Below are 144,179 nucleotides of genomic sequence, written 5' to 3'. Positions count from 1 at the left end.
CCAGATATCTTTTTTAGCTCTTTTTCACTTTCTGCCTGGGAAGAAACTCCCAATCACCATTGAGTCAGGACATCTTTGGAATTCATCACTCTTCAACCCAGAAGAACGTGATCGCGAGTCCAAAACCTTGAAACCATCAAGACTTTCATCCGAGACTGCATCCGGACACTCGTTCAACGACAAAGGCAATGCAAGTATCGTACATTTAACTAAATGAAACAGAGGTTTAGTATAAGTTATAGACCCCGTTATAAACGGCGCTGATGGTTTTACTCAGGTGGTTAACTGACTCTTTTCATAGCTTTATTCTCTGGTTTCTCTATTGGCTTCATTCATCCACTTTAGCTGCCCTTTGTATGTACGCATGAGTGTATGTTTATTCATTTGTTTGTTTAGATTAGTTATGTGTGTTAGCATTTAGTTAATAAATGTTTTGTGCACAAATAACATGGGTTTCTGGTTCTGCCTTGCAAATTAATGTACCCTTACGATTTTGACCCTTGCTACATGCTCTAATGCATAAATACTTAGGAAAGTATTTTCTGTGGCCATGAAAATAGCCTTTCTTAGAGTTGATATGAACTTACACTGAATGTTCACTGGACGAACAGATTAGTTGATGGCAATTTAATTCTACATCAGTTAACTGTGGCAGCTGATATAAATAATTGTAATTAAAATCATAATTAATTGTAATTACTTATATAAATTTCCCTTTTGAGCTAATTTGCTACAACGCTATATACACACCCTCTTCCAGGCAGATTTTTAACATCTTTAGTTGATTGGAACCTCTTAATTATTGCCCTGATGGTGGAAATGGGGATTTTCAACGCTTTAACTCTTTTCTTACAGCCACTTTCTATTTTGTGATGCTCAACAATCATGTTCTGCACGTCAGAACTATATTCTTTGGTTTTTCTCATTGTGATGGATGATTAAGGGAATTTTGCCTTTGTGTTCCTCATAGTTATAATCATGTGGAATAGGAAGTCATGGCTGGACAATTTCATGCTCCTAGTTACCCTGGTGTGCTAAAAAAAAAAAGTTAATATGAATGGGATATATGATAAATAATTAGATATTTTACTCATAAGAATTTCTAGGGGTGCCAATAATTGTGGCCAACATTTATTTCATCATGAGATTTTCTCCCCACTTTCAATTGTTTTACTTCAATGATAGGTTAAAATGTTGTGAATTTTTTGAGTAAAAGATCAAAAGGATAATGCAGATTTATTTTCACAGACGCCTTTGCTCATATTTATCAAGGGTGCCAATATTAGTGGAGGGCACTGTATATATGTGTATTATGCAGCACAACTGTTTCCAACATTGATAATAATAAAAAAATCTTCATATTAGAATGATTTCTGAAGGATCTTTTGACACTGAAGACTGCAGTAATAGCTGATGGAAATGTAGCTTTGCATCAATGGGAATAAATGATTTTAAAATATATTAAAATAGAAAATCATTATTTTACACTGTAACAATATATCACAATATTACTGTTTTTTTTTCACCAGTATTTTTGATCAAGTAAGTAGACTTGATGAACATAAGATAATTCGGTAACACTTTACAATAAGGATCATTAGTTAAACATTAGTTAATGTATTAACTAACATGAACTAACCATGAGCAATACATTTGTTACTGGATTTACTAATCTTCGCTAATGTTAGTTAATAAAAATACAGATGTTCATTGTTAGTTCATGTTAGTTCACAGTGCATTAACTAATGTTAACAAGATTTTAATAATGGATTAGTAAATGTTGAAATTAACATTAACAAAGATTAATAAACGCTGTATAAGTGCAGTTCATTATTAGTTCATGTTAACTAATGTAGTTAACTAATGAACCTTATTGTAAAGTGTTACCGATAATTCTTTAAAAAACATTAGTTGCTTTGGATAAAAGTGTCTACCAAATGAATACATGTAATATAAAATACATTGATGTGACCCTGGACTACAAAACCAGTCATAAGGGTAATTTTTTTAAAAATTGAAATGTATACATCATCTGAAAGCTGAATAAATAAGCTTTCCATTTGGTTTGGTTTGTTGGGATAGGAATGATGACAAAATGAAAATCTGGAATCTGAGGGTGCAAAAAAATCTAAATATTCAGAAAATCACTTTTAAAGTTGTCCAAATAAAGTCCTTAGAAATGCATATTACTAATCAAAAATTAAGTTTTGATATATGTACGGTAGGAAATGTACAAAATATCATCATGGAACATGATCTTTACTTGGCATAAAAGAAAAATCGATCATTTTGACCCATACAATGTATTTTTGGCTATTGCTACTGTTGGAAACTTTTATTCCTCTTGTCAAAGCAGAGACCAGGAGACGTTGGGATATCTTTCATACAGAAATTACTCTTTATTGAGAACTCGCTGTGCGTCGCTGTAGTCATCCAAGTCCAACTAAAGCAGTGATACATTGTAGTTTATATACATTTAGGGGGCAGTGCTTAGGAATGGAAACAAAGCACCTGGGTGACGACCTTAAACAAAGCATGCAAATGAGAGAGGATTTGATTCGATCAAGAGAAAACCGGTTTGGCAGGTTATCTGGCTTGCTCAAAAGAGAAAGACAGACCCAATCAGCATAACACTCGATTGCATTGATAATCCAATCAGTCTAACGATTCAACGTCTGGGCCAGGGGCTCCGAAAGCCATTTGCAGAACTAAAGATTCGAGTCTCAGTGATCTGACTTATTTAACTTACAATAAGAGAACAGGAACTGGCAGGGACCTCTTGTTACCAACTTTGTTTAACAGAATTGTTCATCTGATGTCATCATCTTCACCATAAATGCTAAATACAATGTATATAACTTCTTCAGTTTGTACACTATTACATTGGAATCTAAATTAAACATTTAAATAAATTTGTAATCCCACACTACAAACCTGTGCTACTTAAGACTGGTTTTGTGGTTCAAGGTCACATATAATTGCTGATATAGGCCCAGCTTGAAAGTAAAAAATAAAATAAAAATGAATAATAATAAAATATAGAAAGAATATTACAGATAACTCTACTCCAATCTCGATTTGTAACGTACCTGTAGAGTGTGACACACTGTGAAAAAAAAAAAAGTTGAACCAACTTAAAATTTTAACTCAAAAATCTGCTGAAGCTGGTTGCCTTAAAATTTTAAGTTGGCTCAACTTTTTTGTTTTTTTTACAGTGCATAGAGCCCCCAGTGCGAAACGGGCAGAGATATAACTCCCCTGCAGCACGCTGGCCTTTACTGCAGCTACACCTTGGGTAATGAGATCCCAGCCCTCACTGAAAGCCTCATTATCTACGTGATGTATCTCACTTAGTGCAAAAAGTTGAAAAAAGTTCTACGACTGCATTGCTTAGAAAAATTTGTGTTATAGCTGAATAAAAAATGTGGGAAGAGGCATATTTTTTAGAAGAAGAGAGCGCTAACTAGGAGGGGTGCAGTACATCTTTTATACCCTTGCAAGATCTAAAAATACAAATCAATGTTTAACATAAAATTTGTTGCCACGCATTAAAGGGCAGAAATCTATCATAGTCCAAAGTCTAACCACTGACTCAGTAAATATATGGGTGTTTTCAGCCACTACTGGAATAACTCATTTATCATAACTGAGAAGCTTAGAATATATAGATATTCTGAATATATCAATTATTCAAGGACAAATCCTAACCCATAAACATAAGATATATTTGCATATGCCAATTGTTATTATTACTTTGGTTTGGATGTTTTCTGTATTTTCTAGTTCGTAGAACAGACACAGTCTCTATAGAGTGATATCTAGGTGAAAAAGTTTCTATGTACTGAGAGTTAACTGACTTCTGTGGCGTGAAGCGGCTAGCAGACGGTCGGTTTAGCCAGTCTGTCTGCTTCCTGACCTGGGCTCCAGTTAGTCAAGTACGAACTCTAAGACTATGTGCCATATTTCTAGAGAAGAGCGGCACCACCCAGGAGGGATGAACACCATCTCTTTTCAACAGGTCAGGTCTGCCCCAAAAATTCTTCCAATTGTCTATAAAGCCTATGTTATTTTGCAGGCACCACTTAGACATCCAGCCATTAAGTGACGACAGTCTGCTATGAATGCCACGGTAAGCAGGGAGCGGACCAGAGCATATTACAGTGTCTGACATCGTACTTGCAAGTTCACACACCTCTTTAACATTATTTTTGGTGATCTCCGACTGGCGAAGTCGAACATCATTAGCGCCGACGTGGATAACAATCTTACTGAATTTACGTTTAGCATTAGTCACTTTTAAATTTGCCAAGATGTCAGGCGCTCTGGCTCCCGGTAAACATTGGACTATGGTGGCTGGTGTCTCTATTTTCACGTTCCGTACAATAGAATCGCCAATAACTAGAGCACTTTCATCAGGTTTCTCAGTGGGTGCTTCACTGAGTGGGGAGAACCTGTTTGATGTTTTGATCGGAACGGAAGAGTGGTGTTTTGACCCGCGACTAGGCCGCCTCACAGTCACCCAGTTGCCCTGCTGCACGGGCTCAACCGAAACCGAACAATGTACAGGACTCTGAGCTAGTCGCATCCAAAGCAGTATCTACAGCCCTCACATTCTTACTGTCCTCAACTAAAGTTTGGATGCGTGTCTCTAGTTCTAAAACCTTCTCTGTCAGCCTAACTATTTCCCTGCATTTATCACATGTGAATCCCTCGCTGCTGACAGAGACAGATAAACTATACATGTGGCAAACAGTGCAAACAACAATAGCAGGAGAAGAAGCCATTACTCACCGTGATTGATGAATGATACCAACTTAACTTACCACTTACCACTGTTGTTTGATAAGCTTGTGAAAAATGGAGCGAGAAAAAAATAAAATAATTTGATGAGCTGGAGAAAAAAAAAGAAAATAATAATAGGCGCAAATAGAAACGCAAATGGAACCGCGAGTGACAAGCTAACAGGCTAACAAGCCGCACTCGCGGTTTTAAAGCGGACGATCAAATTAGTTAAGATTAGTTGGAAAGATAACACCAGAAAAATGGTGGGAATTAAGTTATATATTATCACTTTAGACAAAAGGGAGTGAAAGTAAGGTAGAGATTCAATAAAAAGCGAAGGTACACGGAGCTACAATCACAAACCTCTCAGCAGCACAACAGACTGAAGCCAGTAAGTAAGTAGACTTGATGAGCATAAGAGAATTCTTTAAAAAACATTAGTTGCTTTGGATAAAAGTGTCTACAAAATGAATACATGTAATATAAAATACATTGATGTGACCCTGGACTACAAAACCAGTCATAAAGGGTAATTTGTTTTTATTATTGAAATGTATACATCATCTGAAAGTTGAATAAATAAGCTTTCCATTTGATGTATGGTTTGTTGGGATAGGAATGATGACAAAATGAAAATCTGGAATCTGAGAGTGCAAAAAAATCTAAATATTGAGAAAATCACTTTTAAAGTTGTCCAAATAAAGTCCTTAGAAATGCATATTACTAATCAAAAATTAAGTTTTGATATATGTACGGTAAGAAATTTACAAAATATCTTCATGGAACATGATCTTTACTTGGCATAAAAGAAAAATCGATAATTTTGACCCATACAATGTATTTTTGGCTATTGCTACAAACCTGTGCTACTTAAGACTGGTTTTGTGGTCCAAGGTCACATATAATTGCTGATATAGGCCCAGCTTGAAAGTAAAAAAAAAATAAATAATTATAATAATAAAATATAGAAAGAATATTACAGATAACTCTACTCCAATCTCGATTTATAACGTACCTGTAGAGTGTGACACACTGTGAAAAAAAAAGAAAAGAAAAGTTGAACCAACTTAAAACAACAAGTTGAGAACTCAAAAATCTGCTGAAGCTGGTTGCCTTAAAATTTTAACTTTATACAACAAAAGGTTAAGAATCTCCTACAAAAATTAGTTGAGAGAACTCAAAAATCTGCTGAAGCTGGTAGCCTTAAAATTTTAAGTTGGCTCAACTTCTTCTTTTTTTTTTTTTTACAGTGCATAGAGCCCCCAGTGTGAAACGGGCAGAGATATAACTCCCCTGCAGCACATTGGCCTTTACTGCATAATGAGATCCCGCCCCTCACTGAAAGCCTCATTATCTACGTGATGTGTCTCACTTAGTGCAAAAAGTTGATCTACGACTGCATTGCTTAGAAAAATTTGTGTTATAGCTGAATAAAAAACGTGGGAAGAGGCATATTTCTTAGAAGAAGAAGAGAGCGCTAACTAGGAGGGGTGCAGTACATCTTTTATACCCTTGCAAGATCTAAAAATACAAAGAGCTCAATGTTTAACATAAAATTTGTTGCCACGCATTAAAGGGCAGAAATCTATCATAGTCCAAAGTCTAACCACTGACTCAATCTAAATATATGGGTGTTTTCAGCCACTACTGGAATAACTCATTTATCATAACTGAGAAGCATATCAATTATTCAAGGACAAATCCTAACTCATAAACATAAGATATATTTGTATATGCCAATTATCCCTGATCAATTCACGAGCAGTCTTCTCCATAATTGTGGTTTCAAAGAACAAGAGATACCCAGAATTTATACTGTATGGATGGTCATTTATTGAAACTCAAATGTAAATATTCTAATATTTTGAGATACTGATTTTTGACTTTCATGAGCTGCAAGCTCTAATCATTAAAATTAAAACAAAAAAAAAAACATTTCAAATGTTTTACATGACATGTAATGAATCTAGAATATATGAAAGTTTCACTTTTTGAAATAAGTTACAAGTAAAAACGAACTTTTTCACGACACTCTAATTTTTTGAGATGCACCTGTAGCTGGGGACGACTTTCAGGCGCTGCGTAATATCATTGTGCCTGCTGCACCCATGGTACGGCAGCAAAGTTCCTTGATTATTATGCCGGAATGAGAGTATAGTTCCTAGCCATATCGGCCTAGAAAATCGCAACTTTTCGTGTCTTAGTACACGATGTAACTAGAGAAGAGTCAAGTTTTAAATAGCTAAGCTAAAAGTGCCACCGCCAGACCCGGAGATCGGCTGAATGGATTCAAAAACGGTAAAACTCAACTGTTTAACTCTAGGGGAGTTAGAGTGTGACTGTGTGTGTTTAAAAAAAAAAAAAAAAAGCCTTTAGAACAACATTAAGGTGAGTAGTTCTCACAGTTCCAATAAATTGCGATGGGTTAAAGTCTGTGTAAAGTCAATTCTGAGAATTGTTTGTAAACACATTATAAATGTTAGAAATGCATTGCTGAAACATGTTACAAAGACTGTGAACTATGTAGTACTTAATTGTGGAGTTAGACCATTAAACAGTTTTTTTTTCACCATTTTCGTAATCAGGATTTTTGGCGGGGCTAAATCATGACTCGATGACGCAATCGAGCCACCGAGCACAGCCCCTTTCCCAACACTAGACACGTGTTCGACTTGAAGCTGTGCTGCAGACCGACCAGTGTGTTACATCAAAGTAGTGAGAGAGAGAGAGAGCAGATGAATCACTCTCGCGGTACTTTGATGTCATAGGCTGATCATTCTGCAGCGCTGCTTCAAGTCAATTAGCATCAGTTGTTCACGGCTCAATCGCGAGTTACTGTCATTACCTTACAGCCTACAGTTTGCTAGCTAGCTATGCCTTCGTCACGTAAATGCATAATACCTGGTTGCGATCATTTACAAAACAGCTCGGTCTCCTTATTAAATAAGCTGCTAGATGAAGACAGTTGAGAGAGATGGCAGCTTTCCCGCGAGTGGGCGTGGTTTCAGCGCCGCCAGTGGACCCCAGCGTTTGAGAGCAGAGAATACTGCTTAAGATTTTGATACCTTATTTTATTTACTTGGCGGGTTTTTTAGCATTCAAATTTGGCTGGGTGGTTAATAACAAATTTTTCTGTGGTGTGACAAACTCAGAACACACATTTAATATTGACTTTACACGGACTTTAAGTAAACTCAATAAGCAGACAGACGTGACTACAGTCAAGCACAGACCAGTATCAAAGTGCACAGAAAATAATCAGCAGTCATAATTAAAACAGTATAAAAATGCAGTTTAAGTCAATATTGAGTACTGGTTGATGTTCACTTGTATTTTTTCCCCATCGAGGGGAAATAACTTAATACTCTGTCATTTATAGTCGTATGGTAAAATTTATATTTTTCTTTGTGTAATTATTTCGCGGAACCCCCCTATCACTTTAAGAACCGAAAGCCCTGTCTAGACTCTGCCGCAGTACACGTTGTGTCGAGCTATTCCTTAGTCTGCTTGTTTGATGAAAAAATATTAAATGTCGTTGCAATAAATACGAATAAATGCATAAAGAATCCTTACAACTGCAGCACCAGCGGAGGACTATTATTCTGCCACGTGAAAACTGCGGAAGAACTGATGACGGCACGGTTTGATCTTAGGCTGACCAATCAGCAGAAAGGGGCATTTAATTCCCACCCACGTGTAGAAATAGAATATTCAAGCTGTTTATTCATTTTTCTATCCCTGAACGAAAAATGAAAATTTAAGCTGAATTCTTGTTTTTCGAAAAAAAAAAAAAAAAAAAATTAAAAAGGAACAGTTTTTTCATTTTTCTACTTTCAATATTAAATCAAAAACGAATGAACGAATGATACACGGATTCGGTTGCTCCGTGCGAGTACTGTCTTCCTCGTAGTTTGAACTGCACCTTTCGAACTGTGACTTTATTTGATTGTGACTTTATTGACTTCTGATTTACTTATTTGTTTTTGATTTTCTTTCAGGAGCTGGGGTCCCACGGATGAAGGATCTTTTATGGTGATGGTGATGGTGCTGCTTCAATGTTTGCCGTGGGACACTTTTGATGTGTTTGGGTGTGTGATCTGAGTGTGCAGTGGTGTGTGTGGAAGTGTGCTTTTGGATAACTAGCACTGGTGATCACTCCTGTGGGTAACCTCAGCCCTGTAGGTTGATGTATTTTGTTTGTTTATGTTTGGTTGTGTAAATCAGTCCTTTTGTAACGTGTTTCTTGTGGTTGTATTTTTCTTTTTGTGTGAATTTTTGTTTTGTGTATTTTGATGTATTATTGAAGTGTCATTGGAGAGAGCTGCCAGCATCATATCATTGAGACTATTTTAAGTGATTTTTCTATCTCCTTGAATTCACTGTTAATAAATTTTGTATTTTTATACGATACATATGTTTCTTGCCTACTCTTGTACAAGAGAAGTGAACCTGTGTAACCTAATAACTATGGGGTTTATTTCTATTTCCTGGGTGAAACTCCCCTATGTGGCATAGTCAAATTTTCTACAAGAACTTGGGCTTGTGTGTTAAAACCTGTAATGCTCCGCGCCACATTCGGGAATTCCAATACTTAATAACACTTTAAAATCAAAAGTTGCAACTGTGTTATTTAATGAGCTAAACATGAACTAAGAGTTGTATTTTTTAACAAAGATTAATAACTTATGTAGAAAATGTAGCTATTGCTCATTGTGAATGTTAATGCATTAATTAAGGTTAACTAATGAGATCTTGTAAAGTGATACCTATTAGTCTTTATAATTCATTTGCACTTTAATCTGTTTAAATATATTTTTTATTATATATTGCTTTATTGTATTTACATGTTCAGTTATTTTTGTTATAAGAAAAAAGTTACTTGCAACTGAATTTCAATATCACAATAATACCATATACTGTGATAAAAGCATTAGCAATTAATCGCAACATGAAAATCTGATACCGGCATATCCCTAGTCATCATCGGTGATTCAAATGTTTACAGAATTCCATCTTTCAGCATCTTAGATCTCCAAGTTGACAGTTTCCCTGGAGCCAAGTTCCAGCATGCATGGAACTTGATGGAAAGAGCTACCTTTGCACTAGAACCTGAAATACTGATCCTATCCTTTGGTATCAACAATCGAACACAGAGATGTAGACTAACAACAACAAGAGAAATACAGAGAGCTTAGAAGATGGCACATAGTCGGCTGCCACACACAGAGCTGTATATTTCAATCATCAACTTTTCTGGAACTACTGAAGTAGCTGAAGAACAGCCACACTTGGAGCAGATGAACCAGTACATCTGTGATAATTGTAACTTTATTGTTCCACTGGCCGCGGCTTGAATCAAAGTTGACAGTGACTCTATACGCTATGGACCTCAGCTACGGCTAGAGCCATGCTGGAACACTGGGTTCAGAATTTAAACTTCCAGGGCTCATCAACCCAATAGATGGGAGTGACAAACTGATTGTTAATCTCTCTTCTTCTTTCACTTTGACTCCCGAGCAGAGGGCAGTGCTTTTGAAAGGACTTTCTTTTGTCCAGGCACCACATGGTTTAAAGGCTCAAAGAATAAGCTTGCTAAAAAGTTTGCAAACATATCACAGAAAAATCAAATTAAAGACATTTTTGAGGGCAAAAAAAGACACAAGAAAAAGCTTCCTTTCACCCATGGATCAGAATGGTCTCCAGCATTTTCCAGCCTCAAGAAACAGATAACTTCAATCATCAGAGCGGATCGGATCAGAACGGATCTTTATGCATATAAACACCTAAATTGGGGGATACTTGGAGAAACAGAACTTATCCAGGGGTGAAAGGAAGGCCTTAAAGGAACTCAAAAACTGTAAAGAAAACCAGCAAATAAAGGTAATGCCATAGTCTTGATGGACAAAGAGAGTTACATTTGAGAGGGACGGAGACACTTGAACGTGACCCAGCACAATAGTTCTCTGAATTAACCCATATACCCAAAGACAATAAATGGAAGTAAAAGAAATTTTAGAAGAAATGGGTGAAAAGAAGATCATCAATGGAAAACAAAAAGAATACTTATTAGGCTCTGGTACTCCTAGACCTAGAAGATTTTACCTCTTACCTAAAATTCATAAAGACCCAAATAATTGAAGTATACCATTCCCCAGGTAGACCAACTGTTTCAGACTGTAACAGTGAAATGTACTACACAGCTGAATACGTATAATACTTTTTGAACCCCATATCGCAGAAACACATGCGATTTTGTAGAAAAGACTAGAGACCTAAAATTGCACATAGTGTGTTCCTCTTCACAATAGACATTGATAGCTTAATATTGAGACCCAGGCAGGTATGCAAGCAGTTTGAGAGTGCATGAAGATATATATATATTAAAAAAAGGTAAAATACCCTAATATCTTCATGGCCTGCTGGGAAGAGTCAGCACTCTCTTCTTTTCCGCTGGAACCCTTTGCTTACTTTCGATTCCTTGATGGCATCTGGGGTATTTGGACTCATTCCAAAGAGGACTTTATAGTTTTTATGAACCACTTAAACCAGCAACAAAGTTAGATCAAAATAAAATTTGAAATAGACTGCACTCAGGTGAACTTTCTGGATGTGGTAATGTACAAAGGGCCAACATTTTTTTGTTTTGTTTTTACGTAAACTGATATGCATTTTTTTCTTCATAAGAGTAGTTTCCATCCTAAATATAATTTCCAAGGCATTGTGAAGGCCCAGTAGCTAAGATTTCACAGAATGTGTTCACATGAATCAGAATTTTTAACAGCTGTGAAAATTCTATTCAGAGCACTTAGATCCAGAAGGTACTCAAGATCGATTCAGAAACTCGATTAGTAATCCAGTTAAACAATCCAGAAATAAAATCATTCCCTTGGTGGCATACTATTCTACACAGAGTACTCAACTCAATGGTGCCATAAAGTAAAACTTTTTCAAATTTTTGGATTTGACACAGTATTTGCAGAAACCAAAATCCGTTAGATACACTAGTCCAAAGTAAAACAGGCACTCCTCAACCCAAGAGTAAGCTAGGCTCCTGCAAATACTGTCACATTACATTGAGTGAAAAACAGATCCACAAAACAAATATATGAACTTCAACAGACTCTGTCCGCCCAAACAGTCAACTGTGTATGTCTCATCTATTGTACAAAGTGCTGAAAGCAGTATGTAGGCCAGACAAAAAATGAATTACGAAAGAGAGTATACCAACACACATATAACATACTCCACAAAATTGAGAAATGCAGGTACAGCACTTTCTGGCACATGGTCTATCCGCTCTCAGAGTCAGGGGACTATAGACTCTTCAAGACAGGTTATGAGCGGAAAGACAGTGGATTAAATACCTTTATCCAAAAGGCCTCAATGAAACCTGAGGATGGATAGAGAACACACACACAAAAAAAAAAAAAAATTCTATCTTTACCCCTATATCTTGTCTCTCTTGATAGTTTGATTTATCATTTGGTCTGTTTAACTAACCGGTGACAGCTCCACAACTAAATCTAGCCCTCAGTAGCCTACCAATAAAATTTACAGTCATACCCCTAAACACTAAAACCTAACAACACAGACACCTATTAAACACACCCCTAGATCACACACCCCTACAAAAATTAAAACTAAACCACTGACTACACCATACCTAAACTTACCCCTCAGTAAACCTAAATGTAACCTTTTACATACAAATATATGCAAAGATAGTATGAAGGGAAATAGGTAATTATATAAATAAATGCATATTAAGAATATTAATTCATAAAACACTAATCTTTGGTGCACACAGACAATTTTAGAGCATAATAATATAATTAAATAACATAATATTTTAACTATCACTATTATAATCAACCACACCAATACAGATTGAGGATGCTGGACGGTTGTGAAGAGGTGCGTTTGAGGTAGGCCGGACCGAAGCTGTGTTTGAGTTGGTCAGCTGAAGTGGAAGGACAGTGCTCAACCGGGACTAGACTTTGTTCTAGTCTCTGGATTTGTAATCCCTAGCCGTGCCAGTGCCTCGTCTCTGAGCTTCAGGTACTGAGGAGGAAAGGCCTGCAACCAATTCACAGACTTGATCTTCAATAGAAAAAATATTTTGCATCAATAAATCCAGAATATTGAGAGTATACAAGGGACAGGTTAAGTGAAAATAAATAAACAGATCAATACTTGAATCACAATTTCATAATTTAAATATTGTATATGAACTAAAATATCTACCCCAAAATATCCAAGACGAAACACCTCCAAGAAAAAGAACAATTTGGTACATTTACATTAAACTAATTTATACATATGTACTTGGATCTTGACGAGTAGTTTTCTCTAATAATAAACTTCACAAAATATTTATCAACTATTTATAATTCATTATTATATAATATATTTACAAACAGATTACCAAACAACACATGAAACAACAAAAAACAGCTCCTTTAAATAAATAACAAAGAGTTAATTTTGCTGAAATACATAATACATGGAACCGTTTTGATGCTATATTATTGATTGTTTATGTTGCTAAGGGTGTTGCACAGTGATACACAGAACATTTGGGAGAATCGTTCATAGCTGTGCTTTATTTAGCTGTGTAATAGTCCAGACTGATCTTCTTGATGTTAAATAAAGCAAATCTGCAGGATCGGGCAGTTTTAGCAATGTGGTCTGAGAAAGTCAGCTGATCATCAATCATAACTCCCAAGATTTCTGGCTGTTTTTGAAGGAGTTGTGGTTGGTGTGCCTAACTGGATATTGAAATTCTGATAACAGCAAAATAAAACAAACAATAAAATACTGAAGAATAGTTTCCACAATTTAAGTTTTAATTGCTTTGGAGTAAAAAAACAAACAAACAAACATCTTAATCTACAGGTATACTGACGACAACACAAATTGCAAGTAACCAAAATTGTTACAGTAGACACATTGTCTCTGCAGCAGTCTCTACAGTAGTCTACAGAGCGAATGTGAGAGCACAAATTGCAGTTTTATCCACTCCGCCAAGCCAACAACTGATACTGCACACATTCTTCTAGCTAATAGCATCTAACTTGGTGTATTTTTCCCCATGTTTTTCTGTGGACATGGACTGGCATGGAAAATATGCCATTTGTCTCATCGACAGCAACACTCTGCAGATGACAGACCTGAGTGATGTTGTGAGACAAATCTGCATATCTCCTCAAGAGGTGTGTTAAAATTCTTCTTGAGGAGACTGAGATTGCAATGGGGACACCTGACACCTCACGGTCTATGGAGCCTGACCTGCCTCGTGCCACCCCATCAGCGGAGTCTGGACCATCACAAGACCACTTGTATGCACAGCAACTGGTGCAGGGAGCAGCAGAGGTTTATGGGAAATCTGTCAGACCTGGGGAAATAGATACTTGCGTGTCAATGTGCACATGTACAAAGACTTTGACTTGGTAACATACCTTTAAAATGTAAAGAGTGCTGCATCCTCCGTGCTAATTTTAGCCCTGGGAGTAAGTGAATGAGTGATCTTGAGGGATATGGTGAGTTTGGGCTCTTTTTAATTGGGAGAATTTTCTGTAAATAATCAATTTTCCATGATACATGCATGTTTCATGAAGTTACGAGCATTTTATGTGTGTTATAAATTCATGAGTAATATCTTTAGAATTAAATAATGAATTATAGAGAGCTTGGAATATTTATGAAAATGACTGCACAATGTATACGTCACCAAATTCTGTTGTGCTGGGCATGGTTGACAGCCCATCCTCTTTCTTTCTTGCTCATTTGTCTGGCTTGTTGTTACACCTGGAACTATGTCGGTTGGGCTATGACAATCTGAGATGATGATTCATATTACTGTGGCAATAAAATTGATATAACTTGAACTGTAAACAGAAAAGTAGTGCACCAAGTGAAAGTAATAACCTGATGTGAAAACAGAGGTAGTGGAAAGCAAGAAACTTTGAAGAAAATAAAACTTAAATTACCTGAATTTACTGCCAAATAAATGCAAGGAATGAAATTAATAACAAGATTTTAAACAAGAGAGAAAAAATAAAAACAAAGAAATTAATTTACCCATTACTATCTGCCCATTGTGATCCAGTTTCATTCCAACCATTTTCCAGATGCGGGCTTCAGTAACATATTTTCAGTTGTATTTCGTGTTGTAGTGGTGCAATATGCTCTGCTTCATAAAGATATGCTCAGAAGGTGTGAGGGTATTCAAAAAAATTGTTGTTCTTCCTCGTGTTCACAAATAATTGTTCAGCACACTGGCTGTTGACCCAGTCAGCCAGTTCTAGGACAAGTGCAATTGTCCAAGGGCCATCTCTAGGATCCTTTGTTTCGCTCGTGGAAAACGCTGTACAGGGTTGTATTGGTCAGCTGATCCAGTGAGTATACAGGTGCTGGTCATATAATTAGAATATCATCAAAAAGTTGATTTATTTCACTAATTCCTTTCAAAAAGTGAAACTTGTATATTATATTCATTCATTACACACAGACTGATATATTTCAAATTATTATTTATTTTAATTTTGATGATTATAACTGACAACTAAGGAAAATCCCAAATTCAGTATCTCAGAAAATTAGAATATTACTTAAGACCAATACAAAGAAAGGATTTTTAGAAATCTTGGCCAACTGAAAAGTATGAACATGAAAAGTATGAGCATGTACAGCACTCAATACTTAGTTGGGGCTCCTTTTGCCTGAATTACTGCAGCAATGCGGCGTGGCATGGAGTCGATCAGTCTGTGGCACTGCTCAGGTGTTATGAGAGCCCAGGTTGCTCTGATAGTGGCCTTCAGCTCTTCTGCATTGTTGGGTCTGGCATATCGCATCTTCCTCTTCACAATACCCCATAGATTTTCTAAGGGGTTAAGGTCAGGCGAGTTTGCTGGCCAATTAAGAACAGGGATACCATGGTCCTTAAACCAGATACTGGTTGCTTTGGCACTGTGTGCAGTTGCCAAGTCCTGTTGAAAAATGAAATCTGCATCTCCATAAAGTTGGTCAGCAGCAGGAAGCATGAAGTGCTCTAAAACTTCCTGGTATACGGCTGTGTTGACCTTAGACCTCAGAAAACACAGTGGACCAACACCAGCAGATGACATGGCAGCCCAAATCATCACTGACTGTGGAAACTTAACACTGGACTTCAAGCAACATGGATTCTGTGCCTCTCCACTCTTCCTCCAGACTCTGGGACCTTGATTTCCAAATGAAATGCAAAATTTACTTTCATCTGAAAAGAGGACTTTGGACCACTGAGCAACAGTCCAGTTCTTTTTCTCCACAGCCCAGGTAAGATGCTTCTGACGTTGTCTCTGCTTCAGAAGTGGCTTGGTAGCCCTTTTCCTGAAGACGTCTGAGCGTGGTGACTCTTGATGCACTGACTCCAGCTTCAGTTCACTCCTTGTGAAGCTCTCACAAGTGTTTGAATCAGCTTTGCTTGACTGTATTCTCAAGCTTGCAGTCATCCCTGTTGCTTGTGCACCTTTTCCTACCCAAATTCTTCCTTCCAGTCAACTTTGCATTTAATATGCTTTGATACAGCACTCTGTAAACAGCCACACCTTTCAATAATGACCCTCTGTGACTTACCCTCTTTGTGGAGGGCGTCAATGTTCATCTTCTGGATCATTGTCAAGTCAGCAGTCTTCTCCATTATTATGGTTTCAAAGAACAAGGGATACCCGGAATTTGTACTGTAGGGATGGTCATTTATTGAAACTCAAATGTAAATATTCTAATATTTTGAGATACTGATTTTTGACTTTCATGAGCTGTAAGCTCTAATCATCAAAATTAAAAGAAATAAACATTTGAAATATATCAGTTTGTGTGTAATGAATGAATATAATATACAAGTTTCACTTTTTGAATGGAATTAGTGAAATAAATCAACTTTTTGATGATATTCTAATTATATGACCAGCACCTGTATATCAGCATTCATTTTCTTTGTTTTGAGCCATGGTAAATCGACCTTTAGCTTTCCTTCAGCAGCCAACTGTAGATTGTCAATGGTTGCTTCAGCCTCCTCTTAATGTGGACTAAATGGCAAACTTTCAGTCTCCCTCAAGTTGGTGTGTGTTGCTAATCCCCTCGCAAAGTCATAAATGGCAATGTTTTGAAAGTGCTTCCAGCTGAGCAAAATGTCAGCATAGTCTCTGGGACTTTCTGCTCTTAAGTTAAATTTTATTGAGTAGACCACTGCACAGTGGCACATAACAACTGCCCAACCACCTATGGAAAGCAAATAATTGAGGTAAAGATACTGTACATCTTGCTATGTTAAATAACTGCAGCAGATGAATTTGTATGCCACATCATGAATTATTTAGTATGGTCCTTGGTTTAAGTCATGTGACAAATTCTAAACTACTGCTTGAAAATTTGTGAACTGATTAGAATTTTCTATATTTATGCATATATATGTGACCCTGGACCACAGAACCAGTCATAAGTTAATAATATATTTGTAGCAACAGCCAACAATACATTGTATGGGTCAAAATTATAGATTTTTCTTTTATGCCAAAAATCATTAGGATATTAAGTAAAAATCATGATCCATGAATATATTTTGTAAATTTCCTACTGTAAATATATCAAAACTTAATTTTTGATTAGTAATATGCATTGCTAAGGACTTTATTTGGACAACTTTAAAGGTGACTTTCTCAATATCTTTTTTTTTTTTTTTTTGCACCCTCAGATTCCAGATTTTCAAATAGTTGTATCTCAGCCAAATATTGTCCTATCCTAACAAACCATACATCAATGAAAAGCTTATTTATTCAGTTCTCAGAGCTTCTGATCTTTTTCAGAGGTTTTCTCAGTTTCAAAAAATGTACCCTTATGACTGGTTTTGTGGTCCAGGGTCACATATGACCCAAAACATAATCGGATTTTCGCACAAATCCTGAAAGTAGTCAAACAAGTGAGACAAAAGTATGTTCTTTGTTATTTATTTATTCATGAAAATGATGGCAAAAGTATGTGAATATCTAGGATTAGCAGATAATTTGAAGGTGAAATTGGAGTCCATCTGTTTTTAATCAGTGTGTCGACTATCAGGTGTCAGTGCATGCCCTGTTTTATTTAGAGAACAGGGATCTATCAAAGTCTGATCATGTTTGTGGAAGTGAATCATGTCACGAACAAAGGAGATCTCAGAGAACCTAAGAAAAAGAGTTGCTCATCAGGCTAGAAAAGGTTACAAAAAACATCTCTATAGAGTTTGGACTCCACAAATCCAAAATCGGACAGATTTTGTACAAATGGAGAAAATTCAAGACCACTGGTACTCTCATCAGGAGTGGTCCACCAACAAATATCACTCCAAGAGCAAGAAGTGTGATAGTCTGTGAGGTTTCAAAGAAACCCAGGGTAACATCTAAGCAACTAAAGGCCTTTCTTACATTGACTGATGTTAATGTTCACGAGTCCACCATCAGGAGAAACACTAAACAAACATGGTGTGCTTGGTGCACCCAAAAATAACACTGCTGCCCATATGCAGTTTGCTAAAGATCATGTGGAGAAGCCAGAGGACTAGAGCCGTACATTTCAGCCCGGGCCCAACGGGCCCTGACTTATTTACGCCTCTAGGGCCGGGCTTCGGGACAGTTTTAGGCTTCTCTTTATTTTTGTATTTTAGACATCCGTCAATGGCGATGAAAAAACTTTCTGCACTGGTGGAAACAACATGAGACCAGGCCACCGTGACTATCAAGAGTGGCTTGGACGGTGTTTAGTGTCCCCGCATTCAGTACCGGCAAAAGTAACAACCATGAATGTGTCAGGGAGAAATAGTAAGGAGATATTTGATTTATTTATTAACAAACTAGTGTTTTCTGATTTCCTCATTGGACGCGCCTTTAGAGAGAAATGCATCTTTACAGATTTTATAATGATAGAGTTTTTGTTTTCGATTTCAATAATTTCATTTAATGTAGTGACTTACTTAAAAAAACAAAAAACAAAAAAAACAACAACTTGCATTTAACGAACAAAAAATGTTCCAAACTTTTTCTAAATTAACTACTTAAAAACACAAAACGAAATAGAATCACTTTGCCATTAAATACAAAACTGAACTATAGCTGAAACAGTAGTAGATAAGCTGTTTTGGGAGAAGGAAATAAAAATACGGCTTGTGCCGGTAATTCTGATAAGCTGTCAGACAAGGACCATGGCTAGGGCCTGAGCTTCTCAGGTCAGGGCCAGGCTAGGACCTATATTTGAGTTTTTCAGAGAGCTAACCTCTTAAAGATTTAATGTTTTAAAGATGAGGTTTAAGTGTATGGAAAAACTGTTTTGAATGTTTTATTCAGAAAATACACAAAGGAGTGCAACAAGACACACAGAATGAACATACCAATGGTAATAATAAAAAAAATAATAAAAAATTTTGTTCATGTTTTTAAATATTATTTTATATATTATGCAATTATAAATCAATATTTATTTATTTACTTACTTTTCAGGGTTGTCTCCTTTTAAGCGGAACATTCTAAAGGTTTTAATGGATTAAAACTGAGCTGAAAAAACAGAGGGGCAGTGCTGCAAAAATTACAGGGAGCATCTGTACCTATACCAGATCACTTGAATGCAGCTCATCTTTACCATTAGAGTCACTGGAAGACTTTGATGCTTGAGAGGTTGTTGGAAGATGAGGCTGAAAAAAGCAGATTGGTATGTCTCGTGAAGCAAGTACAGTTAAGTTTCACTTGACACACTAGGTGATTTTCAAATCCTAAACAATATTTAACTGAATGTTTTGTCTGATTGTATGTTAATTTAGTTGGGCATTTATGTGAATACTAATCTCTATTTTATTAGATTTGCCAGCTATCACTTCTGGGTGGACATAAATTAGAAGACACTCTATGAAGAATGTTAAGCCACATTTTCACAAACAGACTTGCGTCATTATTTGTTTTCAGAAGAGGAGCTTTGAGACCTCAAATCTTCAGAAGACAATGTTCTGTAAGTAATAGATTAGCACCTGATTCATTAAAAGGGCCTTTTCGCACCATCTTTGTTTAACAATTTTCTCTAATTATTCATTAGTAGACCTGGGCCTGTATTCTTAAAGATTCTAAGAATCCTCTCAGAGAGCTCCTAATTTAGCTTAAAGTCTTTTGAAGGCTGTGATTGGTTGGTTGTCCAAGAAGGAAATAAAAGAGCACTTTTAAGAGTAGGGTATATTATAAGCCTTGGACAAACTACGCCAATGGACAAAAAGTACCAGGTTTTGAAAGAAAAATCTCTAAATTATACAACTGTGAAAAAGAGACTAAGACACAGTTTTTGAACTAAAACTGCACAAAATGGTGCAACTATGTTAGATATGGCATTTACGCCTATGCTCGGGGTGGTATTCGAGGCCTAAAGGTATTTTTTCTTTGTAAAATTAATTTAAAAATAATGGAGATCTGTTGGAACTGGGAAGATGAATTTTTAAACTTTGAAGTGTTGCTAATAAAACTCATTGTGTTCTCTCTAGACATTTACATTTACAGAGTATACAGTATTTACATCATGTATTCCATTCGATTTATTGCTTAAAATATCTTTCCTGGTCCTAAAGTTCTTTAAATACTCTTAAATTTACCTTTATAAAACCTGCAGAGACACTGGACTAAGGAGGAGGAGGAAGCAGAAGAGGAGAGGAGTGGTTCTGCAAAAACTCCACCATCAAACAGAAAAAGAACAGTAGAGCAGCAGTCTAGTGAAGCAACGCAACGACAAAGGAAAAAGGTAGGTTATTTGTGATATTTGTGATTTTTTTTTTTTATGTCTGATGAAATCATGATGAAGAGTAGAATCCATGATGCCATGTATCTGATGCTCCCAAACAACTTGTGGAGACATAGGTGCTGTTTTTGTTTTAGGCTTTCTGACCCCAAGACTGAACTATCAGGGATGTTATTCTTCCGGATAATCCAGAATTCCAGCCTAAAATCATGACCCACATGAATCATGCAGATCAGTATTAAGAAATGATGACTGGGGTTACTGCATGATTGAAATTGTGAAATGGCCTTAAGCAATTAACTAAAACTGTGAAAAGGTTGTGTTTTCTAAAACATCATGGACTGAATGATCCTGAGAGCACTGTAAGAGCAACTCGTGCCCCCCAACACAGCAGTCACAACAGCACTTATGTTTTATTTATTTTTTCCTTTTTATTCAAAACATTCCCAAACACATTAACTATATCATGAAATATCTTGATTCTCTCACTTTTATAGATTATGTTGATATATACAGGTGCATCTCAATAAATTAGAATGTTGTGGAAAAAGTTCATTTTTTCTTGTAAGTTATTTCAAAAAGTGAAACTTTCATACATTTTAGATTCATTGCATGTAAAGTAAAACATGTCAAGTTTTTTTTTTGTTTTAATTTTGATGATTAGAGCTTACAGCTCATGAAAATCAGTATCTCAAAATATTAGAATATTTACATTTGAGTTTCAATTAATGACCATCCCTACAGTATAAATTCCGGGTATCTCTTGTTCTTTGAAACCACAATAATGGAGAAGACTGCTGACTTGGCAATGATCCAGAAGATGAACACTGACGCCCTCCACAAAGAGGGTAAATCACAGAGGGTCATTACTGAAAGGTGTGGCTGTTTACAGAGTGCTGTATCAAAGCATATTAGATGCAAAGTTGACTGGAAGGAAGAAATTGGGTAGGAAAAGGTGCACAAGCAACAGGGATGACTGCAAGCTTGAGAATACAGTCAAGCAAAGCTGATTCAAACACTTGGGAGAGCTTCACAAGGAGTGGACTGAAGCTGGAGTCAGTGCATCAAGAGTCACCACGCTCAGACGTCTTCAGGAAAAGGGCTACCAAGCCACTTCTGAACCAGAGACAACGTCAGAAGCGTCTTACCTGGGCTGTGAAGAAAAAGAACTGGACTGTTGCTCAGTGGTCCAAAGTCCTCTTTTCAGATGAAAGTAAATTTTGCATTTCATTTGGAAATCAAGGTCCCAGAGTCTGGAGGAAGAGTGGAGAGGCACAGAATCCATGTTGCTTGAAGTCCAGTGTGAAGTTTCCACAGTCAGTGATGATTTGGGCTGCCATGTCATCTGCTGGTGTTGGTCCACTGTGTTTTCTGAAGTCCACAGTCAACGCAGCCATCTACCAGGAAATTTTAGAGCACTTCATGCTTCCTTCTGCTGACAAGCTTTATGGAGATGCTGATTTCATTTTCCAGCAGGACTTGGCACCTGCCCACACTGCCAAAGGTACCAAAAGCTGGTTCAATGACCATGGTGTTACTGTGCTTGATTGGCCAGCAAACTCGCCTGACCTGAACGTATTGTCAAGAGGAAGATGAGAGACACCAGACCCAACAATGCAGATGACCTGAAGGCCGCTATCAAAGCAACCTGGGCTTCCATACCACCTCAGCAGTGCCACAAACTGATCACTTCCATGCCACGTCGAATTGAGGCAGTAATTAAAGCAAAAGGAGCCCCTACCAAGTATTGAGTACATATACAGTAAATAAACATACTTTCCAGAAGGCCAACAATTCACTAAAAATATTTTTTTTTATTGGTCTTATGAAGTATTCTAATTTGTTGAGATTTTTGTTGAGGGTTTTTGTTAAATGTGAGTCTAAATCATCACAATTAAAAGAACCAAAGACTTAAACTACTTCAGTCTGTGTGCATTGAATTTATTTAGTACACGATTTTCACAATTTGAGTTGAATTACTGATATAAATGAACTTTTCCACTACATTCTAATTTATTGAGATGCACCTGTATGTGTATATGTGTGTGTGTGTGTGTGTGTATATATATATATATATATATATAAATATATATATATATATATATATAAATAAATGGCACACAAATAAATTCTCAAAGCAAAAAGAACAAACAGAGATTGTGTTCAACTTTTTTTAATCAACTGTTCAAAGAGGTCAAGGAACCTACTGGTAGTAGATTTCATGAATTCTACCTACCTAATATGATTTTGTGAGTGATGTGAAAACGTTCCTCCTCTTTTTCAGTCTCTTTCTCAAGAAAATCTAACTTCTTTTTAGGTGGCGGGGGGACCCGAAGAAGTACAGGGTTTTGCCTCCAGCATGTTGCTTGTGCCAGACAGTGCCTGTTTCGTGACAGAATACCAGACCATGTTCTCCTCCTCCCTTTCCTCCACAGATGCGGATGGTGGCAATCCAGTGTCTTTGGCCACAGCAGAACAGCTAGTGACTTCGCATTGCATGAGTCAGGATGGGAGGCTCAATAGACGGCCTCCCTCCAATACCCTCATGCATGGCAGAAAACCATGGCCATGTGGCTGCTGTGGCCTCCCCTCTATCTGTTCCAGTTCACGTGGGAGGACAGCGGAGCTCCTAAAAAAAAACTATTCTCTATTAAACTGGCATGAAGAAAATGCACTTTTTTGGCACTGTTCCTCTTCCCAGTGAAGTCGGAATAAAGCTCCAGACGTACTTTAATTAATTGTTTGGTCTCCTCATCAGTCCCTGTAAGAAAGAATTTTACACCACAGTGAAGCAGTTTGAAATGTTAATGAGTTGCATATTAACCCCTGCAGGCATAAATTACAAATATAGTGTACAGTGGGGGAAAACGCCCCCTACTCTTTTTCCCAAAATAACCACAAGATAAAGTCAAGATATATTTTTAATGTAACTATGGACTACGTTGACGAGAGTGATGTAGAAGTTTTCACCTGAGATCCCTTGTCCGGTTTTGTGAATGCTGCCCCTATGTGTGTCTCCTGCCTGCCTTCTGTGAATTACCCTCTTGTGGATTATTAAATGGCTATTTGCCTTCATCTTTCTTCATGCGCGTTTATCTGAGATGCCTGTTTCATGACAGAATACCAGACTAAAAAGGTTATAGTAACATGGCATGTATTCCCCCGTTTTGTTTTAGTTTTTGTCAGTTCTTCTTTTATGTTCAACCCAGAGCTCAGCTAGCCATCACCAAGTGTCAGCCCGAGACCTCCGCAGATGAGAGAGTTAGAGCCCAGCATGATCTACAAGCCATCACAGGAAGGAGCGAAGGAGCTGAGGATCGCCCCGAAGCCAGAGCCTCATGTCATGTCCGTCCAGGTTCAAGAGCCGGTGGATGTTACAGTGGTGTGTGAGAGTGCGGAAGAAAGCCCAGCCCACTGCACCGCCACTGAGGGTCAGCCATCGCTGAACTCAGAGGATAATTTGGATTTATATAGTAATATGCTCTGTCTTCTGCCATCTTCGGAATCTCCTATCTGCCCTGAACCATCTGTCTGTCCCGCCACGACTATGGAGGTCATGATAGAACTGTCTGTATATCTTGAACTGTCTGTCTGCCTGGATTTATCTGTCTGCCCTGAATCGTCTGTCGGACCTGAAACGACTATGGAAATCGTTACCCTGTACCCAGTGCTGGGAGTGGCCTTATACAGCACACACTGTTTCAAACCCCCTTGATCATCCTGAACTCCCGCCCAGCTTCCCTCTCCCACCACCTCTGCACCAGTCCTCACCTTCGCCATAGGGTATAGAAGACCAAGAGGCGAAACTTTGATGCTTTTTGGGTAACAGCCACTAGGTGGCGCTTCGGTAGCGCAGCTGCCATTTTGGGGTAAAAATTCCAACTGGACAACAGCACAGATATACAGAAATAGACCAGATAACAACGAAAGAGAAGTCAAAGTGGAATAAAAGAACGCAATGTTGGGCAATCCACTGCAAAAACTATCAGTGTGACAGTAAAAATCTTGCCTTTCATCATTTTTTCAAAGACCCTGACAGGTGAATATTCACAAAAGTGTAAAAATATTGTGTGTTTTGAAGTGGTACGTAGCGCTGTCTTATGCACCTGCTAACTTTAACTGTTTTTAGTCTAGTAGTAAACTTAAATCCTTGCCATAGAAAACATAATAATGATTTAATATGGATGACACTAAGTTGATTTACACATTTACAATTACTTACTATATTATTATTTACTATTACTCCACTAGGTCTGAAATATATATTGTACGTTTTAATCCCCTGAACACACTACAAACATGATGATCTAGAACATGATGCATTGCTGTGTCTGTCATAATTAAATAATTAAACAATTTTGGAGAAAGTGGCTGTACATGTGTTGTTTTTTTACAGTCTTCCTTTAACAGACATTAATATAAGACAATACTGCAAAAACAGTTTACTGTCAAGCTGTTATATTCCTGTTATATATTTATTGTCCAACATTCCTAATTTTTCTGTCATTAATTTAATTAATTTAATATGTTGGTATTAATTCAGTGTTTATAATGCCAACACTTGAACTTGAAATATTTTCAGCCGAAACTGACATGGAGAGCAAAAGGTTTTGTGGGTTTTTCTAGAGAGCAAAAGGTTTTGTGGGAAAAAAAGTAAATACTTTAAAGTCTGTAAAATAAACTGTTAAAAGGATTTTGATGATCACTAGTCTAGTGATTGTACGTTATCGTTGTAATCGTTCAGGCTGTATTTCAGCTTTAATGCACGTTTTTTTAAACAAATCAGCTGATATTTGCCATAGTGACAGCTAGAATCTAGTGGACTGCCGAGTCGCTTTCACCCCAAAATGGTGGAAACGCAGGGCTGCTGCTGGGCGCCGCTGTTGCAATGGAACATTCTACAGAGTTTCGGCTCTTGGTCTTCTACACTCTTTGCCTTCGCCTCTGCTGCTTCCTGTCAGCCCCTCTCAGCTCACCATCTGTGCGGTGGGATCGCCGCAGGTCTGCCAGTCTCTATCGGCATCGTGGCAGGAGGATCCCTTGTCTCGCCTCCTGCCTCTGAGTCCAGGACTCCACCTCAGCTGTAGCCTCAGCGTCTCCACCATGGCTCCTAGCTCCCTCCTCTCCACCGTGGCCCATCAGTCCACCAGCTCCGCCGGGCTCCCTTGTCTCTCCAGCTTCGCCTTGGTTTGTCGTTGACCATCCGCCGCCTTGGGATTCCACTCCTCCGGCTGCATGTCGTCCCTCTGGATCTGTCAGGTTCCTCCTTTCCTCTGGCTCCACCTTGGTCCTCTGTTGCTCTGGTTCCACCATGGCCTTATGGATCCCCGCCTCTGCCTCGGTCGGTGGAGACCCTCCCCATTGCCCTGGCTCATCGGCTGTCTCCGCCTCAGGCTCCACCACCACCTGCTCCTCTGCTGTTGGTCGGCCCCCTGGAGTCGTCAGCCCTTCCTCCACCATGGCTCCTCCCTCCGTCGGCTCCACCATGGGCCGCCTTCATGGCTGTGGCCTGGGTCCTGCTCCATGCTTCTTGTCTTATCCCTGGCTCCTCCCTCCATCTGATCTGCCCTGGCTCCTCCCTCCATCGTCTCCTCCCTGGACTCTTGTCTGTCATCCTCGTCCCGGTTGTCTATCCTCCTCCTGAACCTCCACCAGAATTGTCTGCCTGCCTTTTTGCCAGCCCTATGCCATCCCTCCGCCTTCTCCTTACCCTTTTCATTTCTGTGGCACGAGTTCGCGCCTTCTGGGAGTGGGGCAAACCGTCACACCCCATGGACTTTGTGTTTTCTTTCCTCATGTTCCCTTGACCAAGTTTCCTGTTTGTTTCTGATTATGAAACCTGAAAAAAAAAGATTATTTTTAGAAGTAGCCTAAAAATATTTGGAAAATATAAGGTATACAAAAAAAGAAAAAAAAAATTGTTGAAAGAATTTGTGTAAATAACAAGTGTTGTTAGTAAACATGTTAAGTAATTGCACATTTCAAGCAGAGTCAAATAACAAGACATTTTTTTTGGGGTCTATTTTTTTATTTTTAAACTTAAAGTGCCCCTATTATGAAAGGTTCATATTTTGGTTTTGGGAGTTCCTAACAACAGGCTGACATGCATGCAAGGTCAAAAAATAACAACTCCCAAACGATTCGTTCAACAATTCATTTTTCCAAACCCCTCCTTTACATGACACTAATCTGCGGTGATCGGTCTAGTGTTTGTGAGCTTTTAACACTCCAAAAGCGGCACCTAGTGGCAAAGAATGAATTTGCAGTTTCATGAAGACCAACGCGAAAATCCGTGCATGCGTCCCAATGTGTACACTATCCATCCTAAATTCTATGTGATATTAGTCATTTTCAATACTATTTAGGGCAGATAGGGTGGATAGTATGCACATTGGGACACAGGGCAAGTTTTCCCAGGTCTGCGCGTGCAACAACTGGGCGGGCAATATGCTAATGTTTCATTTTGATGTCAACTTGAAATGGCTTGGGATTCGTTTTAAAAACGACTCGTTTCAATGATTCAGAGTCGCCTCTTTCTTTTGAGAGACAATAACTTTATACACGGTGCATTTTCAGATTTAAAACTTTGCAGGATGTTTTCATTCACTTAAGAGTTGTGTTACACACTGCATGAAAGGTAATTTTCAAAAATCAAAAAGAGTTTAAGTGACTATATTGCCACAATACGGGGGTAAAAATCTTAGTTTTGTTAAAGAGTAAGTAGCTTAAACATGAAATGTGAAATTGTAAATTGAGCGTAAAATGCATGGAGTAGTAGAAATCATAAAGCTGCAACACGGTTGTACATTAATTAATCAATTAAAAGGTCAAAGTTTAGAACAAACAAACATTTGAAAACCTATTGTAAGATTAGTAATGTTATTAGTCAAGATTAGTCATAAGGAGTAAATGGATTTGAGAATGTAGGCGAAACCATCTCATTAACAGTTTTGTCAAATTAAACATGGATCTTTTTTCATTAAAAGGGATTATATTGGTTAATGAATGTATGAGGTGTAAGCAGGGCCGTACCCACCATTGAGGTCCCCGAGGTCCGGACCTCTGTATTTTTCCAATAACAAAAGTTGTAAAATTATAAGCTCATATTAAATCTACTTTGGTGCTGCCTGCAAGGATAAAAAGCCAAGATAACAGATCTTCTCATCGCATCTGAGACGCCTCAGCGCCAGCGGTACAGCGCAGCGCTCATCTATGTCAAAGTGTTTGTGGTGGATGGCCAATCAAATCAAAGTAGGCGGGGTTTATGTTCACAGGCGCTAAGTGTAAAAATTGCAGCTCGACGCCTCAGACAGTTATGAAGTGCAAGTAAGTAGCTAAACCAAATATTTCCCATTTGACCGCTGTTTTACGATAGAAAGGTTAAACGGCGGACAAAAATATTCAAGGATGTAAACTAATAAACATTTGTCTAATTTAGCTATTTAGAATTATGTACATGATTAGGCTAATGTAGGCCTACTATTTCGTAATTGTCAATGTGACGAGGCAAGAGACATTAACGAATCTGTTTTCATCATATTAGGCATATGATTAATTAAGTGAGTGCAGCACATATTGTGAATTAATTTAATAAACTCAGTTACAATTATCCTGGTAGCCTTCAGTAAAATCACTTGTCTTAAATGATTAAACATAAATATCAGCTGACCCAATATTTACATTCTTCACTTACACAGACGACAATGAAAAGACTGTATCAGTCAAAGCTCAGCTTTGTGAAGGGAACAGATACAGGGAAAGAGAAGGAGACTTCAATAAAGAGAAAGAGAGATGGTGATGGAGATGAGAGAAGAAGTGCAGGTAGGCTACTGCCCTTTCTTAATGCATGTGTTGTACGCTCTTTTAGTGAGATAACTAGCTATATTCGCCTCAGTTCAAGCGGCATGTGAATCAGTAATGATATTTTCCTCTTTAATATTTGCAGCACAAAATAAACATGAATAAATATTTGAATGCATATTGAAATAAAATCTGAACAAATTAATACAAATGAATGAAAATCTCATGAAATCGATCAATTAGAGTTTCAAAAACATCAATAAGCCTACGTTTTGTTGCTGTTTTTTTGTGTTAAATGTAAAGAATGACAGGTTGCATGCCACAGACTTTTTTTTTTTTTGGCGGAGTATAGGTGTAATTTTGACATTAACTTCACGCAATATAACATGATTTTATTTTGACTTTATTCTTAATGACGTTAATCTTATTTAGTTAATTTTTCAGTGTCACTAAAATGCGCTGTAGGCTATTTGTACTGCATGCAAACGCCTCTGATATATATATATATATATATATATATATATATATATATATATATATATATAAAACTGTTTTTGTTTAAAACACATTTATGTACTGTTTGAGACATTACATAACAGATGAAGATAAGTACTGGTTTTTCACTGTCCTTGCTGATGAAACAATGGATGTGAGTGGGACTGAACAACTGTCCATCTGCATTCGTTTCATTAACCATAACGATGGAGCCGAGTTCTTGGGTTTCTGTCCTCTTGCCAAACAAGATGCTACATCTATTACAGAAGCCTCTCACAGTTGGAGAAGTGGGGTCTGGAGACTGAATATCTCAGAGGGCAGGGCTATGATGGAGCCAGCACAATGAGTGGGCATGTGACTGGAATACAACAACGGATTAGAGAAACGGTGCTGGCATCAACAGCAAAAGAAACACTGGATCACATGGACATGCAGTACTACCCCAACATCCACTGCATTCTACCTCACACTACCAGTGACCACCTGTTCTTGTGAGAGGTCATTTTCCGCATTGAGGCGGCTAAAAACCTGGCTACGATCGAGCATGGGAAATGACAGGCTATCAGGACTTGCATGTACATAAAAACAGAGCACTGGATCCTGAAAAAGTTCTCAGGCACTGGGATGCCTCTGGACACAGAAGAATTGCATTGGCATTTGATTAAAATACATCCATTCAAAATAATCTTTGAAATATTTCTTAAGGCCATTCCTGCTTGGGATATGTTATTGTGTATTGGCAAAAATAAACAAACTATATCTTCTCTATTTCCAGTTTGTAGCGTGGATCATTCATTGCAACATTTAATCTGATTCTCATGTTTAAGAATCTGTTATCTTGAAAAATAATTTATGCTACTACTGCCCACTGACTTGGTTTTAAAGCTATATTGTTATCCAATTTATGAGCCTCAAAACAACTTAAAATGCACACATGTAGGTCAGGAAAATCAATTTTCTCGGGGGAGCATGCCACCGAACCCCCCTAGTAATCTCCATCCTGGGACCTCGGTATTTATAAAAACCTGTGTGAACGGCCCTGGGTGTAAGTATCAGCAATTATCAGCAATTAATGTTGGAGGAGTGCAAATTGAGTGATTAATGAAAATGTAAATGCTGCCATTAATAAAAGCAGGTGATGATGTTCATGTGTACGCAAATGTTTCATGTATAGAGACAAAGGAATGAGCTTTGTCACACTGGCAGTTGTAGACCGGCAGACTGTAGAATAAAAAAGAAGAGAAAAAACTCTATCGGTTGGTTGTAAATTTTGATGCAACATACTAAAATGGTAAGCAATTAGTGTAAAATGGTATGTGAAAAATGTATGCATGTTCATATGAATACACATTGTAAAAGTAGTATTTAAACAATTATTTATTGTTGATTTAATTATGTATTTTAATGTATTTATTGTTTGTTTGATTATTTATTTATTTGAACAGAAAAGAAGCAAAGAAAAAAAAAAAAACACAAGGGCTCAGAGTAAGGCCTGAGACACACTGCATGATTTCCGGCTGTCCCAGACGAAAGATTGTCATCGTGAAACAATCGTGGCGAATCAGAAATCGCCACGGTTGTCTCATGATACCAGTCTTTCGTCTGGGACAGCCGAAAATCGTGCAGTGTGTCTCGGGCTTAAAGAAAATCTTATTCCAACACACTGAAAAAAATGACAATGGGGTATTGTTGAATTTGCAAAAATGCATTTAGTATTTCCAACATGATTAATTTATGTTTCTCATCTAAACATATTTTAGTCTCGTGTCATTCAAATACTGTTGAAGGATGTTCAACTTTTTAGAATTAATCATGTTGAAATGTAATAATTTAGTTATGTTTTCTCTGGAAACTCCGCCCCCTTGGAACGCACAAGGAAAACGAATTAAATGCTCTCCAGTCCGCCATTTTCTCTCTCGCTTTGGAGCTGGAAGCGAAAAGGTAATTAAAACTTTGAACTGAAATGCCATTTGAGAAACAGTTATTAGTCCCTTTGAAAGTTTTTTTTTCTTTCACTGAGGTAACGTTCTGATTTTATCGAGCAACCCGACAGAGATGCAGTTAGTGCTAATGTTTAACATTAAGGTAGTAAACCATGACGTGTATGTTAACTTTTTTTTTTTTTTTTAATTGTATACAAACAGTATATATATATATTTTTTTCTGTGTATGACGAGTAATACCGTTAGTTATGCGTCAGGGAGTGATTTGTGGCGCCAACTAACTTGAGGTGGAGGGAATGCTAAGTACAAAACATTAAAATGCCCTCTGACTGAGCTATCTTTTAAATTGTATCAAAGAAAATACTCGTTATTTTGAATGAATCTTTAATGTGACTCGGGAAGAACGTGTTGTCTCGGGGAGTTATTTGTTCTGTCGCGCATGCGTAACATCCTATAGGTTCTGCACTGAGTTAGTTCACCTGTTTCAAGTCTTCGGGTTTGAGTCGTTCGTTCATCACGTGACACCCCCATACGCGTAACCTATAGACCAATTTCCTGTTAGTAAACATTGTGACTTTTTTCTGTAGGCGGAGCTTCGATGGTGGCAGAAAGATCCCCCTGACCACTTCACTAATGCTAGCTATGAAGTCTGTTAGCTTGTTTTTTTTAACAATAACTGAAGAAATTATGATTTTACCTGCATATGTAAGGTCACTCACTGTCTGGGACCGCGTTATTTGAAAAGGTTAACTTTAACGGACGAAACCAGATTGGCCGACCTGTACTCACTCAAAGGATGGTCGATCTGACAGGATTACCTCCGCTTGAGTGACTCACATCTAACGTGTATAGTAAAGACAAACTCACCGTGTCTATCTAGTCATGAAGATGTAATATATATATATTTCAGTTTCAGCAGGCAATTATTTTTACAGCTACATTATTATTCCAGCCACAATTACTCATAACAATGTATATAACTTACAATTACACGATTAAGCATACAAATCATCAGTTTGTTGTTTTACACACATGCACACATACATTATTTCATACACGACATAGTACTGAGATCCATAAGAAATCTTTAGACGTGCCCATAACAACAGAAGACAATACTTTATTGAACCTTTTCTGATAAGAAGTGTGCGCTGCAAATGCGAGCATTTTTGACGATCGTTTCTGTCCAGTCAAGCTCATTTTATTGCGTTTAACCAGCAGCAGGTATGCGATACAATTTCATTTTCAATATTTAAAAATTCTGATGTTATTCTCGCAATTCCGAGATTATATCTCACAATTCTGATAAGAAAAATCAACTGGTCATTCTCTCTTTTGAGTTTATCCCACACTTCTGGCTTTTTCCCCCCTCAGAATGGACAAACTCACTATTGTTGAGTTAAGTCGAGTTATAAAGTCCGAAATACGAAATATAAAGTTGCATTTGCGAGAAAAAAAGTGTCTCAAAAAAGAATTGTGAGACAAAATAGGTAACGTTAAATGTAAAATGTTATAGGTTTAAATAGCATTTCATGCTGTAACTGTAGGCCAAATATAATATATTCCCTATGAACTGCATGTGTGAATATTATGTAAACCAATTGTTTAAATCAAATTTATGTTTTAAAATTTTAGTTTTAATGAGTAATCATAGCAGGTTTCATTCATTAGTCTGTCCATTTAAACGTCTGCGTTTAGCTTCAAATGGCGTTTTTGACGACAGTATTCTATAAAAATGATTTGCATTCCGATTCTGACATCCAAAGGCACAACAGTACATTCTAATCTCTTAGTCTGTGGATCTTTCCTGTTTCACTCCGCTTGTTACTGTGTTTCTGCCACCACAATGCGCGCACAGCTGCGAGCGACGTAACTGTGACGTCTACACAAAATTGGTCTATGCAGTCAGAGCCGGAAAGAGAACTGATTAGTTCATCTCCCGAGTCAAACCCGAAGACTTGTCAGATAAGAGGTGTGCTAATCATAGACTAAAGACCCAGGTAAATAATAAATAATTTTTTTTCTGTTTCTTATACCATTATAGTTTTGTATTGTTTGTAGTGTGATCAACGTTTGCATAAGTAGTAGATGCGTTAGGGAAGTAGCACGTAACATTTTAATTATATTTTGCTAAAATGAACAAAATGACTCGGAAAAAAGATTTGTTCATTTTGCTGAACGAGACTCAAAGGTCTGAGTCAGTAAAATGATCTGAACTTCACATCACTAGTCTCAGTCTGGCTATGTAATACCATGATTGGCCTTTTTATTTAGAAGGCAGACATATTCTGCCATTTTGCGTGTTGCGCTTTTCTTCCATTCATTGTGTTAGTGCACTGTCTTGATTTACAGTCATTTTTACTGTTGAAAGACCTGATAACTGGCTTATTTTTAATGTCTTTTATTTTATTACCTCCACTCAATGAAAAGTTATATTTTGTAAATATACGTTAATGCACATTGAACTAACAAACAATAAATAACTTTTTTCTAGCTTAATAAATACTGTAAGGTTTTTTTGCATTTTTAGTTCACGTTAGTTGATCTGTTATTCTAATATTGTTCACTAATGAAAACATTCTTAAGTGTTACTAAAAAGTTTTTATCAGTTTAATTTTAAAATTAAGAAGGAAATATGCTGAATTCGAGGGAGCCTTAACTACCTCTGAGAAAATGTTTTTGCTTTAAAACTAATGCATTGTTTTTAATATTTTACAGATATCTGATACTCATCTATTCACGTGCAATTTGATTGGCAAAGGCTCTATAGTAGTGGTGAGTATTTCTTTCAATATACTGCAATTATAATTGATTATTATTTTTGTTTTTAACTTAAAATATTCTATACATTTTTTTTTTCTGTCTCCCTCTCTAGTGAATGTGGCAGTGTAAAGGGTGCTCAGTAGCAGTTTCCAGTAGATTGACACTACTAAACCATTATAAAGTCAAGCATCCTCATTTTGTTTTTCTTAGTTTGTTCATTGAACTTAAGCTTTTTTTAACTTCACACAGAGAAAGCTTATTTTTTGTAGCCCATACTCTGTGAAAAATTAATTTTTCTGTTAAAAATAAAACCGTGATTACTGCTTACCGCCTTACTGCTTTTAAAACAGAGGGGAAAAAAACATCAAGGGAAGCTTTGGACTACTTATTACTGTTCATCTTTTTCACTACACCTGTTTGATGGTGAATTGTTGCATTTTACTGTATCTGATCTGGTCTATTGACAGGAAATGTCATAGTTCATAGTCATCCATTCATCCCATACTCTGTATAATTTTAACAGTACAATTAACTTTTCAGTGATTTGACATGTCTTACTGCTTTTAAAACTGAAAACAAATATCGCCCAAAGGAAGCTTTGGACTACTTCATGCTCGTCATTACTGTTCGCCTTTTCCACTACACCTGTTTGATGGTGTCTCATTTTGTACTCAATGACCGTGGATATGTTGTTATTGTTCATGAAATTTATGCTATTTTTAACTTCACACAGAGAAGGCTGTATTTCTGTATCCAATATTCTGTGAAAAATTAATTGTAATGTTAAAAATACAGTGATTTAATTCAAGAAATGTTATCCTTGTCTTATTACTTTTTAAACTACAGTAGTAATGTTGTTAATGTTGTAACTAAGACAAGTGCAGTAGATGTACAAAATACATTTGACGAAAGTCAGCCTATAGTATTATAAAAATTTAGAACCAGGTGAGTTTTATTGAACCATTGCATATATGAATGAAAAACATAAAAATCATGTTTGTATAACAAATTATGTAGCTTTAACATGTATGGATCACGTTCATTTAACAAACCAAAATTATGTAACTTGAACATATATAAATCATATTCCTTTAACAAATATCAATTATGTAATTTGAACATATTATATAAATCATGCTTGAACATATATAAATCATATTCCTTTAACAAATATAAATTATGTAATTTGAACATTATATAAATCATGTTCATTTAACATATATAAATCATGTTGAGTAAACATAACTTTAATAATATGTGCAACCGATTTTTTTTATGTTAATCCAACAAGTTTTTTTTTTTTCAGTGCAGTAGACCAGCACAAAATAAGAAAATATATAGGCTTATTGTAAGGGTAATGAATAAGAAAGAAAAAAGAAAAAAACACATAACAGGGGGTGTATTGTAAGATAAAGGTGCACTATTAAATAACTTTAGCCAAGGACAAATACCCAAAAATTTATAGTAGGAGAAATGAGGGCGCTGCCCACATTTCGATGACGTCATGTAGACATTAAGTGGGTTTGCCAACTGCCATTAAAGGCACATACTGCACCGGCACGACAGCTGACGTATAAGGATCGGACTGAGGAGAGCCGATACCGATCAGTTAACTAGATTTTTATAGCGTTCTAAACAATAATAATTAGTTTCTCAGATATAAAATGTCCTTTTTTTCAATAGTACAAAGCATGCGTGAGTCTATACCCGCTTTTCCACCAAAAAACAGGGACTTTTTCCCCCCAGAACTGTTGCTGTCTGCGTTTCCATTGCGGTCTAAAGTACCGAGAAGATTAGGCAAATAGTCAATAGGTGATGTAGGTCTGCGTGCGTTTCTCAATACCAAGTATGCAAATTTGGGAGTGTGAACTCCCACGGACGGGACAACGCAAGTCTGGTAATTCTGCAAATGGAACATCATACCTGGTAACGTCAATCAGCTCGCCTCAACCGCAAATTTGAGTTTTAAACAACTACATTATCATCTGAAATACTTTTAAAACTACATTTCATGACACAATAACAGTAATATTTAAAAAATTTGTGAATATATGACGGTTGAAACACAATGCTGCGTGAACTCAACCAATCAGCATGCTCAGTGCCCAAGTCCCACCCCTGAAAGTTCCAGACCTTTGAAAAAGTACTACCTTATTAGCAGGGACTTTCTGAGGGGCAAATTTTTACCCAGAACTTTATTTAGATCCTGGTTCCTGCGATGGAAACACACAGAGTACCGGCCCAAAGTCCATAGTTCCTGGGGAAAGTTCCTGCGGTGGAAACAGCAAACAAAGACGGCTATCTGAGACAAGAGGCATTGTACTATTGTTTCTGCTACTGCATCTATTCATTTGAGACATTTCAAGCACGGTAAGTGGTTTAGTGTTTCTTTTACTACAAATTAAACAAAGGCCGTGTTTTGGGATTTTGTTGTGTAAATCAGGGAAAGTAAAGATATATTATGGGTGGCACTGTTGTGGCTTACACTATTTTGCTCTCGAAAATGAACTCTCGCAGCCGGGGTTCCAGGTGTCAAGATTAGACTTTATTGGCACACAATGACCAGCTGGACGACCAGAAATGTCTCCAAGATAATTCAAGAAACCTACCTGCAAAGCTTCCTGAAAAAATATGCTCAAGTGCACGAGGGCAAAAGTTGCTTTAAATGCAAAGGATGCTCACACCAAATGTTGATTTAATTTAGTTAATAGAAGTTAATTGATAAAGAAAATCTATTAATGACATTATTTTTGACAGCATCCTCATTTAACAGCATTTTAACACAAGAGTCTAAAACTTTTAACAGTACTGTAGTTTTGCAGGTAGGTTTCTTGAAGCATCTTGGAGTTGTTGCCATAGTTCTTCTGGATTTAGTCTGTCTCAGTTTGTTCTGTTTCTTCATGTCATTCAAGACAGACTGGATGATGATCAGATCAGATCTCTGTGTGGAGCACTGGCTGTTGTCAGACAAAAATCTCACTGGATTATTACAATTAATGGCAAAAGTGTGTAACACAGCTCTAAGTGAATGAAAACATCCTGCAAAGTTTTAAATCTGAAAGTGCACCGTGTATAGTTATTGTCTCTCAAAAGAAGGAGTCGACTCTTTCTCACAAATCAGGCATTACAGGCATGATGAAATGGAAATGGAAATGAAATTGACCAATCACCGCAGATTAGCGTCACGCAAAGGAGGAGTTTGGAAAAATGAATTGTTAAAAATAAATGCATATTATAAGACAATGAAAGTGTTTTTTGTGCTTGAATGCATGTCAACTAGGGCTGTGCGATATGGACAAAAAAACCTATCACAATTTCTTGAATTTTTTTTCGATTTCGATTTTAATCACGATTTTGACACAAACAAACATGCTTTACAGTTATAAATGCATTCTGTGTGAATTTGAAACATATTTCCAAAGGAAACCAATTAGAGCTTTACCAAAAAGTTGTAACATGTCTCTAGAACAGACATGGCAAAAAAAAAATAAAAAAATTATATATATATATATATATATATATATATATATATATATTATATGAGTAATCAGACCAACAAAACAACAACAACAAAAAACAACCCAGTCTAAAGTCTCTCAAATAACTACAATTAGAACTGTGGCAGAATCTAACTGCTTTAAATGTTTAAAGGTTTTCTGCTAAAAAAAACAGCATGTCCACCATTTCTGGTTTCAAGCATGAACGTTGGCATGTCACCACATTCCCTCCAGTGCTAAACACCCTCTCAGATGGTGAGCTTGTAGCTGGAATGCACAGATATTTTTGTGCAAGCTCAAAACCCTGAGACAGATTCTCTCCAGTGTGGTCATCAGGGAAGTATGACATTTGCAAGCATCGGCTTTTCATTTCGAAATTGTCATTAATGAAGTGCATCGTTAAACTTAAGTAAGGCTCCGATGTTCTGCTTGACCACATATCTGAAGTAGCTGATACGTGACAGCGTCGGTTATTTCTTTATGCCTTTTTGAACTTCTTTCGTATGGTGTGCAGCTCGCAAATGTCTGTATTACTGATTTTTGTTCACCTCGTTCCGAATGTGTTTGGGATGTACTTTCGTTCATGTCCAGGGATTTTTTTGCCATGCATTGTTCATAGAGCTCTTTGTGGCACTGCCACAGGTGTTGAAATAGATTTGTTGTGTTACCCTGTTTTGCCGCAACGACAGATTGACAGGTCTTGCAAATTACCTGGCTCTGTGATAAATCATCTCTCTTGTATCCAAAGTACTCCCACACCACAGATGTTGATTTTTTTTTTTGGGCATCAAGTCCTTATCCTGTTCTGAACTCATCTTCCCTGTTTCTGTAGCATACTATCTGTCTGTATGCCCGGTCTGTTCTGTTCTCGCGCTCAATTTAGGCGCGCTGCATTCTGATTGGTTCGGATAGCATACTGTGGGAGCGCGGAAAAAATCGTGCTATAAAGCGATTTAGAAATTGTGCAAGCTCAAATCGCAATTTTATTTTGATTAATCGCACAGCCCTAATGTCAACCTGTTGTTGGGGACTCCCAAAACCAAAATATGAACCTTTCATAACGCATAATAGGGGCATTTTTAGCTGGTGAAAATACTAGTTTTCAAATGATTTTGGCCATCACTTAAGTTCTCAAGGTGGTCATAGTTCTGAAATGCATCTTCTACAGTCAGTAATGATGAGAATGATGTTGTTTTTAAGGTTTTCTCAGCACTGTGTTTTGAATGCATGTGTCCCAGGACATATTTTAAACATCAAAAGGCCAACAAATTTGTGGTAGTTCTGTAGTTCTGGGTGGTGATATGAGAGCTGATTCACCAGTTTTGTGATACTTTTGAGTGACATTTAGTATTTAATCATTCAAACATAAAGCCATTATTCATTCTGTCAATAATAAGACACTGATATGAGCAATTACAAAAATTAAATTTTGGATCTAAAGGCTGGTAGAGATGCTTTGTCACTTACTTGATTTTTTTAATCTTGTACCATACAAAACTTTTTGCATTCTCTCCTGAAGGACAATGTGCAAAATATGGTAGCTACAGAATGATAAGCTTGGATGACAACAGGCTCGTGGACATTCAGTTAGTCCAGATAAATAAAACTATCCCCTCATTTTCTTTTTTTCAGAAGATGTTGAATGTCTTGAGGGATTGATACAAATGTATTTATTTTCTCAGAGTAGCAAGCCTTCAGATGGAACTAAAAGGCTTTTTGAGGAGCATGAACTACTTACAATCTGCAGGGATGAAGATTGGTGCACTTGTCACTGATGGCCACCCTTCAATTCAGAAGTACCTCAGGGAGCAGTGACCAGACATCCAGCATTATTTTGGCACTTGGCATGTATCTAAAGCAGTGGCTCCCAACCTTTTTTCACTCACGGCCCACACCAAACATATGTTTCCGTGGTCCCCTTCAAAAAAATATAAATACACCCGCTATTTGTCGGGCAGGTTTCTAAAATAGAAACTTTGCATGTCATCATTACGTCTGGTTAGGACAAAAAGTCAGATTAACATAGAAAAGATACCTTTTATCCAGGGCTGTACGCAGGATTTGATAAATACCAAGGTCCCAAAATGGAGATAGGTAGGGGGGTTCGGGGGCATGCTCCCCTGAGGAAATTTTTATTTTTCTGACTTATGTGTGCATTTTAAGATGTTTTAAGGCTCATAAATTAGATAATATAATATAGGTTTAAAACCAAGTCAGTGGGCAGTAGTAGCATAAATAAGTTTTCAAGATAACCGATTCTTAAACATGAGAATCAGATTAAATGTTGCAATGAATGATCCACACTACAAACTGGAAATAGAGAAGATATAATTTGTTTATGTTTATGAATTTAATAAAATGAAGTTATAATGATCCTGGTAGCCTTCAGTAAAATCAAGTGTCTAAAACGATTAAACATTAATATTATTTATATATATATTTTTATTTTTTAATTCACACTGACAGAAATCTTTTCCAATAAGTTTAAACTGATTTTTATATTTTATGGGCATTTTTATGTTACAAAGTTACCAAGCAAAGCAAATCAAATCAGCTCAGAAGCTGCATCTGAAGTGGCATTTAGATGTATTTACATACTGTTTAATGCAAGATATGAATGCATTTAACTGAAATTACAAATGCATAAATAATGTTTTGATATATTAAAAATAAAACGTTAAATACTGTTCTTGCAACAGCCGGACAGGGGACATCAATGACCGCCTTGCTTCCTCTGTCCCATCACTGGACATGACTGATTGGGTGTGCTCCCACGTAATCGCTCAGTAGGGTCACTGAGTGGTTGTCATACCACTAAACTGCACACAAAGTGGTATCGCAACAATTGCTGTCTTTTCTTGGAGGACAACATTTCCACTGGCTCCTATATCTACCAACTGGGGGGGCTGCACTACTTTCCCAGTGTACACTTCAATGTTGTGTGGAATACCATCAGAGCCAGCCAAAACCATAAGCTTATACCCCCATTTTTGTTTTTTTTTCGGCAGATATTGCTTCAGGCAACTTCGTCCCTTAAATGGGACCATTTGCTCATTAGTGCTCAGCTTTTCTGACATGGGTATTGCATTCATTTTAGAGACAAGATGAGTAATTAAGGGCTGGATCTTGAACAGCTCATCAAAATTATCATCAGATCGAACTGGTTGATCATCATTAGCATTGAAATGCAGAATCTCTTGATGTCTTCCCATCTTATTTAGAGACAGTATCTGCTACTTGAGAAATTCTGCTTTCAGGGCACCAAAACATGCGTGTTGCTGGCAGTCCAAACAAGGACATGTACAAGACAGTGCCCAAGAACTGCTCCAGTTTGGTTATGGTTAAGTGGCTTGTTAAGATTAACCTGTGCTGCATACAAATTTGACTGCTCTACAGTAACAAAAAATGTTTGTTTTTTACAAATTTTGAATGTATGCAAATTGTATAATAACTAAAGTACAAATTTCTACTAATTGTGCAGTTAATTCTCATATTAATTTCATAACATTTTGGAATATTTTTCCTCTGCCCAGATTTGTCACTACCGAAACACAATAATATATAATTTAATAAGGGCTTTACTGACCTATTAAAATTTAGTTTACATCTACCTTGTAAACAATTTTGGTTATTAAACATTTGTGTCAATGCCTGGGGAATGGGGAAAGCCAAAGTTTGAGTTTTAATGCGAGGGTTAGAAAATGTTTTGACATCTGTGTCAAAAGGCCTACTTTTGCCACTTCAGTGCTGGTTTGTGCTTTTACAGTTGCTATGGTGATTTTCAGAGAGAAAAATATAAAATATTAATTTCATATTCAAAAATTATAAGTTATAAAAGTTATTTTCTCCTGTTTGACCATGGTCATTATCATTGCACGAGACTAGTCGGTGTAACGGCTCACAGAAAGAGTACGGCCTTTGAAAGAGACGACAAAAGAGCACAGTTAAGTTAAGTCGGTGGGCGAATTCCAAACGGAAGTGAGCATCCCTATGCCCTACTCCCTTCGAAGGGCAAGTGTGTTCTTTGAAGGGTGTAGGGCAGGGGTGTCAAACTCTGCAGGGCTGCGGCCCTCCAGGAACTGAGTTTGACACCCCTGGTGTAGGGCATTACTGTCTCATTATAAGTGTTTGGAACTCCCTTAGCGAAGGGAAAGACTGACCAAATGTTATGCATCGCAAAAACTCGTAACCCATGATCACAAACAGAAACCTGTTAGTGACCATGTCATGTTGTATAACTAATAAATAGGGCACAGGCATGTTGTAATATGCATATTTTGTATGCAGCTCTGATCAAATGTCTTAAATACAAATAATTTAAATGTCTAAATGTTTCATTAAATATGATAAAATATCATTGTTTTTCAGAACTCTCTCAAATGCTGTGATGTCAGATGAAAAGCAAAATGTGGGAAGCTGCCATTTTTTTTTTTTCATTTTTCTATGCCAGATCATCTGTGGTAAGTAAAAAATAAACAACTCATATGGACTTTTTTTTATTATTTGGGTTGTGCTTATCCAAATGTAAATTTCGTGAAGTAGTCCAAATTTCACATCAGTCATGGAGAGTACCACAACGCATGCAATAATGGAGGCAGATGAGTTACTCGGGGGAGAAGAATTGATGAATAAAGTAATTTTTTGCACACAAAATGCATTCTCGTAGCTTCATAAAATTACGGGTGAACCACTGATGTCACATGGACTATTTTGTCGATGTTCTTGGTACCTTTCTAGATCTTGATCGTGGTAGTTGCGTTACTTTCTATGGAGGGTCAGAAAGCTCTCGGATTTCATAAAAAAATATCTTAAATTGTGTTCCCAAGATCTAAACTATGTTTTGATTTTTCTCTTTAGACACTGTCATCTCAACATATACAACAACACGCACAAAAATATTACATGTCATACTTAAAATGTGCACCAGAGAGGATGGGTGGTGGTGACCGTAAGGACTCTTCCTTGAAGACCCACTTCAGTTTTTTACAAAATGGGATGAATGTCTGTAGAATAATACATATAGAATGACATTTGTTTGTTTCCTTATACTTTTTTGTTTTATGTTTAACAAGTCAATTGTTTTAAGTAAATTCAAGATATTATTATTATTAATATAATTGATAAATTATGTGTTTATCAGAGGGGAACCGCCAGGACCTTCTAGGCCCTAACATATTGTAAAAACAATATTTAATATTTTTGTTAAAGCTGCAGTCTGTAACTTTTTTTGGTTAAAAATTATCCGAAATCAATATTTGAGCAAGTACATAACCAGCCAGTGTTCAAAACTATCGCCTTACTTTAGACCGATTCACAACAGTTATCTTAAAATAATGTTTTCTCATTTGAGTGGTACGGGTAGGTTTTTGCGGGAAATTCGAGCATGCTGCTGCGTCATTACGTCTGTAAACATAAAGAAGTTGTCCTGGCTACTAGCCTAATCGCATGTGAAGATCCTGCTGGTGGCAGATCATATATAGCCTTTTCTCACAGCAGCTGATGGCGGATTGTAATCCAGAAAGGATTATGTGTTTATGAAACGTGTGAATGAAATTAAATTATATTCCAGTTTTTAAATGTGTTTCTGATTACAGACAGTTTACACAAGATTTGTATTTTAAAGAAACACACTTGCCAACTTTTAAGTATTACAGAGAAAAAACTGGGCATCATACACTAATATGAAACTTGTAGAATGTATTAAGCATGCAAAAACCAAAGATCAAAGGAAATGTGGATTCTCAAGTAATGACCCCTTTAATAAAGAACAAAAAGAGAGCACATCGTCAAGATACTCTCAAACTCTATTTTGACACTAGAAAAAAACACATTTCAACCCATTCTGTCTTCATCAAGTAGTCAAAAACATTGCAACTACAAAGTCTTTGAATACATACAATCAATACAGCAATTAACCAATGAAGACACACTGGACTCTTTGAAAAACAAATTTAACAATGAGAACGACTACGAAATGTTCAGATTTGGCCCACATTCAGCTACAGTGTGAATGCAGTCTTCATTTTACAGATATGTATTTTCTGGTGCCATTTTAAATTGCTGGGCCATTTGAAACTCTTTCCACACACAGAACAAAAATAGGGTCTCACATCTGCATGACTTTTCAGGTGTATCTGTAAATGCGATGGCAAAAGAAACTTTTTATTGCACTGACCACAGTTAAATGTCCTTTCTCCAGAGTGAATGTGCAGGTGATTTTTAAAACGTCTCCTTTTTCTAAATCTCTTTGCACATTCAGAACTCTGCAATTTCTTTCCAGAATGAGCTTGCAAATTACATTTCAGGTCTCGATATGTGAAACTCTTCTCAAGCTGAAGGCGTGTGAAAGGCTTTTCTCCAGTGTGAATTCTCATGTGGATTTTAAGAGTTTGTTTATGCATAAAACTCCTTCCACACTGAAGACATGTGTAAGACTTTTCTCCAGTGTGAATTTTCATGTGGGAATTAAGGTTTGTTTTTCTGTTAAAACTTTTTCCACATTGTTGGCAGATGAAAGAGCTTCCTTCAGTGTGATTTGTCATGTGGACTTTAAGGTGTCCTTTTTGAGTGAAGCTCTTTCCACACAGTTCGCAGATGTAAGGTTTGTCTCCGGTGTGAATTCTAATGTGGACTTTAAAAGTCTGTTTATGTGTAAAACTCTTTCCACATTGAGGACATGTGTAAGGCTTCTCTCCGGTATGAATTCTCATGTGATAATTAAGGTTTCCTTTTCGAATAAAACATTTTCCACAATGTTTGCAGGTAAAACGGTTTTCTCCAGTGTGAGTTTTCATATGCCTGTTAAGGTTTCCTCTTTGGTTGAAGCTTATTCCACACTGAGTGCATAAGTAAGGCTTTTCTCCGGTGTGAATTTTCATGTGTGAATTAAGGTTTCTTTTTTTGTTAAAGGTTTTTCCACACTGTTGGCAGGTAAAAGGGCTCCCTTCAGTGTGAACTGTCATGTGGACTTTAAGGTCTTCTTTTCTGTTAAAACCTTTTCCACACGGATGGCAGGTGAAAGAGTTTCCTTCAGTGTGATTTGTCATGTGAACTTTAAGGTGTACTTTTTGAGTGAAGCTCTTTCCACACAGTTTGCAGGTGTAAGGCTTCTCTCCGGTGTGAAGTATCATGTGCCTATTAAAGCTTCCTTGTTGAGTGAAACTGCTTCCACATTGTTCACATGTGTACGGCTTCTCTCTGGTGTGAACACTCAAGTGGCTTTTAAGAGTTGCTTTTTGAGTGAAACTCTTTCCACACTGTTGACAGGTATAAGGCTTCTCTCCAGTGTGAACTCTCATGTGGACTTTAAAGTTTCCATGTTGATTGAAACTCTTACTACAATGCTGGCAGGTGAAATGACTTTTAGTCCCTGTCTTTTGAGCTCTTTTTCTTGAGGAAGTCTTTTCAGTCTGTGAGCAACTAAATGATTTTTGTCCAGTTATGAAATCATGAGGTTTCTTATAGTGATCTTTATCTTGCATTTCGTCTAGTACTTCACTCTCCTCTTTCAGCACCATCAGGTCTAGGGCGAAAACAGACAAACACAAGTTGAAAGATCCCTGTTTAAAAGCAACAGTGGGACAGACAGCAACAATGGCCCAAATCTGATATTTATACTGGATAGTCACAGTCCTTCAGAGTTTAGTTCCAACACACCTAAATCAAGGTCTTAAAGATTACTTGAAAACTAAAGGTAGGTTTGATGGAGCCATTTGTTGCTCGACGCTGCAAAATATTAGAAAAAACTTGTCCTTTTAAATAATGTTTAATTTTGTTGTATTTGTGAACTATACCGGTCAGGTTTTAAATTCCACTGTAACATGGATAACTTATTAAACTTATCTCTCTCAACCACAGACCACAATATTCTCTCAGATAGCCTGTGAATTATGTATATTAGCATTTGTGGACAAGCATTAGCACGGTTTAGCTCCTATCTATCTGACTGTTGGCACTTTGTCTGTGCAAATGAAAAGACGTCTCAAAGTATGGAGTACCACAGGGCTCAATATTAGGTCCTTTATTTCTCATTCTATATGATTCTGAGATTCCCAAAGAAACATTAGATTTCACTGTTATGACAATGATACTCTGTTCTATAGTTCCTCATGACCTGACAAAACTTCACAACTATAAATTAGCAGTGTGTATTAATTATATAAATGGGGTAGCTAGTAATTTTCTCCTGTTAAATTCTGCTAAAACAGAAGCATTATTTATTGAACCAAAAATATTTTAACATAACATGCTAATTATGCAGATCTTTCACAGTTAAGAAATTGGGTGTTGTGTTTTGTTCGTCCTTGGTACAAAAGCCTTATTCCACCTTAGAAATGCTGCAGTGTCAATAAATAAGCCACTAGATTTTGAACCAACTACAGCTTAAGTGCTTACTAAATTTGACCCTGGAGCGCAAAACTAGTCATAAGTAGCACTGGTATATTTGTAGCAATAGCCAAAAATATATTGTATGGGTCAAAATGATCAATTTTTCTTTTGATGCCAAAAAATCATTACAATATTAAGTTAAGATCATGTTCCGTGAATATATTTTGTAATTTCCTACTGTAAATATATCGAAACTTCATTTTTGATTAGTAATATGCATTGCTAAGAACTTCACAACTTTAAAGGCGATTTTCGCAATAGATTTTAAAATAGTTGTATCTCGGCCAAATACTGTCCTATCCTAACAAACCATAAATCAATGGAAAGCTTCTAGATGATGTATGAATCTCAGTCTCAGAAAATTGACCCTTATGACTGGTTTTGTGGTCCAGGGTCACAAATAGTATCTATTTCTAAAATATATACTATATACTAGAAGAAATGTGATCATATCTAAATGTAGAATTACATTTTTAATATGTGGCTGCCTTATTTCTTTGCTTCCAAACATTAAATCACACAAAAATTATTTCTAGTGAAAAACCACAGGGAGGCCTTAAAGCTTTTCTTTTGTTGATAACATACACATGACGCTCATTATACATTTGGGTAGATCAGGGGTGCAAAACTCAGGGCCTCTGCACTGCAAAGTTTAGTCCCAACCCTACTCCAACATACATATCACGTTTTCAAATAAGCGTTAAAGACTTGATTTGTTAGGGTTGAAGCTAAACTCTGCATGGCTGAGGCCCTAACTGAAGGTGCAATTACCAGACACCATTTTCAACTAAAAACGAAAAGCTTTTTATGCATTTTGGCAGTTCCTTTACATAACAACTGCATTTTGGGTGCCTGAAAAAGCAAACCTTTGAAAATTGGTTTTGAAAACAATGCTGTTGTACACAGTCTCTGTGTACACTACAAAAATGTGAATTGTGAAAATTTGATTTTTAGCATATTGTTATTGTGTAACTGTACCCTGGGTTTGCAGCCCCGGGGTAGAAATGTTTTTTATTTTTTTCAAATGCATGGGTATAAACATCTCAAACTCACAGCACATTCAGAGTTGGAGCTTGTGTGCTGCAGTATTTACGGCTAACAAGGCACTCTGTGACACTGAAAACACTGGATCATTTACACATGGAACAACTTCTGTGTAAATGAACACAGTAACACACTTCACTCTGAAACAAGCAGTGCATCAAACTTTTTATTTATATAATTACAGCCTTTGTGACTTGATTGCACTCCACCATACCTCACTTAGTGTAATGGTTAGACTTGGTTTGGAATGGTTAGGGGAAAAAAAAAAAAAAACTGGCCACATTTTGCAGTCTGTTTAACTCTTTCCCTGCCAGCATTTTTGAAAAAAGTTGCCAGACACCAGCCACCGCCAGCATTTTTGCAGATTTTCACTAAAATTTCATTGCCCCCCGAATATTTTGTTGTATGAATATCTGAACATGCAATACATCGAAATAAAAATCAGACCCTCTACTTTCAAACAAAACAAAACAAAATCTGTTTTATTCTAGCTTCAAGCATTGTTTTTTATCAACACTTGAATGTAGGCGTCATAAAAAAATAACATTTTGAGCAAATACTACATCTGGATTATATTCAGTAATATTATGAAAGCAAAGATGCAGTAGATGGCTTCTATCAGTACTCCCATATCTTGCATAGGCCTTTACCACTTCCTGGATTGACATTTCACTCTGTAACATTAGGCAGTTTTCATTTATACGTGGTTAGTGTTGATGATCGTATTATTTTTCATATGCATATGCTTGCATATGAAATCGCTCGTTTCTTCCTGGTCTGTTCTTCTGATCAGCACAATCAAGACTTATTCAGGAGATGCGCAATAGCGCCCCCTAGCATATAACAGTGAAAAAACAGAAATCTGAAAAATTCTGTTTGGCGGGAAAAGTTAATAATCATTAATTTTCCCAAACCAATATTCACCTCCAATATCCCGTTTTACAACAGAAAAATAATAAAGAGGAAAAAAAACAACAACAGGAAAACTTCAAATAGTATTCTATTATAAATGGAGCCCTTTTATATAGCTAGTTTTATGTTGGTTTTTAGGTTCCATTTTTATACTGATAATATTCAGCTCTCATTTTTCATCGAGACCAGATACATTTCTAAATGATCTAAATTAACTGTGTTGCAGATGTTAAAAATTGGATAAACAATAATTTTCTTACATTGAATTGGGATGAGAAAAAATATATACATTACTTATTGGGCCACACAGAAGCTTTTAGAAAACAATTTGCATCTAGAAGGATGCTCAAGTCAAGTCAATAACTTGACTGTCACATATTACAAAAACAGCCTTCTTCCACCTTAGAAACATTTCCATGATGCAGAACATGTTATCTGCTTTTTGAAGCAGAACAGCTAGTTCTTGTGTTCATGACCTATAGACTGGACTATTGTAATGCACTGCTAGGTGGTTGTCCTGCATCTTCAATACACAAGCTACAATAAGTCCAAAATGTAGCTTCTAGAGTTGTTGTCAGGTTGAGAATGTGATCATTTCACCTTAATTTGATCATCTTTACACTGGCAACCTATTAAGTTACATGTCGATTACAAAATGTTAGAACTTACTAGGGTTGCCAACCATTCCGTATAATACAAAATCGTCCCGTATGTTAGGCATCAAAAAAATAATTCCATATGAAAGCCAAACAGAAAGTACTTTGTCTCATATACACAGTCATATGCTGTATGACCACCTAGACCACACAGATAGCAAAATCTAAGTTGAGAAATTAATCATTCTTTTTGGACAAACTGGTTTTTTTTTTTATTTGAGAATGTGGTCTTTAAGACCAATCAGAATCCTTTTTCACCATTCACTTTTAATTTCGGTCTTGACACTGGTGTCATTTTTGTCCTGCACATTTACCATGCAGGCCTCTTCCTCTTTAAGAAAGTGGACCTGCCACTTATTATCTGGCAAGTTACCAGTCTTGAAGGAACAGCATGTATTGCACTGCTCCTTCTTTGGATGGTGAAGTCCCAGGTTCTGCTGCTTAAATTCTTCTGAGAACACCTGTCTTGAGAAGGGTCTCAGCAGCTTTTCCTCAGCAGCACGATGGTAGACTTTATACAGGCCAGTCATGGACTGAAAGCCAGGCTCCAGGTACTGTTTTGATGCTGATGACCTACAGTTGCAGGAAGTCACCTTCGGGAGTTCCTGCAGAAAACTCTTCATGAACTCACGATCCTCACGTCTGAGGTGTGGTGCTGCATTCTGCTGTGTATTTCCTGCATCTTGCACCCAGCTAAGAGCAGACCATTCCCCTAATCCAAGTGTTGACAAAAAGAAACTTTTACACACCCTTTTTCTCTGTCCATCAACTTTTAAAAAGTAAATAAGAGTAGATAACCTTCTTGAATTGTCACGCCCCCTTTTCCTCTTTACTGGGACGACATCCACCAAACCACGCACATAAATTTTTTTCTCCTCCCAGTTCATGTTCTCCCAAAAACATTTAAAAATGTTCTCCCTGTCTGCTTCTCCAATTGTACTGCAGTGATGTTTGGAGGACTTTACACATCCAGCAGACTGACATCTTGGTCCCATCACCCGGGACTCCATGTTAACTTCTTCGTTCCCTCTCATCCCAACATACGTTTGTCCCCTCATTCTTCTCCTTTTATTAACACACTTCTTCCAACTGCGTCCATTTTTTCTCTTTCGTCCTCCAACTGTATCATCCTCAGTGTCATCACAGGAATCTTAAAAAAAATACAACAAAAAAACAGTGTGTATGTAAATATATGTACTACTGCTGTGAAATTCATCCATTTATCACTAATTACACATAAAAATATCTATGGAGTGAAAACAGTATCACAAACAGTATCACAGTATCCCACAAATGCACGCGAGAGATCCACACTCGCGCACACAATCCACAAATGCACGGGAGAGATCCACACGTGTGCACACGGCAATCCAGGCAAAGGCAAGTGCATTAATTGTTTCTTTGCTCACAGAATGATCCTCAAATACTGTATCTGTACCCGTTATTTCATGCTCAACAAATCGAGAGTGTTCTGCCTTAAGAATGTCCATAAACACACACTTTTGTATTAGCGGATTCTTTTGAGACTGTCATTCCGCGGCCTTAACTCACAAATGCTGTACACTTTACCTATGGAATTTATGAAGTAGGCGGTCAGACATGTGTAGTAGAATGTCGATCTGAACGGCGATCCACTTCAAGGACCCAGATTTGTTTTTTTCAACATTGTGACCAATATTTGGACTTTCATCATGTGATATTTAGATTTTTTATTTTGTTTTCATTGGGTACACGTGTATCTTCGTCTTATATGCACAAATTGTACAATCATTGCAGCAATACAGTGTTGCTTTTCAGAGGTCTGGTCATATTTTCTCTCCTTTTCGTTTGTTGTGTATTAGTCTATGTCTTTGAAATGTTGGAGAAACTACCCTTTCTGCAAATAACACGAATAACAGGAAATTCTTTATTCATAGTGATTTATTAACCAGTGAACTGGTGTAAGCTGTATCAACTGAACTCAGCAGTGGCTGTACGTTGGTTTTTATTGTTGATTAAATCTGATTTCCCATATGAACTGCCTGTTTGCGCAAAAATAAAATGATTGGAACATCGTCATCTTCATATTGCTTATATAGGCTACGTGCATGCATGTTAGGATAATGACAAAGCAGAGTAAATGTAACTGCTCAGTTCAGTTGATACAGCTTACACCAGTTCATCGATTAATAAATCACCATAAATAAAGCATTTCCTGTTATTCGCAGAAAGGGTAGTTTCTCCAACATTTAAAAGACATAGACTAATACACAACGAACGAAAAGGAGAGAAAATATGACCAGACCTTGGACTCGAACTCCTGTGACTAAAAGCAACACTGTATTGCCACAATGAATGCAGACCACGGCACTACGGAAACGTGATACTTGCAGCGTACAGCTCACTGCATTTCACAAACGCAAAGGATAATACAATTTTACAATTTGTGAACATAAGGAAAAGACGACGAAGATACACGTATACCCAATGAAGAAGAGAGAAAAAAAAATATTGGTCCAAATATTGGTCACAATAACGTTGAAATATATATATTTTTTTTAAATCAGGGTCCTTGAAGTGGATCGCCATTGAACTACACATGTCTGACCGCCTACTTCATTCAATAGGTAAACTGTACAGATAGGCTTCTGCGTATTTGTATTTGTGAGTTAAGGCCACGGAATGACAGTCTCAAAAGAATCCACAAATACAAAAGGGTGTATTTATAGACATTCCTTATTATTTCTATGACATTCCTTTCCTGTAGCTCAAATAGTAGAGCATGGCGCTAGCAACGCCAAGATCATGGGTTCGATTCCCAGGGAAAGCAAGAGCTGATAAAAATGTAAAAACTGTAACTTGAATGCAATGTAAGTTGCTTTGGATAAAAGCGTCTGCTAAATGCATAAATGTAAATGTAAATTCTTAAGGCAGAACACTAATGCAAAGGACTCGCGATTTGTTGTGCATGAAATAACGGGTACAGATACAGTATTTGAGGGTCATTCTGTGAGCAAAGATCTCTCGCGTGCATTTGTAGATTGTGTGCGCGAGTGTGGATCTCTTGCATGCATTTGTAGATTGCGTGCATTTGTAGATTGTGTGCGCGAGTGTGGATCTCTCGCGTGCATTTGTGGGAGGATTTGATTCTGTTTTCACTCCATAAATATCAATTCCTGTAAATCTCCTGAATCATTAACACATTGTTCACTGTACCTGCTTCCATTTCAAATTCCTCTCACTACACTCTCTAGTGTCATTTCCTCATTCTTTCTTTTTTTCCCTCCGTGTTGCTCTCTCCATTCCTCCATCTAAATTATAACTACCTTGTGACATACTGACCATCGCACACATTTTCTCCACAGACACTGCTAATGTATAAAGAAAACAGCAGTTATATAAACTTAGTTTGACCAAAATATATTTCAAGCTTTGGCAATATTGTATTTTTTACAGTCATGCCAATAAAGCAATATTGAATTGAATTGAATAGGTTAAAGAAACGTCATGTTGAAAAAATAAATTGTTTGTTTATCTAGATAAACCGTCCTGTAATCTGTACTATACAACATTGATATTACAAAATAGAAAAATAGTAATGATATGGTTTATTTTTTTATCTTTTTCCATGATAATTTTCTTGTCACATCGCACACTTACACAACGGTAGTCAACATTTGAAGTGGATCAAAAAAGTTAATCAAAGTTGTCCTAAGACAAGAACACATTTTGGTTTTAGGGCAAACTTTGATGATTTTGATCTACTTCAAATGTTGACTAGCGTAGTCTTCTCAGCAAACTATTTCATCTTTAATTACAATGCTGACATCAGAGCTAAATTTTGTTAAACAGGTAGACTGCATAATTTGAACAGAGTTTGCAACCACCTAGGGACGATTTTAAAACTCTTTAAAAACGAACTTGTTAAACCTGAAAAGAAAGATCGCTGCTTACCTTTAGCTGGCGGCACTTCATTTCAAGATGGCTGGGTGGCGTTACAAGCTTTTACTGACAGCTTAAGGATCCAATGGAGTTTTGACATTTGTTCAAAAGGTCATTTTAATGCTTTCATTGTTAAATATTCACAAAACCCAAAGAGATATATAAAAGGTAACCAATAGTAATGATTTATGAAAAAATAAAATTGACAAAATACGGAAATATATAAATTTTTCGCCCAACAGCCACGATATGTCCCTTATTTTTCTATAAAGAACCAGGATTTTCCCTTCTTTTCCTTTTCTGAAGTTGGCAACCCTGTTACTTATAAGGCCCTAAATGATTTAGCTCCTACATACCTAACTATCACGCTATAAAACATCACAAAACTCTGGACTCTTCTTGGTAGTATCTAGGATAGCAAAGTCCACTAAAGGAGGTAGAGCTTTTTCACTTTTAGTTCCCAAACTCTGGAATAGCCTTATAACGTTCAGGGTTCAGACACACACTCTCTCTGTTTAAATCCAGAGACACATCTCTTTAGCCAATATCCAAATCTCATAATCCCATACTCCAGTTATAACTTTTTATATCTTTTTCTTGAAATATTATGAACAGCAGCTCTGCTAATTATTCTCAATCTGCTTTTCTGTTTCCAGCTCTGGATGGGCTTCTAGAGATGACGCCAGCTCTAATCTGGATCCAGATCTGAGATGACCAAACACCTAAGCAGAGATGACACCAACCCCTGCAAGGACTTTATATAATGCCAACCCTGAACCAACATACAAAAATGAAAAATTCTTCTTAAAATGCAGTCCCTGTTTTAATAATGTTCATTGTCTCTGTTTAAATACCATCACTACCAAACTATATGATTTGTATAAAAATTTGTAATTTCACACAGTCACCTCTGATAACTATGGAAGCCCATTTCCGCCACTGAATAATAATAAAAAAAAAGGTTATTGCGACTTTTTATCTCACAATTCTGACTTTTTCCCTCGCAATTCTGACTTTTTTTTCTCAGAATTGCGTGATATAAACTCGCAATTGCAAGTTATAAAGTCCGAATTGCATGATATAAACTCACAATTCGTCGAGTTTGTGTCTCACAATTCTGACTTTATAACTCACAATTGCGAGTTTATATCACGCAATTCTGAGAAAAAAAAGTCAGAATTGTGAGATAAAAAGTCGCAATAACCTTTTTTTATTTTTTATTCAGTGGCGGAAATATAATTATCGAAGGTGACTGTGAAATTACAAATTTTATACAAATCATATAGTTTGGTAGTGATGGTATTTAAACAGAGACAATGAACATTAATAGCCATAGATAACAGATCACTCAAATATAATGTAGACACTGTAAGGCTACTTTGAAACAATAGATGTTGTGGAAAGTTATACAAAAAAGCAAACTGAAAAAATCTCATGATTTTGCACTATGAATTTTTTTTCATACTCAATATTGTTTTGAGTGCATTAAGTTGGCAAAAATTGATGACTCATTGATGACTTCTTTACAAAAAATAAGCGCTATAAATGAATGGTTTACTTTGTTGTTGTTTAATTGAGATGTTGTTTAATGTTACACAATATAATTTGTATTCAATTGTCAAATAAAACTCAGCAGAGTCATATGACGTTCTTCAATTTCTGTAGATGTTTAGACATTTTAATAACTCAAATGAGTGAGTTCAGCTTTCATAATGAAAACCAACCTGTTTGTTCCTCAGTATCTTCTTGTTTCAGACTGAATACTTCTTCAATCTTTATATCTTCACTCTCCTCTTTAATAAACGCCATCTTTATAATAGTGTCTCACGTGGATCTCAGCTACTTCAGCAGGAGTTTTTCTGTGTTTGCACAATCTGTTTAAGATAAGAATAATTAACAGAAAGAAAAATAAATCCAAACTAACTCTCAGTGTGTCTCAGTCAGCTCCCTAGATCAGTAGTCAGTGCACTACTAAGGGAATCAGTCAAAGTAATAGTTAATGCTCTTAAAACAAAACAAAACTAACTATACAGAAGGGTTTTTAAGTATTTGTGTTGTATATTTGGTATTTATTGATTTGTAGATTACATTGAATAGGTTCCACTTTTATGAAAACTTTTGAAGTTAGTTATTACACGTTTGTGTTTGTTGTTTTCGTTGCATTCACGCTTTCTCTCGCGTGCGGTGGTGATTCGAGCGAATCGAATCACTGAATCATTGATTCAATTTACGTGTAGTTTCAAAACGCTCCTTTTCTCTCATCACAGCGACTGAATTCGTGTTTACTACAAACTGATTCACGATGTAGGCAAGGAAGCGAAGTGAAAAGCACCATGTTTGTTAATCATGTGCAGATACGCTTTACTCGCAAAAAATGAAACACTGCAACGTTACAATGAACAATTAATTTTACATCGCTTGTAAAACTACAACACTGCCTGAACGGTTTTATAGATGTAAACACTTTAAACGCTTAAAAACACCAACCTTTCTTCAGACACAGCAGGCAGCGCACTCTTATGACGTCAGATCACCAAGCCAAAATAAAAGTCTTGTTTCATGTGCAGAAAACATATAAATAACTAACATATTTCAGAGGTATTCAGGGTTTAATTTGTGGTCAGATATATTTAAAAATACATTTTGACAAGTGAAGTGTTGGTAATAAATATAAATCAAAGAGTAAGATGCTGCCATGTTTGAGTGCAGAAACCATGTTAAGAAACCATGAAGCCATTGCCTTGAATTATTTCACATTGATTTAATATCATTTAATAAACTGTTGATTATCCTTTGCAAAAATCAAACATTTGGTATACATCTTGTGTATTATATAATGTAACATTATAGAATACATTTTTGATTATCCTGTGAAGTATCTTTTATTACACTGTTTAAACTTTTATAAACTACTTAAACTGTGGCTACAATTGTCGAGTCAGAGGAAAACTCTGCATTCAATTATTTTGCATTGATTTAACATTGTTTAATAAATTATGGATCAACGCTTAACACAAAAACATCTTAGATCTGTAAACTGAAAGAACACAAATGATCTTTGATATTATTTTGTGACTCGGGTTGGTTAGCTGTCCTCTCTGCTCTGTTTTCTCTTTGTTTTTGTTTTTAAGTACTCCTCATATCTGTTTGTCTTCAATCAGCACAGCCGCTAGTTTATCTCTTCTCTCATTATTACTCGCTCTACATCTCTTCTGTGTCAGAGTGTCTTCAAATTAAAATTGCGAATTGAAAATACGCCTAATAAAACATGTCAATTTAGCAAAAGCTCCCATATATCGCAAAAAAAAAAAAACGCTCACTTGAGTTGTTATTTTTTAAGCCATTTGAAAAACTGATTGCGGCCACTCTAATCAATGCTTGTGTTTATACCAGCTGCACGTTCCAGAAGCGCTGCTTTGCTAAAGATACACATCTATGTCTCCTTCAATTAAAAATAATAGGTGCGATACATAAACCTATCAACATCATGACTTATCATGAGAGGAAAAAACTACGTTTTAGTCGCATAACATTTCGCAATAGTTTTTAATCGACATTTCTCGGTCCTAACTGTTTATATCCAATCAAAATGTAATAATTTAATTAATAAATTGTTCGACCGCACCTGTGAGATACATATTATATATATATATATATATATATATATATATATATATATATATATTAGTGCTGGGCATAGATTAATCTAGATTACGGTAATCTCATCCAAAATAAAAGTTTTTGTTTATATAATATATCTGTGTGTACTGTGAATATTTATTATGTGTATATAAAGACACACACATACAGTATATATATTGAAAATATTTACATGTATATATTTATATTAATATAATTTATATGATATATAAATATATTTAATATATAAACATAACACATTTTTCTTAAATATATACATACATGGGTGTGTATTCATATATACATAATAAATATTAAACAATAAACAATGGCGATTGACCAATCAGAACGCAGTATTGTAACGAGCTGCGCACAAGCTCACTTATTACGACATTTTTCGCGCTTTTCAAAATGGCCAAGAGACCAGTTCAAAAGCAACTTTTCACATTCTTTAAAAAGAAGAGACCAGAAGGTATGGTATTTAGTTGTTTAACGTTTAAAGACATTCCTCTGACATAACATTATGTATGCTGTACGTTCCATTCAGAAATTATTAGGCAATTAGAAGATGAGGGATCATTTCCTGACCACCGACAGAGTTTTCCGCACGATTTGTCAAATTTGTCAAATCCTAAATGGAATAGACATGGGAGAACTTTACACTCTGACAAATCTTATGCAAAAATTAGTCATATTTTATTTGCACTTCGACACTCCACACTTTATGATCATGACATGGATACAAAGAGGCAGAAAAATACATTTTATACACTTTTAGAAGTTGTAGATGAGCTTTGCAAATCAAGCGATGAAGAGCGGGAGGAGTCCAGCGATGACGAACCAGACATGCTTTTTCCAGAAGCAGAATTGTCAGATACCTCACTAGATCAGTAAGTTCATACATTTATACCATCTTTACTAATATGCAGTATGTTAGAGAGCAGTGTGTAAATGTGACGTGTAATTATGTATTATATTTAGTTTATTTACTTATTTTATTTTATTTATTTATTTTTTGCTAAGTTTATACATTTCATGTACAGTCAATACTAATCTATGTTATGGAACAGCATATAAATGTCACATGATGTATTATATATATTTATTTTTTGTATATTATGTTTATTATGGTATTTTTGAATTTTCAGACACATAAACAGTACAATCACAAGACAGGACATAACCCAACTACATAAACAGTCAGGAAAAAAACAAAAACAAAAAACAACAAACCTCCTTCAATCAGATTCAATTTTGCAGATAACCACATCACCAAGTAAAGGCAAAGGGGGATCAAAGCCACTTTTTGCACAATATGACATCATAGACGAGGCGAAATAATATTGTAATAACAATTATAAAATAATAAAAATAACAATAATAATAATAATAATAATAATAGGTAACAACCTAGGCCTTTTTACCTCACAAGGACGTTACTTAAGGAAAATGACCATAGTAACAGAGAGCAAACAGATTTGCAACAGTGTCAACATAGTCACTAGTTTTGACAAATAATTGAGGAAAAGAAAAAGTCAAATATTAAAATGAATTTTAGAGAGAAAAAACCTGAGCATATTAAGATTGACACGGACGTTAAAGAAGACAGCAATCACAATAGAAAATTAAATTTCAAATAGTATCAACATTATTAGAAGTTTTTAACAGGTGGTTGAAGAGAGGCCTCCAAGAGGCATCAAACAGATCTATATTTCCAGAAATACTATATCTAAGTCTTTCCACATGCAGAGTGGAGGAGAGTTCTGACAACCAAATTCAAAATAGTGGCTTCGACTTTTTCTTCCACACGCAAAGAATAAATTTTTTTGCAATCATCATACCATACTGTATAGGCAGTCGAAAAGCATGGCTAAGACGCTGCAAGGAAGCTGACCAGCCAAGAACAGCAGTCGCAGGATCTAAAGGAAGCTCACATGCATAAGCATCAGAGAGAAATTTAAAGACTTCTGACCAGAATTCACAGAGTTTTAGGCATGCCCAAAAAAGATGACCAAGAGAGCCCTCCGCAGATTCGCACTTATTGCAGAGAGGGGAAATAGTAGAATAAAAAGTGTTCAGTTTGACCCTTGAGTAATGTAATCTATGTAACACCTTGTACTGAATAAGCTGGTGTCTGGCATTAATAGAGCAGGTGTATATATTTTTAAGACATTTTGCCCAGTCCTCCTCGGAACCCTGAATATCCAATTCATTTTCCCAATCATTTTTCAGATGATTAGTAGAGATATCTAAGATGTATTATATTTATTGTCTTGAAATGCACTGCTATAGTTTTTGCATATTATATGCCAATATGTATTATGTTTATATATGCATATTTTTGCATATTACAATAGGTGTCAAGATGATGCTTCTTATGAGGACTGGACTGCTGAACAAACATGCCAACCATCATCATCAGAATCACTTACTTCAGCTGCTCCTTCTAGTAATTTCGGAGACAGAGGGAGAGTCAGAACCAGACGGAGAAGCACTGAAACAGGGAAAGGACGAGAGAAAGAGAGAAGCAGTGAGAGAGGAAGAGGAAGAAGCACCAAGAGAGGGACAGACAGAGGGCGAGGAAGACGGATCCAGTCTGTTTCATCTGGCACTGAAGATAGATGGCATACACCAGATGAGCCAGACATTTCACCACGTGAACCATTGTTTAGACCTGCTCGAAATCCCGGGCCTCAAATTATTTCAACAGAATCCTACAGTCCTCTGGAGTTATTTCAACTGTTCTTTTCATCGTCTGTTTGCCAGACCATAATACAAAATTCAAATGCCTACACTGAGCACCTGGATAACACTAGGAGACCAAGGCAAGACATATGTCAGAAGGACTTGTCCTCCTTCATCGCAATTGTCATCTACATGGGTCTGGTAAAGCTACCGGCAGTGACAGACTATTGGAATGGCTCCAGGATTTATAGTATCAGCTTCCCAGCATCAGTCACGTCATGCAGAAAATTCAATGCTATCTCTTCAGCACTTCACCTGAGTGATCCAAAAGTGGATGCTGAAAACTTGAAGAAAAAAGGTACACCTGCCTATGATCGCCTCTGCAAACTAAAGCCATTATATGACCAGCTTCGTGATGGATGCAAGAGACTCAATGATGGCTCTGGTAGATGACAAAGTCTTGGGGTCAGGCTATAAGCTATACGTAGATAATTTCTACACTAGCCCAATGCTGTTTAGGGATCTCCTCACAAAAAAACTGTTCCCATTCCTGCTGCAGTGTTAGAGTACAATAATTGAGTCAAAATAAATTCTGGAATTGCAGATTTGCTGGAAATGCAGAAATGTTAATAGCTATTTTATGTATTGATTATTGTTATGTTTGCTTTACACACAGCAACATGGGTGGATTTAATGTATCCGATGCCCTCATTGGGTATTACGCAGTGCTGCGGAAAACTAGAAAGTGGTACCACACTTTTTTCTACCGCTTTTTGGACATTGCGGTGGTAAATTCATTCATTATCCACCAGCAGCTGGCTGCACTGCAGAACAAGAGGGCAAAAAACCAGAGAGAATTTCGAGAAGCTCTAGTTTGTGAGCTTGCTGACTGGATGCCACCACCTGCTCCACCTGCTCCACCTGGTTCCCATCACTCATGGCACGCCACAGACCGAATCTTATTACTGAAAAGTTGTAAATAATTATATATAGTGATGTACAGTTGTATGAATAGTTATTTATAGTAGTAATAGTAGTTGTTTCAACAGTATAATTGTATATCTTTGTGTATATGTTCATTGAAGAAATATATTTGGAAAATATATATATAGAACATAATGCTCATGTTGCGTGTGTGTTTACAGGCTATTTGTGAAATTATATTCTTGCCTCATATGATGTATTTTTAATCAATGTGTTTTTGCAATGCAGCAATGCATTTTGTTTCTACACTACGTTTACCATTTTTAAAGCTATTATTATATTACATTATATTAGAATAGAATAGTATACCCTATATTCTCATTCAGTTTAGGCCTACTATCAACTTAATATGTTATCAAGTTTCAGGACAAGTTTCTAATTTTATGTACTATTTATTTAAACGCTGCGTAATTTTCACGTGTTTGATGGGCGCACGCATTGAACATTCGAGGTGCATTTAAACTGGAGTTGAGTGGAAACGGGGCGGCAATTCAGCTGACAAGTAGCAAAAAATCTCTGTCTCTCACTGTTGTTTTTACTGCTTTCAGGTAAGTTTAGTCCTTAAAATTACACAAATAATACATACAACTGTTCCTGACACTTTCTTACATGTAATTGACACGCTTCTGTTGAATATTACTTTACAGAAATGGTTCAGTGTCATCGGAAAAAAAAGTCCGTTAGCATCACAACCGTGAGCTAACTATAGAGGCTAACTGTAAGAGATAAGCTAGCTATAGATTTGAGCTCTTATTTATGAAAGTTTGGGATTTTAATCACATATTATATGTACATGAGTGGTTTTAAAGGAAAGGAAAGGAAAGGAAAGGACGTGAAGTGTGGCCAAGTATGGTGTCCCATACTTGGAATTTGTGCTCTGCATTTAACCCATCCAAGTGCACACACACAGCAGTGAGAAGTGAACACACACACACACACACACACACACCCACCTGGAGCAGTGGGCAGCCAATGCTGTGGTGCCCGGGGAGCAGTTGGGGGCTCGGTGCCTTGCTCAAGGGTCTCACCTCAGTCGTGGTATTGAGGTGGAGAGAGCGCTGGACATTCACTCCCCCCACCTACAATCCCTGCCGGACCTGAGACTTCGGCTTACAAGTCCAACTCTCTAACCATTAGGCCACGACTGCCCTTTTGATAGCTTTGTAAATGTTTTGCTGGCAATTTGTTAATGGATGAATTGAAATAAGCTAATTACACTGCAAAAATGCTTTTCTTACTTAGATTTTTAATCTTGTTTCCAGCCAAAATATCTAAAAATTCTTAAATCAAGAAGGATTTTCTAGAGAAGTAAAAATTATTGTCTTGTTTTCAGAAAAAAACGTCAAAATTAAGTGAGTTTTTGCTTGAAACAAGCAAAATAATCTGCCAATGGGGTAAGAAAAATAATCTTGTTTTCTGTTTGACGTAAGATTATTTTTCTTACCCCATTGGCAGATTATTTTTAAGTTAAGGCAGCGGCCCTGCGGCGGCGGTACACGTGGTGGTAATTTGGTTCAGGCATTTTGGTTGTCCACCTACTGTATGTCCGTCATGTTCTGTAACAACAAATGTATTTATAAAAAAGTTGATTTACTTAGCTTCATGTTCTTTCTTTCTTTCATGAAACACAATATGAGACGTTAGACAGAATGACAACCTTATGTCAGAAATCACATGGTATGGAAACAAAACAACTATAATCAAAATACAGTGCAATAACTGTCAGTTAGAAATTATTGTGCCTAACTCAGCGTATAATTTTAATTATAAACAGCGTATGTCTAAAGAAATCATGCTAGTAAAGTGAACTTAAAAAAGAGAGAAGAAAGGTTGGAGTTTTTGTTTGAGTTTGTTTGACATGCACAGTTGTGTTCACAAATATTGCATTACCATTAAGTATCTATACTGTTTAAAATGAAAAACAACATTTCAATATCCATCATGGCAAATGATTTTCTGTTATTACCAGAGGTGGGAATGTCTGTAAACCCCCTTTGCAACTGCATAGCAAGAGCCTAGCAACCACCCAGAATATTCTAGCAACCAACTAGCAACACATAAAATTTGACAGTCACACATGTACAACATGTGCTGCAGTTTACTGTACTGTACATATAGAATAGTGAAATTTCCATCATCTAATGTACTGGTACTGTACTGTAATTATACTGAATGTGTAAGTGTAAAACCCATGTATATTATTCGTTCAGTTCTTTCAGTATCGCCGCTCCCTATATACGCAGAGTACACAGTTTATGTAGGGCACCATCCCAGTTGCTCAAAAAAAACAACAACAACAAAAACTTTTGTTCTATATTAATATTAACATGTGCATATACATCCGCGACCACTCGCACCCATGTTTATGGCTGAACGCAAATGATCATAATTGATGGACAACTTTATCTGTGAAAAGACATCAGCAATCCGGCGCCGAGAAAATAAAAAATAAAAAAAAGATGAAGCCCGTGCATCACTCTGAGGTACATTCATCATAATCCTGTGAAACTTTTTTGGCTGTTGACTTTAACAACGTTTTAATGTCTTCACCACCACCAACGCATCTAATATTCTCTCTGAGTTTCCATGTTCCCTTACGAAAATTAGCCATGGTTTTACTACAAATAAAACCAAAAATCGTGGTTCTTGTAACCACAAATTAACCATGGTTTTGTTACTTCAAATAATAGTTTACAAAGAAGTAGCTATTAAGATAATATTTTTTTGTGGTTATAAAAACAGACCTAAGCCAACAACAGCCTTTAAAATGACTTAAAATGCATTATATAAAAACAATGAGGCAATAATGATTGGTTAATTAATAATTATATGGTTTAATTGAATAACACTGTTAAAATACATAACGTAATACAAAATAATTAATTTATGTACATTACATGTTATTACAAATGCCTGCAAAGGGAGCCAAAGGCCTGGTCATCGCTGCTGTTACACTTAAAGGACGATCAAGTCCTTGTTTAATGGGCTATTGACCAAACATTTAATTCAAATATCCACTTAATCTTTCATTTTTGGCCACCTTTTGGTATAGATGACACAGCCGATATAATTTCTTCAACAAAAAACATGTGGACATCAAAACCTTAAAACCAATGCCAAAATGCCAAAACCATCAAAATACTTTTGCGTGACTTCTGAATGCTTGAGACTATAAAATCAATCGGACAACTGTATTAATAAAATAACAGCCATAGGTAACTGTCAAGAGCTACAATTGTAATTTGTAAATTATACTATTTAATTACGTTTATATTTTATTAAAGTTCTATTTTTTTTTACTTCCATAATATGTGAGGGAGGGGGGCACAACAATACAATTCTGCTTAGCGCACCCATTTGGCCAGCAGCGGCCCTGAGCTCTTTCATCTATATCCATGATGAAAGTGGAGCGAGCGGACGGAGAATCGGATCACCAAACAATTACGGGTGGAGATCCGCCCCTGCTTGGCTACAGATCAAACTGTTGTGCTCAAGTATTTTAAGACACTGGCTTTCAGTTACAGTCAGGCAGACGCTGTCAGTTAAACTACATTCAGCTATAATGGAATCAACATATAAAGGTCAGTCAAAATCTTCCTGACTTAAATTATTATTTTTATTTATTTATTTTCATTTACTGTGTGAATTCTAAAAAGTGTTGAACTCAGATTGTTAATCTTGTTAAAGGTTAGTAATAGCTAGATTTTGTTGTCTGCTAGAGCTTAAAGGATTTGCCTTTCATAGTACTTCTGGGAACTTCCATTCAATACTGTCTCATTGTGACCAAATCACGAGTATCCTGGGAGCTCATGGTGAGACCATTGTGAGATCAAATTGTTGACAGGGGTATATTGGTATCAAAGTGGTGTGGATTGGCAAGCCATGTAATGCCACAATAGTCTAATAATGGCTGAATAAAAACAAAAGAGTAATGATAAAAGAATGAGGATTATGTCTCATACCTGAAAGAGTGAGAACAATAGAAACATGAATGGGGTAGTTCGCTGCTCCAGACATCAGACAATTGCATGCAGGGAGCTTACAGTGGCAATATATTTCAGTAAATTATTAAATATCTTACATAGCAGTCACACAATGGTTTCAGATAATAAAGTTGCCAATGTTTGTTTTACAGAGCCTGCTGAAGCACTTCATTCACAGGATCTGAGGATTGTGCTGCTGGGAGTATGTGGAGCTGGAAAAAGCTCAACAGCAAATGCAATACTGGGTCGAGAGGCATTTAAAGAGAGCAGAACCACGGAGAGTGAGAAACAGAGAGGAAGAGTAGAAGACAGAAACATATCCATCATCGACACTCCAGGATTCTTCAACACTCATCTGACCAATGAAGAGATGAAGAAGCAGATGATGAAGAGTCTGTATCTCTCCGATCCTGGTCCTCACGTGTTCCTGCTCGTCATCAACCTGGTGACCTTCAGAGAGGAGCAGAGGAACATTGTGGAGCAAATTCAGGAGAACTTTGGAGAAGAAGCTTTGAAGTTCACCATGATGCTTTTTATTGGACGCGAAAAAATTTCTAAAATAAAATGGATTCAAATTACTGAAAGTGAAGATATTAAGGATCTGTTGAACTGTTTTGAGAGAAGATTTCATGTGATAAACAGTAAAAGTGAATGCGATCCCTACCAGATCACAAAGCTCCAGAAGAGCATTGATGAAATGGTGCAGAACAATGGAGGACAAAACTACAGCAATGAGATCTACCTGAAGAATCAGGAAGACAGACTAAAGCAGAAAGAGGAACGAGAAAAGATACTAAAACAACAAGACAGAATGAAATATCACAATGAGAAGTATGCTGCTGTCCAGGAAGATTTAAGGAATCAGATTGAAATTCAGAATATGACGGAAATGGGAAAAAAAACCTTAGTCGGTAAGTAAGAAACCTTTTGTGGTTTGATTACGTTGATACATGTAAGAAGGTACATATAATATATTTGTATAAATAATATTACAAAAATATACTTAATGTAAATTGAAATTGATGTTCAGCAAAGTAAAAAGTAATATTGTCATTTTATTTTCAATCATAGTATTATTATTTACTGTAAAGTCTAAGTTACAAAATATATTCTTCTCACTTTATCAGATCTCAGGATTGTTCTGGTGGGTACAACTGGATCTGGAAAGAGTTCATCAGGAAACACTATACTGGGCAGAGATGAGTTTGAGAAAGGGCCTCAGTTTAGCTCTATTACAAGACACTGTGAAAAACACGTAACAGCAGTGGAAAGTAGAAACATCTCAGTCATCGACACTCCAGGAGTATATGATACATCAATGTGTGAAGAACAACTGAAGGCTGAGATTGAGAAGTGTATTGAATTGTCTGTTCCTGGTCCTCATGCATTTCTGCTGGTCATCAGACTGGATGTGAGATTCACAGATGTAGAGATGAATGCATTGCAATGGATTTTGGACAACTTTGGAAAAGAAGCTGCTCGTTACACCATCATTCTGTTCACTCACACTGATGCATTGAATGGAAAACCATTTGATGAGCATATCAAAGAAAATAAAGATCAACAGCCACTTATTGACAGCTGTGGTGGCAGATTTCATTCATTCAATAATGAAGACGTGAGGAATCGCTCTCAGGTTACTGAATTGCTAAAGAAGATCGATAAAATGGTGAAGAAGAATGGAGGAGCGTACTACACTAATGAAATGTATAGAAAAGCTCAGAAAAAGATTGAATGGGAGGCTTTGAAACAAAAAGCTAAAGGCTATGGAAAAACAGCACTCGCAGCAATAGGAGGGGTAGGAACGGTATTAGCAGTAACAGCAGTCATAGCAGAAGGAGTAGTAAATGAAAGAGGACCAGCAGAAGTAGCAACAAGAGCAATACAAGCAATAGCTGCAACAGCAGCAAAAGAAAAAACTGGCATGTAAGACCAGGTTTTGACAGCTTGCTTTTGTTTAAAATCTTTTATTGCATAATTTTCTGTTTAAATATTATATCTTTACCATATCTTTACAAGGAAAATGAGGTACAATGTGTTTTTTTCATAGAAAAAATGGGACAGAATATACACTATATTGCCAAAAGTATTGGGTCACCCCCTTCTAATAAACAGGTTTGACTACTTTAGTAATTTCCATGAGTACAAATCTTAATGTTTAAGCATATAATGATATTCTAGGGAATTGTGTGCTTCTAATTTTAAAACCAGAGTTCAATTATAATGCATACATGTGTGTTTGTCTTATCATGTTGAAGCTCATCAGATCAACAACAAATGACTGACTGTTTGAACACATGCACATACAGCTGTACACTGACATACTATGTGTGGTTAACACCGTTTTAAAGCCCGTCAGCAGAAATATCAGTGTCCCTCCTTCAACAAGAGAACATTACTGAACTATAACTACAGAAAAATCAATGATCTTTTTCTTTAAGTTCATTTAATTACATTTAATCAAGATTTTTAGTGTGCAGGATTGTGTAACCAGATGTTCTGCTGGCTATTTCATGCATAATGTTTGTTTTTCAATTCAAAAAGAAACTCTTTGTGCTCTTTTGTCTGTCGATTTTGATCACTGTGTCATGTGATTCACGTTTCTGTATAGCATTTTAGAGATAAGCAGGTGATCAGTCAATGTATTTACTAATGTGCAGAAAAATAAAAACTTGATTCACAGTTATTGAGCTTCAAAGTTCATGTCAGTGGTAGTTTGACGGTTTGTACAAACACATATGAGACGATCACCAATAAAACTGATTGCTTAAAGAGAAAGTTACAGGAAAACAAAAGGGAGAATGACAGAAGCGAATAAACCATAAAACAATGCATTGTCCATTGCGAAGGTGCATGATGATGATTTTGTTCAGTATATCAGGGTAAAATGATCAATTCTGATTTAAAAGCAGGAATACGTTCTGCGGACTTAATTTTAACATTTTTGGGCAGTTTCCACCACCAGGACCAGACAGAAGCACGTTTAAATGTCAAATAGTATAATTTATTTATTTTTAGGAAGTTAATTTGCTTGTGGTTTTGTGGTTGTGGAAGGGATGTGTTTTCAGATATTTCCTGATAGCCTACTGTGTAGGTCTGTACTGCTGTGATCTGTTTCAGGCTTTCCGTATCATAACATTTCAGAAATTGCATTCTCAACGAGAACATCGCGGAGATTCAGCCCAGTGCGGGCCAGAAATGCATAGGCAGACTGACAGACAAATCATCAAAAATAATTTAAATGTCATATAATGTTCGTTGTCACTATTATCTTATTTAAACCTTTCATGTGCTTCACATAACTTGTGTTGCTATCTGCTCTGCATTCTTGCAGACTGCAAGATTTGGTTGTGTGACGCTCGAGACATAATTTATTCTTATTTGTCTATTTTTTCTTCATTACAAATCTTGTTTGGTTTTATTTTTTATCATTGCATGTAAAAAATAATTCACTTTTTATGCATATGCAAAATGTGAAACTGCAATCATTATTATTTGTACAATAATATTTAACTTAATCTGACTTGTATCTTCATTATTTAATGCATAATTATTAAAACAATTTTATGAGAGTCATTAAAACATGTTTATGACTGCGACATCCCTTTAATCTTGATCAATGAATTGGAGCAGCGTCATCCATCAGATCATTTTAAAACGTCTAACAGCCTTCAGTTTACAGGCTATAACTGCATCTGTCTCGGATGTAGACTTATGAAGATTTATTTTAATTCGGATCCCATACTGTAGCATTAACCTAAAATAAATGTGCTCTATTAATATTCATATTTATACACAAGTTCTAAGCAGCCATGCATTATTTTTTTTTCCTCCTTGTTTTCGTGATCACGACTTAATTTTCTTGTGATCATGACATAACAAAAGTTGTTTTCTCGTTATCACTACTTTATTTTTCTCGTGATCTCGACATAACAAGAGTTGTTCTCAAGTTACACAACTGCGCCAACAAGTGGCAGTACAGAACTACGATTGGGAATTTGTATACTGCCTACTGTATCAGCATACTGTACGTGTTTGGGACAGAGGACCTTCTTAGGTTATCAATAATTTGTGCCGTTCATTACTGACATTAACTTATAAATGTTAAATGCTTGAATAAATATGATCATTTTGCTTGAAATTTTATCTGTTATCGTGACGTTACTGCTGCACGACTTATCACTGTTTCTCATTTACAACGACGTAGCCCATTTCTAATGTGCATCTTTCTTTTTAATCTTTATTGTTAATAAATGTATATTAATAAGATATACATTCCTGTATACTTTAGTTCAGTGACGTTATACAGTGTTGTAGCCTGATCTTTTGTATTTTCTACATTTCTTTGACTACATGACTAATAAAAATCACAAACAAATTATCATATTATTATATATTTTATTATACATAATTTTATTTATTATCATATATCATTTTAAACAAACGAGGAAAATTAAGTGAGTTTAATCCAAGCAGTTTAAGATTTTTAGAATAGTTCTCTGCATTCTTCTAAGGCGTTCTATCTGCGCTTGCGGCGTTAAATGCTTTGTTGTTGGACCATTTAAACATGTTAATTACACAAATAAAATGTTTAGCGTACCCTAACTCTGGACAAAATCTTAAATTTTTTATTATTATCCTATTTATTTTATTGTAGACGTCATTTCTATATCCACAAGATACAGTATGAGAGCGCACAGTTATGTCGATCATTTGCGCCTCAAAGGGGGCATTCCAAAACACGTAATGTTGCTTAATGCGTGAAGAGAGTGTTTTTAAAAGACCAAACTCAGTAAACACATTATTAATAAATTATAATAGCCTATGTACAGATAAGCAGATGAGTCCAGGATGCGAATGCAACACGTTTTTTCTTATAGCCTAACTGTTTTCTAGGGGTAAAACGCTTAACGCGTTAAACGCATTGCGTTCTTATTATGGGCTTATTTGTTTGTCTGTACATGGAATGCTTTATTAATGATGTGTTTACTGAGTTTGGTTTTTTTAAAAACACTGCCTTAACGCATTAAGCCTATTCTATGGGAGGAAAATGCTTAACGTGGAATTAAATGATGTTCTTATTATGGGCTCTTCTTCTTGTCTGTATATATATGAATTACTACATGTATGTATGTATGTATGTATATATATATATATATATATATATACATATATATACACACAGTATCTCAAAGAAGTGAGTACACCGCTCACATTTTTGTAAATATTTTATTATATCTTTTCATGTGACGACACTAAATAAATGCCACTTTGCTACAATGTAAAGTAGTGAGTGTACAGCTTGTATAACTGTGTAAATTTGCTGTAACTCAAAATAACTCAACACACAGGCATTAATGTCTAAACAGCTGTGAAAATCGTCGACTTGATTGCACAGAACCGAGCTGGACGATGACATCATTGAATTCCATAATGAAATGCCTTAAATTGAAAATTGAGTGTTTAATTTTGTCATTTTACATTATTGACACACTATTTTCCTATTTGATACTGTAAAGTGCTTTGACACAATCTGTATTGTTAAAAGCGCTATATAAATAAAGGTGACTTGACTTGACTAGATAAAACCCTTATTCCTAAACCGGGATCGTGTAGAAGCTTTGAAGCTGATGGGAACCGATCATTTCACCGACAAAGACAAGTTATCAGAAGGTTAATCAGAAATAAATCAATGGAACTAGCAAGATCAAAAAAAAGAAAAAAAGAAAACAAAACATAATAAATGCGGCCATTTGTTTGCATCTTTTGTTGTTATTATTTAAATCCAAAAGATTTACAATAATAAGTGATTAATTAATCATAATGAATTAATATTTCAGGATTGAAAAATAGTCACAGAAATAAAGTGGCATTTACCTTTATTTCACAAAAGAAAGAGAACACATACTTATTCAGTCGTGTCGGTTTCTGTTTATTTGTCGTCACAGTATACATCACATGTAGAAAAAATGATAATTTCTATAATTTTTCCATCAAAAATATGATCTGAGTAGCAGAGGGAGTTCCCAAACAAAAACTATGGAAACAAAAACACTGAAGACACATAAAACAGTTTTCTCTCGAGTGAATCCACATATGGTATTTAAGGTACATTATATCTGAAACTTTCCAAACTGAACATTTAAATATCTTCTTTCCAGTATAAACTTTAATTTGAATTAAACTCTTCTCACTTTAAGAACGTGTGTAAGGCTTCTCTCCAGTGTGAATTTTCATGTGTCTGTTAAGGTGTCCTCTTTGATTGAAACCTTTTCCACACTGTTGGCAGATGAATGGGTTTTCTCTAGTGTGAACTCTCATGTGCCTATTAAGGGTTTCATTTCTGTTAAAACTTTTTCCACACTGTTTGCAGATAAAAGGGTTTTCTCCAGTGTGAATTCTCATGTGGACTTTAAGATGTGCTTTTTGGGTCAAACATTTTCCACACCTTTTACAGGGGAAAGGGCTCTCTCCGGTGTGAGATCTCACGTGCCTTCTAAGGGTTCCTTTCTGAGTGAAACTTAGTCCACACCGTTTGCAGGAGAAAGGCTTCTCTCCAGTGTGAGTTCTCGTGTGCCTGATAAGGGTTTCTTTTCGGTTGAAACTCTTCTCACACTGTTGGCAGGTAAAAGGCTTCTCTCCAGTGTGGATTCTCATGTGGATTTTAAGGTTTCCACTTTGATTAAAACTCCTTTCACACCGAAAGCAGGTGAAATGACTAGTTTTCTGAGCTGTTTTTCTCGAAGTCATCGTTTCTGTCTGTGAGCAACTAAATTTCTTTTCCTCAGTTTTGAAATCATGTTTCTTGTACTGATATTTCTCTTCCACTTCATTTGGTACTTCACTCTCCTCTTTCAGTGTCATCAGATCTAAAGCAAAAAAAAAAAAAAAGACATAAAAATTGACACAACCTGCTTTGGGTGCATGATTTTGGCTACATCTCTCCTCAAGTGCTATTAGATCAGTAGTGTAGTCAGGCCCACACAATTATAATGAAATTAATCTCATAAGAAGTATTATTAGAGAAGCTCATTCCCAGTCAGCAAACAAATTTGGCCCAGATTTGGCATGCATCTGGCACAGCTGGCATTCATCCGGCACTGGCATACAGCATGTGGGCCAAACATGGCCTGGGTTTGGCAGAGATGGTACCGGGTTTAAGACGGCACACAAGACATGGGCCAGATGTCAAATGTAGTATTTGGCCCAGATGTCAAATATAGATATATGGGCCACATAAGTATTGCCGATCTTGACCCACATTTAAAATCCATTTCAAATATTTTTGAGTAAAATGCCAGTTTTCCCATACAGAAAGGTAATATATTCACATAAATGTGAAACTGTTAAATATATTTTGAAAATGCATAACATGAAGCTCATGTTGTGTGTTATTATGTGTTTACTTGTATGCAAAATTATATTCATGCCTCATATGATATTATATAATATATGATATTATATAGTATATTATAGAATAATATATTCTGTTTTATATATATATATTCATATATTCATCTGCCATTCATCCGGCACTGGCATACAGCATGTGGGCCAAACATGGCCCGGGTTTGGCAGAGGTGGTACCGGGTTTAAGACGGCACACAAGACATGGGCCAGATGTCAAATGTAGTATTTGGCCCAGATGTCAAATATAGATATGTGGGCCACATAAGTATTGCCGATCTTGACCCACATTTAAAATCCATTTCAAATATTTTTGTCTAAAATCCCAATGTTTTCCCATACAGAAAGGTAATATATTCACATATATGTGAAACACTGTTAAATATATTGAAATACATTTTGAAAATATATTTTTTAAAATGCGTAACATAAAGCTCATATTGTGTGTTTAATTGTGTTTACATGTGAAATTATATTCATGCCTCATATGATATTATATTGTATGTTATATTATAGAATAGTATATCCTGTTGTTTTATTTATATACAACTGACTTCAAACAATGTTTTGCATTCACTGCTTTAATATTCTCATTCAATTTACAGTTTGATGTAGGCCTACTAAACAATACATGATGAAATTTCAGGACATTTTATTTGACTTTTGTACTATTTATGTAAATGCGTAACGTTGATGTGTTTTAGGCCATGTTGGCCAATCAGAAGCCTGACAAAGTTTCAAGTAGGCTCCGACGTCACAAGCCAAAAACTCTGACCTGGTGCAGCGCTTGCGTGAGGACGAACGGCCAAACCGCACAGAAAAAGCTGCTGTTTTGAAAATAACCGCGTTCCTGTGGACGGCCAATGAGCGCGCGCCTTGAGCATTCAAATCATATTTAAACTGGAACGGAGGAGGTTACCGTGGTAACAGGGCGTCAACTCACTCAGCTGACAAGAAGGGAGAGGCTGTCTCTCTGCTGTTTTCACTGCTTTCAGGTAAGTTTAGTCCCTAAAGTTACACAAATAATACATACAACTGTTCCTGACACTTTCTTACATGTTACTGACACGTTTCTGTTGAATCTTTACTTTACAGGAGTGGTATAGTGTCTTCAAAAAGACCGTTAGCATCACAACCGTTAACTATAGAGGCTAACAATTAGAGGTAAGGTAACTTATACATTTGAGCTCTTATTAATGAACGTTTGAGTTTTTAAGCACCTTTTATGTGTAGATGAGCGGCTTTGATAGTTTTGTAAATGTTTTGCTGATACTTTGTCAATAGATAAATGGAAGTCACTATAAGTTAATTAATTTAACCTAAAAGTCTGCACTGTGGGGTCAATCGGTGACGTCACTTACATGAACTAATGGGCTGAAACTATTTCAAACACATTTTGAACTTTCATTGCAAACAAATATTGATAAATTGTACTGTGATTTCAGGAGCATCAGAAAAAAATACCTAAAGCAGGGGAAGTTACAAGAAAATTTGTAATGAGAGCTGCTGACAGAGATACAGGAAACGGGTGATCTGAGAAATCTTATTAAATAACTTTATATTAATTTTTCACAATATATTTCAACTATATCATCATGCATCTGTAAAACCTAAAAATATGAATTCTGGTATCTTAAGATTTTTTGTATGTTTTGTGTATTATTATTATTATTGAATTTCACCTCTGCTGCAGTTTGTTTATTTCTAATAATCCTGACATTATATACTACATTTTGTTGGCTATGTGACATATTGTTCCTATTCTTCCATGCTGATGGCTGTGCTGCAGAGCTGGAGCGTAGCGGATCTCCTGTGGAAGAACATCTCCAAAGCGCCATGAACCATCTGACTAGTAAGTAAAATCTCAAACATTCAAAAGTTTGTCGAATATTTAAAAATATATATCAAATAAATATCAAATATTTCCCAGACAGCAAGCAGGGTCGGCCCACATCTTGCCCGCATGGATTTCACGCGGGCCAGATGTTGGCCGGATCTGGGCCGACACTATGTTGCTGTCTGGGTTCCTGTATGTCCTACAAGGCCATCTTGTTTAACTCTGCTCTGAGGACACTTCATACACAACAACCTACAGAGGGGTCAATCATAATTCAAAAAAGACACAGATGATAATAAAAAAGTTCTTTGAAATTAAAATTAATAAAGGTAAGACAGAACCAGTACTGTGAACACACCTCACTTCAAACTGTAACGGTCTGTATATTATTTTCTAAACTTTAACTGTAGTGAAATTTTTGTTCAAGCAGACTTTATTGCTCGTGGAAACCTCACGCGAGCCTGAAAGATACTTAAAACTTAAAATATTATTTGCACTCTCGAAGACTGTTCACCAAAGACTAAATTTCAGTCCAGCAGAATTTTCTGCACACTTCACCACCGAGGCCAAAATGAGCATTGTGAACGTAAGAGCCTCACACTACATTGTTTGTTTGAATTGTATTTCAGGGCAGTTTGTGAAGACGGATAACCTGGACAGAAGTCGGTTCCAGATCCAGGCTCCACACCAGACTTCTCACTCACAAGGATTGCTGTCTACTAGATATGTGTACTCTTCAGACTTGGGTTCATACAGATATTATTCAGGGACATGAACACTTGAATATTGCAAAAATAGAGAAACTACCTTATTTAAGAATTTTGTGTTAATTGCGTGAACATTAAACAAATATATATTTATTTTACTGTTTTTTGTTTTGTATTCCAAAGCACCTAAAAGCCAATTCACACTGCCATACACCAACAGGGTGAACACACTGACCAAGCAAAACAAATAAGCATGTTTTTATAGTTTTTGTGAAAGTGTGAACTGACAATGCTGTATGTTAGGTGTGAGATTCATTCAACTTGGTTTGCTGATTAAACATGATTAAATATTTGTTCAGAATATTGTCGTTGTTGTGACTATTCATCTGAGAGGGGTGTGTATCAAGTGGCTTGGTTATGGTTTTGTTGAGGCTGACATGTGGAACCCATCTGGTCCAGCGTATAGGACCAGAACAGGGCCAGCTATGGTCATACAGGACCTCAGATCCCACATAGCAATTTTTCTCTGGCCCAGCTCTGGCCCACACAATCAGCTTTTGCTTGGCCCACATACCACAATGACTTACGGTCCTAGTGTGTACCAGGTCTGGATTCCAGACAAGGGCCACACATGGGCCAGTTATGGGTAATTAACTTGGCTGAGACTTGGGCCAGTTATGGCCCATGTGTGGCCCTTATCTGGAATCCAGACCTGGTACACACTAGGATCTGGGCCAACACTATGTTGCTGTCTGAGCCAGAATAGGGCCAGCTATGGTCATACAGGTATGGTCCCACATAGCAATTTTTCTCTGGCCCACACAATCAGCTTTTGCTTGGCCCATATACCGCAATGAATTACGGTCCTAGTGTGGACCAGGTCTGGATTCCAGACAAGGGCCACACATGGGCCATAACTGGCCCAATTCAGGGCCAGTTATGGGTAATTAACTTGGCTGAGACTTGGGCCAGTTCTGGCCCATGTGTGGCCCTTGTCTGGAATCCAGACTTGGAATACGACTTGGAATACAGACTTGGAATACAACTTGAGAGGCCATTCACGTCCAATTTCCGATTAGTCCAATAGCACGTGAAGGCAGCATTAAAACATCTAAACTAGAGCTCACATCCGCCCTTTAAACACAAGGCTCTCCAGATGTAGGGCTGAATGGGAAAGTAATCAATGGGTCTGTGCTAAAACTAGTGATCAATGCGCAGTTAGCAGAGAAGCATTTCAGCTGCTCACGGTGGACTGTCTGACTTAAAGGGATAGTTCACCCAAAAATCTTTCTTCTGTTGAACATAAAAGAAGATACTTTGAAGAATGTGGGTAACCAAACTGTTTCTGGTCCCCAAAGACTCTGATAGTATTTTTTCTCTACTATGGAAGTTACTGAGGACCAGCAGCTGTTTATAAACCAAGTTAACCACATTCTTCAAAGTATCTTCTTTTGTGTTCAACAGAAGAAAGAACTTTATGCAAGTTTAGAACAAACCTCTGAAAATTATGACAGAATTTTCATTTTTTGGGTGAATCATACCATTAAAGTGACAGACATATCCGTGCTTCTAAATGTATTGTTTTATTAAAATTTGTATAGTCTGTTAATATAATATTCCATATATTATCAGAGCTTGATAGACATAATTTATATATTTTTAGACAGATGAATTAATAGGTTAGAATTAATGTTAGACCCTATTTATTAATTTATCATTTATATTAATCATAAATATATACCTAATAAATGATCATATATGTCACAAAATTTGGCATTTTAAAAAGTTAAAAAAATGCTACATTATGTAGATGTACATAATGGGACAAATAATTACATAATAATGTAGTCCTAATTTAACCCTTTAACGTGTACGATCACACCGGTGTGATTAGAACGTTCAGTGCGTCACGTCATCAACTGCTGAATTCAAATCTGCTTTCTGGCGCGGAGCCAGATCAGACGCGCGAGCGCTTGTAATATTATCACTTATTCAGTGTTTTCAACCATATAATGCTTATTTTAGATTTCAGACATTTAAATACACATAAGTACTAGCAAAGCCATACATTTATAGTTTGTAAAATACACGCTGATGTCTATGGAAGCAGCAATAATGATCCTTACAAATATAATCTGACTACATGTTTTATTGATATCATATACAGATTGTGTAGATAACTTTAAAGTTTACTCTGCTCTTCTCCCAGTTTACTGGAGGCTTACTTTAACGTGTTTCGGGAGGAGAGGATGAATTTAAGTGTTGTAAATCCCACAGCTGGGATTCAGCGCGAACAAACATGGCGGCGCCCATCACCCGGTATAGATCAACTAACACGGTCATTATAAAAGTGTTTAAACAACCAAATACATTTACTTGCACATATTTCAGAATCAGAATATCAGATATTTCATAATATAGCAAGTATGTTTGTGAATATTAATATTTAAAAAAAGGAAAAACGAAATAAAAGCAATCCATGTGTCATACAGCGCTATTAGGGCTGCGGTGTGTCACATGACAAGCATGACGCGTCGCCATGGAAACAATAAGGCTATAAGTTCTAAAATAACGGTCGCCTAAAAAAACTCACGCTGGGGGCTCAGCTAGAATATTTTAAACTCACGTGCGAAAGGGTTAAGCAAATGGGAATAATTTTTGTGTATTTGGTGTAATGCAATGTTTACGCGGTTCGAGATCCAAAAAACACATTATTTTCCACATGCTGTACATTATTGTTGCTCCTCTATGCTCTGCCTTTCTGAAACGCTCGTGGTTCTGAGAAGCGAGGCGTGCTCTGATTGGCCAGCTATCCAGTGCGTTGTGATTGGCCATATACCTCAAGCGTGAGACGGAAATGTTATGCCCCTTACCATGTTGTGTAAGGATAAACCGCATAAACATAACACCATGTCTGCATTTATGTTTGTAGAAACGCCAAACAAGCACTACACTGCTCAAAACTTGCGTTTGAATCGTCAGTATCAAATTCTTTAAATATCGAAATGTACTTAAAGGCTGTGAGTCAGAAGCACCAGAATGTCCTTGCGGCGTTGGAATTGCCCCCCGCGTTGCCAACTTAGCAATTTTGTTGCTAAATTTAGCAACTTTTCAGACTACCCTAGCAACTTTTTCTTCCAAAAGCACCTAGCAACAAATTTAGCAATTTTTTAAAATTTATTTGGCAACTTTTAGCAACTTTTGATAAGTGACTCAGACAATAAAAAGACACACATTTTCCATCCAAATTACACAAAAAGAAAACCAAAGATGCCTAGCAGTACACACATCACGTGGATTGAATTAGCTGCTATTTGCATTTCTTCAATATAATAATAATAATAATAACTGAATAATTTAATAATTGTTCATTTATGATAGGCTACACTTTGTTATAGCTTGTATTTGCGATTGTTGATCAGTTAGTATGCTGTAAGAAAAATGGAAAATATAGGCTGCTAGTAATTTTCCAGGACGTTATCCATTATCCATTGTAACCCTGTAACCCAAAAACACAATGCCTAATTTAAAATGCAGGTAAAAACCAATACGTAAAATTCTTTCATATTAACAGTAGATTGTGCCCTATTTTTACAGCCTTTTCTTGGAGTGTAGCATACTAACTACTAATACACTGCTTAAAGCATAATTGAGTGTTATATTACTAGTTTACTAGCTGTTAAAAAAACAAAAAACAAACTTAAATTGTAATCATTCAAAAATGTGTAAGTGTTCAATAATTCAATGTTTTTTAAAATAGTTATTTATATTTGAATATTATATTATGCATATTGTTTTACAAACAAATCTAAATTAACATATATAAAATATATATTTTTGCTGAGATTTGATGATGTGACACAATTTTGCGCCGTGATTACGCAATGACATCATCGCGCAATGACATCACACCATCATTTAGCAACTTCTAGCAACAAATTTACCTTCCTTTAGCAACTTTCTCTGAAAATTAGTTGGCAACACTGATTGCCCCACTTTATAGTGTTCACAGCCATTCAGTGTTCACATTGTAGGCTACTCTCTCCCAGGATCAAGAAACTGTCCTCCATAAAATGCGCTGCACATACTCTAATATTTGCGTTGTACTGTTCTGGAACAGTGTTGTAAATATAACCACTGATTTCTAGTTGTGTACTCATTTGGAAGGCCAGACAAAGTAGTTTCGCTTTCACAACGAAACACACAGCGTCTCCAGGACATGGCGGCGGCAACAACAATACTAATAAAGTTACGCCTTCTTTCATTGCGTATACATTTGGGCGGTGTTATGCAAAACAAGGTAGACATGTGGGGGCGTATTTGAATGAGCCGTTTTAGGAGGGCGTGGCAGAGTCTTACAGAATATCTCTTTGGGTTTGAGACTTTAATCTTTGCAACTTTACAGATCTTATATATGCACAAACAGCTTGTAACACTCCAAATTTTCTTTAAGCCCCAAGTTTCCGAGTTGGAGACGGCGTGTCGGTGAAAAAATGTGTCAGATGAAATTTACGCAGCCAAAGACTATAGCATGAATAAAATTATTATTTTTTTGTAAAAACTGTTACATACACAAAATATTTTATTTTTTATATATTATTATTAATTGTATAATTACCGTAGAATATATAATGATTTTGGTGAGCTTATTAGGTATGTTTACCCTAAAGCTTTTGAACATTTGTAGACCGAGTTCAGCTTTGAGAATGAAAACCAACCTGTTTGTTCCTCAGCATCTTCTTGTTTCAGACTGAATACTTCTTCAATCTTTATATCTTCACTCTCCTCTTTAAGAAATGCCATCTTTATAATAGTGATCTCAGCTGCTTCACCAGGAGTTTTTCTCTGTGTTTGGACAATCTGTCATGTTTAAGATGAGAATAAATTACCAGAAAGAAAAATAAACTCAAACTAAATCTCTAGGTGAGTTCAGCAGTAAGTGCACTGGTTAAGGAGGATGATAACACTGCCCAAAATAAGTATAAAGATCACATATTATTCATAAAGTTAATATTGAGGTATTTTTTGGTTTATATTTGATTGTAATTAATTGTAGACTAAATACACGTTAATGAATTCGTTTGCAGTTGGTCTGTCGCACGTTTGTGTTGTTCTCGTTGCATTTACACTGTTTTGAGCAGCAGATGTCATGAGCGGGCGCTGATTTTGGCGCTTCAAATCAGTGAATCATTTTGCGAAACCGGCTCAATTGACTCGTTTAAAAAAAGCTCCGTTTCTCACATCACTACTTACCAGTGACCGAATGTGTGATACAGACAAGAAAATGTAAAATTATTCACAATACAGGGAGCAAAATGATGCGCACCATTTATGTTACTCCTCTGCTGATCACTTTACTCAAGCAAAATAACGTTCATTAACGTTAGATAAAGCGTGTTACATGAAATAGTGATAGAGTCATTTTACATCGCTTGTAAAAACGAGTCCATACGGGTTGCAATGATTTAAACACTTTAAATGCTTAAAAACAAACCTTTCAGTCGATTCACAACAGCTGCAGGAGCGCGGCACCGTCTTATGACCTCTCACCATCACACCAAAATAAAAGTCTTGTTCACAAGCTAAAACGACGATTCGTGTGTTTCAGTAGTATTAACTCTGATTTATGAATTCACACATTTTAACTAATACACCACATTTGTCTTGTGTGTGAGTGAGAGATTAACAAACAACAACAACAAAAATAGGACACAAATAGGAATTTGGAGGAACTCAGATATTTAAATGCTGTCCAGTGATGTACTGAAAATATTGAGAAATACTGAAGAAAAAAAGTACAAGATTTTGTCTAAAAGGCAAAACTGTAACGTTTGGTTGCAGATTATACCAGCTATGCAAATAGTGACAAATAGAGGAGTTAAAAATGTGCATGAAAAATGTTTGAATTAATAATTAAAGCATTAAAGTTCATACATGTGTGTTGTTGACAAACAGGATATAACATTGTAAGCTGGTATTCTTGAATGAATCGTTCTTTTGAGCCAGTTCCCAGGAAGTAACCGGTCGAGCCGGTTCACAAAATTTAACTTTAATTCTGGGTTGATGGCACAGGACGCACAGCAGATGTAGCCAACTCAAAAAGAACTGAATGAGCTGATTGTGACTACAGTTATTAAATTACATTTTATTAAAACCTGCAAAAACCTTTCTGTCAAGAGATGTAGCCTGCTAAAAAAAAAAACAATAGAAGCCCAATAGAAACCATCACAGAAATTCCAATGGTTTCCATTAAAATACCATTATAAACCATTCGCTTTTTCCAGTAAAACCATTACAAAATTCCTTTTTGTAGTGCGTTTTGGGCATTTTTCCAATAGGATTTAACATCCCACCAACAGAATCCATCACATACCAGTAGACACCATTATAGTTTCCATTAAAACCAATACAATTCCCATTATAACCATTAAAACCATTACATTTTCTGTTGTGTTTTGGGCAGGGTTCTGTTGTTTTTTTCAGCAGGGGAAATACATTTTTACTATAGTTTATTGTGGAAGCACATTACATTTTAAGCAAAATCAAGGGGTTTATAAGATGGTTTATTCTTTCTTTATACTTCAGACATGTAGGACATATCCGCATTTGTGTATCAATGTCTGTAACGCGCAAAACTTTTAGGAATCTTATCCAAGTTGTAGGCTAGTCAATATTGGTCGTATCTGACTTAAAGGATCTGCAAATGAAACTGTGGCCACAAATTATTAACTTAAGTGATCAGCAATATGCGTTCAAATAAATAACTTTTTATTTGAATGTTTCATTGTGTTGACACATTATTTTATTTGAATGTTTTATTGATACAACATGGCACTGAGTTGTTAATAAAGAAATATGTAGTGTCATCATTGTTTGATGACGGCTTTTTGAACCAGTTCAATGAGCCAAACTGTCGCGATTTTTTTTTTTACAGTACAGGTATGATAGATAGACCAAATGTGTGATTGTTCGTCAAAGTTTGTGGATAATGTATGTGCTATCTGAGCTCCCTAGCAGCTGTTGTTGCTTGTAGTCTTTCACTGTTTTCATTGAAGTGCATGTGTAATGATTCTGCTCTTCCTTCCTCGGTCTGTGTTGTTAGTTTGTCATTTGTACGATCACCCGTGATCTGATGGACATTTACTGTATGACAGATTTCAAAGAAATAATGTACACGTATGTTCATCATAAACAAGTACCAGATATTGGTCCAATGCCAAAAGAGAATGCCACACTCTTTGGTGCAAACCTGAGGATCTTACTCGCAAAAGACTCCAGTCCTGAGGTCTCAAAGTCACTATTTACATTCTCCAAATCTTTCAGAATCTTAGGTGCCAAGATGACCTGAGTGAGCTTTTCACATGCTGTAATGCCTAATCTTAACATGAAAAATAAAATATATTGATAAAACACTAGTATAAAGATTACTCCAAAATAGTAAGTAAACTGCACTAAAAGTCAAAGGTTTTCATTATTTGGTGTAAGCCACTGCCTTGCTTGGTCACCAACAAGAGATGGATGCAGGCATCTTGGGAATTTCCCATCATGCTTATGGATATCATGTAAATTGTAAAAAAGGGATTTCCATTTTGTAACTATTTTCTTTCCTAAGGATGACAAGGCACCGCACGAGTAAGGGTGATAAAGAATGAATTTTTTCCAGCAACCAAAAATTTGATTGACTGTATTTTCCAAATCTCATTTATCTATGGGTATTCCTTGAATTTAAACTAACAGATAAGACTTTTGTCATGTACCATTCATCAAAGGTGTGAAAAATGCTTGATCTACTCTCTCCGAGGAACCTCATCACTCCAGAATGCCTATCTGTGACAATCTTTCACATGGTCACTTCTCTCTGCTCTAGCTGTCTTTGGCTTCTTTCAAATCCATCCTAATCATTAATTAACTGTAGTAAAGCAATGTTTATTGGGTAATGTAGCTCGTTATGTGCCTCTCTTCTAGGTTTTGAGGTTTGAATTAAAAAAGCTATAAGAAAGCTATGCAAAGGTTAACACTGATCATACATATGTTATGGGTCTCGTGGCGGGCGGAACACGTAGACAGATTACTAAAAATATGTGTGGTGTGGAACCTGAGTTATCAGGAGAAACAAAAAAGAAAAGCAATTCTAGGTGTTAGCTTGAACAAGAGATCAATTGGCAGATGTGGATGTTGCCCATACAGCAAGTAAAAGTTTGAAGCTGCACCCGAAATCACATACTACTAGGTACTACATTTGAATTTGAACATACTTCCCAACCGTTAAAAAAGTATGTTCTATATAGTATGAATGTGGGTAGTATGCATAGAATTCAGACATACTACATCCGCCATGTTTATGCTGTCACGTGACGTGTCTTCACAACCGTGTGAAAATTTAAAGAGCCCGCACTACTGCACGAACATCAACATTTCACGTAATTCTTACCGCTTTCATCTGTGTTTTAACGTTGATTGGATCAACAGATCAGAGGAGGCATTGGTCAGCTGCTCACAGATCACGCCTTCGTCGACATCTTGTAAAATATTTATCAAATAAGGCAAGTATAATCACTTATTTAGCTAGCAGCTAGCAAGTTCTACCTCCGAATAACAAGTCATGTCTACATACACATTTACAGACTGATCCCTGCAACCTACGGCCGCCTGAATACTGCTGTGCCAATTCTTCGATTGTATTTCGAAGATGGATCTGAGCTTCGTCCCAACCTCCGGCTTTCACAACAGTCCATCACGTCCCTCATCACTGCTTTGAGGTCAGATTCTGACCATGGCTGAGAAAAAGATATTGAGGTGCTGGTGTTTCTCTACTGGCTGGCCCATGTAGCATCGTACAGGCTGGTGTCACTGGTGACATCCCAAAGTCCACGGTGCATGACATTGTGCACAGAATCGGCAGGGCAGTCATCGGTATTTTGAGGAGGCTAATCGCTTTCCCGACCGCAGTGGGGGCAGGTTTTGCCCAGCTGGCTAGGTCTCCAGTTTTCTGCATGGTAGCTGGTGCAATTGACGGATGCCACATCTGGATCAAACCACCAGCAAGTGATGCCCCATGCTATTTTAACAGAAACCTGTTTCACTCTGTTCAGCTGCAGGCCATCACTGACCACAAGGGGAAGTTCCTCGATATCTGTGTTGGATATCCCGGGTCTGTGCACGATGCCAGGGTGCTGAAGAACAGCCCTGTTTACACTGGAAGCCTGTATCCACCTGCAGGAAAATGCATCCTCGGAGATGGTGGGTATCCCTGTTTGAGTGCGCCCATCTTCCTCATCACACCATACAGAGAACCTGTACAGGCTCGCTTCAATGCCAAGCATGCTCGTGCACGTAACATTGTTGAGAGAGCCTTTGGGATGCTGAAGACACACTGGTGCTCCATCTTCTTCAAGGCTCTGGAAGTGAGTCCTGCCTTTGTGCCAGATGTTATTGCATGCTGTGCAGTGCTCCTCTGTCTTCAGAACGGGGACATTGTTGATCCAGAGGTTGTGGAGGATCCTGCCGATGACCCACCTGAACCCCAAAACACAGAAGCCAGCGCAGGAGAGGATGTGCGGAACAGTTCTTGTTCTCAGATTGACATTGTTTAAGCTTGTCTATGTTAGCTGGTTAATATGTAAATAGTTAGGTGTGCGGGTGGGCACAGCCCACAGGGAGTTGCGATGCGAAAAGTGCAGTAGTTAGGAGGGATGTTTTTTCAGGGTTTCTGCAGGTTTTATGGAGGTAAATTTAAGAAAATTTTAAAGAAAGTTTAATGAATGCAACTCAATATGTTCTCTAAATGTAAATTTATACGGAGCAGACATAGCAACACTTAAAGTTTACAAAACTTCAAAAAAAAAAAAATAATAATAATAATAATAATAATAATAATAATAATTGTACTGATCTCCATTACTTTAATTTTACAAAGAAATACCTCAAAGTATGAATAATGCTCCCAAACACAAGAATATGGAAATAACTTTTATTGTTCTATCTGATCACATTGTAAAAAGTGATGTTCTTGGTTAGCATTTCTCGTCTTGTTTTCCAGTGCAAATGTCTACTGATCCATAAATCAAGAAAAATATTGATATAAGCAAAATTATGATATAAGAAGTTTTGTTTTCTGTGAAATTGAACAAAATGAAGTTTATGATTAAAACAAGAACAAATACCGACCTGTGGGCTCATAAAAATCAACTTAATTTAAATGGAAAAGTAATTTTTATAACCCATTGACAGATATTATTCTTGTTTTAAGCATAAACAAGACAACTTCTTCATTTTGCATCTCAAATAAATATCTTGATTTAATATTTATATTCAGTATTGTATTGGGAAAACAAATTTTTGGCAGTGCATGAACATTTACTGCCTTAATGAATTTAAGACTTTCTGACTATCTGTTCGAAATTCTAACTACATATCACAAATATTACTTGTGGGTTATATTTATATTTATTTGAGCTTAATTTTACAAATTACTTTATTTCTGGGGTAATAAAGTGAAGCCCTATAAGTGAGATGAGTGAGATTGGTAGATGATATTACTACATGTTAACCTTAAGAAACCTGAACGCTGTCTGTGAAAGTTACCTATCTGAAGATGCTGAAGTTCATTTTCCTGGCACCATTATAAAAATGTTTTAAGAAATTTACAATTTGGTGTTGGTTTAAACTCTATTATACTATTTGATGCAAAAGATGATTTTTGCCTTAAACTTTGTGCTCTTATTCATGTAGAAGTTATATTAGAAACAAAAATAAAATAAATAAATTTTGTAACATTTTACAGCCGATTCACAAAATCATCTCATGGATTTACATTGTTTAAACTTTCAATAAGTCAGTCGTTTACTTCGATTATGTTAAACAAGTGCAATTTAACACTTGAAAAGATGCGCGTCGCTGCCTTCTGCCATTTTCGAATATGACGCCTCCTCTCCTGCTGCCTCATGGGATAGTAAAGTGTCCATCGTATGCCTACTACAGAATTTGGGCGGAAGTAGTACTACTGCCTACTGTTTTTCGAATACTATGAATTTGGACATAATACTCGCCTCGCATACTTTATAGTAGGAAAGTACGCGATTTCGGACGCAGCTTGAGTAACCTGTTGATTCATGTCGCGTACAAGCATGAACAATTTGCGTTAAATCTTCCCTCCATCTTTCTTTTTCCTTTTCTTCAAGTGTTCTCAGCATCTGTAGTAATGTTCTATTGAACCTTTCAACAGGGCTGCTTTGTGGATGATACAGAGAAGTACGGCTCGCTCCAGAAAGCTGCTGCAAAATCTTAAAAGAGTTTGTTTTCGAATTCTCATCCTTGGTCATGGTGCAATCTGGCTGGAAATTCAAATCGAGGAATAAAGTCATTGAAAAAAATTCAGCTACTGTCTTTCCTGGTTGCATAAGTTTGAGCAAACCTTGTAAAATGATCTACGATTACAAGAATGTACTCGTACCCTCCTCTGTTGTGTTCCAGGTGTAAGTAATCAATAGATACAAGCTCAAAGGGTGAACTGGTGGTTATGCGGCCCATTGGAGCTCTTGTGTGTACGGCTGGCTTTTTCTGTTTTATACATGGACATTGTCGTGTAAAGTTTCAATGTTTCTTTTCATGAACGGCCAATAGAACCTCTCTGGCAAGGCTAAGAACTCTTTCTATGCCAACATGGCCCATGTTGTCATTGCTTGTGAACAATTTGTTTATACTGGTTAGGCAGAATGAATCGACATCTTTGCTCTGTTTTATGAAATTGGAGTCCTCCTTATGTGCAGCTTTATCCATTCATGCATAAGCTTTTTGACAGCTCCTCTAGCTCCTCTTCTTGTATCACTGGTAAGTACAGCATTAGATTCGATAATCGATAATCTCTGCAATATCTCAATCTTTTCTTTGTGTTTCCCTCAATTCATCAGGATTTATCTCTTCCAGGAAACCACATTCAGGTAAATCTTTCTGTGACAGGTTGAGAACTGCAAGCCAGGCTACATCTTGTTGCTCAGCAGCTCTGCTGCCTTCCCAGGTTGCCTTGACAGTTTCACTGGACAGTTCTTCGGTGCACTCTGTCATATACTGATCTATATTTTGTGTGAATCTAGATAGAGTGTCAGTGTCAACATTCACCTTCCCAGGTCGATCCTTGATATACTCTGCAGTGGAATGAGAATGTCTTTTCCCAGGTATGCATTTGATGTATTTTGTTTGCTTATCGGCTGTGGATGTAGTACGAGTCGCTATCTGTGTTTTATTTCAGTTAATGTTTTGCGTGAGGGTAGCAGCTGTTGTGTATATTATATAATATAGTCTGAGAGTCGAAATATTCAGATATACTCCTGCAGCTGTTGGGTAAGTGGGTGTTTGTTTTCCTAGTCTGTTTAATAGATTATTTTTGCGTTAATCGTTTTCCTTTTTTTCGGTGTAGATCACAGGGTGGATATTGATCGTTCTACATCGACTTTCATTGCATTTCGGTGTGTCGTTGTGTGGTTGGAACCATGCCAAAAGAGTCTTGTCCTTTTGTGTGAATGTTCGCCTCTAAAAGCTTGCGTGTTTGTCTATTTTGTGTTGCATTTATTTACGTTAAAGTAGTCTTCGTTAAAATGGTTGATTCTTGATTTTCTTTGTTTTTCTCAGTGCTGTCTAATGCTGCATTCACCGTAATTCCGAGATGACAACACGTGTGACGTTCACGGACTGGGGATTATCCGTTTCTTTAGCGACAGTCAACAAAATGAACTCGCGACTGCGTCAAAATGTTACTGGCAGCTGTAAAACATATAACATTACATTTGTATGCTACTGCTACATATTGCAGAACGCAGAAACCGTGTCAGGTAAAAAAATAAGTACAAACCATTTGTTTGTTGTTATTATTAATGACAGCGATAAATATTGCTAACCTAAACAAACAACAACAAAATAATAACAGTATGAACGAACACTTACATAATGTTTTTTTATTATAGTATCTACATATGTATCTATTTTCCTCTTTTTTAGAGCAGTGATAGCTTTGTTTGAAAGCTCCGCCATTTTTCACTGGTTCCGTGTGAGGTGCAGTGGTCACGTGGTACAACTCCCAGTTCACAAGTTGTAATTACGAGTTCTACGAGGACGTGAACGCTTTTTACAAGTTGGTATCTCGTAATTACGGTTATTACGATATGGCATGAACTCACCTTAATTTCAGTTGTTTTGAATTCTTTCCTTTGTTTATCTCTTATTTTAGTAAAATAATTAACATTTTGCATATTCTGAAAGGGGGATGTAAACTTTTGACCTCAACTGTACTTATAGTTAGTAGAATGTCTAAAGTGGACTATCAAAATAAAGTGTAACCGTTTATTTTGTATTTGCTATATTGTAATTGAGTCCATGTGTTAATTTTATTTGTTATATGCTTTTTTTTTTTTGTATTATCTTGAATTACTTAATTTGATTAAATTTATTTTTCATTGTTGTTGTAGGGGTTTTTGTGGGGGGTTTTTTCTTGATTTGCTAATATTGTGCAACCTTTTGCAAGTCTGTCTTAGAACTGATGTGTTATATTATCAAACTATTGCAACTTTTATATTGTTTTAATATTGTCCTATTAAAGGATTTTGTATTTTTTGAGTGACATCTGTGTCTCCAGATCTCGCTTGCCACTGGGTTGGGAACTTGTGCAAAGTCTCATGGGTTAAATCTTTGGGTGAGATTCCCAAGGTGGCGTACTCAGGCATTAATTGTATGTGTCCCTGGATACATCAGCACTACTGACTTCAACACTGGCTGATTCAACGGTTTGGTTCATCTCTACAATTTTTACAATCGGCTGTATGCTTCCAAGTGCTGTTTGTCGAGGCAAGGTGATATCATATCTGGTGTAATTTCCTACTGGAACTTGTACTATTGGCCTTTTTGTCCTGCAGATTTCCAACAGGCCATCACCCAAATCAAGATGATCCAGCTTCGGGTTCTCTTGATTAAATTCAAACAGAAGAAATGAGTCTGACAGGTCAAAATCGACTTGGATCGCCAAGTCAGGATTTCTATTGCCATGTAAGTTCACAGTCACTTTATCTCAACCATCAAAGGGCAGAGTTTCCCCATTGACAGCCAGCACATTCAGAGATTTGAAGTCGAAGTATGTTTTCTTCCAACTGTGGTCGAGAATACTGACTTGAGCACCCATGTCAAGTTACTTCCAACTAATTCTGCCACTTTGTTTTGTCCTGAATTCACGTTTCTAAGTGTGTGAAGACAGGCTGCACCATTTACACTCACGTCCTGGGCATCGCTATCCACTGACTTTGCTTCATCAAGGTTGGCTGCTCTCTTTCGATAGTTTGGTAAGTCCTTCTTTTACATTTGATCCTATTACAGCATCCAAAAGCTTTATGTCCCTCTTCTCCACAAATGAAACAATTACTGCCTCTGCTGTTGCCCTGCTCTACACATTTGTAACATGCATACAGTCTTCCTCTTCTTGTAGGGGTGCAATGTTTTGAAACATGTGGCCAGGATCCAGCATTTGAAGAACAGTAACATATGTGTCCAGTTAGCTTGATTTATTTCAAGGACTTGAACACTTAGTTCTATAATGGTTTTCATTTTGCTTTTCTTCTGAGGTCTTGAGCTCTGTTCATCTCCATCTGACTTATACTATAGTATCTAGTAACGCTTGTGTCGGTAACAGGGTTTACAAACATACCAAAACATGAGGTATAAAAATAGTCATAAAATAATAAATTACATAGCCTGAGATGGCACAATACAATTTCTTGTAATTTTAAGGTATCTCCATTTCTTAGATGTTTAAAAATATGTTGATTTAAACTGCATCTGATATAGCATTCATTCTTCAGCTCATTTTCACATGGTAACTTTCTGCTAGTTCTTCAGTATTTATTATTTGTATAAATAAGCACCTATCAAAGATTTATGCTCCTTGTACACTCTTATCATGGTGCACTTAGGTTCATAACCAATTGTAATTGAGCTGTACAATAGTTTGTTGGTCTTCATTAGCAACACCCAGAATTAAGCAATGGTACCTGCTAATATAAATCAATTTTGGGACTACTGAAATCATATCTTTGTTGTCTCATTAATCAGAAAATTGTTTAGCCTAAAGGGAATCAATTATTATATTTATTTATAGGGAATTTTGACAGATCACTGTTTTACGACTGATCAAATGAATTGTCCGGCAATCAATCAAACAGGCCGCAACCATCAACTCTGAAATGGATATTAATATCCAAAGTATAGTGAAAATACTATTTATTAGCACAATAACAATATCAGCAGTTTAAGACATTAACTTGTAAGCACAAAACACAGGACACGACTTTAAATACCAAGAGAATCTTACTGAACAATTCTAAAACTAATCTGTAAACTAATCTAACACAAACACTCACACAGGCTATGAAACTATATTCAATGTACCAGTTCAGCTAGAGTATGGACGTATTACTTGTGTTTCTTGTGTTGGTTATTCCCTACTGTGGAGTTTTCAAAGGTTTTCCAAGTTTGTTTATTTGTGGGTGGTTTGTTGACGTCTGGAGTGATGTTTTTGGAAGGCCAGTCAGGATGGGCGTTGGCTGAATGATGGATGTGGAGTCTCGTGGGCTGGTTGAAGTTTGAGGCAGGCAAAGACAAAGTTGGAGACATGGTTTTGTGGCAAAACTTAGCTTAAAAAATTAGATAATAAACAGAAAAGTAATTAAGTAGAAGAAAGAAAAGAGTGTGGCAAGACTAGATGGCTTATTTCTTCATGTTGGTAGATGGCTGGCAAGCAAGCAAGCCAAAAAAGTCCAAAAGTGTCCAAAAAGTAAAAAAAAAAAAAAAAAAAAACATTGACCAGTTAAACATTAGCTGCGTTTCCATTACCCTTCTGATGCGAAAAAATCCAATCCAAGTCAGACGGCTGAGTTAAAAGTATGCAAATTTATTTTAAAGTTTCAAGAATAATAACTGTCAAACATAACTCGAAAATGAAACATGAAATTTTAATAATCATATGCAAAATGGCATATGCACCTGTTAGTATAGTTTAGTAAAAATCACTCAGATTGCAAACTCAATCTTGAATTAATAACAAGGATTAATAATGAATAATATCTTCTTAAAAATACCACCTCTAATTTAAAAAGGAATAAAATCCTAATAAAAGAGCAAACCAATCTGCAATGAATAAAAACCTTCATAAAAGTTAAAGATCGCGCCCCAAGTTCCGAAGAGTGAAGCCTGAAGTCTCGAAGGAGAAGAAAAGGAGAGAAAAGTGCGCAGTAAAGGAGGGGTGCACGGACATTATATACCCTTACCAAAGTCTAAATATGACAATTAACATAAAGCTAACGCCAACCATAAAAGGCAAAATCTATCATAGTCCAAAGTCTAACTGCTGACTCAAATATACATATGAGCGGTTTCATATCCTCTTTCTATTGTTAATTGCCTACTTGTGGTTAGACAGAAATATCAGCTTGGCTTCAGTTCCAGACAGTGGTTAATAAAAAGCATAAAGGTTTTCTGTAAAGACCATCTTACAGAGCCAAAACTCTACCCTTCTTAAAAACATACATATATGGTTACAGGTGGATGGAAAACATAGAATATGCATAAAGTCTCACTACTTTGGTTATGCAGAACTGAAATCGTACGCATAAGCACATAACATATTTGAATATGTCAAACACACATATTTTAAAGATAAAAATCATATACATAATCAAAAACCATATTGTATACGTCATTTTTCCTTATCCAACACACCACCTTCATATTGCACAAATTGAAAATATGCCCAATTTTGAAAAAACTCCCTTATTTTGTAAAAAAGTTGACACTCGTACGATTTTTTTTTTTTTTTTTTTAGGCAATTCAAAAAAGGAATTTTGGCAAAACTGCAATGGAAAGTTTTTTTTTTTTTCCACATTTACAGGTCACCTGGCATACTTAAGTAACATGATAATTATTTAATGTACTATAACCTCCAAGAAACACCTCATATGTTGCCGCTCTCAAGTATAAGGGCCTTTTTCCTTGCCATTAATTCTTGGATAATTTAGACTGCACATCTCTGCGGTGCATTAAGGCTCCAACATCGCCACCAGAGCTGATCACAGCCACCCTAGTCAATGGCTGTGATATACATAAACCTGCCAACATCAATGACTTATCACGAGAGAAAAAAATAATAATAATTTTGTCGCAAAATATCGGTTCATTTTGTTTTTGTCAACATTTATAAAATATTGCAAAAGTTTTCCACAGATCTGTAATGGAAATGCAGCTATAGAGCTCTGGACGTCACGTGACCCACTTCTCTTTACACCACCATACTGGCAGGCAAGAACAGCCGGGAGCGAATATGAAATGAATGGCGCCAGCACAAGTTTCAAGGCAACAGAGTTCACTGCGCACTTTAATTCAAAAGACATAGACCTATACATAGCAAAACTTAATAGATTAAACATAACAGATCCCTATAATGCCCCCGGGGTGCTTTTAATGTGTATCAATAAATGAACGGATAGATTTCCTGACCTGCAGTATCCTGATATCTACAACTACCTCATCAACTTTCCCTCCTAACGTTACTCTGGAGACTCTTTAAAAGCCTACAAAAGCCTGGAGGGTTTCAAATGGATGCAATAATTTTAATTCTAAATAATTCAGGAGTCTGCCGGCTAAAACCATAGACTGTAAAAATGTTGTCACTGGAAGGTTGTCAACTGTGTTGTTAGCTAACGTAATCAATCCTAGCTGTCCTTGCAGGTAGCCAGCATAACCAGTGTTGGGGAAAGTTACTTTTAAAAGTAATGCATTACAATTTTGCGTTACTCCCTGAAAAAGTAACTAATTACGTTACTTGGTTACTTTTTATGGAAAGTAATGCCTTTTTAAATCTGGGCATGGCTTGCTGCTTTGTTTTTAATATAAAAAATTCTAATGTAAAAGCTCTTTTGCACCATAAGTGAAATGAATTCACCTCAGGCTAAAAGAAAATTGCATTCATGCAAGAGAAGATCACTCTTCAGCTATAAAAAAATAAAGCACAAATGTTAGTTTATCTAAAGTAATTTCTGCTTATTAGTATGGTTGAATTGCATCATCAAAGGTCAGCAGCAAAGACACTGGTTAATAAAACGGGATTAAATACATAAAGGATATTCGTATTATTTAACCTATTTAATTATTGCAGGTTTGCGTCATATTCTGAGTTTGCTTTTCACTGTTTTTATTAGTTTTGAGGAATACTGAATCTGTTTTTGTGAGTGAGATGAATTAATGCATGTTCACATTTAGTCTAGAACTACAGTAACATCATGTTTACTCCCAATTTGCCGACAGGAGACTTGTCAGTCAATAAATGGGGGGAAAAGTAACTGGAGTTACTTATTTGAAAAAAGTAACTCAGATATTTCCTTAGAAATTCAAAAGTAATGCGTTACTTAAAAAGTAACTTGCGTTACTTGTAATGCATTACCCCCAACACTGAGCATAACTATATCACAGTGAGTACAGTATACAATGTCAATGATAAATGTCATAAAATCTTACCCGTTTAATCCCAAATGTTGTGTGTGTTAGCACGTTTTATTGCAGTGAACCATTTCAGTCGTCTATTGGGATCCTTAGGAATACGATAAAATGATTTCCCCTTTGCTTTATGGGACAATCGCATGTGTGTATATAGGAAAATACATATTTTCAATTAAAGATAACTTGTAGATTTAACATGGGCTGCTTTTGGTGCTCAATACTTTTTTTATTGGTTATATTTGTGTGTTTTACGAATAAGATAAGCTACAAGGTTAAGAAGCTTACTTAAATGCAAAATGTTTTTTTCTCTATTTTGCAATAGTGAAAGACGGCTTCCCTTATTGATCACTTCTCGCCTAGATTACATGTTTTCTTGCGCGGCTGGATGTTGGACTCGTGAAAAATAATCACGTTGTTTGTATTTGCGAAAATAGAAATTTACTTTAGTCAAAACACGGACGGGATAGGCATTAGCGCGAGCGCCACTTGCTGTGAAGCGGGAGCGACCAGCCGGCAGAGGATTCAGCAGCCTTACTTGAACAGTTATGTTTAGGATTTTCTGAGAAACTGGCCAAAGGAGGTCACGTACGGGACACATACAGTACATTAAGCCCAATATACGGGACGACCCGGCTAATACGGGGCGATTGGCAACCCTAGCTTTCCCCTGCATGTTCTGGCATCCTGGCACACAGCAGATGTCCACCATGTTGAAATGGTGTAAGGTTTGTAAGATCTAAGTAGTCTGGTTTTAAATAATTGTTCTACAACTGTCGATACCAATGCTACGGCCGCTCTAGCGCTCTCCTGGTTGCCTGCCAAAATGTCAGAGTTTAGATTGCGTGATGTCAACCTCCGGAGCTCTATTGTCAGGGTTCAGGGTGTAACCACATTCTCCTCCCCATACATAAATCAACATGTTCTTTATTTTCCCGCACTTGCAAAGTATAATTCAGTCATGATTTATCAATTATGATTCACACACATACCAAACACACTTAACGCTTACATGCACGGATGTTTCACCAATCATTATTACATTTATTAATGTATTTAGCTATGTATCCAACATGGATAGATCTCACTGCTGAAATAGCATAAGCCTCTCCTGACAATTACAACATAATAAAATAAAGCATATTTCGTTACCTTTTGAAAATTAGAAGGGTTTAATTTGAGCAGATGGTTTCACCATCACCATCATCGTCAACGTATTTCCCCAATACATTCAGCATTTGGCTCATATTTGTTCTCTCAACAATATTCTCAGAACTATCATTTTCAAAATCAATATTTACTATTTACAATGTTTAGGAATACTAAGAAAGTTGAATACTAAAAAAATTAAGGAGTGAGAGGGAAGCAATTGACGTCCCGGGTCGCCAAAGACTTGAGGTATGCTTTTAAGTGTTAAACCTTTAAACTATTCAGTAGTTATTCATAATGGTATTAATGACCTTGGATTAAACATAATTGTTGAACATATGGATTATAGACGTGATATGGAGTAATGTAGTGGAAGGATGTTTGGTCTTCTTAGCATCATTTTGGAATGATCTTATGAATTTTACATATGTAAAGCCAGTCTCTGTGCCATTCTGAGAGGAATTCAGTCCGGTTAGGAAACGGTCGAAAGTTCTTGAGAGGGAGTCTGAGTCTGGGTGAGGTAAACCAGAGACTTTCCTTGTGAGAGTCATGATGTGCTGTTTTGTTTTTCGACCATTTGTCTTGGTTAACTGCCTAAAATTGACAATGTAAGAGGGTTTTTTTCATGTCTGGGACAAAGATCCTTTGTTTTAGAGCTGTGAGGACTTAGGAGCTAGTTGTGGCATCTAATGACAGAATCTCTGAATTTACATGTTGACTCTGGGGCCTCCTGTGGAATTTCACTCGACTGTTTCAGGTCAGTTTCAATTCTGATCATGCTATCACTAGCTGGGTTTCCATCACCCTGTTTTAATGCGCATTTTGAAGTATCGCATGAGAATTTTGAATAAAAATCCCTTAATTCGCAAAAAAAAATTTACGCTCGCTTGAGGTGGTTTTTGCCTTGTGTGAAAAAGGGTTAATGCGAATAATGGGAGATGGAAATGCATTTTGCAAATAAATTCCTCCAAGCGCATCAAACAAGTCATGTGACTTTGTGCTATGAGACGGGATAACTTGACTAGCAGCGGACTGATGTCATTCCACAGCATCTGAAATGTTGTTATGGTCGATCTGAAATGCCTGAGCAAAGTCTGTCATCAAAGTATTTCTGTATAATTGTCTTACACGACTGTGTTCCCAAACAGCAGCATTCACCTCCGAAAGCAATGACAGCATTTATTGTGTTTCGTCTGCTCGCTCTGAGGCGCAATTAATTGTTCGTATATGGAAATTATTATATTCAGTAGCTTATCCTTGTTTTCTATAGGCTATTTAGTGCCAGTTTACCAGGAAGTGATGATTTTGTTCTCTTTGACTCGTTGGATGGAAACAATGCTCGTTCGCAAATGTTTTATGTGATATTCCAAATTTGCGCATAAGTTAAATTCACAACTTTGGATGGAAACCCGGCTACTGAGAATTAACCAATCTGAGAAATCAATATTTTCAAGCCATTTAAATTTGCCCATTACTTCTTGCCCACTTAAACACACCTGAATCTCTAGCAATTGTCCATTTGCAAAGAGCTTGAGTGACAGACTATCTGACCAATCATAACACTGAATTCGCCATTCTTGCTCGACAAACAAATCTGACAGAAGTGTAGATTAACTTTGATAGGCTAAAACTTGAAAAATGTTGTGTATTGATGTCTTTCAACGGTTGAAATGAAATCCGTTCTGATGTTCATTCATGTTTATTTTGTGCTTCAAGTAAATAATAAAAGACAATCAGTTCACATGCCACTTGAACTGAGGAACAAAATTGGGTCCCACTTTATATTAGGTGGCCTTAACTACTATGTACTTACATTTAAATCAATCATTTGATACAATGCACTTATTGTGTACATACATGTTCTTACATTGTACTTATATTTTTAAAACTACCTATATGTAATTACATTTATAATTCCACTGTTGACCCATCCCTTACACCTTAACCCACCCTTAAACCTACCCATACCACCAAACCTGTCCCTAACCTTACCCGTATCCCACCTCAATACACTGCAATACAATACAATATGAACACAATAAGTGCATTGTACTTATTTTTTAATGTAAATACATAGTAGTTAAGGCCACCTAATATAAAGTGGGACCCAAAATTGTATTTATTTTTTTGCCCCACTGTGATATTTAAGACTTTTTGTAGACTTACAGCTGTTGAAATTGAATTTATTGCTTTGACATGCTTTTCAAGAACCCAAGGGTATCCTACTTTCTCCAGAGTGAAGGCATACATGATTTTTGAAGTTGCTCCTTTTTTTAAACATCTTACCACACTCAGAGCATTCTGGCAATTTCTTGCCAGAATGAGACTGTATATGTCTTTTCAGATCTACTTCTTTTGTGTATCTCTTTTCACACTGAAGACATGGGAAAGGCCTTTCTCTAGTGTGAACTCTCGTGTGGATATTAAGGGTTCTTTTATGTCTGAAACTCTTTTCACACAGAGGGCAGGAGAAAGGCTTCTCGCTGTTGTGAATTCTCATGTGGACTTTAAGGCTTCCTTTCCGAGTGAAACTGTTTCCACACTCTTGGCAGGTAAAAGGCTTCTCTCCGGTGTGAACTCTCATGTGGTCTGTAAGGCTTCTTTTTTCAGTGAAACTTACTCCACACTGTTGGCAGGTGAAAGGCTTCTCTCCAGTGTGAATTCTCATGTGACTCTTGAGGTTTCCTTCATGTGTGAAAGTCTTTCCACACTGATGACACAAAAAAGGCTTCTGTCCAATGTGAGTTACTATGTGCCTTTTAAGGCGTTTCATGTCTTTGAAACCCATTTTACATAGATGACATAAAAAACAGCTCTCTCTTAAATGAATCCTCATGTGCTTATTAAGACTTCCTTTACGTGTGAAACATTTTTTACACTGATCACATGTGAAAGGTTTCTCTCCAGTGTGAATTCTCATGTGAGTCTTAAGATTTCCTTTTCGTTTCAAGGATATTCCACAGAGTTTGCAGGTGTAAGGTCTTCCTCCAGTGTGACGACTCATGTGAGTATAAAAGGTTTCTTTATGTGCGAAACTCTTTCCACACTGACTACATGCAAATGGCTTCTCTCCGGTGTGAGTTCTCAAGTGATTCCTGAGACTGCTTTTTCGTGCAAAGCACTTTCCACACTGTTGGCAGGTGAAAGGCTTCTCTCCGGTGTGAATTCTCATGTGGTCTTTAAGGTTTCTTTTTTTATTGAAACTCTTTCCACACTGTTGGCAAATGAAATGAGTTTTTGTACCAGCCTTCTGATCACTTTTTTGTGAGCAAGTCTTTTCAGTCTGTGAACAACTAAACGATTTTCCTTCAGTTATGAAATCATGATGTTTCTCAATCAGATCTTTCTCTTCGTTTTCATTCAGATCTTCACTCTGCTCTTTCAGCGCAATCAAGTCTAAGGCAAAAAAAAAAAAAAAAAGACAAATACATGTTAACCCCAGGTTAATTTCACAAAGAAAAAGACAAACTTTTTAGACATTTAACTCTCTTGGGTCGGCTGTCTCGTAACTCGTTTTTTTTAAGATCAGTGCAAAAGACACTAAAATACTCTGTTGATTTTGGTCATACAAATAAGTGTTATACATCAATCGAAACTGTTAAGTGTCTACTTTTTTTGTGTGTACACTCACAATAACAACACAACTTTGTGCTTTTGGAAAAATAATAAAACAAACAGGGTGCGCTCTCGGTCTTCTCCGTCTCCACGAACTGCTTTTAGAAACGCGTCACTAAAATGAACTGTAACTCAGCAAATACTCAACACAGAGACATGAGTGTTATATCTATAGAAAGCTTGAAGTGTATACTTTTTCTTATCGAAAACAAACATTCTGTGATGAAGTAATCCGTATGAAACCAACACGATGTTCAGTCTGTCCCGCCTGACTCATTATCTCTAATGTGATCCCGTGGCTCGCGCTATTCATATGTAAATAGCCGCGTGGGACGTGCGCGCGTGCAAACGCCCAACACAAACAAAGAGGAGATCCTCATCGTGGCTACTGTTTGTTTCTGGAAGAAGACACACTGAGTAAAGGCAGGATTTCCATCAAAAGAATAACACGATTTCATCCAGAAGAGGAGATCAATCTGATGAGTACGTAATGTTTTTTTTTTTTGCATTAGTTAACGTTTTATTGTGACATAAACTTGAACAGATTTACTAACAGTTAGTTGGGTTTTTCCCAAACAACAACATGATGAATGTGACACGTCTAAGAATGTTTAGCCCATGTTTATTATTAATACTCTGTTCACAAATAGATTTTAATAGCGTGCTAAACAGTAATAATTAGTTTCTCAGATATAAAATATCATTTTTTATAGTACTTATAAGCTTGCTTGTGGCTACAGAATCATATCATAGGCTACTATAAAATCATACATACTAGACTATATGACTACAAAACCAAAGTTGGGTTTTTCCCAAACTATAATTCCTGACTACAATGTTTGAAATCGTGTAAAACATTTTTAATATGAGGGGCAATTCATTGTATTTAAATTTCTTATGGCGCGATGATGTTTTCATGCTCTATATAAAACAATAAAAGTAATATGAGTGTACACTGTAACATGATGAATGCTACGAGTCTAAGTATGTTTAGTACATGTTTATTATTAATAGCCTACTCTGTTCAGAAATTGATTTTAATAACGTGCTAAACAATAATAATTAGTTTCTCAGATATAAGATTTCTTTCTCTTTTTTTAATGATAGTACAAAGCATGTGTGAGTCTATGGCTACAAAACCTATATATATATATATATATATATATATATATATATATATATATATATATATATATATATACAAATGTTCCTGATATCAACATGCTCACAAATGTTTTTTTTGTTTGTATTTTATTGAATCAGATACCAGCACCAGATGAATCCTGATGTCTCTTCAAACTGTTTTCCTCTGAGAGCGCTGCACCAACATCAGATGTTCAACTACACTGATATTCTATGTTAAAACAAGCTCCTTGACTACTGATTATGTTTTTTTTCTTCTTGAATCCATGGAAAGAAGTAGAAACACTTAAATAAAACACGTAAATATCAGGTATGATTTACTTGTTTCACTTGTTGAACAGAATCTGTTGCAGGAATGACTCAAAGTCTGTTCACATCTCTGTGGTTAGATCAGTGTGCACAATAATGTGTCTTTGACCTTCATTATGTATGTTTTGATTATACTGTGTTGTAAATAAAATACAAATAATTAAAAAAAACCTTTTTTTCAATCTCCTCACATTCTCTCTTACCTGCCTCAGAGTCACAGTCACACTGATGGGCCATTAGGGGCGGGCCCTTTGTCTCTCAGGTGAGACTCACTTAATATTCATGGTCATTGCCACTCGGACAGTGAAGACAAAGTGAGTAAAAACATCCTAAATACGTTTAGAACTATACAAATGAACTTTCTTCTGTCGAATTCATGTTTTATTATTATTATTATTATTATTACTACATTTAGCAGACACTTTTATCCAAAGTGACTTACAAATGAGGACAATGGAAGCAAATCAAAATAAAAAAAAGAGCAATGATATGCAAGTGCTATAACAAGTCTCAGTTAGCGTAACGCAGTACACGTAACAAGTTTTTTTTTATTATATAATAAATAAAATGAAAAGAGATAGAGTAGAAAAAGAATAGAACAAGCTAGTGTTAGAGGCCTTTTTTGCTTTTGTTAATTGTATAATAAATAAATAGAATACTAAAAGAATATAGAAGCTAGTGTTAGTTAGTTAACTTTAGTTTGTTTTTTTAAGAAATCTTTTAATTTTTTTAATTTTTAATGTCACAATTCCAACCCTCCTCCTTTATCCGGGCTTGGGACCGGCAAAAGTGACCCACAAGAGACACTCTGGCGGAGTTAGTTTTTTATTTTTGTTAATTTTTATTTATTTTTTTTAAACTTATGGTCCACTTAGAGGCTTATAAACATGAACATTTTAACCATAACATTTTTAACATTTTTGAATACAATCTACATTAACAATCTACCAAACTCTGGCCCTAAATTTAGGTTAATTGTTTTTTTTCCCCCCAGACCCCCCCTCCACACACACAAGGCTGAGCAAGCTCACAGAAAGAGTGGTTCTTCATCATTTTGGTCAAGGCAACACAGACACAGCAGCCATGGCAAGTTCTTGAAATGGGTTGATATCAGCTGCATCTCTGAACTTCCTAATCTCACTCCAGAAGCCCAGTGTGTTTTTTGTCTCATTCCATTTACGAAGATGGATGGCACGCCATTGCTGGACAATCTTGTCTATCTCTGCAGGGGAGTAACCAAGGAGCTTGGCTATTTTTTCTATTTCTCCAGGGCTCTTATTGTGCTTTAGAGTTTCCTCCACATTGAAAACTGACATGAACTGCAATGCTTTGATGTTGTCCGGCAGTCTCAACCTCAACTCTTTAGTGAGGGAGATGGTGAAGGCTACACACCGCTTTCGGACATTGATTTCATCCTCAGGCGCAAGGTGGAGCTCAGCTGCCTTTGACTCAAAAAGGTAGCCAAAGTACGTTTGGGACTGATGAATCCATCTATGGGCCCTTTGAGTACATCAACATTTGCCAGTGGATTCAGCACCCTGCTGCTCACAGAATTGATCAGGCTAACCAAGCCTACTTGCTCTCCCTCAAAAGCTTTGATGGCCAACTGTACCTCACCCAGCACTGACTTCAAAAAAGTAAGATACAATATGTTTTGAGGATCACTGTACATGGAGTATAAAACCTCAGCCATGTAGCAGTGTTCACTGGACTTGGTGACTGCGAAATGCAGCCGAAGCTCCTCCCACTGGTCCAAAATGCGTGAAACCGTGGGTTCAATGGACAGCCAACGTGTGGCACACACCTTTGTTATCTGTAAAGGTTTCTCCCCACAGTTGATGGTCTCATATATGGCCTTGTAGACCTCCCTGCGCTTTGGAGACACTGAAAACCAGTTATAAGTCTCTCGTCCCAAGTACTCCAACACTACGGGGAATGGTGTCATTAGCATGACTTACAGCAAGCTGCAGAGAGTGGCACACGCACCGAATAAGAACCAGATCTTTGAGGCCATAATCCTCCTTCAGCACTTTATGGACCCCCATAAGATCAGACCCTTTCTTTCAGAACATGATTCACAACTCCTTGTTCAAGCTCTTATCCTGTCCAGGCTGGACTATTGCAATGCTCTCTTGGCAGGTCTTCCAGCCAGTTCCAGCCCAAAAAAAAAGGCCTCTAACACTAGCTTGCTCTATTCTTTTTCTATTCTGTTTTCTTTTTATTTATTATATAATTTTGAAAAAACCTTGCTACGTGTACTGCGTTAGGCTAACTGAGACTTGTTGCAAGTCGTAATTGTAAGTTAATGTCTAATAACCAATTTACAAATGCATAAACTACTGATGAACAGTTAAAATTGTATGAATAAAAAGGGCTACTTTAATGCAATATCTGCCAAATAGTGAGCCATTTTTATGTTATAAATAAATAAATATTATTTATTACTAGGGGGTTGACTTGGCTGGGGAGTCAAGTCAGATATTCGACAGTCATAATTACTGATGTTAACACAGGGAAAATTTGTTACAGACGCCTCACAGATACAAAAATAATGTTTTATGTTTTGATTAAAAGAGTATTAAACGTCAGCGAAACCCTAAGAATTCACAACATTTTTTACAATAGTGCTCTTATTATAACGTTATGTATATGACAGAATATTAATGTTCTGCATTTCTGTTTTGAGCTGTGCACGCTGAAGATGACCAGTAGAATGAAGCATTTGATAGCAGGTTTTTAATCAATGGGATTTAACTCATATAGAATATGCTTCATTATTTATACAATGTAACGTTAATATTACGACTTATAGGCTATCTGCACAAAACACCCCGAATGCATTAACGTCTCTGAATGAACTCCTTTTGTGGATGCGTTCTTCAGGCAACAACGTGTAGAAACATGCCAACTAAACTCTACACAGCGTTTTATTATAATAGTGTTCTCATTATGTTATGTATGACAGTCCCAGTCATAGTTATTAATATTCTGCATTGTTGTTTGTCCTGCTCGCGTGCACTGAAGAGATAATCACCGTAGTACTACAATAAAGCACTTTACTGCAGCACAACTCAACCAAATGCATCTTATACGAGATAAATAATACACAATATATATATAAACCAGCTGAAAGGTTTTGAAATCACTTGTACCCTACCTGATCGAAAAAATACAGTCTTTAACTCTGCCTGTGTCAGTTTGAGTCTTGTTAAAGATTTAAATCCATGCCACCAAAATGCTCCTCTGTCGGTCACGGATTATGGAAAGTGAAACTTAAATCTATAGGGGTGATTTATTCACACACGTTAAAATATTTGTTTAATGTTTCCTTCTTTTCAGATTCTTATTTACAGCATTATCTTGACAGGCTGTATATTAACTTATTGGGAGAAAACCAGTAGTTCGATGTTAAATCAGACATTTGAGCACCCCCACATAGCCAAAATGGTATGATCATAACACCTCAGTGAATGTTCACTCAGAACCAGATTCAGCAAGAAAAAATAGACTATTATAGTGAGACTGAAGAGTGTTGTATTTGTGGTTCTCATTTATATCCAGAGGTGGAAAGCAACTAATTACATTTACAAGCATTTTTCTGTGTAATTCTGTAATTTTACTTTTACTTAAGAATACTTTGTTTGAAGTATTGCACTTCGCTACATTCTAAAACCCATAATTACAGAGTAAAAGAAAAAAAAAGTGCACCCTTGAAACTACTGCAGTGAATGATGAACAAACTGGTGCTAAAATCACAAGAAAGATGAAGACGGACAAGACGGACATTAGTGGTGCACGTGATAACTTGCTCAGGTTCGAGGAGACGTCAAATCCAGAACTGTAAGATGAAAGTGACCCACGTCTGGTCTTGGCTTGTGTTTATGAATGACCCCACAGTTCCTAAAATGGACTTCAAGTTACTGTGGAAGTATGACCGATTGAAAGAGTGGGGTAAGCGGGGGTGTAGTTTGTGGGGGGGATATAACCCCCCCAATAACCAAAACTAGCAAGTACAACCCCCCCAATATTTATACCATGGTTAATGGAAACATCGAATCAGGCTATTAATTAATTATTTGAATTGTGCCTTCTGCGCTTTTATGAGCACTAACTTTACTTACGAACCGAACGGAGCAGTTATCACGGAAGCGCAGTTCACAAGCAGCGCACGAATCGCTGTATACTCTGCGCGTTTACCGGCGCGCTCGAGAAGTGTGATGAGATTTCCGCGAGGCATTCCTATCTCGAAGCTGATGGTTAAATATGTGATCTATTTGAATTATTTAGAGAAACAGCCACTTTAAAATGCTATGGAGAAAGTCGAACAGTATCTACAAAAGGCAAATAAACTAAAAAAGACTGATGAAAAGAGGAGAAAAGTCTTGAACCAGCACTAACATATATTAAAATCTTTTTAAAACTATAGCCTACTCGTGACCACTTTATGGCTTATTTACTGTGTAAAATTTTGTCTAATTTGTAGAATCTATATTTGATAATCTGTTAAGGGAATAGATTTTTCCCTATAGATGTTTATTACAACTGTGGAATGTTGTAGCTATTGGTTCTAAATGTGCAGGCAGTTGTTTCTTCATAACAAATGCTATAATGATTAATTAAAGTCATTATTGGCCTGGTAATGATTAATAAACTAGTCTTATTATAACAAATTCTACAGTTAAGAACTATGCTACATGGCCTTCAGATATTCCAAAAGATGGCATAGATTAAATCATTAAGAGCCTGATTTATTTCTAAGGAGTAAGAAATAAACAATATTAATATAAGGAAATGTTATCATTAGTCTCCACTTTTAATTCCGCCCGACTGCAAGCAGCTACTCTCGCCAGCCGGTGGCAGGCTAGTGTAGTGCATCTCGAACACACCTAAAGAGTTGCACTGCTCTGAGCCTGTAAACTTGACTTATATGGAGGACCCGATGCCCAACGAGCAAAGCTCCCCTGCCATGCCACCCACGTGCACAACCGAATCGCCTTCGAGAATCGCCAACCGAATCAACAGTATTCAAGAGAGTGCACAATACATTCAATGATCTGAACACAACTGTAGCATTCTGCAGATTTCTGGTGACTAATTTTCGCTCAACACCGTGTGTGATTTGTTATAATGCTCAACGCTGGGGGAAAATGCGCATAAAGAAATCGTATGAGCAGATCTAAACTTATGCCGCAATAAACACTTTTCAAGCCATCACTGACTGAAGCAGCAACCTCCCGGCATGTTTTTATCTCCCGCTCTGTTCCATCAGAGGGCGTGCGTCAAGAAAGATCACACTACAACCACGCGCAGACTCGAGCGGAGCTGTTTTAGGCTTATTTTATGTAAAAAACAAACAAACAAAAAAACTAACTATTCAGTAAGAAAGCGAATTACTATGAAACCAATGCAACTGCATTTTCAAGCACTTTATCCAAAATCCAAGCATTTTTCAAACCTTGAAAACACTACAGTAAAATTCAAGCATTTTCACAGAAATCAAGCACCCCTACGAACCCTTTTTAATGGACAGTAAAACAAAGGCAGAATACCTTATAACTCCAGGCTGGCACAGTATTGACGAACATCTAAACAAATGCAGAGCACCGTAACTTAATTTGAGCTTTCAAAACAAAATCAAAGAGCTGTAACTGATGTTATACTGTGTTCTGCCTTGGTTTCTCCGGGGCTTTTCTCCATGATACTTAAACACATGATAAAGGAGGTCATGAATGTCCCAAAATTTTGCCCAAAAACGAAGTTATGTTTTTTTGTCTTTGCACGGCAGCACTGCTGCAGTCACTATAGACAGGTGTGGTTTCAGCAACCAGGCACCTCAGCGTAACCCACGTCCCGGCTTTTTGCCCATTTTCAATTATCTGGGAGTGACGCACGGTGATGCACTGCCAAGATGGTGGCGGTTGGCTCCGCCCACTTTAGGCTTCAAAAATGCTCTTCAGAAACCTACGAGTGACGTCACAAACACTACAATAGGGCTGGGCAAAAAAAAAAAAAATCGATTTTTCGATTAAGCGTTTTTTTTAATGACGTAGATTCGATATTGATTCTCAAAAGCCGCGAATCGATCTTTTCCGGTATTTATTTCAGCACACATTTAAAACAAGATCTGATTAATGTGATTCTTATCATTAGTCTTCTCCACTAGATGTCACCCTCTTATTTACCAATGCGCGATGTTACAACAGAAAGCCTGTCATTCATTCAGCGCATATCATGGCGGAGATACGGTTGACAAGAACCAAGAACAAAACCATACGTGTGATTCGTAATGCTCAGGTGAAATGCTGTAGTAATACTATAAATCTGTGGAAGCATTTGATATCATGCATAAGGCGCCATAATTTCCGCAATGAATGAATGAACGGCGGATGGCGCGACACACTGTTTTGTTTACTACACACACACTAAAGCTAGGACGACGCTCGTGGTGTTTTCATCTTCTGCCGTCTCACTCTGAGAGTCATTTCATGAGCATTTTACTGTTTAATTTGAGAAAACTACCGTCATATCACATGATTCACAGCAGCTGCAAGTTCCTCACGGCAACCTGTCAAAATAAAAGTTTAGTTTAACGTTAAGAGCAGTCTTAAGACTCAATGCTACTACTACTAATAAATATGAATAAATCTTTTTTTATTTTTAAAGGAATAATCCCATTTCTTTTTTATTTTAAAAGTAAAACCTCTGTTGTGCAGCACTTTGTTTGCGAAAAAATAAAAGGGTTTCATTTTCATTTGATTAGGATAAATTAAATTAATGTTTTATGTCTTCATCTGATTACCAGAAAAATTAAGAACATTTTATAGGGCCCTATTATTGGACCCTGTACAAAAAAAGAATAGGTTTAAAATACAGGCCTGTGGTTCTTAATTTCTTTTTATTAATTCACCATTTTTAAACTGATGTTTACTGTTCATTTTTTAGAAATATCAATAGCTTTTGTATTAAAACTATATTCACTGAATGTAATCAAAAAATCGAGAATCGAATCGAGAGCTTGCGAATCGAAATACGAAATCGATACCCAGCCAGTCTATGATTATTATGAGTTTTTTTCTTAATTTTTGCTATGTCACACCATAGGACAAATTTATGGTACAGTTCATTGGAAAAAAAAAAGCAGTGAAAGAATTGACGAAGTTAGTGAACCTATACATTTTCTACATAAATATATACACATTTCTTTTTCAAAAAAGGTCTTTTACAAAAAAAGCATTTTTACTGCCTATTTGTCAACTACCCATATGTATTATTTCAATTATTATTTTTTATTTAATGCATGACAAATGGAAGTAACATCTCAGCTGCATTTGAAGGTAGCATTAGTATTTTTCTGGTCATGTGACCTAAACATATAATAAAACCACTTAAATTAGACCACTCAATACATTCTTCAAAAAATATCATTCATATCTTTAGAGGCTGGCATTTTAATCAAATGACAGAGTTCAGCTTTCATAATGAAAACCAACCTGTTTGTTCCTCAGCATCTTCTTGTTTCAGACTGAATACTTCTTCAATCTTTATATCTTCACTCTCCTCTTTAATAAACGCCATCTTTATAATAGTGTCTCACGTGGATCTCAGATACTTCAGCAGGAGTTTTCTGTGTGTTTGGACAATCTGTCATGATTAAAATGAGAAAAAAAAGTTCAGTAGTCAGTACACTTGTAAGGGAGTCAGTCAGGGTCATAGTTAATGGCCCTAAATAACCTGATTATCAAAAAAAAAAAAAAATAATAATAATAAAATAAAATAAATTAAAACAAGTTAAACATTTAACTTACTACTTCTTAAGACAACATAAAAACCAATTAAAGACTTAATATTAATAATATTAACAACAACAATAACATTAACATATTAATAATACATTTCATAAATTAAAGGGAATCCCAAACATACAATAAATTAACAGTATCTAGGGATTTTCTTCATTTATTTATTCAATATGTTACAAAATCAAAATAAAATGTTTGGAAATGGGCAAAATAGCATTGTGAGTCACATTTACACAGAGATTTTCCAAAACAAATCATTTTTATACATTTTCTTTGACATGACATCTATATTAGCTCTATATTATTAACATCTATATTGTAGTTATATTAACTATATTACCTACAGTAAAGCTGTAGATTGGTTCAGGGCTAACGTTACTTTGAATTTCATTTTAATGACCAGAAATGGTGACATGCAGATAGAAGAACAGAGAAAAAAAGAGAAAAATTAATAAAGCTATTTCCACAGAACTGTAATCTATATTCAGATGAAAACGATCTAATGTTTCTTTCACAGGATTCTCCATCACTGTTTGACAGCTTCACGAGCAGCTTTTCTTTTACTCTCACAAATAACGCACATTAACGTCAGATAAATCATTACAGTCTTACAAATAATAATTAAAGCAAATACATCGCTGGAAAATAGCCCGCACGACTAGCGTTGATTTAAAAACTTTTAAACACAAACCTTTCTTGAATCACAGACGCAGGAGCGCGGCGCAGCCTTGTGACGTCACATCAACACACCAAAATAAAAGTCCTGTCCAAACTGAGCTAAAATGTCAAAAGTTTATACAATGAATTGTGTAGCACATTTAGCGTTTAAGATTCTTTCTAAAAGTCGAAACAGTCATGTTTAAATCCAGAAACCATTTATAGCAAAGTTTATCAATAAAAATAAATATTAATTAGGGCCACAGATTATTCAAAAACAAACAAATGCAACAATAAATAGGAAATGTGTTACTTATTGTGCTGATTATACTGTGTTTTCCTGGTATGACAGAAGACATCTTTAGCTTCCTCTTGCTGTCACAGTGCAGCACCAAACCTTTAAAGTGCACAGCATTAAATTCACTAGATTTTCCTGTGGAAAACAGTTATGTAGACTGTTATAGAGATTGTTTTGTCCACTTATAACTTAAATTCAGATGTTATTGATACAGTACCTATATTACAGGGTTTCTGTAATATATATATTACATTACAGTGTTTTAATTGCGACAGTGTTTACATTTAGTCATTTAGCAGATGCTTTTGCAATCAAAACCAACAGAAGAGCAACAAACATGCAAGGACTTGACTAACCAGCGGACCAATCTGGTTGTACAGCATCTGAAATGTTGTCATGGTCATTCTTAAATGCCCAAGCAAAATCTGTCATCAAAGTATTTCTGTATAATAGCCTCCTAGAACTGTCTTACATGACTGTGTTCACAAACAGCTGCCATTCACATGAAAAAAATCAATGACCGCATTTATTGTGTTTTGTCTGCTCACTCTGAGGCACAAGTAATTTATTCTATATGGAAATTATTATATTCAGTGAGATTTAGTGCCAGTTTATCAGGAAGTGACAATTTTGTTCACTTTGACTAGTTAGATAAAAAGATATTCGTAGCTTTTGATGGAAACCCAGCTAATGGCAATCAAATAGATGTCATTTACAGCTTCATCAGTCCCTATAGTCTTTGTGTTGATTCATTACTGTTTTTTCAAAGCTGATGCTAGCTCATTAACTTTTTCCATTCTGAGCTGTCCAGTGTATTTATATTATATATTTCTTTGTGTGTGCCTCACAGTGCCATTTAATATTGCACTCTTGTAGCACGGCCATGGGTTGAGAGCAAAATGAAACAAACCGGTCTGCCGTTGATCTCACAAGAACAAATACTTCTCTTTCCATTTCTCCTGAATCGTTTTTTTTTTTTTTTTTAATCATGTGTTTAATTTTGATTTTTTTAAATCACAAGTGCTTGCTTGCCATGCAACTCAGCAAATTGAGCAAGTTAAGCTTGTCATCCAGGCAAGTCAAGGAAGTCCGTGTTAAACTCGTGGCACTTAAACCATCCACTCCAAAGGTGTTTGCTAAGAAGCCTTGGAATAGACTGGTGGAAGGCCACAGAATTGCACCAATTGACACTCTACAGAGAGAAAATGGTGCTTATGGGTGTCTTGTCTGAGGAAATGTATGATAATTTCATGTCATTTAGTGTGCCATTGTGTGTTCTCAGCGTTCCAGGTCTTTCCAAGGAATTGCTGTTAATGTTTGTGGACAAAGAAACGCTCTTGCATCCAATGCCAGAAACGTTGGAAGCCAAGGTGAATATACTGCCTTCTGTTTTTAGAGCTTTTTGCACAGCATGAAAAGGTTGGCTTCAGTGTTATTAGAAGAAAGAAAATAAGCCAAAGAGGTTGGTTTTTAATGTTTATGGCCATCTGGCGCCTTATTTCATGGAGCCTTGTGATTCTAGACTTGTTGGCTTTATAAACAACACTTCACTTAGCGAATAATTGACTCTTATATGCGACTAAACTTTGAGCTAGTTGGCTAAATAATGTCTATCATTAGTAATTGGCTAATAAAATGTTAGAGTTCACTCGCCAGTGTTTGAGTTAAAGGCTAAGAATAAGTTTAGCACAGATATAATTTCACTTTACTCTCTGCAGTGAGCACCTTATACTCAATTTATTTGATCAAAAAAAAAAAAAACAGTAATATTGTGAAGAGGAATTAAAAAATAGACATGGGAGGTCCTTCCTTCCTTCATCCAAGGAAAAACTGGGGAAGAACACAACTAGTTACCCTTAGAGGGCACATTAATAATGTCAGTACATGTAAAATAATTGTTTAGTGTTTCCCAGTCTTGGTCAAAAAGACATTCTATCACTGTAAGACGTGATACACGAGTTCTGGTAAAGTTTTAATAAAAATAAAACTGCTAATTTTTCGTATTAGCTCAGGTTAATAATGTATTAGTAAATGTTGAAAAATGTAGTAAAAGTGGAAATACTTGAGGGACACTTACATGAAAGAGAAAAATGAAGAGAAAGAATCAGGTTCAGGGGTAGCAGGAGGCAGTCGGAGCTGGAAGTATATGTCATCCTCAACTTCCTGGAGCCATACATGCAGGGCAGGGACACCTCTAGTATTTTCACTCAGGATAGACCATGTGATGAAGATGTCAATGTAATGGCTCTCCTTGAGTCTCTGGTAACAGCAGTGGAGGTAGCATACATACTACATGAAACTCGATGTTAAAGTGCTGCTAGAATTGTGCAGCTCTCTAATGAGGGGTGAGTATATGTCTAGTTTTGATAGGGTTAAAATATTAATTGTAATATATCCTTCATAATTACCACCTAAATATACTGATATTTACATCACACTGACTTGATGAAGCCCTTGACAGTGATGCACTTTGATGATTAGGTCATTCTGAATTTTGAAGCTGAATTCTTCAGCATATGCCACAATAACAGTACAAGTAACCCTCCACAACACTTTAGCTAGGGCTAATCAGTACAATACACTTTTTAGAACATAATTCATCAGTTAAGTCCAAAAAGGGAGTAATGTGAACATTTTAAGGCCAATTTACATCGCATAGACAGATGTCAGCTAACACTCAGACATCCCACAAGCCAACAAATGCCGAATGAACATGTTGAATCAGAGAAAACAAACTCTGACCAACACCAACAGGGATAATACACTTGAAAGAGTGAAAGAGTTTTATATATAATTGGTCAGTGGCCCTTGGCTTGGTATTGTTGGCAGAATTCGGCCCTCGGCGAAAACTAATTAAGGAACCCTGCAATACATCATGTTGGTCATAGAATTTTTGAAGAAGTGTATAAACAATGCAGGTGCATTTTGAAACATTTGAAATTGGGCAGTCACTAACGATTATTTTGATAAAATGAGCGATCTACTGATGATTTTTTTTTTTTTTTTTTTTATGTAATAAAGATAGACTTAAAGGGGTCCTATTATGCTCTTTTACAAAGTCTTGATTTTGTTTTGGGGGTGCATAAGAACATGCTTTCATGCTCGGTGGTTCGAAAAACACATTATTTTTCACATAATTTACATTATTATAATACTTTTCTCCCCAGCCTGGCACAAACGGCTCGATGTTGATGAAGGCCCACCTTCCAAAAAACGAAATGTGTTGTGATTGGTTAGTTGTCCCAGTGCGTTGTGATTGGCGAACAGCTTAGACGGTGTTTCAGTACTGCCCCGCCCCTTGCCAAAACAGCAGGTTCATCAATATTGCATATCAATTCAGATCTCCAGAATATTGAACAAGAGGATCGCGCAGAACGTTTGCACGCACGGATATTGCAAGACATATTAAAGTGTTATTAATGTTATTGTTGTTGTTTTTATTTTATTTTTGGCTAAATCACGTTTTAGATAGGATGTCAACAACAGCTTAAAAATAACTGCATTTACTATGTACAGATAAGTGCAATGGTAATATGTATTATGTTTATTGTTCTTTAATTCTAACATTATAACATGAATTGCAGTGAAACTGTTATACAGTTTAATTTATTTATACTATAGTCCCACAGAGTTACACTATTTGTGGTGGCATATATATGCAAATTAATTCTCTGCCAGCAGGAGGTGCTGTTGAGAGTGGTAGAGAGCGAGGTTTCCCCGGTAACGCTGTACACAAAGCAGAGCTCCGCTCACAATCGTTGCTTTATCAGACATTATATGCAAGATGAAATGAAAATGACATCCATAATTTTCTGAAGACAGTCGGTTTCCTTCAGAAATACAGTGATATAAAAACACCCGCACCGGGTTTCAATTTTGAAACGTGCAGTGCTCAAGCGTTTTCCCCACCCCCCAACCATTCGAATTTCAGTAGGTGGGATTTATTTTTAATGGACCACTTTGTGATATCACAAATACAGGAAAACAACTTTGTAGTCCAAACGATGTAGTTCTTGAAAAGGGATTTTTTAAAAATGAAATATCTCCCTTTGGAGTGGACTTTGAGATTTGTAAGTTTGTAGATCTTTTTATGCCCAAATATACACACTACACACTGACTAAAATTCAAAAAGTGAAAAAGCATAATAGGACCCCTTTAAATGAACAGTAGCTTAAACTTTATAAATTTAAAAATAGACTTAAAATACCTGTAACGATGAGGCAATAATAATTGGTTTAAAAAAACACCAAAAGCGAGTAATCATATGGTTTCATTGAACAACACTATTAAAATACATAAAGAAATGTACATATAAACAAATGTATGTATTATTAAAATGCCTACAGAGCGCCAGCGGCCCAGTGATTGCGACAGGGTCCATATTTAGAACTATATTGATGCAATATTTTGTGTTAGCCTTACAATATTTGTTATAAATGTTTTCAATAGCGCACCTTTCGTCCACAGATGAACTTTATAATTAACTCAAACTCTTAGCATATGCAGAGATGAGTTTGTTGACTGAGTTGCGGAGATGTGCTCCACGTAACAGTGAAACAATACACGTTATTGTTCTTGGCTTCTCCTGTAGTGTGCGACTGAAGAGGCCGGCAAAACAGGACATCCTCCTCAATCGCCTTGTCCCGCAGATACCTGACATTATTGAGGAGCTGTGCCTACCCAGCAATATCAGTGGATTCGTCCAGCTGCAGCGGGTAGTAAGGACTCTTTTTTACGAACTCTATCAGTTGCTCTCTGATATCATTGGACATGTCTACAATTCTCCTAGCGACGGTGTCATTGGACAGTGGTACTGCACCGAGTTTGGCTGCTGCACTATCGCCTATCATTATTCTGCACACGTCTTGCGCTGCCGGCAAAATGAGAGTCTCGGCGATTGTATGCGGTTTACCCAGTTTACCGATTCTTTTGGCCACTACATACGATGCCTCCAAACACTGTTTAGACACAGTGCTGTGCACTGAAATGGTTGCCTGTTGCTGATGGAGGCCATCAAGCTTTCTTTTAAAATATTCAGCCGGTTTATTTTTAATGCCAGCATGCTTTGTTTCAAGGTGCCTTTTTAATTTGCAGGGCTTCATACTGTCGTTTGCCAGCACCTCGGCACACACGACACACTGAGGTCTCAGATCAGCCGTGACTGTAAACCCAAACTGCAGGTATGCTTCATCGTACCTTCGAAGCTTTTTTGCAGCTGGTGGTGCGTCGGTTGGCTTGTTGGTCCTCACAAGAAATTTCTCCATTTTTGTTATGTGTTTTCAATAAAGTTTAGGCAATATGTAACTGTGTGTGTGGCTATGTTGAGAGACGTATCAGGGGCTAATCAGTCGGGACTTAGGCACGATCTTTAATTAAACAAACAAAATAATTATTTTGCAGACAATTCAGATTTTATTTTAATACTTAACGGTTGTAGTGTGTGTGTGTGCGTGTCTTAGTCGCGTGGGTAGTTTTAGCTAAGTGTAGCTACTGCCTAGCAGTTAAAAAAAATTACTGGCTAGGGCTGAGATTTGATCTAATCTTTAACAAGAATGTTTGTGGGTTTAGTCTTTAAAAAGACTGTTGGGGTTTTGTAGTAAAGGCCTATGTAAATCGAGATTGATAACAGACTAGCGAGAGCTGGCACAAGCGAACTTGGCAAGAGACTAGACTAGAGTGAATGGAGAGCTATGTTGTCAGTCAATTTAAATGCAGTGATTTATTTTTGTGTGAGAGTTAGTGAACATTTACATTTACACCCTGCTCTGTAAGCCAGGGCGGGAACGGTGGCGGCCATGCGCATGCGCAATTCATTTGCAGCCTCGACGCGGAGGGGTGTGTGTCTCCTCTCTGCTCTGAGCGAGGCTACTGAGAGACTGACCGCCTGTGAGTGCTTTTGGACGGGAGAGGGGCTCACGTTTTATACGTTTGCAGCCTCTGAAACTTCCGTCCGTCATAAAAATTAATTCGGATGGTTCGATTTTCTGCATTTTTCGCATCCGTAGCAAATATTTTGAGGGGTGTTTTTGACAATTGAGAGCCACCAAATGACGAATATGAAAAAACGAATACGACAGTTTCGGACTCAGTCAGGGTGCAAGGACCTTAAACTTTTGAGGCTCGCGCAGCTTCTCGAGGAGAAATCAAACAAATGAGCGCCGTTTTCTAAAGTCTATGAGCGCAGCACACACAAATAAACTAAATTGACATACTGCAGTTAAATTTCAAAATGTGGTGTTTTTATATTTATAACATTTGAATACAGTTCAGCAACATACATCACACGACCTGACGACCAAGAGAGCTGACAATTGACCATCACTTAATTTACCATCACCTCACGATTGAAAACGTGACACTGATTTCATATGACAGTCCAACAAACAAGTTAATAATATTAAGTCACTTACATTTTAGACGAAATAATGACTGTTTTGGTCTATTTTAGCAGCGAAAATAGATCCGATGAATCCAAACAAAGATCACAGCGTAGCGCATCTCACAGCAACACTCAATCGTGTTTTGAATGATTCAGTGTTTTGAACGAATCGATTGAGTCAAAGATTCAATGACCCATGCACAAACATCTGTCTCATTCTTGATGAATCGGCCGTTTGAACGAATCGTTTGAATGAACGACTCGCTTAATAAAACCGCTTATCACCTGCATTTGCGCTCACTATCGACAAACCAATCAAATTTGTTCAAAACTCTTTTTTTTAAATCAGTCCAAACACATTTAAATTTTTATTCAGGAGTTATGTATATACAAAACTATAACTTTTTGTGGCAGTAGTTTAGTGATAAAAAAAATTTGCAATTTTTTTTTTTTTCAGGTTTTTTTTCCTCCCATCCTGTAGCCTACTCGCGCCCCCCCCGGGAGAGTGTCCGCGCCCCACCCCACCGGTTGAGAACCACTGATCATAAACCATGTTCCGGAGTCAGACAGCTGATGTCTAAAAATCATCATAATTAGAAATGCTTTGAATTAGAATGCTTTGTGATATATTCATCATACACAATTTATTCGCTATATTGCCAAATGTACCCAATTTTTCATATCATCAGAAAATACAGTGGGATAACCTGATTTATCGAGACACCCTGCTTTGCGGTATAGTTAATGACCTGCTAAACCTTGCCCTTTGTTTGTGACGTAAGGAGCATGGGTGGTTTCAAGCCACATTTTTGAGACTTTTGTTTTGAGAGGTTTAAGGAAAAAATACTCTGACTGATAATTTTGCACAAATTGGTTTGTCTTAAAGCGTATTAGACATATTAAAACAATGTGTCAATTTCCCTTCCTCAACCATATCATCCAGAGATGCAGTTGAGCCATCGGGGAGGATCATTTTATGTGCATCGTCTTTGCCAAAAAGGACTTTAGGTTGTATCCTGCTCGTCTGAGCCATGGTGACAATCTAAAAGAGAGAAAAGACATGACATTCACAATAGTTACTCAATAAAAGTAAATAGTTTGTCTGTTAATGAGAAATTCCAAATCTATAATTGCCAAACTATGTATGTATCTCTTAACAGTTGTACACTCTTATACTCTTTGGAACCCTGTATGGTTCCATGAAGAACCTTTTATATCCAAAGAACCTTTCCATTGCACAAAAGGTTCTTTGCATCACAGAAAGGTTCTTTAAATATATATATATATATATATATATATATATATTTTTTTTTTTTTTTTTTTTGTTTGTTTGGAAAGTGAACTAAATTGTCCTGTCTGGTCAAGAACTCATTCCAAACTCATTTTCTATCAGTTGCGTTCAGTTATGGAAGACTACAAAATGCCTTGTGATTTCATATTAAAAATAAATATTAGTCTGCTTCATGTAAGCACATAATATACCATCTGAAATAGAAGCATTTGTAAAAAAGCAAATGGCCATTATGAATTTACTAAATTTAATAATTAAATTTAATGTAAGCTAGTGTTTTAAATGCCAACCTGTGTTCACATAGTCCTACTTACTGTTTAAACATATGATAAAGACATGATTAATTATTATCGTTAATTATTAGTTGTTGTTTTGTGTGCCTTAAATAGACGAAGTGATCATTTGTGGGAAATTATTCTTCCCATCCCCCTCCTTTCAGTCTTTATTGTGCGGTGAGGAGTTTTAGGAGAGTCAAGAAGTAAAATGGTATGTTTGAAATAAAACATTTTTAATTAACATAACATAACATAACAGGATGGCTTTTCCAAACTTTATGAATAAATTGTCCTATTTTATTTATTTATTTGTTATTTGGCAAATGCATTTTCGCGCCGTTTTTTCCTGCTCATTTCATTTCAAGTTACGCCCGCGCTGGAACAGGATGCGTATTCTCTGAGGGTCTGACAGCCTACATCCTTCATTCGTAGACACTGCTGTGATTTAGGTTAAAATGCTTAAATACTCAGTACATATCAAACAATCTGTAATAACAGACAAGGCAACAGTGACCAGATAATAAAAACAGTGCTTAATATTTTAAAGGGGTCATGAACTGAGAAACTGTTTTTATTATATATTTTAAATCACCGTTTATTTCCTACAAACCCTAAAAATGTTTGTTGTCACAGGATCCTCTATACCCAACCCCAACCATCGTCCTAAAAGACTGTGAAGATGGGAACCCTTTAACCAGTGGCTCAGTTACCATTCAGATGGATGGAGAGGACATGGTCAAAGATGATGGGGGCACTGATATTTCCCTCGCTCTTAGCCTCCTGTACTCACTCTACCAAATATACAATGTTGCATATCCAAAATATTTGAGAAAGACCTTGACGTTTTGGAGGCTTTCGTTTTCCAAAAGACTATACCTGTCCCTGTATGTGTACAGAGGGTTTATAATTCCCTGTAGATTCCCTGTAATCCAAACACGGTGTCTCTCACACCGAGAGGCACGCACGCGCACACACGCACTTCCCTGTATGTAGAGATAACTCAAACACACTTACACAGACACACAAACACATTCACGGGTGTAAAGATACGCAAATCGCAGTCGAATGATTCACAGGCATTTTCCAAATGGAAGTGATCATCCCTGTCCCCTTGTAGTGGGGACTTTGGAGTGAGCAGGGCACACGCGTATCATGCAGTAGTTTGGAATGCACTTGGTAAAGGGATCAATGTAATTTCCTCATCTTCAGCTGGGATGTTCTTGTGACAACGCAGCGTGGTCTCTGTCAACTGTTGTAAATAAACATTTTATATTTAAAAATGTAAATATGCTAATATATAAAAACTAGGGATGTGCGCTACGACTAATTTGACAGTCGTTTAAACGGAAGTTTTGTATCCGACTAGTCGACTAGTCTAAAAGCTAGAAACTCCCCAAAAAATGGCAAAAGAAAATAAACTGTGCATGTATAACAGCCTACACTTGAAATACTTAATCTTTGCATCACACTGTCAAATCCCTCAATGAAATCTGCTAAAAACAGGTCACGATTATGCCGTATGCTTGCCTCACGTTATCATCATTTAATTTTAGGCGGTCGTTAAACAGAAAATAAGGAAAATAGACTGACAGAATTCTTCATTTTCATATAACGGCTTTTAAAAATGTACTTCATGTTGGCTATATTGTCTAAAAACAAAACAATGCTCGTTTTACTTACTCAGACCTTGCTCAGTGAATTTAACATGTTAACGTGGTCTGGCGAAAGACGGGACTAGAGGCGATTCTGCACTTGAAAAAAAACCCGCGCTCGGCAGGAACTGAAGTCACAGGCACGCAGAGAGATAACTACAAGCAAGCAGACCGTTTCAAAAAGAGCCTGGAAATCCCGCACCACCACCGAAGTCGGTCTTCGTTTAGAGGAATAGACGGTGCGGATGGGATCGCGGACCTCAGCGGCGGGTTGTAGTGTATGACATAATTGACATTTGCTGGCTTTGTCTTCAAGCTAAGGCATACGTGCCTGTATTGAATATGATTTCGCATTGCTCCAGTAGAGTTATTGTAAGCCTGTTTCCTTCTAATTCAAAATAATCCCACACCTTGCTGGTTCTTCGCTGGTCATTTTGATCTCGCCGCAACTGACGAGAAGAAAAGGCATGCGAGGTCTGAGGTAAAAATATAGTTTCCGCCCAGATACGCTTTTAAAAATATTTAAATATTTTGATATTTATTTTTTTTCAAAAGTTTTATTTTAGCTCGTTGTTAAAATGTTTTAAATGTAACGTTAAAAGTATGGGGTTTTTCTTTCTCTCGTTTAATCGACTATTATGACAAATTATGCAATTATGACAAAGTAGTATGTCCCAAACCTTGCATGCTTTTCTACTACACACTCTAAAGTATGTACTATTTGTTCACAAAAGGCATACATACTTATTGGGCATAGTATAAAGAGGTGAATTGGGATGCAGTGTAACACTTGGCACGTCCAGTACTCATTTTATTTTATTTATTTGCTTTTTTTTGTAAAACTTACAGATTGCTCAGGGACAGGTCCAAGAAACCGTGGCTGAAGTTATCGGTGTCTCTGAGATCCACGATACCTGCCACTTTTTGACAAGTGACTCCATGGTCTACGTGATCCCTGAAATGATCTACGCCGGGAACGTTGACGACCTGATCTCCAAGCTGCCCATGAGGCTAAAGTTAACGCACATCAACAGACGGGTTTTAGAGGTTCGCTCAGTCGAACAGTAAAAAGTAAATAGTTCTATCTATCTGTCTGTTTAGTTTGTGGGGTTTTTTCACTTTTTAACATTTGATGTTTTCTTTATTTAAAGCTTTGCTTTTGTTTCTTTTTTAGCTTGTATATAGTTTGTTCTAAACTGTTTGTCAATAACAATAAAAATATAATTCTGTGTTTTCACATTAGTTGTCATCTTACCATATCGCCATCCTTCCTCTAACATATATCTTTAGTTGTGTCACTTTGAAGATTAACCAATGTCATATGGGTTTGAAAAGACATGAGGGACAGTAAATGGTAACAGTTTTCATTTTGGGGTTAAGTATCCCCTTAAAGCAAACAGAGAACTGCACATCCTTTACAGACACTGTAATTTAAAACTATTCATCCTGATGCTAGAAATTATAATGCCATATTTAGATAATCTAAAGAGAATAGTCAAGTCAAGTCACCTTTATTTATATAGCGCTTTTAACAATACAGATTGTGTCAAAGCACTTAAGAATAGGGAATTATTCACACTTATTATGCTACAAATTTACAAGTTTAAGTTTGCTACAATTAAAAAAAACAAAAAACTAAACCTTTGTCCTAGAGTCCCACAAACTGTGCTTCTCCCCCCCCATAAAAAAAATATTTTGGCTGTAAATAGGTCAGCGCCTGATGATTATCTCATCGTATGAAAACCTCTAACAGTTGCTCACTGATCTCTCTGCTTTACACCATCACATGCAGTGCTACAGTCACAAGTGTTATGGAACGTTGCTAAGCAACAAAAATAACTGCACTTTTCAAGGCAAAACAAATATTGGTTACCATAGTTACCATTGCATTCCTGAATATCTGGATATCTAAATATTTTTTACAGAAAAAAACCCCCAAATTTTGTGTAAAAACTATTTATTTATATGAGCTGAATGAAAATCACTGAAAATAAGCATTTTAGCTTAAAGTTGGATTCTTTTGACTCAGACTAGCAAAAATATTTAAATATGACCCCATTAACTGTATAGGCACACCCTAGCAACCATTTACAATGCCCTAGCAATTTTACAAAAATATGAATAAATCATGGCAACCATTTAGCAATGAAGAGACATGGTGTTTACAGTGTCCAAGTTTTGTCACAGCAAGCACCACTCACATTTTCTTCAGGAAATGTATATTCTAATTACAGAGAGATCTAACCCAGGAAGTCAAGGGCCAAGAGCCCAACTAAAGCAAACACTGATCTCCATGATGGTGCCATCATTTTAAAGATAAAAGATTAAAGATTCAACTTTATTGTCATTACACAAGTACAGGTACAGGGCAACGAAATGCAGTTTAGGTCTAACCAGAAGTGCAATAGTAGCAAGTGCAGGATATACAATTGTTGAATAAGTGCAGGACAAGGATATGTACTGAGTATATGTATAAATATATATAGAAAGATGGTTATTAATATAAACAGAATTTACAGGTGAATATGTGTAGTGAATAAATATACAGAAATTACAGGTGAATATGTATAGTGAATAAATATACAGAATTTACAGGTGAATATGTATAGTGAATAAATATACAGAATTTACAGGTGAATATGTATAGTGAATAAATATACAGATGGCTATTACTATAAGCAGAATTTACAGGTGATATGTACTATCAATATAATATATATACAGATGACTATTACTATAAACAAGGTGTAAAAGTGCAGTGGAAGTGATTGCGTATTACAATTAGACATACGGTGCAAAATGTTAATGTAAGCATTGATAATGTAACAACAGTCGGCAGTGCAAATGAGCATAATCCAATTTAGGTATGGTAGTGCAAGATACAAAAGTAAACAGTTGTTACTGTAATAAAAATTTACATTCAGTAGTGCAAATAAGGCAGATGTGAGGTAGGAGAGAAGAGTATATGAGGAAGTGGATCAACGGGGGGTAGAGTTCAGTAAAGAGACAGCTCTGGGGAAGAAACTGTTCTTTAGTCTGCTGGTCCTGGTCCGGAGGCACCTGAAACGCCACCGGAGGGCAGGAGAGAAAACAGTCTGTGGGCTGGGTGAGAGGAGTCCTTAAGGATGCTGCGAGCTCGATGCAGACAGCGTTTCCTCTGGATGTGTTCGATGGCAGGTAGTGGAGTCCCTGTGATGCGCTGGGCAGTTTTCACCACCGCTGCAGTGCCTTGCGCTCCGCAACAGAGCAGCTCCCATACCATACTGTGACACAGTTGGTCAGGATGCTTTCTATTGCGCAGCGATCACCAGGATAGCCGAGGAGAGCTGATTCTTCCTCAGTGTCCTCAGAAAGAAGAGGCGCTGGTGAGCCTTCTTGACCAGGCTGGAGGTGTTGGTTTTCCACAACATGTCCGCCGAGATGTGGATCCCCAGGAACTTGAAACTGGAGACACGCTCAACAGCCATTCCATTGATGTGGATGGTGTCGTGTGCCTCTTGACTCCTTCCTGAAGTCCACGATGAGCTCCTTTGTTTTGGTGGTGTTGAGGAGCAGGTTATTTTCAGTGCACCATGTGGCCAGGTGCTGGATCTCCTCCCTATAGGCAGTCTCATCGTTGTTACTGATGAGGCCAATCACTGTGGTGTCGTCTGCAAACTTGACGATGGAATTAGATCCATACACAGGCTTGCAGTCGGAGGTGAAGAGGGAGTAGAGAAACGGGCTTAGCACACAGCCCTGTGGTACACCAGTGTTAAGTGTGATGGATGTGGAGCAGGTGAATCCTGATCGAACATTCTGGGGTCTGTTGGTCAGGAAGTCCAAAATCCAGTTACACATTGAGGTATTGATGCCCAGGTCTCCAAGTTTGGCTATTAACTTGGTTGGGATGACAGTGTTGAATGCTGAGCTGAAGTCAACAAACAGCATACGTGCATAAGTGTTCTTATTGTCCAGGTGAGTGAGCACAGAGTGCAGTGCCATGGAAACTGCGTCCTCTGTGCTCCTATTGCTCTGATGAACAAACTGGTGTGAGTCCAATGTGGATGGTAGAGAGTCTTTTAGGTGTTCCAGGACCAGCCGCTCAAAGCACTTCATGACGATGGGTGTGAGTGCTACAGGGCGGTAGTCATTAGGGCACCTCGGACTAGAGTGTTTTGGCACTGGCACAATGGAAGTGCATTTAAAGCATGTTGGTACGGCTGCTTGGGCAAGAGACAGGTTGAAAATGTCTGTAAAACCCCAGCGAGCTGCTCCGCACATGCCCTGAGAACACGACCAGGGATGTTGTCTGGTCCAGCAGCCTTGTGCGCTGATCCGGCTCAGTTCCTTGCAGACATCTGTGGAGGAGAGTATGATTGGTGGGTGGTCATCTGAGGGATTGAGCTTGGTGGCAGTTTCTCTGTTGTCTCTTTCAAAGCGAGCATAAAAGTAATTTAGCTCGTTCAGGAAGTTGACATCAGTGGCTGCGGGGGTGGAGTGGGTGGGTTTGTAGTCACTGATGGCCTGAATGCCCTGCCACATGCGTCGAGGGTCAGAGTTGGAAAAGTGTCCCTCTATCTTTAGCTTGTAGCAGTGCTTGGCCTTTTGATGCCCCTCTTCAGGTTTGCTCTGGATGTGCTGTAGGCTTGTGCATCTCCTGATCTGAAGGCAGTGTTGCGTGACTTCAACAGGAGTCGCACTTCCTTGTTCATCCAAGGCTTCTGATTTGGATATGTGGTGATCTGTTTCTGGGTTGTAACACTGTCAATGGTGATATTGATATGATCCAATACAGAGGAGGTGTAAGAGTCAATGTCTGTGTGAGCGCCACTGGTGGCTTGAGAAGCAAACATACTCCAGTCTGTGTGTAGAAACCTTTCCTGGAGTGTGGAATCTGCCCCGCAGGCCACACCTTGATGGTCTTCACTGATGGCTTCACACGGTTGATGAGGGGTGCATATTTGGGGTGAGGAACAAAGAAAGGTGATCTGACTGTCCCAGGTGGGGAGGGTGTCGCAACGTAAGCTCCAGCCATGTTTGTGTAAACATGGTCTAAGGTTTTGTTTCCTCTGGTGTGACAGGAAACATGCTGGTGAAACTTGGGTAGCACTGACTTTAAGTTTGAGTGATTAAAGTCACCTGCAACAATAAAAGCCGCCCGGGTGATCAGTCTGTTGTTTACTGATGGCTGCGTGAAGTTCTTTCATAGCAAGCTTGGCATCAGCATCCGGGGAATATAGGCTGCAGTTATAATGGTGGAAGTGAACTCCGCGGTAGATAAACGGTCTACATTTAACCATGAGAAACTCAAGGTTAGCTGAACAATGACTCCCAACAATAGCAGAGTTTGTGCACCACGCTTTGTTAATGTAAATGCACAATCCACCACCTCTGGTCTTACCGGAGCCATCTAATGTTCTATCCGCCCGAGTGTGTGGCGTCCGCTAGCTCAATAGCGGTGTCCGGTATTCCGCTGTTTAACCAGGTTTCCGTGAAGATTAGGACGTTACAGTTCAAAAGTTTCTTGCTGTGTGTGATGCTGAGTCGAATCTCCTCCATTTTGTTCACTAGCGACCGTACATTGGCAAGGAAAATGCTGGGTAAAGAGAGCCGGTGTGGTGTTAGCCTTAGCTTAGCTCTTAGTCCTCCGCGCTTCCCCCGCCTTTGTTTACGATCTCGACGCCGCCTGCGAGCACTTCCGCCCGGCCGGGTAGGGTGCATAGCCTCGGGTGTCCTAGCGATCTCAGGAAGGAGTCGAAGATTGTCCATAAAAGTGTCGGAAATTCGCAAACCGATATCCAAAAGCTCACAACGGGTGTACGATGTAAAGGCACAACTGTTCTGCACGAACAGGCCCGAGATGAGTAAGAAAAATACCGCAAAATTGCAAAATCTGGAGAGACCCAGAGCCTCGCGATGTACTCGCGCCGCCATCTTGGGACATTTAAGCAATAAAACATCAACATCTGATCCTCTGTGATTCTCAATAACAGCAGGTGTTCATCACTAATGCACAATCATCATTTAATTAGTCACTTAATTATCTCATTAACTTTAACTCTTTGAGGACTTGGGATTTGACTCGAGACTCGTTTGTGACTTGAAAGGAATGACTTGGTTCCTCCTCTGGTGAAATCAGCTGCTGAGTTCATAGGTGGAATAAACATATGGCAGGACTTTTACTTTTTGACCCCTGGACTTTACACCTCTGTCTGTAATAAATCTGGTTGTTTTACACTCTTTGGCCACCAGCAAATTAAGCCTCCAGAAATTAACCCTTTTGTGAACCACTTGGCTGAAAAGTTGAAAAGCTTCATGAAGCTTCATCTGGCCATCACTACTTTTGAGCTCATATTTCTCTTCCTCTCTGATCACATCAGTATGATAAACCTGCTCGCTGCTGTGTCCTGTTGGACTGGAGGAAATATCTCCATACAGCAATAAAACAGATACACAAGAATGAAGTAAAGTATGAAATGAAAACAAACATCCCAAGTTTACAATGGTAATGATGGTTATTGAACATTTTATTCAAACAGAAATTCAACACAAAAGCAGTTTAACAGACACTCAATATCAGAATAACAGAGAACATAAACAAGGCAACTGGACATGTTGGACTTTACTGTGATTGTCTCCTCGACACTTCAGATCAACAAATGAGAAACATGATAACATCTAGAAAAAGATTATAATGAGCTGCTTGTGATGGAGCAAAATATGAATGCGTCAGAATGCGTCATTCACAATAAGAATGTTTATGTCAGAAGCAAAACCACAAGACGGGATGAACCCTATTTTTCACAAATCCCTTTTATCTTATTTGAGCATGAGCGATCATTCCAGCTGTTCAGGGTCTCTCTGTTATAATTCAGTTCAATACAGTCTTCATCTCCACCGGAGTTATTCGGCTCACCTTTGAACCAAAACCTGATTAACATGTATCAGATGCTCAGGTTTTCAGGAAAACTAATTTTTTATTCAACAATACTCACAGTATAATAGCATATTTTAAGAGTAAACTAAAGTAATACAGAAGTTTGATCAGAAGTGAAAGTAAAAAAAAAAACAAAGTAAAAGAGAGAAGAAGATATTTCTTTATCAAATTGACAGTTTTTAAAGTGGCTTTACTTGTGGTTGTTTATTATTCAGAAGGTTTTCTGAAGGTTGTGATGGCCTCATTTTATAATGAGAATCAAAAGGACTAAAACAAACAAACACACAGTGATTTTTAGCACTTACCCTTGTTTCAGTGGTGAATTATCCACCCATTTCATGATGCCCTCCTGCTCTCTGTCAGACAAACCAATCCACACTCTCTCCGTGGTGAATGAAGATATGTGTCTCTGTGTGTGATAACCGGAATAAATGTGATTCCTCTCATTCATTAACAAACACACACAAACTCACCTGCTTCTCTTCAGTGTTGATAATGACAAAATCACCACCACGATCCATGCAGTACTGCCTGCTGTCAGACCAGCTCTTCAACTCACTGGACATGAAAAAACAACCTGAACCACAGAAACATGCACTTTATAAAACTGTCTACATGAAAGATACAAAAGAAACATCATCATAAAAACACATGCACTGACCTCCTTTAGATGCTTCTTTCTTTAGTTCTTCACTCAGAGAAGTGACTTTGCTTTCTAATTCCAGTTTCTTCTGACTCAAAGAGTTGAAGTTGCCCTGTAACTGGTTTTTCTCAGCAGTGAGATCCTTGACTCTGGTCTCCAGCTCCAGCTTCTTCTGACTCAAAGAGTTGAAGTTGTTCTGCAGTTGGTGTTTTTCAGTCATTAGATCAGTGCAATTGTCCAAGCTGTTGATGGTTTGATTGAGCTCTTCAACTGTGTTCTTGTAACTCTTTATCAGGTCTCTCTCTGCTGTGATGGTCACGTGCTGCAGTATGATGAAGACCAGCAGAAGAACACAAATGAGCCCGAGACCCACTGTGATCAACACCAAACATCTACTTCCTCCTGACAAACATGAACAAAACACACAAATATCAGTTAATACTCTTCATGTTATTATAAATTAAGTTTCAAATCAACCTCTGTAAGGGTAATCTGCTATTGCTTTTGGTAATAGACATGTCTTTTTAAGTATATTTTTATGTCATGTAGAAGTGCTATGACACAATTTGCGAACAAGAACACTCTGAAAAAGTTAATAAAAATAAGTCTGTTAATACAATTTTAACAACACCATCTGCAAAATCATGTCAGCTTTAAAGTAATTTTCTTTTCTTACTGCGCTTTAGACCTTTTCCTTCATCCTGGCCGTGACTCTGAGTTTGAGGTCCAGTTGTGTTCTGAATATCTCTGCGTTCAACATTTTCATAAATAGCCTCTAAATCCATTATTCACTGTATCTGATAGTACGTCTTCACAGTGATCTGTGATATTTAAAATGCTGGTTAGTATTTTCAACAGTGTTAGGTCTAAAGAGGAAGTGATTTCATTTCACACTGGCCTTTGGTGAGAATAAAGTCCTCAAGTCACAGTTAAAAACTCTGAGCTGTACTACTATGTTTGTGTTTTGTACATTCAGCCACATGTTTTCAGCTTCAAAAGCCAACAAGAGGATTATGTGAACAATCAAATGGATTCAAACATTATTGCACAGGCCAAACTGAACCTTTATATTGATGATGCAGGAAACACAGCAGTAAGAGCTCTGCCCAGAGTCAACACGTGAGATCACACGATGATCACAGTGACATCACACCATTCTCATCTGGTGATACTCACAGTGTGAGTAATATGTGAGCTCATTGTGAACTCAAAAAGAGGAGCAGGTTCTGTCAGACATCTTCAAAAGCGCTTATTGAGAATTAACAGAGATTTAGATGATGATGTTTTATTGTTTTGTTTGACGTTACCATCGTGGTGAGTAGTATTTGCTTTAGTTGGGCTCTTGACACTTGACTTTATAACATTATATTTTTTGGGGCTGTTGTAACTGTGTTTGAAAAGCACATTTGTTATGGCAAGGAAAACCAAAAAGAGACTGCAACCAGGTGATATTGGTTTGTTATTGATGATAACAGCGCAACCATCACCTAGATTCAGTATGCAGATTTCGTTATTAATTTAAAGTGTTTAATAAAAGCTCTGTGATTATACAGTATAGGACCCAGCAGTGTCATAATCGTTTACAAAGAATTTTAAAAGCATGACAAGGCACAAACATTTTGAACTACTGTGTCATTTAAACACAAAGAGATACATCAAGAATCGGTGTGTGAATCTCAACAATGGTGACAATCAAAAGCTTCATGCTGCAATGCATGCTGGGTACCTAGTCTCTGTGCAGTGAGTGCACTTTGACCTCACATTAGTACGAGCACACAGTGAAGGCGCTGTGAGGTTACACTTTTAGCTCACTGTTACCTCACATTGTGACCTCCTCACGAGTATCCTGTGAGCTCATGGTGAAATCACTGTGAGATCAAATTGTTGACTATAGATGTGAACTGCATAATAATAGGATATCATGAATGCACAGTCGAGCACAAAAGACCAACATCAGTGTCAGGACTTTCATTGAACAATATATTAAAATTACAGTTTGTTTTTCACCAAACCATATCGTATTCCCCCAGAACACTTGGAATATATGACGTATGTCACATGGGAACATTCTGTGATACTATTGTATCTTTTGTAAATCTTGATGCTGGTCACTATCACTGCCATTATATGGACAAGTGTGAGCAGGCTTTTTTGATTTTTTATTTACTCTCCTTTAGTGGTTCCGAAAAATTTAAAAAAGGACTTACGGCATTAGAACAACGCCAGGTTGTGTAATACGGAAGCATATGGGTAGCAAAATTCAGTTTGAAATGTAATATGCAAAATGGCAATGTTTTTCTGTATTTAAACTTACATTTTCCATACATATGTGCAATATTTAGTGCAAAATGAAAATTCCATTATGTAATTTACATTTGCCATTTCCTACACTAGTTTCAATATACAAATTAAAAACATATTTTAACACTTTATAAGTTGCAAAATGAAAATGTATTACCAAAATTGATTAGATATGTCTAACATGTCCAAGCAAAAACTGTAGCAAAATTATCATTTAAATGCTGTTTTTCCTAAATGCATTTAGACTTCCGGGTAGGACACTTGGGATTGCATTTTCATCATGTATGCTTGTTTTTTGTTTTGTTTTGTTTTTTTGCCATAATGCATTTAGAAAACACGTTGTGTGCAAAAACAATAAGAGTCAAAGTTGATCAGCTGATGATGGTTGTTCACTGATGGTCATATAGATTTTAATGTTATAAAACAGTCTTTCTCATAGAGCACGTCACTGTTTGAAAGTGGCTTTTTATGATCAAATTAAAAAAATTTCACATTATTAACCCTGAAGAAAAAAAAAAAAAAATTAAAATTCTGAATTTGGGTTTTTAACTGTCAGCTCTTTCAGACACACAGACATCAATAATCAGTGTATGAATCTCAACAACGGTGACGCAATTCATTGACTTTTGTGTGCTGCACCCAGAATGCATTGCAGCATGAATCATGTCACCGTACATACACTGATTCTTGATGTCTGTGTGTTTGTGAGGCAGGAGCTCAAAGCATGTTGTGAAAAATATATTTTAATATTCTTCTGCGCTGTTGAATGTAGATGTGTACACTCACAAGTCAAGTGCTATTAATGTGAAGTTATTATCACATCATCTGTACAGAAATCAGCCTCTAGAATCAGGCTGTTACATGATGATGATGATGATGATGATTATATCTTCATCATCACAGTTTTTTCTAGCTTGTCTTGCCATAACAAACACAGTTAAAGCAGCCAGAGAAAAACTAAAGTTAAAACTTTAAGGGCCAACCACACAACTAAAACAAACACTATTCTCCATAATGGTGACAAATATACTTTTCAATAAAACCAACATCTGAACCTCTGTAATTCTCAAAAACTTTTGTAGAAGTCTGACAGAAATAACGTCAGTCTGGTTAGTAATAATGATGCTAGTAATGCTATTTGTGGAGTTGTTTAATCGTCCTCTGCTGAGTTCTTCAGAGATTTAATGTCTTTTATTTGCAGTTGTTTTGCAGGCTGTGGCTGGAAGTCAATAGTAGTTGTTGTGTTTCTGCTCGTCACTTTTTTCTTAAGCAGGTGTTTGTCACTAATGCCTAATCAGTACTAGTTTAATCACGTAATTATCTAATGAACTGCAGTGCTGCTTCAGTCTTATTTTTAGCACCCTGTAGTATGCATACTGAGCAGTGTTCATTTCATTGTTTCATCTGGGCTGACCCATGTGGGGCCCTCATGGAAACCGAGGACAAACCTGGCTGGGCCCCAGTTAGATAGCCCAGGTGCCACCCATCTGGGCCCCACATAAGTTTGTTGGCTGGGGTGGGAGCAGCTGTAGGACCATGGAAGACATGGAAGCAATCAGGAATACTACATTTGAAATAAGCATTAGGAACATGACTATGGATTTTCATGTGCTGGCAAAATTATAACATTATTATATAATATTTCTAATCCATTCAAACTGGAGGTCCTTAGAATCTATCTATCTATCTATCTATCTATCAGACTTCCCTTCTATGTACTATTTCTAACCCATTCAAACTCATCCATCTATCTGTCTATCTGAGATCTATCCTAGCGAAATGCTAATCATGCTAATGACATGCTAGTCAATTGCTAATCATGCTAGAAACAAGCTAGTAACTTGCTAATCATGCTAGCAACATGCTAGCAACATGCTAATCATGCTAGAAACATGTTAGCGACATGCTAGTAACTTGCTAATCATGCTAGGAATCGCATAGCAACTGCATAGCAACACCATAGCAACCCGCCCGGGTACCTTAGCAACCGCATAGCAACACCCTAGCAACCACCCCGGGTACCCTAGCAACCGCATAGCAACACCTTGGCAACCACTCCGGGTACCCTAGCAACCGCATAGCAACACCCCAGCAACCACTCCGGGTACTCCAGCAACCGCGTAGCAACACCCTAGCAACCACCACGGGTACCTTAGCCACCGCATAGCAACACCTTAGCAACCACCCCAAGTACCCTAACAACCGCATAGCAACACCTTAGCAACCACCCCAAGTACCCTAGCAACACCATCTGACTCTTATCTATCTATCTATTTGAAATTCCTATCTATCTATCTATCTATCTATTTAAAATTCCTATCTATCTATCTATCTATTTAAAATTCCTATCTATCCATCTATATGTCTATATGTCTATCTATTTAATATTCCTATCTATCTTATTTAAACTTCAGACTTCTTCAAATGAACACCTTCAAACTGCAAGCTTTTAAAACTACATTGAATAGGTCAGACTTTCTTAAGCCAACTTCAAAGTTTGTTCGCAAACTTTATTTGTCTAGTTATTAGGGGTGCTTGCCAAAGGCAAGGCATCACTATTGTTATCTTGCATACTTATTATTATTCTGCTTCTTCTTCTGGACAAGTCTTCAGGCGAGTTGGAGACTAGTCGACTCATCCAGTTTAGCGGTGAGTATAATGTCTAATGTCCTCATATATCTTTAGTTATAATTTTAGAGAGATGTAAAATGACTTCACGGATATCTAATTTAACCCGCTGAGATGAGAAGAAGATGAGAGGAAACACGCTTCAGTGCTGATCTGTAGCGCTCGCGGGTCACTGCACAGAGCTGAAGTCTGAGAGGAAGACAACACAACTGCTTTAATGCTGTTTTACTACACTTTTACTATAATAAACACCAACATCTCAATCCAACCAGTGACAACCCTGTGTATGTATTTAATTCTGCTATGGCTCAGCAATGTTTTATAAGCAGTTCTGTAGAAATGAGTCATGTCATTGTCCAGCTCAGTTCAGTTCAATAGCATCAGTACATCATTTATAATAATGGAATAAACTAAATTGTACTGAATACAGTGTATTTGTTTGTTTGTTTGTTTGTTTCTAGGAGAGCATCAACCCCTAATTGACATGAGGAACAAATCATTGAAAGGTGTTCAGCGTTTGCAACAGAGGAAGCTTTAGGAAAGAAGAGAAGAGAGGAAGTGAAAAGGCACTCAACAGATGTTGGTGAGACTTGATTTCTGGAAATGCTTTAAAGGTCACTCACATTCTAGTTAGCCACAAATGTAAACCTGATTTTAGATTTTAGTCTTTAAATGAGATCCATAACTCCAGCTACTTGTAGGCCTGCAGTCCTGTATATTTCACACTAAATTGTGATGCAGCCTGAATCAATCACATCATGTTCATTTGTTCAGGAGAACTGATCCATAAACTATACTTTATCCCAATGTTTTTATTTCTTTCTCCATGTCACCTGACAGAGTTTGGGTTGCTTGCCGCTGTCGACTTTTGGCGTGCTTATTTGGGGACTAATAGTATTCAGCAATATTATTGATCTGACTCCACTGACACTATTGATGAGGACTGAACTGAGCTAGATGATGACACCACTGCTATCTAGATGCACTGAAATTATTTTATATTTGATGATTTTTATACAGTTATTGAAATTAACTGAGTCAACACTGATTTCAACTGAACAATGACACGTTTTACTGTTTAGAGCTGCTTCACAGCAGATGTGAATTCTGTTTGCATCATTATTTTTCTTTTTATCACTGTAAAGCAGCTTTGAAACAATCTGTATTGTATAAAGCGCTATATAAATAATGGTGACTTGACTTAAATTGGTTCAAATCTTCACAAAAAAGTGCATGAAACAGGCAACCTGAATAAACACAAAATACAGTTTATTAATGATAACTGTATTTGCCTTTGTTTTATGTTAATTTTCTTAGGAATATCTGACCATATTTAGTACTGGATATACTCAAAAATAGAATAAATCAGGATTTTTTTTTTCACAGCACTGTACACCAGCATTTAGTCAAGTCAAGTTACCTTTATTTATATAGCGCTTTTACAATACAGATTGTGTCAAAGCATTTAACAGTATCAAATTGGAGAATAGAGTGTCAGTAATGTATAATGATAAGATTAAACACTCAATTTTCAGTTAAAGGCATTTCATTATTGAATTCAGAGATGTCATTGTCTAGCTCAGCTTAGTTTAAATAGTATCTGTGCAATCAAATCAGCGATAATCGCTAGAAATTAAGTGTCCCCAACTGAGCAAGCCAGAGGTGACAGCGGCAAGGAACCAAAACTCCCTCTGTGACAGAATGGAGAAAAAAAAACCTTGGGAGAAACCAGGCTCAGTCGGGGGCCAGTTCTCCTCTGGCCAGACGAAACAGCAGTTCAAGAGTTTATATTTCTATTTTTTATTTTGTTGCAATTTCTAACAATAATAGTATTATGTCTCTGGGGCTCATCTGGGTGTCCTGGTCTCCGCTGACGATCAGGGCTGCAGACATCATCTCTTGGTGCTGATCCACCATCTGATCGGATACGGACTGAGAAACAGAATAAGAAAGAAACAGACAAATATTAGCGTAGATGCCATTCTTCTTACGATGATGTAACGAGTACATTGTGTGTTATGGGGAGTGTTCCCGGTTCCGGTTGATCTAATTAATGCAGCCTAACAATCCTTTTGAATAATAGAAGCGTATTAGTGTGTTATGTGTAAGCCAGGCTAAAGAGTAGTGTGACATTAATGTGTGGAAATGGACATTTTATGAGTGTGTGATTGCTATTTTCAGGAAAATTCACTGGTAACAACTAAAAAAAAGACGACCAAAAATATAATTCAACAGAAGATGATGGCTGTGGTGAAACAAGCACTCAAATAATGGTGAGCAGTAATCGACTTTATTTATTTTATCTTTTATTAACTATTATCTTCATAGTTTATAATACATAATAACTGCTATTGTATTTCAGAAACTAAGACCAGTGGGAGTGCTGGAGAAATCAAGTGTATAAGTCTGTCGTCTCAGCCATGGAAGAGATCTTCAGACATGAAGAGATCGAGGAGTTAAATGAAATCAAAGAGCTAAAAGAAGATTTACAATATTAGTGCCATTTCAGTATGAAAACAGAGAGAGAGCTGAGGGAATGGAAAGGTAATGAAATCTAGTTATAACAGCAATTATTCTCAATGCTTAACATCAGCTCTCAACAGTTTGCTTGAGGACTCTTTGATTCTCTCTGATTGACTGGAAGGTGTGCATTAAAACAGTGAATGCAGATAATTACAATCAGTTCCATCGCTATTTTAAATCAATGCACTGCTTGTACTGTAGCACACACACAGTCAGAACGCTAGATCTAATGACCTGTAACCAAACAAACTCATGAAAATGAACTTAGTTTTACCCTTCCAGTCAAATTGTACTCCACAAACATTAAAGGGTTAGTTCACCCAAAAATGAAAATTCTGTCATTAATTACTCAGCCTCATGTCGTTCCAAACCCGTAAGACCTTCATTCATCTTCAAAACATAAATTAAGATATTTTTGATGAAATCTGAGAGCTTTCTGACCCCCCTCTATAGGCAGCAACGCAACTTATAACACATTTAAGTTCCAGAACAATAGGAAAGACATTGTGAAAGTAATCCATGTGACTCCAGTGGTTTAACCTCAGTTTCGTCTTCTGTCGCATGAACACAACTCTCATGCGTTGTGATGCTCGCATGAATGCACATTACAGATCAATATTTTTGTAAATAAGTGGTAAAGTAGTCTTTTTTTTTGGACACAAACACTCGTGTCGCTTCATAAAATTGAGTTAATACAACTGGAGTCACATGAATTACTTTAACGATGTCTGTCCTACCATTCTGGAACTTGAATGTGTAAGTTGCATTGCTGTCTATGCAGGGTCAGAAAGCTCTCTGTTTCTTTAAAAATATCTTTGTTTGTGTTCCAAAGAGGAATGAAGGTCTTACGAGTGTGAAACCACACAAGGGTGACTAATTAATGACAGAATTTTCATTTGTGGGTTAGCTATCTCTTTAAACGCAGCTTTAACTTAACTTTTTAAACTAGCTGTAACAGGTGTGTATTACACAATTTTAATCAACTTCAGTGGAGGCAACCTGTTTCATGTCAGGTGGTTCTTTGCCTCCACCTCATGCATTAAAATCATGTAATGCACACCTAGCCATGGATTAGCCCTCATGTGTAGAGGGTTATAGGTTACACACAGTATTAAATGAAGGGGGCACAATAACTGTGGAACAGTTATATTCTATATACTGTATTCTAATAACATATTTACATATTGGTACTAATGGTTGAGGAGAGACCCCCCCCCCACATGATTGTAAAGCGCTTTGGGTGTATTGCAATACACAATAAAGCGCTATATAAATGCCTCATTCATTCATTCATTCATTCATTTATTTTTTTTCAATTATTATATATTTTTTTTTAAATTTAAGGTTAGAATTTTGAACGAAAAACCAAAATGATAAAGAGGGCAAATAATTGTGGAGGACTCTGTACAGTATTTAAACATGATTGTGTCTATGCTTTTTCCCAGAAATGCATGTTATTGTGTAGTTGCATGGACTATCAGTGGAGGAACAGAAAGCTCTGAGATTTCATTATAAAGATCTTCATTTATGTTCTGAAGATGAACGAAAGACTTGCGGGTTTGGGACGTCATGAGGGTGAGTTATTGATGACAGAATTTTCATTTTTGGGTGAACCAACCTTTTAACTTCTGTTACCTGGAGTGTTCAAAGACATTGTTAATGCTGACCAATATGTCATAAGAAATGAACTGGGAGTAGAATGAATACTTTACACAAACACTTGGTGACATCACAATTCAGGATATATTTTAAGCATACTAAATATGGCTGTAGTGAAAAGTGTAACTGAAAGTTTTTGTTTGTTTGTTTTTCCAGACTACATCAAAAATAGTGCTTCCACATCTGAGATGAAGGCAGTCATAAGAACCAAGCAGAACGATGAGGATAAGCTCTTCAAAAAATGAAACCTGTCTGAATAATGAGGGAAGAAATGTGCATGATTGTGTGATTTGTAAATAAACACTAAATACATTTAGTGTAACTCTCAGCCTGTTATTTTAAGTTTAAAGAAAAGTAAAATAATTTATTGTTGCATTGCTGTTTGAGACATTCACTGTTGTTTTGTACCTTAATTTATTATATTGCAGTTGTGTGCAAATAAAACTTGTTATTCTGAATACTCTGGTTGCATTTCAGTGTTACTGTACAGCATTTTATTAGTATTGCACTTTGGTTGTATTGAATTGTACTTCAGTTGTATTATATATTGCAGTACTACTGCAGGTTTATTGCAGTATAACTGTAGTAATACTTCAGCTGTATTGCAGTAATACTGCAGTTCTATTGCAGTTGTTTGTTAGTAATACTACAGCTCTACTGCAGGTGTATTTCAATAGTACTTCAGATGTATTGCAGTAAAACGGCAATAATGCAGTTTTTTCGTGTCCAAAAAACTGCATTTTTCTACATGTAACAAAAACTGCAGTATTACTTTTTTTTAAAACTGCAGTAATTTTTTGTAAGGGTTTTCCTTCATCCTGGCCGTGACTCTGAGTTTGAGGTCCAGTTGTGTTCTGAATATCTCTGCATTCAACATTTTCATAAATAGCCTCTAAATCCATTATTCACTGTATCTGATAGTACGTCTTCACAGTGATCTGTGATATTTAAAATGCTGGTTAGTATTTTCAACAGTGTTAGGTCTAAAGAGGAAGTGATTTCATTTCACACTGGCCTTTGGTGAGAATAAAGTCCTCAAGTCACAGTTAAAAACTCTGAGCTGTACTACTATGTTTGTGTTTTGTACATTCAGCCACATGTTTTCAGCTTCAAAAGCCAACAAGAGGATTATGTGAACAATCAAATGGATTCAAACATTATTGCACAGGCCAAACTGAACCTTTATATTGATGATGCAGGAAACACAGCAGTAAGAGCTCTGCCCAGAGTCAACACGTGAGATCACACGATGATCACAGTGACATCACACCATTCTCATCTGGTGATACTCACAGTGTGAGTAATATGTGAGCTCATTGTGAACTCAAAAAGAGGAGCAGGTTCTGTCAGACATCTTCAAAAGCGCTTATTGAGAATTAACAGAGATTTAGATGATGATGTTTTATTGTTTTGTTTGACGTTACCATCGTGGTGAGTAGTATTTGCTTTAGTTGGGCTCTTGACACTTGACTTTATAACATTATATTTTTTGGGGCTGCTGTAACTGTGTTTGAAAAGCACATTTGTTATGGCAAGGAAAACCAAAAAGAGACTGCAACCAGGTGATATTGGTTTGTTACTGATGATGACAGCGCAACCATCACTTAGATTCAGTATGCAGATTTCGTTATTAATTTAAAGCGTTTAATAAAAGCTCTGTGATTATACAGTATAGGACCAGCAGTGTCATAATCGTTTACGAAGAATTTTAAAAGCATGACAAGGCACAAACATTTTGAACTACGGTGTCATTCAAACACAAAGAGATACATCAAGAATCGGTGTGTGAATCTCAACAATGGTGACAATCAAAAGCTTCATGCTGCAATGCATGCTGGGTACCTAGTCTCTGTGCAGTGAGTGCACTTTGACCTCACATTAGTATGAGCACACAGTGAAGGCGCTGTGAGGTTACACTTTTAGCTCACTGTTACCTCACATTGTGACCTCCTCACGAGTATCCTGTGAGCTCATGGTGAAATCACTGTGAGATCAAATTGTTGACTGGGAATACTTTTGGCCATAACTATAGATGTGTGAACTGCATAATAATAGGATATCATGAATGCACAGTCGAGCACAAAAGACCAACATCAGTGTCAGGACTTTCATTGAACAATATATTAAAATTACAGTTTGTTTTTCACCAAACCATATCGTATTCCCCCAGAACACTTGGAATATATGACGTATGTCACATTGGGAACATTCTGTGATACTATTGTATCTTTTGTAAATCTTGATGCTGGTCACTATCACTGCCATTATATGGACAAGCGTGAGCAGGCTTTTTTGATTTTTTATTTACTCTCCTTTAGTGGTTCCGAAAAATTTAAAAAAGGACTTACGGCATTAGAACAACGCCAGGTTGTGTAATACGGAAGCATATGGGTAGCAAAATTCAGTTTGAAATGTAATATGCAAAATGGCAATGTTTTTCTGTATTTAAACTTACATTTTCCCATACATATGTGCAATATTTAGTGCAAAATGAAAATGAAAATTCCATTATGTAATTTACATTTGCCATTTCCTACACTAGTTTCAATATACAAATTAAAAACATATTTTAACACTTTATAAGTTGCAAAATGAAAATGTATTACCAAAATTGATTAGATATGTCTAACATGTCCAAGCAAAAACTGTAGCAAAATTATCATTTAAATGCTGTTTTTCCTAAATGCATTTAGACTTCCGGGTAGGACACTTGGGATTGCAATTTTATCATAATACCGCATGATAATTGCAGCACAATGCAGTGAGAGTTTCAGTATGCATTCTGAGCATGCTGAGGTGCAGCAGAAGGATAGCAAAATGGTGATTTAAATGTCTTTTAATTTTCTTAAATGCATTGACACTTACATATAAGACATTTCAACTGCATTTTCATTAAATACTCCATGATGAATATAGTTTAAGTCAGTGTGGAAAGCGTTTGGTTAACAATGAATATTGACCAATTGTGCATCCTGTTGCCGAGCCCCGCCTTGATGTAGCCTAAAGATTGACAGGTCGGGGGTGTGTTGCATTTTCAAATCCACATTGACTTTATATTCATCATGGGGTATTAAATGAAAATGCAATTGAAACGTCTTATATGCGTCAATGCATTTAAGAAAAATAAAAGACATTTAAATCACCATTTTGCTACCCTTTGCTGCACCTTTGGCTCAGAATGCATTCTGAAATTCTCAATTATCATGTGGTATTATGATGAAAATGCAATCCCAAGTGTCCTACCCCTAAGTCTAAATGCATTTAGGAAAAACAGCATTTAAATGATAATTTTGCTGCAGTTTTTGCTTGGACATGTTAAACATATCTAATCAATTTAGGTAATACATTTTCATTTTCATTTTGCAACTTATATAGCATTAAAACTATTGTAGAAAATGGCAAATGTAAATTATATAATTGAATTTTCATTTTCATTTTGCACTAAACTTTGCACATATGTATGGGAAAATGTACATAAAACCACAGAAATACATTGCCATTTTACACGCATTGCCATTTTGCATATTACAAATTGAATTTGAAATTATTTCAAATTGAATTTTGCCACCCATATGCATCCATAGCGTAAATGATGGCTTAATGTTAATTTTAGGGTGTACTAAACCTTTATTGTTTACATACCAAAAATTATAAGTTGTGTTATCTGGCAAATATAGAGACTGCTGGACATCAGATGGAGTGATGAATACCTGAAACAATTTTTAAAAAGACAGCACAACCATCACTAACAGAACCAACACATAAAACATGTTGCAAATAAATGTGATTTGTTGAGTAATCTCTACTTACAACTGCTTGAAGGGTAAGACCATCTAATTTCTGCAAGTGTCCCAGCCAGCAGACTTATGTGGGGCCCAGATGGGAGGCACCTGGGCTATCTAACTGGGGCCCGGCCAGTTTTGTCCTCGGTTTCCATGAGGGCCCCACATGGGTCAGCCCAGATGAAACAATGTAATGAACACTGCTCAGTATGCATACTACAGAGTGCTAAAAATGCACTAAAGAGTGCACTGCAGTTCATTAAATCTCTGAAGATCTCAGCAGAGGAGGATTAAACAACTCCACAAACAGCATCACCAGCTTCACTTATTACTAAACACACTGACATTATTTCTGTCAGACGTCTAGAGAAGCTCTTATTGAGAAATACAGAGGTTCAGATGTTGATATTTTAGTGAAAGTAAGAGTTTGGTTTTAAGTCACCATTATGGTGAATAATGTTTGCTTTAATAGAGCTCTTGACTTTTATGCTCCTCTATATGCTTGTTTTTTGTTTTGTTTTGTTTTTTTGCCATAATGCATTTAGAAAACACGTTGTGTGCAAAAACTTGATTTTAATGTTATAAAACAGTCTTTCTCATAGAGCCCGTCACTGTTTGAAAGTAGCTTGTTATGATCAAATTAAAAAAAATTCACATTATTAACCCTGAAGAAAATTTTTTTTTAAATTTAAATTCTGAATTTGGGTAACTGTCAGCTCTTTCAGACACACAGACATCAATAATCAGTGTATGAATCTCAACAACGGTGACGCAATTCATTGACTTTTGTGTGCTGCACCCAGAATGCATTGCAGCATGAATCATGTCACCATACATACACTGATTCTTGATGTCTGTGAGGCAGGAGCTCAAAGCATGTTGTGAAAAATATAGTAGAGTGCACAATTTTAGAAAATCTAAAATTAGTGGGAAAAAAACATTATTTAGTGGGGAACAAATAAAAGTGAATAAGTGTAAGACTAATTCTCATAAAATCATAAAATGATAATGTAAAATGATATCCATTGTTCTTTGTATTGTTGTAAAATACATTCATGAAAAACAAGTAATATATTTATTAGTGCTGGGCAACGATTAATCGCGATTAATCGCATCCAAAATAAAAGTTTTTGTTTATATAATATATCTGTGTGTATTGTGTATATTTATTATGTGTATATAAAGACACACACATACAGTATATATTTTGAAAAGATTTACATGTATTTACATGTATATATTTATTAATATAATTTATATGATATATAAATATATTTAATATATAAACATAACACATTTTTCTTAAATATATACATACATGGGTGTGTATTCATATATACATAATAAATACACACAATACACACACATATATTATGTACACAAAAACTTTTATTTTGGATGCGATTAATCGCGATTAATCGTTGCCCAGCACTAATATTTATATATAAATATAAATACTGTAAAATTAAGACATTTCTTTTAAACGTATAGCACAGTAATGAGGCAGAAACATGATAGATAAGATGAACAAGAAAGGCTATTAATAATCTTTCACTGTGCAAAAGTATTATGATACGAAAGGCTCCAATACAGAGTGGCACATGGCGCTTATGCGCATCCCGTTGCAGAACTACATAATACATAGTTCATAAACATACATGTAAGCAATAAGGTACTCGAGGCTGCGCTGTATCGTGAATAAATCACGGCTGTTTGGCCTCCAGTAGCTCTTTAGTGAGCTTTCACACTTATGTCCACTCACAGACATTATTTCTCTCGAATCGAGACCAGCATCGGACAATCTCTGCACCATGGTGCTGCGAAGGCAGTGATTTGTGTAAATCTTGGTGCCTGTTGCTTTATAAATTCTCTGCAACATTGTTACGAGGTAATTCAAACCCATAGGCTCTCTGGTGTACCTGCAACAGTCAAATATTTAAACAAATAAATAAGATTTAACACAGCAGATGTGTAAATTATAATTAGCAAATATGATTTATGCGTCACACATGCGTACCAAACGCATTCAGAGAGGTTTTGCCATTTAGGGTGAAGGTAAAAAGCAGGGGGGCTTGATGGGAGAAGCGACAAGTGATGTTTTATTAACAAATTTCGGGAGGAGCTCGCACAGATAATTAACACGGCCAATTCATCATCAGTAATCACACCGCCTATCCAATCAGCACGAGAAGAGAACCCCTATAAATAATCAAGCAGTCTTACCTTCATTATCTCTCGTCTTCCAGCATGTCAGAGATAGAGCTTTTCGTAAACGAAAACTCCTTCGACGCCACGGATATTCCTGCGTCTCCAGCCGCTGTGCAAAGCACCAGCGCTCCGCAGGACACCTCAATCGAGCCCACGGCTGCAACACGGGGCCGCCGGCCTTCACGCGCCGCACCCGCTCGTGCCTCCAGACGCCGAGGCACGCCATCACCTTCGCCTTCAAGACATCAGCCATCTTCTCCAGCATCCTCCTACACGTCTGCCGTTTCCTACGCACCAGCCGCGGAAAACTGGACCGTGGCAGGACTACGCCAGGTGCTCACCAGCTCTGGTGTCATCATCCCGAGTCGCTCAACCAAGCCGGACCTCCTCGCCCTCTACGCTTCCCTCCAATCCGGGGAACCTCCAAACTCTTCTCCTCCGTCTAAAGCGGTGAAAAAAGCAAACCAGGGCCGCAGTGGTCCTTACTCGCGGCCCGTTCAAATCACCTCTCCCTCGGGCACAAGCCTCCGGCCACTAGGTCGCAGCAGAAGGCCTTCGGCAAGCCTGGGCCGCGACCCGGATGCCGCAGCAACCAGCCCCCACCCTCCTCCTCGAGCCGCCGAGCATCAGCTCGCAACGCATCTCGGCGGTGCCGGCCTCGCCTCCACAAGCCGCAATGTTAACGCGAGCACACCTCCGCTAGTGGCGAAGAGACACTTTCAGTCTCAGCCCCACCCCACTCCCAATCCCCTCCCCTACCCATGGCCAGCAGCCCCACCGGTGCAAGCCCCGGCGCCCGCCATTCCCCCTCTCTTCCCCTCCCTTACCTCCGCTCACCGAGCTTTCCCAAGCGCGAACACGCTACCGCCATCAGCGCAAGCCCCAACACCCGCCATTCCCCCTCTCTTCCCCTCCCTTACCTCCGCTTACCGAGATAGCCCAAGCATGCCCCAGCTAGCGGCTCCAGTGGCTACCCTTCCCCCTCCCTCTGCTCGAGGTTCATTCTCGCTTTCTTCCGCCACACTCCTGCCCATTCCCCCGAATGCGCTCGCACTGGAACCAGTTCCCGTAGCCAACTCCATCAGATCACAGATCTTGTCAGGTATGGATATAGATCTTTTTTCCCTGTTATCACCAATTTCACCCCCGTCTGCAGATCGGCAAATTGACTGCGGCGAATTTTCCGTCACCTTAAAAAACACAGCCAACAACCCGTCACGTATCTTATCATTTACAGAATTCACGATCGCTTTTAACCGTTACACAGAAGTTATCTGTACTGCTTTTCCTCACAGGAGACGCGAGCTCTGCGACTATCTCGCTATAATCGCTGAGCTCGCATTATCATACGGAGGCTCCCACTTCTACACGTACCACAAATTATTCGCCGCCAAATGCGCCATCCGAGTGGCCCAATGGAATCAGTGTCCTTACTGGGGAGCCCTGGATACTGAACTCCATAATAGAGTATTTTTAGGCTGCCGTAATATTGCATGTGCGGTTTGCCGATCAATTTCCCACTCCACCATCATATGCCCCTTCATCAATCCATCCATCCCCCTGCCCAGAGCCATCCCAGCCCAAATCCACCAGTTACGTGCCACGCATTCCAAATGTCTCACCCAACCCACCCCCTACCTCATTTCGCCACCGCCATCTTCCTCCGACGGCCAGGTCTGCATCAGTTTCAATTCTGGCAGATGCTCAAGACAATGCTGCCGGTTCATGCATGTCTGTAATTTTTGCCACGGTGCTCACGCCCGCATGATATGTCCAGTACGGAAAGCTGCAAATAAAAATGATAAAAATATTTATCGACTCCTGTAAATATTTCTCGTTTGTCTGCAGAACTGTTTCATCACCCTGACCCCATTTCATCAATTACGTAATAACAGGTCTCTCACACGGTTTCCACCCCGGCCGGAAAACTCCCCACCCAAAGCCTCATCTGCCCCAATCTCCAGTCCGCTCTCGCCGAACCTGAAACAGTCGATACCCTAATCAAAAAGAAATAGACGCAAACTTCATGATCGGCCCTTTTCCGTTCCTCCCTTTAACGTTTTCCGAGTTAGCCCCATTGGCGTAGCTACCAGAAAATTTTCTGGTAAAAACGCCTCATAATCGATCTTTCCTCACCACATAATTCCCCATTCCCAAGCATTAACAGCCTCATCGCTCAAGAATTTTCTCTCCACTACCATGACATTGACCAAGCCATTACCCTGATAAAATCGCGGGCCGTGGCGCTTGGCTGGCCAAAGTCGATATCACTTCAGCCTTTAAAGTAATGCCCATCCATCCAGACTTCTGGCATTTATTCGGCATCCGCTGGCAGAAAAATTTTTACTTTTCCGTCCGCCTCACCTTCGCTGCAGAAGCAGTCCTAAAATTTTGACATGCTGTCAGAGGCTATCTGTTGGATCCTCTCCAACAATTACGATATACCTTATCTGGTCCATCTTCTAGACGATTTTCTAATCATCTCGCCCCCCGACTCCATCCCAGCCGCACACCTTTTGACAATTCAAAAGGTTTTCGCAGAGCTCGGGATTCCTCTCGCCCAAGACAAAACCGCGGGCCCTAGCACTTCCATTGAATTTTTGGGTATCAACTTGGATTCACAAAATTCCAGGCCTCCCTACCCAAAGAAAAAATCGACAGGACAATTCTAGTAGCATCCACTCTCCTAGCAAACCCAAGCTGTTCCAAACGAGAACTGCTATCCATACTCGGCCACTTAAATTTTGCGATGCGCATCATTCCGCATAAGGCCGCCCATTCATCTCCCATCTCCTATCCTCGCATCATCCGCCCACGCACTCGAGGATCGAATAGCTCTAACAGATTCATGCTGCAATGAGCTAAGCTTATGGATATCCTTTCTCAAACAGTGGAACGGCTTATCCTTCTTTACAACAACTTGATTTCTTGCCCAGTCGACATTCAATTGTTTACCGACGCCGCCTCCGTCGGTTTCGGAGGTTTTATCAAGGCCGCTGGTTCGCATCTCACGTGGCCCCCAGCTGTCAGATCTACCTCAGCCGCTAATATCCTCAGCATTATTTGAGCTATATCCCTTAGTCGTCGCAGCCCTTCTGTGGGGTAAAGAGTGGTCTGCCACCAGCATCATTATCCATTGCGATAACGGCGACCGTGCACTGCATTAACAAAGGCCGTTCACACTCACCCGCTAATGCCTTTGTTAAGACGCCTGATTTGGATTTCAGCTTGCGACCAATTCATTATAACTGCAAAACATATTCCCGGTCCAAAACCAAATAGCTGACTCTCTGTCTCGTTTTGCCTTCCAGAAATTCAGAGCGTTGGCTCCAGAGGCGGATCCGCTCCCAACCCCAGTACCTCCTTATTCAGAGCTGATATTTCCGTAAGTCATCCTCTGAGACCTCTCCTTGAAGCTTCCCTCAATTCAATTCTTCAAGCGGTCTCCCCCAGGACCCTTCAGTCCTATCTAACAGCCTGGAAATGTTTTAAAACATTTCACTCCGCTTACAATCTGCTGTTTCCCGACTTTTCCCTGCTCTCCATCACCTCCTTCATCTCCCACCTTAACATTAACAAAAACCTCCAAATTGGCTCCATTAAAGGTTATCTAAGTGGAGTTCAATTTTTCCACAAACTCATATATGGTTCCCCTTCTCCCCAAATAGCCAATCCACAGACCTCCCTACTCATCAAAGGCATCCAAAAAACTCATCCCACCCGCCCGGACACCAGGCAACCTATAACCTTAAGGATTCTAACCGAATGTATCTCCACCCTCCGCAGAGGTTACCATTCCATCCACACCGCCCGTACACTCGACGCCATGTTTATCCTAGCTTTCTTCGGTTTTCTCAGATGCTCCGAGCTCGCCATTACATCTAGCTTTAACCCAATCATTCACCCCACCATTTCTGATCTAGCGGTGCTGGATGATGAAACCATCTCTTACTTCATTAAACAGAGCAAGACAGACCAGTCAAAGAAAGGCCACTTCATTTACATTTTCAACCTCCAATCACCCATACTACCATACCAAGCCCTCCTAGCCTTCCTCCAGCTCAGGAAATCACAGTCCAAACTCCCTTCCGACCCCCTTTTTACAGACAACTCCAACCGCCCCGTCACTCGTTTCTGGTTCCAAAAACACCTTAAATCAGTTCTGCTCCTATCCGGTACCCCAGCCACAAACTTTTCCAGCCATTCGTTCCGAATAGGTGCAGCAACCACAGCAGCCCATAAAGGCCTCTCCCAGCAGCAGATACAAGCTCTCGGTCGCTGGTCGTCAGAAGCTTTCAAGAGCTACATTCGATCGGACCGCTCCCATATCAAGGAAGCCCACCGAACCCTAATCGGTCAACCCCCTTAATGAATGTATCCCCAGTAACCCAACTTAGACCCCCATAGCCAACCCCTCCTAACATCACCCAATCCACCCACAACGCCCCATCCCCACTCCATCTATCCCAGCAGCACCCCGCTCCCATAGGAGCCTTTTTCTCTATTCCTCCACTGCCGCAGCAGTGTCTGCTCCCAGGAGCTCTATCTGTATGTCTCCACTGCCGCAGCAGTGTCTGCTCCCGCAGGAGCTCTATCTGTATGTCTCCACTGCCGCAGCAGTGTCTGCTCCGCAGGAGCTCTATCTGTATGTCTCCACTGCCGCAGCAGTGTCTGCTCGCAGGAGCTCTATCTGTATGTCTCCACTGCCGCAGCAGTGTCTGCTCCCGCAGGAGCTCTATCTGTATGTCTCCACTGCCGCAGCAGTGTCTGCTCCCGCAGGAGCTCCATCTGTATGTCTCCACTGCCGCAGCAGTGTCTGCTCCCGCAGGAGCTCTGTATTTTCCCACCGCGCCTATCTGTATGTCTCCACTGCCGCAGCAGTGTCTGCTCGCAGGAGCTCTATCTGTATGTCTCCACTGCCGCAGCAGTGTCTGCTCCCGCAGGAGCTCTATCTGTATGTCTCCACTGCCGCAGCAGTGTCTGCTCCCGCAGGAGCTCTATCTGTACGTCTCCACTGCCGCAGCAGTGTCCGCTCCCGCAGAAGCTCTCTGTGTTTTTTCCCACGGCCCCAGTCCTATCTGTATTTCCCTCTTATCTCTACTTTTCAGATGCCGCAGCAGTTCCTGCAGAAGCCATTATATCTTTTCAGGTGCTGCCGCAGCTTCCATAGAAACCACTTTTTCTTTTCAGATGCCGCAGC

The 144,179-nt window shown here is 37.3% G+C and overlaps 6 protein-coding genes and 2 long non-coding RNA genes across 17 annotated transcripts; 3 read left to right on the top strand and 5 right to left on the bottom strand.

The window, feature by feature from the left end:
- Nucleotides 1-42,794: 42,794 nt before the first annotated feature.
- On the bottom strand, nucleotides 42,795-54,666 carry LOC131537184 (gastrula zinc finger protein XlCGF26.1-like). 4 transcript variants are annotated; one of them, XM_058770476.1, is made up of 3 exons: nucleotides 54,469-54,666; nucleotides 53,706-53,855; nucleotides 42,795-44,582 (listed from the first exon to the last, which is right to left on the bottom strand). In XM_058770476.1, the coding sequence occupies exons 2-3, from the start codon at nucleotides 53,788-53,790 to the stop codon at nucleotides 43,060-43,062; spliced, it is 1,608 nt and encodes a 535-aa protein (XP_058626459.1). In that variant the 5' UTR covers nucleotides 53,791-53,855; nucleotides 54,469-54,666; the 3' UTR covers nucleotides 42,795-43,059. The 4 variants fall into 4 exon arrangements, with proteins under 4 accessions (XP_058626459.1, XP_058626460.1, XP_058626461.1 ...); XM_058770477.1 differs by lacking the exon at nucleotides 54,469-54,666 and adding an exon at nucleotides 54,070-54,458; XM_058770478.1 differs by lacking the exon at nucleotides 54,469-54,666 and adding an exon at nucleotides 54,117-54,458.
- LOC131537216 (uncharacterized) lies at nucleotides 45,288-51,983 on the bottom strand. The gene is made up of 2 exons (XM_058770522.1): nucleotides 51,256-51,983; nucleotides 45,288-49,210 (listed from the first exon to the last, which is right to left on the bottom strand). The coding sequence occupies exons 1-2, from the start codon at nucleotides 51,263-51,265 to the stop codon at nucleotides 48,315-48,317; spliced, it is 906 nt and encodes a 301-aa protein (XP_058626505.1). The 5' UTR covers nucleotides 51,266-51,983; the 3' UTR covers nucleotides 45,288-48,314.
- Nucleotides 54,667-61,371: 6,705 nt separating the features above from the next.
- On the top strand, nucleotides 61,372-65,917 carry LOC131537182 (GTPase IMAP family member 8-like). Of its 2 annotated transcripts, XM_058770473.1 has the most exons (3): nucleotides 61,372-62,870; nucleotides 63,425-64,183; nucleotides 64,400-65,917. In XM_058770473.1, the coding sequence occupies exons 1-3, from the start codon at nucleotides 62,852-62,854 to the stop codon at nucleotides 65,200-65,202; spliced, it is 1,581 nt and encodes a 526-aa protein (XP_058626456.1). In that variant the 5' UTR covers nucleotides 61,372-62,851; the 3' UTR covers nucleotides 65,203-65,917. The 2 variants fall into 2 exon arrangements, with proteins under 2 accessions (XP_058626456.1, XP_058626455.1); XM_058770472.1 differs by lacking the exon at nucleotides 61,372-62,870 and having other exon boundaries at nucleotides 62,937-64,183.
- Nucleotides 65,918-68,758: 2,841 nt separating this feature from the next.
- Nucleotides 68,759-79,682, bottom strand: LOC131537232 (gastrula zinc finger protein XlCGF49.1-like). Of its 2 annotated transcripts, XM_058770545.1 has the most exons (3): nucleotides 78,718-79,682; nucleotides 77,942-78,083; nucleotides 68,761-70,141 (listed from the first exon to the last, which is right to left on the bottom strand). In XM_058770545.1, exons 2-3 carry the CDS (start codon nucleotides 78,024-78,026, stop codon nucleotides 69,468-69,470), a joined length of 759 nt encoding a protein of 252 aa, XP_058626528.1. In that variant the 5' UTR covers nucleotides 78,027-78,083; nucleotides 78,718-79,682; the 3' UTR covers nucleotides 68,761-69,467. The 2 variants fall into 2 exon arrangements, with proteins under 2 accessions (XP_058626529.1, XP_058626528.1); XM_058770546.1 differs by lacking the exon at nucleotides 77,942-78,083 and having other exon boundaries at nucleotides 68,759-70,141; nucleotides 78,718-79,681.
- Nucleotides 70,162-73,777, top strand: LOC131537268 (uncharacterized). 2 transcript variants are annotated; one of them, XR_009270229.1, is made up of 4 exons: nucleotides 70,162-71,843; nucleotides 72,125-72,207; nucleotides 72,469-72,531; nucleotides 73,146-73,777. It is a non-coding gene; the product is annotated as an uncharacterized LOC131537268 (long non-coding RNA). The 2 variants fall into 2 exon arrangements; XR_009270228.1 differs by having other exon boundaries at nucleotides 72,125-72,531.
- A 15,300-nt stretch (nucleotides 79,683-94,982) lies between the features above and the next one.
- LOC131537191 (gastrula zinc finger protein XlCGF57.1-like) lies at nucleotides 94,983-110,851 on the bottom strand. Of its 4 annotated transcripts, XM_058770490.1 has the most exons (4): nucleotides 106,734-107,016; nucleotides 106,455-106,540; nucleotides 105,455-105,605; nucleotides 94,983-96,293 (listed from the first exon to the last, which is right to left on the bottom strand). In XM_058770490.1, exons 3-4 carry the CDS (start codon nucleotides 105,537-105,539, stop codon nucleotides 95,101-95,103), a joined length of 1,278 nt encoding a protein of 425 aa, XP_058626473.1. In that variant the 5' UTR covers nucleotides 105,540-105,605; nucleotides 106,455-106,540; nucleotides 106,734-107,016; the 3' UTR covers nucleotides 94,983-95,100. The 4 variants fall into 4 exon arrangements, with proteins under 4 accessions (XP_058626473.1, XP_058626471.1, XP_058626472.1 ...); XM_058770488.1 differs by adding an exon at nucleotides 108,796-110,851 and having other exon boundaries at nucleotides 105,455-106,817; XM_058770489.1 differs by having other exon boundaries at nucleotides 106,104-107,016.
- An 11,627-nt stretch (nucleotides 110,852-122,478) lies between these two features.
- Nucleotides 122,479-128,819, bottom strand: LOC131537225 (CD209 antigen-like protein C). Its single transcript, XM_058770537.1, has 5 exons — nucleotides 124,555-128,819; nucleotides 123,897-124,280; nucleotides 123,709-123,812; nucleotides 123,541-123,644; nucleotides 122,479-123,228 (listed from the first exon to the last, which is right to left on the bottom strand). Exons 1-5 carry the CDS (start codon nucleotides 124,661-124,663, stop codon nucleotides 123,093-123,095), a joined length of 837 nt encoding a protein of 278 aa, XP_058626520.1. The 5' UTR covers nucleotides 124,664-128,819; the 3' UTR covers nucleotides 122,479-123,092.
- Nucleotides 128,820-128,845: 26 nt separating this feature from the next.
- LOC131537265 (uncharacterized) lies at nucleotides 128,846-133,422 on the top strand. Its single transcript, XR_009270225.1, has 5 exons — nucleotides 128,846-129,390; nucleotides 130,989-131,080; nucleotides 131,170-131,351; nucleotides 132,776-132,905; nucleotides 133,146-133,422. It is a non-coding gene; the product is annotated as an uncharacterized LOC131537265 (long non-coding RNA).
- Nucleotides 133,423-144,179: the final 10,757 nt, after the last annotated feature.

This window comes from Onychostoma macrolepis, chromosome 03 (assembly GCF_012432095.1).
Source record: "Onychostoma macrolepis isolate SWU-2019 chromosome 03, ASM1243209v1, whole genome shotgun sequence".
NCBI classification, from domain to species: Eukaryota; Metazoa; Chordata; class Actinopteri; order Cypriniformes; family Cyprinidae; genus Onychostoma; species Onychostoma macrolepis.
This window is presented reverse-complemented; position numbering and strand designations above follow the sequence as displayed.

What these genes read in the sequence shown, in the direction of transcription:
- LOC131537225 (XM_058770537.1), bottom strand. Translation starts at nt 124,663, where the DNA reads ATGGATTTAGAGGCTATTTATGAAAATGTTGAACGCAGAGATATTCAG. An exon ending in GAAAGAAGCATCTAAAGGAG is followed by an intron (nt 123,813 to 123,896) that starts GTCAGTGCATGT and finishes TCTGTGGTTCAG; the next exon opens with GTTGTTTTTTCATGTCCAGT. An exon ending in AATTCACCACTGAAACAAGG is followed by an intron (nt 123,229 to 123,540) that starts GTAAGTGCTAAA and finishes CATGTTAATCAG; the next exon opens with GTTTTGGTTCAAAGGTGAGC.
- LOC131537232 (XM_058770545.1), bottom strand. Translation starts at nt 78,026, where the DNA reads ATGGCATTTCTTAAAGAGGAGAGTGAAGATATAAAGATTGAAGAAGTA. An exon ending in AGATGCTGAGGAACAAACAG is followed by an intron (nt 70,142 to 77,941) that starts GTTGGTTTTCAT and finishes TTTTTGCTTTAG; the next exon opens with ATCTGATGACACTGAAAGAG.
- LOC131537182 (XM_058770472.1), top strand. Translation starts at nt 63,277, where the DNA reads ATGAATGGGGTAGTTCGCTGCTCCAGACATCAGACAATTGCATGCAGG. An exon ending in GGGAAAAAAAACCTTAGTCG is followed by an intron (nt 64,184 to 64,399) that starts GTAAGTAAGAAA and finishes TCACTTTATCAG; the next exon opens with ATCTCAGGATTGTTCTGGTG.
- LOC131537184 (XM_058770476.1), bottom strand. Translation starts at nt 53,790, where the DNA reads ATGGCGTTTATTAAAGAGGAGAGTGAAGATATAAAGATTGAAGAAGTA. An exon ending in AGATACTGAGGAACAAACAG is followed by an intron (nt 44,583 to 53,705) that starts GTTGGTTTTCAT and finishes TTTTCGCCCTAG; the next exon opens with ACCTGATGGTGCTGAAAGAG.
- LOC131537191 (XM_058770488.1), bottom strand. Translation starts at nt 105,539, where the DNA reads ATGGCGTTTATTAAAGAGGAGAGTGAAGATATAAAGATTGAAGAAGTA. An exon ending in AGATGCTGAGGAACAAACAG is followed by an intron (nt 96,294 to 105,454) that starts GTTGGTTTTCAT and finishes TTTTTGCCTTAG; the next exon opens with ACTTGATTGCGCTGAAAGAG.